Here is a 144179-nt window from a genome sequence, read left to right on the forward strand (position 1 = left end):
AAATTCTGTCCAAAACCATACAACATAGCATACAGATATAATTTGAATTTGGCTCCTTCTTCTGTGACTCAAAATGGCGACTGCGCGTACCTGGTATTTATAGTTCCCTAGGTGTTTGTGGTGTTTAACTTACATTGTTGTTATTTAATGCATTGTTGTTAGCTTGGTTGTAACGTCAAGGTGGGCGGATTTGGCAGTTAGATGTTGGCTTCAGAGGCTAGGCTTCCCAGCGTGTCTATTCTATAAATGTTCTAAGGGCGGTTCGGCCACAGAATGGGTACAGAATGGAAACTTGTAATCAAACGCCTATCCAACCAATTCTTTTTACGTGACGCAAATACTTTGAATATATAGACACATCACGTGACCTTAGGAAGTTCCAATCCTGGTCTTCTGATGGGGCCGCGGAATTGGAAATATCTGGAAATCAAAATATCAATGTTAAATAATGTCCTATGCTTGGAAACTGTTGCTGGGTGGAACTCCGAATATTTGTCAGACAGTGGAAATATCTGGAACTCGAAATATGTTGCTAGGCGGAATTGGGAGTATCTGGAACTCAAATATTATTTGTTTGTCAGATGGCGGAATTGGAAATATCTGGAACTCAAAATATTGGTGCCAAAGTGGGAGTACTGGTAATGTGTTTGTGATTGAGGAATGGTTCAAGTCTGACTTATTTTCTGGAATGATATGTACTAATTAGCCCACTTAGGGTAATTCATAGCTCATTATATATTAAAATTATATTGGTTTATAAAATAATAGTCATGTATATATTATGCAAGTTTTCAAAACTCTGTTATCTGTTTCAAACAAGACTGACGACTGTTGATGTGTTGATGAATTTATTTTAGGTTAACTATAGAACCCTTCATTTGTTTTGCAATGAATTTGTTTCATCCCACATTTACACAGACTCGCTAATAAGGATTGATATTGTGAGTTCAATATATTTCAAATTCCACATACTTCCAATTCCACCAGCTGACAAGATATTTTGAGTTCCGCCGGCCTGCACGATATTTGGAGTTCCGCCTGTCAACATATTCGGAGTTCCATATATTTCCAATTCCGGCTAGCTGCAAGATATTTTGAGTTCCAGATATTCCCAATTTATGTGATATAAGTGAAAAATTTAAGTTCCCAGAATTCACAGTTACCGAAGTCTACAATACCTTGATGAAGTTGAAAAATAGCGAATCATATGATGTATATGGTTTAAAATCATTAATAGTAAAGATTGCAGCCCCTTACATAGCGGAAATTGTCACTTACCTGTTCAATGAATGTATAAATAACTGCATCTACCCAGATTTCCTAAAATATAGTAAAGTATTACCAATACATAAGAGAGGCTCTGAAAGTGACGTCAGAAACTTTCGACCCATAACCATCATTCCAATTTTTGGTAAGGCTTTTGAATACCTAGTTAGTGAACCTCTTGTACAGTATTTTGAAGAGAATAAACTTTTTAGTTCAAGTCAATTTGGGTTTAGAGGTAATTTGAGCACAACATCTGCCATATCTGAGTTTGTGGAGTTTGTAATGAATGGAATTGAGGACAAGAAGAGCAATGTTGCCAGAATGTACGATTATTCATGTGCTTTTGATACGGTCTCACATGAAATACTATTAACAAAACTTTCTGCCTACAATATTGATCATAAAGTATTGAAGTTTTTCAAAACATATCTAGAGGGGAGGTTCCAGTCAGTTTACCATTGTGGTCTGAGTTCTGATTTCTTATCAGTAGAACGAGGGGTACCTCAGGGATCTATACTGGGACCAATACTGTTCTTAATTCATATTAATGACTTACCTACTCACTTGGAAGGCAATGGAAGAAGAATATTTTTATATGCAGATGACCTGGCAGTTATTATTAGCGATGGAAATCAGACAGATGCGAAGTCCAATTTAGAACAATGTAATCTTTTGATTGACAGTTGGAGTAAAGAAAATAAGTTAGCTATTAATGATAAAAAACCACTACTATAAGTTCCAGTCTAGCCAACAGCCCAAACATTGAATCTACCCAGTTCCTCGAAGTTTTTTTGCAATCTAATCTTAAATGGAATACCCATATAGGAAATATATATAACAGAGTACTAAGAGGGCTTTTTATGTTGAGAAGGTTGGCTGGAAGTGTGACAATAGAGGTCTTGAAAACAGTTTTACTTTGCGATTATACACAGTCACCTAGCCTATGGTATAATTTTGTGGGGAAATAGTCCTTTGGCTTGTAAACTCAATTCAATTCAGTTTATTTCCAAAAAACACAATACACGAATAAGAAATACAATATACAACATATTTTGGAATCCCCCTACTAGACTATCCATCTGTGTGTAGGGGGGGGAGTTCCACTTTATACATAATAAGCTTAATCTGCTCATAGAAATAAATAATAGAGAATACACTTATATTATGGATGTATTATTAATATTCTGATTATAAAATAGATAATATATTGTGCTGATGTATATTTAAGAATGAGTATGTAGGAATATGTATGTAGGAATAAGTATACTTAATATCTTGATTGATTAAAAGAATAAATAAAGAAGAAAAAACAATATTTTTTTGAAGACCGCCGTGGCAGGGATTCCAGAAATTCTCAGAAGAGAGAATGAAAAAAAAGCATAAACCAGAAAGGCAAAACAGTCAAATCGGTTATATCAATGATAAAATAAATACCAATCAATTGTCTGGAAACCTTGAAGTTGTGTTGGTCACCAAGCATAACGAGATTGGAGTAGTTCTTCTGAAGCTTCCCAACCAATCTGGTACAGCCACCTGTCCACCCTCTTCCTAAACACTACCAAACTAAATGCCTCTGCTTTCCTAATCACCCCTGGCACATTTCTGTACAAGATATGGGCCAGGTATGAAGGATTTGTCAATTCAGAGCCGTGAGTCAGCTGAGGTATCTCAAAGCTGTAATTGGATCTGTGGCGAGTTGAGTAGCTATGGTTAACTGTTTCTCCCAGAAGTTCAATTTTGTATTTTTTGATGTGGATCAACAAGGATTTAATAAAAAGTTGTCTAACATTCAGTACGGGAAATTCGATAAACAACTGCATTGTAGGGTATCTAAAGCCTCTCTTTGAAATTGTTTTTATAATTGATCTTTGGGTGACTGCGAGAGGCTCAATGACTGAGGAGGAAGCCCCTCCCCAAGCTAGAATTCCATATAGTATTATAGATTGGACATAGTCAAAGTAAACTACTTTGCACTGATCCACACTCAGAACATTACTAAGCTCTGAAAATGCGTGAAGCAGCTTTCTGAGCCTATTCTTAGCACACTGGACATGTTGTACCCAACTCATCTTGGAATCCTAGACAATGCCCAGGTATTTGTAATGATCAACGCGCTCAATCATACTACAATTACATCCAGCAGACCTGGGATTATTACAAGAATGCATCGTTAGTATTAGAGAGCCTGGATCAGCTTGATTTCTTGTAACTATTGGCATAAACTTCGTTTTTTCCACATTTACTGTAAGGCTATTGTGATCAAACCAGTTCTTTATTTTTGATAAATCAATTGAAGCACTCATGTAGGCCTCCTCCCAAGTGCTCCCAGTAGACACTAGTGCTGTGTCATCAGCAAACAGATACAACTCACCTTTAACTACTAATTTTGACAGATTGTTGATATAGATTAGGAACTTTTCCTGCTACAGAAGAGAGCCATTAGAATATTAAACAATGAAGAGCCACGTAGTCATTGTGAACCATTGTTTATTGAGAATAAAATTCTGACTCTTCCTTCTATGTATGTCCTGGAATGTCTGTGTTATGTCAAAAAGAACCTGGATAAATTTAGCCTCAACTCTGATAGGCATACATACAATACAAGAGGGGCAAGTAATATAGGTGTCGAATGGTGCTCTTCCAGCACATCATTGAGAAGTTTCAGGGCCCAATCTCTCAGATTTTATAATGCCCTTCCGTCATTGGTAAGAGACCTAGATGCCACCCAATATAAAGATGGAGTTAGGAAAGGCCTAATAAGAGGTGGACTTTACAAGGTACCTGAATTTTATAAAATTTCACAGTCTATGTAAATCTGTTACTATTGTGTATGATCTAGGCTGTGTAAACTTAGTTTGTAATCTTGTTTAAGAAGTAAATCTTAGATGTAATTATTGTGTTTTAGCTGTGTAGACTTTTGTATTGTTGATTATTTTGTATACTTGTGACAATGACCAATGTTTATTGTAAACCAAATGGTAATAAATATATTATTATTATTATTATTATTATTCATTTATGTATTATTATTTATGAAAATGGTAATCTCCTGCGCAGCATATAATTGCACTGAAATTTTTAGGAAAAAAAGTGGAATATCTTTTCATGTGTAAGTTGAAATTTATACACATAAATATTGTAAGTTTTAACTGTAATATTATCCTTGGTTATGATGTAAGTGAACTCATTGCAGCATGACAATAAATTAGTTTTGTAGGCTACCATACCTTATTATTTTCAAAACACATTCTAACTTTGAAGCTGATATCACCTAACACATTATAACTTGACCGATATCGTTTTTGCCCGTAGCTAGAAATAACCCAAAAACACCATGAATCTGAAATAGACACAATCTGAAAGTTTTCCATATGATGCATGACGTGACGTCACTGTTGTGACGTCAAGATTGGTGGATTTGGCAGTACATGTTGGCTTCAGAGCCTAGACTTCCCAGCGTGTCTATTCTATAACTGGTCTAGGGGCTGGATCAAGGAGGATTGTCCATGGGCACGCGGGACTCGCTGTAGAAATGCTCCTCTAGCATAAGCTGCATACACATATACACGCTTCCAACCCGCACCAAGCACGCACCGCCCTCGTTCCTCCATCATACCGCAGTAGCTCCGCCTCCGCTCTGCAGTCACACCCATCATGAACGTTACGGAAGATGTTAAGATCTTCTCGCATTCCCCGGTCGAACCACTGTTAGTTGCTCCCCGGTCGATCATCAATCGCTCTGCTGGAGAGACTTTCGGTTGTGGAGCAGAGTGAAAGTCTGTACGCACCTTTAGAGAAGTATGCGCTGATAACGTATTTGTTGAAGCAGTTCCGTTCACTGTGATAATTGCTACTGAGCTGTGACTAGCATTCAGTGGAACTGCAACTGATTCGCCCATGCACGAAAACACAAAATAGCCTATCTATGTCAAAATCAAAACTTGTAACATAACCTCCAGTCCAATCAAATGGTTGTTTTTGAGGAAACAGCCCCAAAATAATTTTTCTCAACGTATTTTGGGTCACTGAATTCGAATCTGAAATTAGCTGACACGCCAGAGGGCATCACCCCAAAACCTCCCAAAATTTCGGATTTTTTCAATTTTTCCATTAATTTCGAGAACATTGAGTTTTTCGAGGAAAGCATTCTCTACAAAATGAAAGTTTTACTCAAACAGATACTACGCTTGCGCAGTAGAAAGGAGCAGTTCTACAGCGAGCCTCGGCTCCATGGGCTGGATCACAGAGAAGAAAGATTCCTTCTACTTTGTGGCTGGATATAGCCGGTGAACCGAAATATTCTTAGTAAGCTACATACTAAGAATACAGTGTACGCTATGCTCGCTGTAGAACTGCTCCTTTCTACTGACAAAGCGTAGTATGTGTTTGAGTAACACATTCCTTAGAGCAGTTTGTTACCTGCTATTACGAAAAATAGCTCTCAAATAGCTAAAAGCTAGAAGGATCAAAATATATATGAATTTTGTATTTAATGAGATGTGTATTGGAATTGAAATAAAATAAATAACTCTCATAAAACTGTTGAAACATATTAATCACTTGATATGTATTAATACCTTTGGTTTTATTAAGGAAATCGATTTGGAGCTTTCATTTGCATAAATCAATAAATACTTCATAGGTAGCAAATAGCAAGATGGACCCTGTTGTCATTATACAGAATGATCAAAAAGTCCCTCCACAGTGAAATATATACGAAAACAAGTATTTATAACAACAACAGTGTTTTAATTTATTAAACTTATGTGTAAGTAGATGTTAATATGAGAGTTCTATTCCACTCACTAGAGACACAGTTTTAAGCAGAGAAATAAGTACATTTTCAACCAATAGTCTCCAAAAAAAAAATCAATTTAATTTAATTAATTTAATTTGATTTAGAATTTATTAAATAAATCATATAGGTAAGATTTGCACAGCACTTTACTTTCAGCTACCTAGTTTCAGCTACTTTTATTTTTTATAAAATTTATATATATTTACAAACTATTATGTTAATTTTGAAAATTTCTCAAATAGTAGAAATCTATATTTTTAGTTATTTAGAATCATATAGGTAAGATTTGCACAGCACTTTACTTTCAGCTACCTAGTTTCAGCTACTTTTATTTCTTATAAAATTTATATATTATTTACAAATTATTATGTTGATTTTGAAAATTTCTCAAATAATAGAAATCTATATTTTTAGTTATTTAGAATCAAACACAAATTATTTTTACTTTTTATAAATTATTATTTTAGCTACATTTATAAAACCTCTAATTTTTTTATAATAAATGGAAGCTGAAAATAAAAATAATGCTACTTCTAAATATTCTATTACAAAATTACTTGGTAATAAAATTAAACCAACAAATGAAAGATTTGGATTATGGTTACTTTTAGAAAATTGAATAATAATAATTTAGTTACAAATATTGGAGATATTAATTATGTAGAAGAAGAACCAAAATTAGAAAAATTTATACCAATTACTAAACAATTTTGTGACAATATTATGTTAGTAAAAATAATAGATTTTATAGATTGTACAGGAGATTTGAAAAATGGAAAATTTTTAGTAAAAAAAGAAGCTTGTGGATCTTTTAATAGTTTATTAAGATCTAGATTTTCTCATTTTAAATTATCTGCACATGGAGTTAAAGCTAAAATTCCATATTTATTAAACACTAATTCTAAAAATAATTTTTAATTAAAGGAGTTAAACAAATTATAAAACAAGATATAGAAATTATTAATAAAAAATATAAAAAACCAGTTGTTATTCCTTATAAGATAGAATTAGCAGATGTAGAATTAGAAACATTATTAATTAATTTACCAAAAATGTTAGAAGAATTGAAAAAAGAACATTATTATTTATTGGATTTTGATATAGCACAAGATTTTGCAGGAATTTTTAATAAACAAGAAATGATTAATTATTTTAATAAATAATTTTAATTTTTGTATGCAAGATAAATTTAAAAAGAGTGTAATAATATAATTGTGGATAATAATAAAACTGTTGGAAGAGATTGTTTAACTTGGATTAATAATAATTCTAGAGTTAAAATTTATAATAAATTATATGCCAAATAACAAGTCCAGGAGTAAATAAACAACTTGGTAACCATATTATAGATTTTTAAATTGTCCAGATGAAAGATTAAAAGAAACATTTACATCTAATTTAGCTAAAGAAAATGGAATAACAAGATTAGAAGCAACTATTTATAATTATTTTAATAAAGAATTCCAAGAAACTAAAGAATTTGATCCATTAAAAGATTGTATAGAATTATTAGATAATAATAGAAATTATTTTGAAAATGCACCATTTTATTGTGTTCCAATACATAGAATGTGGACAAAATTAACAATAATCTATTAATAGTTGTTGTATTGTTTCTAAAAACTTATTACAGTATGCATATTGGGGAAATAAAAATACAAGAAAATTAACAGGAATACAAATAAAATTACCATTAATACAAGAAGAAAGAAATAAAATTATTAATTATGTATTATCTGCATTTAGTTTTAATTTATTACCAATTAACTATTTAGAATTTATAGAAGATTTAGAAAATCCAAATAATGTATCTGTAATACAAAAATGTTACATTAAAAAAGGAGAAACATATTTTTACTAAATCTAATACAATTTATTCTTGTTTAGATAAAAATATAGAAGAATTAGGATTAATAAAAACTAAAATGTTATACCTCTAGTTTTAAAAAAAAAGAACAAATATTACAAATAAACTATATCCATTTACAATAAAAGAAATAAATTTAATTAATAATGCATATTTAGTTTCTACAAGAAAAAGATTGCTAGAATTAGAAGAAATAGAAATTAAGAGAGAAAATTAAATAGCCTATTTAGATAAAATTAAAATTATAAAAGAAGAATATAAACATTTATTAGAATTTATTAGAATTTCATTTTAAAACTAGAGGTATAACATTTTTAGTTTTTATTAATCCTAATTCTTCTATATTTTTATCTAAACAAGAATAAATTGTATTAGATTTAGTGAAATATGTTTCTCCTTTTTTAATGTAACATTTTTGTATTACAGATACATTATTTGGATTTTGCGTTTATTGTTTCATTGAAAAATATGGGACCAACAATCTGACATCTAGAAATTCCAATCCAAACTCCAATTTTTGAAGAATGAAGTGGTTTCTCATGAATACAGAATGGATTTCCAGTATTCCATGAACAAGTATTTTGTGAGTTCATGTACCCAGATAAATGAAACCATGCTTCATCGATGAAAAATGTTTCATCAAGAACATCGATTCCATTTTGTTGAATGAAATTATTGAACCATTCACAATACTCCAATCTCTTGCCAGGATCAGTAGGTTTTAATTCTTGAACAGCTGTTATTTTATACGGAAAAAGTTTTAATTTCTTCTTAACAGCAGTGTGGGCTCTTCTGTAACTAACCTCACTTTTCAGCGCTAGTTTTCTCAATGACTTGTTCAGACTCATAGCCATCTTATCAGAAATGTCAAGTATTTTATCGTCATACAAAACACTAAGGCTAGCTACACACACATCGATTTTGGTCATACGATAAAAAATCGAACGACCAAATTCCAATGGTAGCGCAATGAAATAGATGGGTGATTACAAACACATCGATCAACGATTTTTATCGTACAGATGTCGTGTAGTGGTCGTCTTTTGTCTCGACCAAACATGACATCGTGTAGTGGTCGTTCAGTGGTCATGAATACAGTGGCGCATGTGATCAAAGTGGCAACTTCATACACATCGAATTTGTTCATACGATCTTTTATCGAACGTTTGAGTAAAGTGATCATATGGCAATTTGAAATAAATAGTTTTAATGATACAAGGCCATCTGATCCCAAGACAGCACCGTAATGAGCATGCGCACGTAACGTTCCATTCAGTTTTTTAGTTCTAATAAACTAGTAGTTCTGTGAACAGTAGACCTCGCGCAGTTATTAACCACAGCCTCCTCTTATACTGTCAATCAGAGTAAATTATGTCCTGTCCTGTCGGCGAGATATTGGTGTGTGAAAAACTAATGGCTGTTTGGGTTGTTGTACCGACAATGTCAATAATTTGTTGTAAACAACTATGCTACTATCATAAAAAGCTTACCGAGTTGAAAGCAGGGAAAAGTCAGGATAAAATACTATGCTATTTCGAGTTATCAATCGCATGCCTCAAAGAATGCAATTAATAGTCCACACGACAGCTGATTTTTTACCAAGTTACATTCAGATATTAATTGCATGCATCATTGCAATTATGCAATAGATATAATTATGAAATTTTATAAGGTAATGGCCGCTCCAGTCCTCCTCTATGGTGTGAATCATGGGTCACTACGAAGCCACTTTGAAAGTAAAGTGCAGGCAGCCGAGATGAGATTTCTCCGAAGAACCAAGGAATGTGACAGAAGAGATCATTTCAGGAATGAAGATATTAGGAAAGAATTGAAAATCTGCAGCATGAATGAAAGAGTTATGGAGAATCGGCATCAATGGAGGGAGCATGTTCAAAGAATGTCAGCTGAAAGAATACCATTTAAAGTCTATAATTATCAGCCAGTGGGCAAAAGAGATGTTGGCAGACCACGCAAGCGGTGGCAATAATAGGATTTTTTATGTTTATTTGAATAATTTGGCTAGATGTGAGTCGGAACAGGTTAAAGCCTAATCCTTGTTTGTAAGAAGAAGAAGAAGAAGAAGACCATTGCATGCAATTTATAATCCACTTGACAGCTCGTTTATGATAAATAATCCTATAGTCTGATTTTTACTCTAATATTGAATTGAATTGAATCGCTGCCTCTATTAAAAACCTAGGAGGGCGAAGTCCTTCCTATTGGTGTATGGAAGAGGCTACTTTTCCTTATATATTATCCTTGAAATGAAAAACTTCCATAAACCTCATATATACGTCGACACGCAATTTGAAAAGGAACATACCTGTCAAATTTCATGAAAATCTATTCACGCGTTTCGCCGTTAATGTGGAGCATATAAACATGTAAACATATACATAAAGATAAATTAATGCAGATCCGTCGACTCAACTCATAGACCTCACTTCCCTCGGTCGATAAATTAATAATTCAGAGCTACTATATAGATTGCAAGACCAATTTTTAATGATAGTGACTGCACTATGTGATGTTTATCAAAATTTCGTTTTATTTTGTATTATATATTTTGGTCTTTCATTTTCACTTCATCATTACGATCGACTTTAACTCTTTCCAATGCCTTAGAACACAAATTACCTATTACAACTGTTCTTACTGAATCAAATAAGAAAAAACCAAGGATAAATGATTTAGAATACAACAGTTTTTGATACCAAGTATGAATAACAAATAATAAAATTTTCACTTAATTTAAGATGGTATACAACAACATTATCTAACTGACATCCATTGGATTTAAGTGAAAAGAGTCATTTTCAATTTAACCCTAGATTTCCAGGCATTTAGGCATTCATGGTTATGCTCAGTCATCAAAAGTTGTAATTTCGCAAAACTACGTCAAGTATTCCAGATATATTTACAATAGCTCCCAGCCTCTCAGTATAGGCTCCAGAGGCCAGTGCTACTTAATTTGACATCCGTGTTATTCATATATGGAAGTATATAAACTTGTCACGTCGTCACCATCACGAATGATTATAAAGTATGTAACGTCAGTGTTAAGAAATATAGAAAAATATGTTAATAATATAGAAATACGCTGAAAATGTAAAACATTTTCTAGTATCTCCGGCGAAATATTAGAGTACTCTCAAAATAAAATTTCTATATCCTAGCTGAGAAAATGCTTCTAGTATCTCAATCCATTTCATTCAAACCAGTGTATTTTAACTGATTTGAAATTATTAATAAAATAAAATAAAGTTATGACTGTGAAGTAAAACCTGCAAGGGCCATTGAGCTGGCTATTATTAATATTGTATGCTTACACTGTAATCATGTATACATAATATATATATATTTTTGGTCATATTCAACTCTGATTCCTAAGCTATCTTTAAGTAGTTATCACAATTGCTTTTATTCAAACCACTATATTTCACTATCTGATTTATTTCGACTCCTCTCTGCACACACACGAATCATCCACGCAGGGGTTATATCTATTAAATTATTGTAACACTATTAATTTGTAAATATACTTTTTGAAGAATAAAAAGACATGAATTATTGAAAAAGGAGAGGAAAAAACAGAAAGATGATTGAAAACGCTGGAGGAACACGAATTTTTGATGTAACTCTGACGAAATATTGGAGTTCTCATCAAAAAAATCTATGACTCTAGCTGAACCACTGTACATAACTTGAAAGTTTTCTCTCAGCCTGCTCTCGAAAAAGGCAAGAAACGCTGGAAAACGTAGATTTGGGGCTTATATTTGACGTTACTTCAAATTCCTTCGGAAGTTTAAATTTTTACACCTGTTCCTAAATTTGACCATTTCCTGATCATTTGTTCTCGGTTAAGTAAATGCAGATGAATTTAGGAGACTCGCAGAAAAACCCTAAAATACCTCCGATTTTTTCGTATCTTTGGCGTTATCTTGAAGTCTTTCTAATATAACAGTTTCATACCAAATCTGAAATTTATTACTAAATATCAACATTATATATTCTTTTTTTCCCAAAAAAATAATAAAACACTGGAATATCGCCTATTCTGGTTGTAATTTTGGGATTTTTTTTGAAATTTGTCCTTAGTACTCCCCTAGAGGGCCAACTGAACATACCTATCAACTTTGAACTTCATGGTTTTGAATCTTAGTTTTGTTGTTGAGTGAGTGAGCTCTATTTCGCTTTCTTATATACAGATGAAGATAGTAGAAAACAAATTTTGCTTAGTCAAAATGTCAAATTCTAAAGCTGCATTTACACCAAAGTTATTAACAAAATGTTCATTTCTCCATCCGTATAGATTGTATAAGATTGAACATAACTTATCGTACACATGATGAACATATGTGTTTGTCAAGTTCTATTCAATCTAATAGGATCTATAAGGACGGAAAATGAGCATTTTGTTAATAACTTTGGTGTAAACGCAGCTTTGGAAACCACGAGACTACAAAATATGCTCAGCAGTCTATGGTTAACTACTACTAGCACTTGTTATGAGGCAATTCAGCACTATATAGCTCTTAAAAATGAAAATTTAAAGTTTTTCCTTCAAAACAACACTGTAAACAGTTCTTTATATTTTTTGAATAATTTGTTATGAATTATCAAAGTTGTAGTGATTTCTGAAACACCCTGTGTAACCTCGAAAATTCCTTTTCTGAAGATGGTGATAACGCAAAATGAGGGAGCTGGACGTTTGAATAAAATTTGATGCGAATTAAGTTGCCGCTTTGATCACATGCGCCTCTGTATTCACGACCACTACACGGCTGTCGTATATAGTCGAGGCTAGAATGGCTGCTACACGACGTCCGTACAATAAAAATCGTTGATCGACGTGTTTGTAATCACCCATTCATTCCATTGCGCCACTATAGAAAACAGAATGTTCGATTTTTTATCGAACGACCAAAATCGATGTGTTTGAAAAGCTGATTTTGTTTGAACATTCAGCTTTCCATCGGCTTCACTACCACATAGCAAAAAGATGGCAAACAGCTGATGCGAATCATTAAAAATGCACGATCACGATCAAAATCGTTATAAAATCGATGTGTCTGTAATCTACTTCAAGTTTTGGTCATACAATAAAAATTCGAACGACCTTTTATTGAACAACCAAAATCGATGTGTGTGTAGCTAGCCTAAGACGACTGCATCGTGGTGCATCTGCCACTGAACCCGTACTTCGAAATCTCACAATCAAGTCTTGCACAGTATCATGATGTGGGATATTTGTCTCAGGTAAAACTGTAGTGAATAACTGACAAACTGATTCTGTGTATTTATCACCAGCTTTAAACACTTGTTCGATTAAAAAAACATGTTCTTCAATTGTTAGCATTTCAACACTGACAATAAAGTCACGGTAATAATGTACCGTGTGGCTCTAACCACTAACAGTGGCTCTAACCAGAAAACAATGGGCCCGTTCTGTGTACATAGAATGTGGTAAATTGTCCAATTCACAATTTACAAAGTGAAAAGTTCCACGTTCCATGGGAGGAATTTTGACAGGTTCTGTTCCAGAATCCTGTTCCAGCTCCAACTTTCTGCCCCACAGTCGAAGTGTGGTAAATTGTCCGACCTGGTACAGTTCCAACAGGTTCCAACTTTCTGAGATCTGATTGGTCGATTATAATTGTAGTCTGCTTGCTTCTCTGCGCATGCGCTGATAGTTTGTTTACCATAGAATACATAACCAACAATATGATGTTTGATAACCATTCATAAAATGATTTTTTTTTGATAAAAAATTTGAGAGTAATGAAATGAAAGAAATTTACACTTTTCTAGATGGTAGGTTTGTAAAACAGCCTTTCTTCATTCACGCAGCTAGTAAACGACACAGTTTATTGTAAATCAACTTTATATGAGCGCGCCAAAAGCTTGAACCAACGATTTTGAAATGGTGTTCCATGGGAACATTTTGCACTAGTCACGTGATGGAACAATTTACGATTGGAACTGGAACAATTTACTGTACACAGAACATACACAATATGCCACCACGCAGCTATACGCACTGACACTGTCTGAGATAAAAAACATCAACACAAACCCTTATGAAACATTATTAAATATAACATGAAAAACCTAACCCCTAACCCATTTACAAGGGGGAGTCACTACTTGTCAAATGGGTTTCTAAACAGAACGCAATATGCCACCATGCAGCTATTGCTACTGCTGAGAGACTTTTTGATCACTCGGTATTTTCAAATGACTGCAAGGGACCATTCCATTCCAAAACCTAACCCCTAACCCATTTACAAGGGGGAGTCACTTGTCAAATGGGTTTTTAAACAGAATGCAATATGCCACCACGCTGCTACTGCGGGGAGACTTTTTGATCACTCGGTATTTTCAAATGACTGCAAGGGACCATTCCATTATGCACTATCATTCTGGGTACAAGAGCTACATGCACTGACGCTGTCTGAGATAAAAAACATCAACACAAACCCTTATGAAACATTATTAAATATAACATGAAAAAACCCAACCCCTAACCCATTTACAAGGGGGAGTCACTTGTCAAATGGGTTTCTAAACAGAACGCAATATGCCACCATGCAGCTACTGCGGAGAGACTTTTTGATCACTCGGTATTTTCAAATGACTGCAAGGGACCATCACTGTCCTACAAAATTGACAGTCTTCTTCAACGAAATTAGCCATAAATTGAATCAAATACTGAATTGCTGCCCATTTTAAACTAACTCTGCTCATACACATGATATGGATAATAACCTAGCTATCTAAACATATTATATTATAATATCATATTGAAGATTACAATTTTAATTACCAACTCTGATTGATAACATAAAACAAACACAAGATGATTTGATAGCCACAGTGAGATAATAATATGTGAGCTAAACTTTTTTTGTAGGAACTCTGTAGAGAAGCTATTTTCACTTAAATTATGCAGTTCTAAATTTGTTAATCATGATACAAATTATATACTCCATGCTTGTTCCTATTTTAATATTTGACAATCCACATATCCTACAAAATTACAAAAATCCCACAATTTACAATTAGTTATTGGATCACAATTTGATTTGTCATTCATTAACCTAATTCATTGGAATTAGGTTATGACGCCTTCAATGTTTACGTTTTGCCTCACCCGTATGGCAAAATCGCGTCCACACGTTCAATGCTCACCCGAGGCGCCTTTGAGCACGCCAAAATACCGACAGGGTTCCGGTTCACCCACATGCCTCAGCGAACAGTGTCCAGACGTGCAAATGCCAGTGAACTCTAAAACTAACTGGAAAGAACTAGCAACACAAAAAAAGTGAGGCAGCTGGTAAAGATAGGCAACCCGCATTGCTGTGGGATTCGTTCATTTTGTTACGCATTGGCTCTTATGGGAGAATGCATTGCACAGTCTCAATTTCTATTTATTTCTATATTGTATGTCTTATTCCACGGAAGCGTTATTTTTCCTTTATAAAGCAGTTCATTGTTAACTTTTGAGAGCAAAAAATGAAAGGTTGGATTAATTAAGAAGAAATTTTTATTTGTGACGCAGTAGTTTTAGTATTGTCAACTTTTCAAAGCATGGAATAACTTTGAGCCAGATTTAAGAAGCGTATTATTTATTTATTTTATTTATTCAACAAGGACAATATAAACTGTCAGAAATGATTGGGAATAAAAAACAGGCTCATAGTCCAATCTCATATTTTTCACAATAAAGGTAGGTAAATAAAATAAATTATGATGATTCAATAACACAGGATTATTAAATTATGTAATGATAGCAATATACTAGGTATTCTGATAACATTTCAAATCAGTGTGGAAGTTTCAGAAATGATGCAAAGAAATCTATGAAGAAACATTATATCAATTTGTAGCCTATTTAATTATGACCATATGATAAGCAAACAGTAAAATAGCTAAATGATAATTATTTTATAATTATAAATTATATAAACAATAATACAACATATAATTATACACATAAAATTATTTTATAATTGTAAATTGAACGATTATTAAATTTATTTGCAATATCATATTTTTCAAAATAAAAGTAGGTACCTAAAATAAATTATGTCATCTCATGATGATAACACAGAATTATTAATCATTATTGTAAAGCTGTGTTTACACAAAATTCATTGGATGTTTTTTTTTTTCTACTTATAGATTCTATTAGATTATAGTATATACTATCAGATTCTATTAGTATTATATGCTGCTACTTACACTAAATTTATATTATACATTATACATAAAATGTATGATATGCCTACTGTACCTACATATATAGCGTATACAAATATTATGATAAATATACTATATTTTATATGCTGATGCTTAACACCAAATTTATATCCATAAATTACATCATACATAGAATGTGTGATAAAATGAATGATAGTCTTTGTAGGGAAACATTCACAATTTCTGCATCAGATATTATTTATTCTTTTTTGAATAAGGATTAATTTGTTCTTCAACTATGTTTTTTATTTTAGATGCTATAAAGTAGGCCGAAATTTTCAATAAACATAGAAACTATCACAGTACGGTTATACTACTAGGAATATAACCAAATTTGTTGTTTTATTTTTGGTCAAATAAACTGATCAATATAGAAAGAAGTATTGGAAATGTATGTGAAACAAAAGGATTTCTTCAAATTAATTAACAGAATAAAAATGTTTGACTTACCTGTGAAATGGTATTTCATTTCCTTTAACATGCCCATTCTTGCATCCAAATGCAACACAATACATCGCCATTTTTCGGTCGTATTTTTATTCAATTCTACGCATTTCACTACAAATACATCACAATATTTAAGAGAAAAGGTTGTGATCTAATACTGATAGCCCTAATACTCATTCAAATCCGTTTTTAAACTTTAAAAATGAAAAATCGTACTCAAGAGCTGCAACAGCCTGCTTGAATGTATGAGTTCGAGAGAGAAGGGAATCCCACACGGTGTGTCTGTCTCACTCACTCCGCCTTACACACTTTTGGTTGTAGCTAAGCATTGGACAGCCCGTTCCAGTTAGTTTAGAGTTCACTGGCAAATACAAGCCCATACACGTAAGCTCACCCGAGGCAAACGTACGTGAGTACACCGTTTAAGAATATTTCGGTACACCGGAAAATCCACAAACCACTCTCGGTCTCAGTCAGCACCGTATCGCGCAAGCGTTGGTAACGGTTTTTTCCCGTTCCATTCAGCCAGTTCTTTGAATGTAACGTTCTTTGTGATGATGGTTACCGAGCACTGTAACTGGAGCCAATCTCATTCCATTTTGATGAAGATATTATTGACGTGACAACGTCTTATAAATTGGTTTGCCGGGTGACACTTCAAGAAACTGCGTTACGTTCCCACGTTATGCGCTCACAATGAGAGCGAGTGAGAGCGTTTGTTTCGGTACAATGTCGTCTGGAAAGAGCACGAATAGGAGCAGTGGCAAGCAACGCCGCAGCAACCGGAAGCCATTCACCTGGAGAGAGAGTGAAACGGAGCAGTCAACCTGCGCAGGCGCCGCAAGCAATCACCTGCGACTACACCTGCTTAGGTGAATAAGTGAATAGGTTATGTTGTAGTAATCACAATAATGCATTATCACATAATCATGCATAAGTGAATAGGTTATGTTGTTAGTTGTAGTAATCACAATGTTGTGGTTCAGTGCGAGATTCTTTGTATAAATTAATGTTTTCAATATAATTCTTTGTATAAATAAATGTTTTAAATTGTTACTATTATTTCATCCTTCTTCCTACTATACGAATGAATATTCACATTAAAATTATTTCACCACTCAAAGTTGTTGTCACGTAAAACTTTCGCCCATATACCGACTTTACAGGCAACCATGCATTTTTTATCCAATGAGGATTTATCATTAAATTCAATATAATAATCAATATATTATTATTTTATTCAATAAAAGAAAGAGTACTTTTGAATAATAAAATATAACGGTTGTTATTTAACTGATGTTGAAAAACACTATAAATAAGCCAGCATATTGCCATCTCAAAGCAAAAACTCAACCCCTTAATCTCCCCTTTTACATTTAAAACATAGCTCCTAGTGGAAACCTCCAATCTCTACCAGCACATTGCAATTTCAAAGCAAAATCCTAACCCCTAATCTATCTTTTCACCTTTAAAATATCAAAAAGCATAATTCTACCTGGACCATAGCCCTTTCTAGTATATTGCAATTTCTAAGAAAAAACCAAAACATCAACACAAACCCTTATGAAACATTATTAGATAAAACATAAAAAAACCAACCCCTAACCCATTTACATTTAATACTTTAGATTTCAAAGCAAAATCCTAAACCCCTAAACTATCCTTTCATCATTGAAAAATCAAAAAACATTACTTCACCTGGGCCCTAGCCCCTTCTAGCATATTGAAACTTCAAAGCAAAAACCTAACCTATCCTTATGAAACATTATTAAATATAACCAATATAAAACCTAACCCCTCACCCTTTCACATTTAATACTTTGGATTTATTCGTCATCTTCAGAACAAAACATAAATATGTGGTTCATTCTCTAGAACTAAACATATCCATTTTATGATGGGCAAGTTGAATCTTGTTGGCATGCAATCATCTGGTATAGTAAGGCCCACGTTATAATGGTAATTTAGGAAGATAGGAGAAAAGGGTTGCCAGATCTCAGCCTTGCCACCCAAACAGCTGAAACTGGTATATCTGATGAATTATTCAACTGTTCATTATTGTTGAAAATAGTTAATCATATCATATTTGCCAAGGAAATATATTTTTCAAAGATGTAATAATAAATTTTCATGATTGAGATAAAATATTTTGTCAATTCGTTGAATTTTTAATTTGCTGATAAACGATGTGGCAACATCGCAATGCGTGAAAGAGATAGCTCCATCTGCTTTGTTGAACGATAGACAAGGATAGCAACACCATTACAAATCACACCCTGCCATTATAACGTTGACTTCACTATAGATACTCAAAGAATATTTTTGAATAACCATGTGATAACTGTGACCGTTGCTGGCCGTTACTCTGTATCTGTGACAAAGAGAAGCTGCTGAAAAACCAGGGCCGCGGAATCGGAAATATCTGGAACTCACCATTGAACAGTTGATGTTCCCCCTTTTCTATCATACAAAAAAAAAACAGATAGCACTATCTCTCTCTCGCTTTGCAATGCTGTCCACTTGCCAGAATATTTTATATTTACTTTGACTCCATCCATGCTTCAGTTGGCCTACCCGTATAGGTTAGACCAGAGAAAACTCCTATAATTAATTATGTTATTATTCTGTGGTTAGACCTACTCGTACCGGTATGAATAGTATTGAAAAGTTATTTCAGAATTAATCCATTGAAATGACTTATTTTTGAATCGGATTTTCATTTTTCTATTATTTTTAAAGGAAATTGGAATAGAATACCTACCAAATAACTCAATTTCTGTTGTTTTGGAATTCAGATTGTTGTAACACAGCTTTTTAAATAAGCCGCCATTTCAGGTTTGTATAAAAATAAAAATCTGATCTCAGTCATGAAGGCACATTTTTGAATCAAATTATGAAAAATATATTTTCTTGATCAATTTGACATTAAATTGATTATTTTATCAAGGAAATGATAATTATTATTACGGTATATCAAATTCAATGGGATGAATTGAGTTACAGCTGTGTACAGTCAGTGGCAAAATGGAGAGACTTGGCAACGTTTTCTCCTATCTTACTTCACTGCCATTATAACTTGGACCTCACTATAGGCGGAATTGGGAGTTCCGCATGTCAACATATTCGGAGCTCCATATATTTCCAATTCCGGCTAGCTGCAGGATATTTTGAGTTCAAGATACTCCCAATTCATGCGACTCGAAAAGTCCATTCTCTTCGGATAGAATACTTGATCGTCCGGAGACGGGCGTGCCCGGCATATGAACCTGTTGCACTGAATGGAATGGGAAAAAACCGTTACTAGCGCATGCGCAATACGGTGCTGTCTGAGACCGAGAGTGATTTTGTCTCATGTCCTCATGTGTTGACTGTTGATTGTGGAATAAAAGCAGCTTCTCTTTGTCTCAGAAACAGAGTAACGGCCAGCAACAGTCACAGTTATAAACATAGTTATTCAAAAGTATTCTTTGAGTATCTATTTTGAGGTCCACGTTATAATGGTAGTGTATGATTTGCAATGGTGTTGCTATCCTTGTCTATCGTTCAACAAATGTGAAAAGGGGTTAGTTTTTATTCAGGTTATATTTAATAATGTTTTATTAGGATAGGTTAGGTTTTTGCTTTAAAATTGCAATATGCTAGAAGGGGCTAGGGTCTAGGTAGAGTTATGTTTTTTGATGTTCAAAGGTAAAAGGATAGGTTAGGGGGTTAGGATTTTGCTTTGAACCACATGTTTCTGAATATGTTCATGAAATGAACCACATGTTTGTGAATATGTTCATGTAATGAACCACATGTTTATGTTTTGTTCTGAAGATGATGAATAAATCTAAAGTATTGAATGTGAAAGGGTTGGAGGTTAGGTTTATTTAGGTTATATTTAATAATGTGTTATTAGGATAGGTTAGGTTTTTGCTTTAAAATTGCAATATGCTAGAAGGGCTATGGTGCAGTTAGAGTTATGTTTTTTGATGTTTCAAGTGTGAAAGGATAGGTTAGGGGTTAGGATTTTGCTTTGAAATCTAAATATTAAATGAGAAGTGGTTAGAGGTTAGTGGTTAGGTTTTTTTGGATTATATTTAATAATGTTTCATAAGGTTAGGTTAGGTTTTTGCTTTAAAATTGCAATATGCTAGAAAGGGCTAGGGTCCTGGTAAAGTTATGATTTTGCTTTGAAATCTAAATTATTAAATGTGAAGGGGTTAGGGGGTTAGTGGTTAGGTTTTTTGGATTATATTTAATAATTTTCCATAAGGTTAGGTTAGGTTTTTTCTTTAAAATTGCAATATGCTAGAAAGGGCTAGGGTCCAGGTAGAATTATGCTTTTTGATATTTCAAAGGTGGAAAGATAGGTTAGGATTTTGATTTGAAATTGCAATATGCTGGAAGGGATTAGAGGTTTTCCAAATACCTATGTTTATTGATGTTTTAAATGTAAAATGGGAGGTTGAGGGTTCGGTTTTTGTTTTGAAATGACAATATGCTGACTTAGTTATAGTGTTTTTAACATCAGTTAAATAACAACTGTTATATTTTATTAATCATATTTTTTCAAAAGTACTCTTCTTTTTATAAAATAAAATGATAATATATTGATTATTATATTGAATTTAATGATAAATCATCATTGGATAATAATATCTTCATCAAATAGAATGACGATTGGCTCCAGTTACAGTGCTCGGTAACCATCATCACAAAGAACGTTACATTCAAAGATCTGACTGAATGGAACGGGAAAAACCCGTTGCTCACGAATGCGCGATACGGTGCTGTCTGTGACAGAGAGTGGTTTGTGGAATAAATGAAAGTTTGTTGTTATTTGTTAAAATTAAAAGTTGTCAATAGTTTATTGATAAAAATGGATGGTGGAAAAGTGAATTTGGTAAATTTAAAAAAGTGGAGTGATGACGGGAAATTGTTAATTGATGAGGTGTATGGAATGTGGGATTTTGAAGCTTCTTATAGTTTGTTCCGCTTATGGTCGAGATGAATGTAAGTTAAATGACATTATGGATGTGTAATTCTGAAATAGACGGCTATAAATAATTAATGGTATTGCAATAAATTACCGTACAGGCGTACATATCTGAGAACAAGAAAAAAAGGAAAATATGTGGTTATTTTGTAAATCTTAGACAAAGAACCTTTTTTTGAAGATTCAAAACTTCCGTTATGGAAAATTATAGCCTACTTATAGGTTTCATAATAAATTTGTGGACAAAAAAGTAGTGATCATTAATGAGTTTGGCATTTCAAACCGGACAGTTGTTGACTGGAGTTCATTCTGTCGGGAGGTGACTTTTGATATTGCATTATAGAGAAAGCAAAAAATTGGTGGACCTGGAAGAAAGGTTCAAATTGATGAGAGTAGCCTAAATTTGGAAAGAAAAAATATAATCGAAGGCGGGCTGTTGAGTGTCAGTGGGTTTTTAAGCATCGATGAGCTATCTGAAGAGGTTTTTATGGTGGCTGTTGAGAACCGTTAAAAAATACCCGGATAGGCTACCTATTATCAAAGAGTAGCCTATAGCTTATCAATCCGGGCTCAACAATCATGTCAGACTAAATTATTGGAAAGCTTATGATTGTTCAAAAGAAGAAGGCTTTGAGCACTTGAAAGTGAATCACAAAATACATTTTGTTGACCCACTTTCAGGTGCTTAAACCAACAAGATTGAAGTTTCTTGGGGCACAAAAAGGCAACTTTGCCAAGCTTCTACAGGAAAAAAGATTTCTTTCCTGGCTATTTATCAAAGTATATATTCATAAAATCATGCAAATTGAGGAAAGTTGACTGTTTACTGAGTTTTGTAAGGAGCAAGAAATTTATATAACCCTGCAAAGCCAAAACATGAGGAAACCTATGATACGGTACTGATGAAACTGACTATTTGAATTGGATGATAATAAAGTTTATATTATAAACTGATTAGTATGAGGTAAGCACTATTATATTATATGATTTATATATATATTATATATATATATATATATATATATATATATTATATATATATATATATATATTTGGTTAGGGTTTGTTAGTTTAGAACTTGTTAGGTTAGGATTTGCTAGGTGATTTGTTAGAATAGGATTTATAAGGTTAGAAGTTTTTTCATGTTTGGGTTAATTGTGTTAGAATTTGTTAGGTTAGAATTCTGTTAGAATAGGATTCTTTAGGTTAGAATTAATTAGGTATCTAAGGATTTTTTAGGTTGGGGTTCGAAATTCAGTAGGTTAGGATTTGTTTCATTAGGATTCGTTAGGTTAGAATAAATTAGGTTGGTGTTTGTTAGTGTAGGGTTCGTTCGGTTTGAATTCAATAGGTTAGGATTTCGTTAGGTTAGGATCCGTTATGTTAGATTGGATAAGGTTAGGATTCGTTTGGTTAGGATTTGTTAAAGGTTAGGGTTCGTTAGGCTAGCGTTCATTAGGTTAGGGTTAGTTAGGTTAGGATTCAGAAAATATATTTACATTTTATTTTTTTTCTAATTTTCTTAAATCCTACTTTGCATATAATTATCTCCAAGTGGAAGCCTCTTACTTCAAACAATCATAATCTTTCTATAAGACCAACACTAGCTCCACCTTCAACACAAATTTGAACCATACTTGCTAAATTTGAAGCCACATGATGCTCCTCCCTCCCATCCTTTAAACCCTCTCTCACGATATTAGGCTATAAGTTGGTGTTTTATATTTCAAAATTTTCAGCTCATATATATTTTGGACAAAAATAGAACATAAACTTTCAACAGTAATTACATAACCAATTTTTCATTATAATTATTATCAAAGTTATTATTAAAATTATTCATTATTAAAACCTGCAAATATAATAGTTTTGAGCCAAGCCTTTTTTCTTTCCCAATCATATTCATATAATTTGTAATTTTATTCCTATAAACAATATTATGCTATCCCTCCCCCTATTAGCATTTATATTTTCTGTATTAAGATTAAATTTAAATTTACTCTCGTTGATTTGAACCAATTGCATTTTAAGTAGGTATTACATAATAATCAATTCATTACTCGCTTGAACCATTGTTTTCTTGATATTTAAAACAATTTCACTAGTAGTTCTGTGAACAGTAGACCTCGCGCAGTTATAACGACGTCTCAAACCATAAGCACATCCACACTGATACACTAACTATTTATTTGATCAGATCATGCTAACACAAGATTTAATATCATATAACGCTTTCCGGAATTTAGCGCAAGAAAACCAGAAGACATCTAGGCGCCAGGACGAGCTGTTATAAGTTCTTTGCATCCTATTTAATAGTGCATAAAAATTGCATTCATTGAGGCATGCAATTTATAGTCTACACAGCTGCTAATTTTTTACCAAGTTACATTGAGATATTGAATTGCATGCGTCATGGCATGCAATTTATAGTCAACTCGACAGCTGATTTATGATGAATAATTCTATAGTCTAAAACACTTATTGAAATGGGCTGCTTTTCATTGGTAGTGAAAGTAATAAATTGAATGTAAAAGAAGAATTTTATATCTATAAAACTGCAAAATTGAATAGGAATAATTAATAAAATAATCCAATTTGACTTAAATAATCCTATTTTTGATAAAATTAAAAATGAATAAATAAAATTAAATTTTAAAATATAAATTTAAATTTAATAACTTTTACCATAAATAATTAGTCATATGAATTTAAACATATGTCAGTTTTATATCAGAGTAAACAGTTATTGAATTTTATTTATTTATGTTAGAACCTGAAGATGGTTTTAGAACCGAAACTAGTTGTTCAACTATTTAAGTTTTTTAATAAATAAAGGGTGCTACAAGTTTTATTTTGTTTTATTTCTATAGTCTAATATTCACTCTAATATTCACTCTAATATTGACGTATGAAGAAGGCTCCTTTTTCCTTTTATATTATCCTTGAAATGCAAAATTTCCAAAACCTTGTATATACGTCGACGCGCAATTTAAAAGGAACATACCTGTCAAATTTCATGAAAATCTATTACGTAAATGCGCAACATATAAACATTTAAACATTAAGAGAAATGACAAACCGTCAACTTGAATCTTAAACCTCACTTCGCTCGGTCAATAAATTAGAGAAGTCTAGAACCAATTTTGCATGCAAAATTTCCAATATCTTCCGATTGTCACAATTTGAATTATGCATTTGAATTGTGGCAATCATGAGATATTTCAGATTTAAAACTAAAATTCATTAAAATTGAAATTTTAATCGTTTTTGAAACTCAGTACAGAGTATAGAGAGCTCCATATTAGATATAGAGAGCTCCAGATAATTTAATTTTATCCAGAATTTAATAATCTGTAAAAAGGCGAGAGCAATTTTTACTGTCTTACAACTGGATTTGGCGGAAATAGCTGTAAACTAGAAAATGGATAGAAAGTACGAGGTATTTGGGCCATTCTGTACCTAGCACAAGGAAATTTTGCATGCAAAAACTGGTTCTAGACTTCTCTTATGTATCCAAACAATATATTGAAAAATCAGAAGTACAATATTTATATTGCAAGCACACCCCCTTTTATTGCCGGAACACACATAACCGCACCTAGTCCGCGCCGCAGTACGGCCGAGTGTCGGCCGTACTACGGCGAGTGAGAAAACAAATGCTTTCAAACGTGTAGGGACACATACTACCTCACCACGTCAGCACCGTCACCGTGTTTATTGCCCGAGCCGTGCCCGCGCCGTCACCGACTTATTCATACCCACACAGTTTAAATAACTCAATTTCTTCTTCATTGGTGTGTTTTCTATGTTATGTTTTTCTGAAAATATGAAGCCTTTGTTTTCAATTATCACCAATGTAACATCATTATATTTTATAATGCATACATTATATAGTTACATAATGATGTATCATGATGCTTGGAAAGTGAAGGAGTGTCTCAGTTGAGTTTTATTGTCAAATTCATTGTCTCAATAGATTAAATTTGTTAGCTTCTTTAGTTCAGCTTGTTTGTGCATCCATCTTCCCCTTGATCTGCCTATGGATCTTCTACCCTTAAGGCTATGCAATCCAGGTCTCAATCCAATACTCTAATTCGATAGTAATATTTAATAGTTAAGTCCTCAGGCCACGGTACAAACGGGCAAGTTTGATGATGGGGCACTGCACAAGGTTATCTTCCTCAATTCTATCTGCCTCTAGATGTTTTTAAAATGTTTAATATTAGAGAACATTGTAGACAATCTACTTCAAAATCCAGCTCATTATTCCTTTATTTTCATATAGATTGTAATATTTGTCATATTATTCATCAGATTTTTATTCTCTCTTATTTGCTTAGTAAGTTGTCATTCATGTGTTCTATGAATGTAATATTTTCTTATAATATATTCGAATACTATGTATTGAAATAAACTCACAATCATTTCATTAGGAATGTTGTAAGAATTGTGTGTTACTGAACAACTTTGTACGAACTGGGTAATGAGTAATTGAGTAAGAGTGTTTTTTTATTTTGTTGTCAACCTAGTTAAAGGAAGCATAATTATTTGGCCTATTCAAGTGAAGGACCAAGGGCTGGTTGATTGATAAACGTCCATATAATTGGTAGGCTTCAATAAGATGAAACTGAGTTTTTTCTTTTTAAATATTATACCATCTATGTTCAAAGACTTTCTTCCACTAATATATTGCTAATATAGTAATATAACTAAAAAACATAATTATAATTCATAATTTTGATGTCCTGATAATCAAACTATATATTCATAGTTATAATAATTATACAAAAAATCACTTCCAAAATGTTTCTGAAATTATCTTGCACTTAGGACTTGTCATTAAAACTTTTCAAAAGATCTGTAAAATCCAGTTTATTTTAATTTGAAAAATATCACATTAAATTTATACCTATTTAAATTATTGCAATGCTACTTGAGTTGCAATGTTACAGAAACTGAAGCCATATTAAATATTATATGATTTGTATTTGAAGAGACTTGAGATGTTGAAAAGTTCCACAACATCAATATTCACTCTACTCTACAAACTCATAATATGATTAAATTTGAGTCGCTCCAGTATGAGAATACCGTTAGCCATAGGGTACAACGCAATTGGCAATAAAAATTGTAGAGAATTTAATTCTGAAAAGAATCATGTAAGTTGTGTAAACTAAATTTAAATAAAAGTTGAATAAAATGTATTCTTATGTAGTACATTACACCACAAAAATTTGCTGTTTTATGAGGAGAGAACTAATAACTCATAAGTTGTAGCTGATTGCAAATAAAATATTCGGTTTTTTATGAAAACTCTTATTTTTATATGAAAGTAACATATTATCTAAATGACATTGAACTTATAACAAAAGACTAAAGATAATGTTCAAAGTGACCTCCGTTGTTCTGAATGCATATGTTCAGACGTCTTCTCATCGATTGTCGGACCCGTTCAAATATTCCAGGAGTCTGCTTTATCATTTCTATTCCATTCAAAATCCTTAATCGGAGTTCTTCAATGGTATCAATCGGAGTATTGTATACTAAGATTTTCAAGTGTCCCCAAAGATAAAAATCCAAAGGATTTAAGTGTGGTGACCTAGCTGGCCATGGTACTGGCCCACCTCGGCCTAGCCATCGATTTGGAAAGCTGTGATTCAGGTGTTCACGAACAGCAACACTGAAGTGTGCTGGAGCTCCATCATGCATAAACCAAATGTTCTGGCGCAACTGAAGAGGTACATCTTCAAGTAAGATAAATACCGTAGCTCCTCTCTCAAAAAGTTCAAGTAGATTATGCCATTAAGCCTGGGAGGAAGCTCGAACAGAAATAGATGATCTCCTATGATTCCTGCCCAAATGTTTACTGAAAACTGATGTTGTGGACGATTAGGATTGATGGCATGAGGATTCTCACCTGCCCAAATATGTAGGTTGTGGACGTTAACGATAGCTGTTCTTGTAAAGTGTGCCTCGTCGGTAAATAAAACGGTTGTTTAAAAGTTTGGGTTAACAAGTTTTTCTAAAAACCATTGGCAAATACCAGCACGGGGAATACAGTCTTGTGGCAATAGAGTATGAACTTTCTGGAGGTGGTATGGATGTAATCATGCTCTTTTAATATCCTCCAAATAATAGATTGATTGACATCAAACTGCACTGACAATTCTCTCATGCTCTTCTCTGGATGTTCATAAATTTCATTAAGAACTTGTTCCTTTAACTCAACAATCCCAGTGGATCGGGGTCTGCCAGCATAAATGTGCTCTTTGGACATCAAAGAGCCTGTTTCAGACAGACATTGATAAATAGTGGCAAAAAACCTTGAACTTGGACATACTCGGTTAGGAAAGTTCATTTGATACAAACGTCTTGCTTCAGTACTATTACAGTGTCCCATCCCATACATTGAATGCATGTCAGCTAATTCGGAGTATGAATAATGTCTAAAATTACCTGCCATTTTTTAAAAAGTTAACACTTAACACAAAACAGCAAATTGAGATGGTTACAAATAACTGGTTAATAGATTAAACAAAAAACACAGCGCGGTTACAGTAGGCCTAACTTACAGTTTGTTGTTTTGTTCAACAGTGAGCTAAAATATTTCTGAAAATAATTTTCAGCTGATAATTTCTTTTAAATATTTTCTTATTTAAAACAAAATGAATCAACTGTTTTGGAACAGCTATTATTTAAATCCATGTTTTATTTGCAATCAGCTACAACCTATGAGTTATTAGTTCTCTCCTCATAAAACAGCAAATTTTTGTGGTGTAATGTACTACATAAGAATACATTTCATTCAACTTTTATTCAAATTTAGTTTACATAGCTTACATAATTCTTTTCAGAATTAAATTATCTACAATTTTTATTGCGAAAAATCATTTGTTTACTGGTCATTAAAGAAAGTTATTGGGCATCAAAGGTAGAAGTCTGTGTTTTTCTACTTAGATTTTTTGCATATTTTAACTTTTTTCTCAAAAACTACTCACACTACAGCTTCCAGACTAGTTTTATTCAATTTTTCAGATATTTTTCCATATGAATCCACCATACATTTTTTAAAAACTAGTCCCCAAACAATTCAGCATCGGTGTATTTCACAAGAGGAACTGAATTCCGGTCGAAATCATTCACCCTGTATAGCTCGCTAATGAAGCGTTTATGGATATATGCTTATAAGAACTTTTTTCTTATTTTTACCTCTACTATCACGTATTAAATTATTCTACCGTAATTAAGAGCCCCCCTATATATACGAATGTAGGCAAGGAAGGCTACTTTTTTATCACTCATAAATACCCCAAAAACATCTAATCAAGGAACACATCATATTAATTCTATTGGAAATTTCTTTCTATCTTAAACTATATATTTTTAGGGCCGGTTTCTGAACTCGGAACTTAGCCAAGTTCTAGACTTTAAAACAGCTGGAGTCAGAAAATTGGCTTCCCAAAACCAGAGGCGTAGTCGCAGTAAAATAATCTCTATTTTACTCATTTCTATAATTGGAAAAGTTTTTCCTTGAAGAAATGAAACAATCCTAAATAATTCAAAATAGCTGAAACTTTAGGCTTACCTATTTTCTCTTCATTTTATTTTGTGTGCAAATTTTTTAGTTTTTCGAAATTTAATTTTAACGTGGACTACGACTACGCCCCATTTCGGAAAGCCAATTTTCTGACTGCAGCTGTTTGAAGTCTAGAGCTTGGCTGAATCCCGAGCTCGGAAACCGGTCCTTAGAATTGGATTTTGACTGAAAGTTTTCTAGTTTTTGACTTTTTCGAAAATATTGATTTATCTCGTAAACTAAGGTTGATATAAGAAAATTGTACTGAACAGTTTTGTTGCAAATTTCATGTAGAATCTATGGTCTTCGGCTGTTACACTACTTTTCGTGGGACACTCTGAATTCTCTTCAATTTTTCCGTAATTGCTGATTACAGTATTATATTATTTATGATGTCGTGGATATGTAGTTTGAAACAGACACAATGATCATCAAGTTCAATAAATTTATCACTTCCAACAAACTATGGATTTTTATCAATGTTTGATATGAACAGAAATGTAGGTAAAAAATCAAATTTAGCACTTAGGAGTTTAAGGTGTTCCATTTTATTTGTCTTATCTGATTTCATGAAGCTATGTAATTCATGGCTTTTAATTATTTGTTTTATCTGATTCCATCGAGCCATAATTGGGTTTTACAAATTCAATGACACATCAGTAGGCTACTGCATCATCTATTGTTATTTTCTATTCTAGCATGAGTTTGTATTATCAATCACGCTTGTACTACTGTAGAATTATTGATTATAATAGAGCTACTGAGAACTAATTCTAGTGAAGCCAGAGAATTATTGAGTACAAGGAAGGAAGGCGTGTTATTACTTGGATTGATATAAACTTCTCTATACACACCAAGCGCCTTAATTACAAATAGATTTGAGTGTATGATAAGTCAATTGTGTACAGAGGACTTTTTACGAGTTTCTTTTTGATCAATTTTTTGAGCTGGCAATTCAAGGTCTAGATCGGTCCCCCCTGGTACCTTACCTCCTCCATCCCACTCTCAAGGCAATGTGAGTACGTGCATTCTTTCTTCTTCTTCTTCAGCTAAAGGTTGAGATTAGAAGGAACTGACTTTCACCGGCAGTAGTGCGGCGGTCAAGTCCCAGTTGGTTTTCTGGTGCGGTACCGCGTGTACGCACCTCATAGCTCTCTCTCTACTGCTTGAAGCTCTTGTGTATTTGTTTATTTATTGTACCATATTAATTTATTCAGCATCGCTATCATGTCGCGAAGGTTCATCCAGATGGCTTTTGTCTTTTTGTCACAATTTGTTTGGTAAGATAATACAGTTAAGTTGAACCGAGGACTACTTACCTACTTCAAACTTGTACTGAATCTGCCAAACGCTTTACTGACCAAGTATATTATATATTTGATTCTGGATTTGGATCTTCGATATATAGAAATACATTTTTCTGCATAATGATTTCTTCTTGTATCAGTTACAAATCTCTATTATGAATATTAGCAAATAACAGAATACAGTATAAAACAGTAGTGATATACGATTTTGATAATTTATATTTATTCAAACAAAAACAAGCAGTACGATTTTTCTTCTCTATTATTGTGTAGGCCTACATATACTGCTTTCATGATATGTTTGTGATTGATAGTAAACGCTTACCGGTACGCTATATAATGACCAAGATTATTGGAGAGAATCTATACTTACAGTGCTCATGCTATGGAAATATCTAATTATACTGTTACTATAGAGTTCCACGATTAAAGAATATTATATTTATATTATAGCAATAATAACCATCATTCATAATAAACCATAAATACTGATGATGGGTTGATAATCTTATATCGATTAAACTCAGCCATTATCATGTATAACTTTCAATCCCCATCAATCAAATATAAGTTATAGACACTAAAGTAGTGATTTAAAGAAGTAGAATAAATCGAATCTCAATTGAGTACTTATAGTGCAGGATTTTCTTACACAAACATCATTCCCATTATTTTAGTTTCTATATGTATTCATAGAAGCATTTTCTCTTAATGATTGGATTTACACTGTACTAGCTACCTAAGTAAAAATAATTGAATGAGAAAGTAAGTTAAGATATCAAAAAAGAATTAGAAAGTAACTCAAATGAGAAATGCTTCTCAAGCTTCTTTTTTTCATACTTTTTACATGAACATTTTGCAAATGTTTTATAAATGAAGCCTGCTCATGTGATTAAAATACTATCCTTTCACTCTTTTAATATTTACCTTGGGTCATGATCATTTTTCGAGAGTTCAATGATGCTACCAATGCAATTCATGGTTGAACCAGTCAGGAGATATGCTAATTATGAGAATATATTAATCATCTTGTTCACCTTCACTGATAATTTGGTTTCAAGATCAAGCATTGAAATTTTTTGCAATGTTTATGTGTGGTGCACCATATCAAAAAATTGGTGACAGTGCATGGGTGCTTAAAAAGTATCTATTAAATTGTTTTAATCAATCAATATTAATGTATTTCACAAACGAACATTTAACAAATATATGAGATTCAATGAAATAGTTACTTCACGGTACTTAGGTACCCGTTAGTGTGATCAATATATTATTCGACTGTCTCGTCTCACAAAAATTTGGTGTGATTTGGTTTATTTTTTGGGCACAGTCGTACAGTAGGCCTACTTATTCAAATGAGCTTCACAGAGTGTGATTCTTTCAAAGAATAGTTTGATTTTGGAAAACCACTTTAAACCCTGATTGATCAATAGCCTATTAGAGCTTATTAATTCAAGTATAATTCATTAGTCGCCAATAAAGGGAATTTTCAGATTATCTCCCTGACATTTTTTTCAGGTGATTGATGTTAGCAATGTCACTTATTACATCAGTTTTTCTGATTTTAAGACGTCAGAAAAAACGGGTTTCAACATTCCAAATGTTCTATTCTTTCATAACTTTTCCCGTCAACCCAAAAATAGATGCTTGAAAATAAATTTTCAATAACGGTACGGTACTCAATAAGTGAAGATAGCCTACATAATTTGAATGACTTTTTCAATAAAATTATCTATCACTAGAAACGTAGGCTATATAGACATACGCCTACCATTTATATTTATTACCAAACATGAGTTAGATACCGGTGTACCTATATAAATGTTGATAAATAATCAATTGCAATCTAATCCAGACGTTTTTTCTTCTTCGGTGTTTAGTGGGTCATTCATTTTCGCACGTAGACCAGAATCCAGATGAACCAGCACTCATTATCCCATTCTGCCTGAAAAAAAACAGCTTGCGATTCTTTTAAACTGGTCCCGTTGAAGTTTTTTCCTGTTCTACTCTCTTCATGATTCAATTTTCTCATTTTGCATGAAGTGAATAAGAGTTCACTAGTTTTATCTCACACATACACTTGAGAGAATCGTTCTCAAATCAGGATAAATTCACTATAATATATTGTATTCAAGTTGATTATTTGAAAATACTGATTTACTATTCTGGTAGCCTACTCTTTTATCAGAATATGTAATATTGTTAGCCCAATTATACAGAGTGTTTATAAACTCCCTACCTTTACTCTAGGGCATTCTTCCTGGGTAGGGAACATATCTAAATGTCATATTTAAATTGTCCGGAAGTCTTCAGTTACTCACACAGCGGCCATTTCGCTTTTTCACTTATTTTTTTTTCTAAAGAATGGTTAAACATACGAAATTTGAACTTTGCACAATCATTCATGATAACTAGACAAAGCTACAAAAAAATTATGATAATTTTTCAAATTCATAAAATAAAATGGCGGCCATTTAAAATTTTGTTTCTTAAATAACTCAGAAACCGTTGGTTTTACAAGAAACATACAAGAATAACCTTTTTTAGTAAATTTAATTACCTATAGATTGGTACCTAATTTTATTAAGATTGGACCAATATTAACTGAGATATGGCAGCTTTAGTGATAGATGACCACTAAAAGTTTGTTGCAGTGCAAACCAAGGCATGCTAGCTGATAGAGTCGCCTCAATGATGCAACAATCTCTATTTGCATTGCATGTCAATAGTAAGCGATTTTAGGTCATTTCAAATAATAAAATAACGTTACATAACGCTCTAAAGGTTGATCACCAACCACCAAAGCTGCCATATCTCAGTCAATATTAGTTCAATCTTAAAAAATCAGGTATCAATCGATAGGTGATTAAATTTACTGAAAAAAATATTCTTGTAGATTTTTTAGTCAAACCAACGGTTTCTAAGTTATAAACTTTAAATGACTGCCATTTTGTTTTATGAATTTGAAAAATTATCATAATTTTTTTGTAGCTTTGTCTAGTTAAAAAATTAGTGTCTAGTTACATTTTATAAATTATTGTGCAAAGTTTCAATTTTGTATGTTCAACCATTATTTAGAAAAAAATAAGTGGAAAAATCAAAATGGCAGCTGTTCGAGTAACTGAAGACTTCCAGACAATTTAAATATGATATTTAGATATGTTTTTTACCCAGAACAATGCCTTAGAGCATTGGTAGGGAGTTCGTAAACACTCTGTATAGTCTGTATATCACTTTTGGTCTAAGTTAGCTGTTTGTTCATTCTTTCTTTATAGTAGGCTACTTATTAGAAACAGTTTAAAGCATAGATCCTACAATAACTATACAGAAAACGATGGCATTTTTCTTAGGATGTACTGAGCAAGCATTGCTTCAAAACGGGCAAACTTCCAGGAATAGCAAGCAGACTTGAGGAAATTGCTTAACTGTGCAGTAGCCTATACAAGGAAAGTTCAGTTAGGTCAAAATACAAATCGTGACTTATATTATCTTTCCAGTGATCAAACCACTCAAGCTGCCTTATCTTGGATTCATCATTTCTATATTTAGGCTATAGGCTAGATATATTTATTCATTCAAATATTTATTTTTTACTGAAAAATTTTATATCCCTGATTTTGATTTATCTTGAATAGTCCAGGAATTTTCTCACATATTTTTAATCAGATACCGGTATTTTTTTAAATTGATTATTTCTTTTTATATTCTTCAATGTTTGATTCCATTACGAACTAGTGTCCGAAAGCGCTACACTAATGTAAGTAGAAGCTAATAGCTTTTATTTATAAATACCTGACTGCTATGTCGTAATTAATTGTTCAAAGTGATCTTTTTATATATCTTTTTTGTTTGGAGAATTTTTGAAAAAGAAAATTGAAACGTTATTCGATGGAGGTTTATAATTTTTTTCTAAAACACCCCTTATGAAAACCAAAATGGACCATATGATAAGTAATATACCAATTATACTTTGTAATTATATAGAGAGTAAAAGTCAAAATTACACACACAGAGTGTTCATATTTTGAGAACACTGATGATGTCAGGTTTTTGTGGAACTTTTACTGTATGAAAAGTGACCGCAGAATCAATCATATGGGTGGTTGTCTATTGTCCTGGATGATAAATGACACTGATAATGAGAGTGATATCGCGGTGGCAAACAACAAAGAACTTGTAGAACCCAAAAACTAGCCATTTTCATTTTTTACTTAATAACATTTTAAAATTTTAGAACTATTGTTATAAATGAGCTATTCAACTGTTTCTGGAGTGCATATTCTATTTTTGAATTGCTAATGGTCCTAAATAGGTATTATTCCAGCAGGTTTATCATTCCAGAAAAAATGAATGGCTGTGTTATATAAGTGCAACCTTCACAGTGACCTTGCACCTAGCCTATATTATGCTGAGATTGTACTACATTCGCAGCTTATTATCCACGACTCCAATTATGATTATCACGTGACTCATAATTTGTCTCGCTTCTTCTTCTTATATAATGATCATTGTTGGGATTAAATTGCCTGATTTCGAATTGATGAGATGGATAGGCTATTTGCATGACAGCAATATCTTGGAAGGATATGGGACTATTAATGAACTCTCAGGTTGGTTAAATTGATACATCTATAAATCATAAACCCATATTTTTCAATTGCAGGATAAATCTGAATTTGAAAATGAATTTCCATCATTCAATAGAGTTGACACCTTTCTATTTATTTTATGTGAAACATTATTGATTTTCATCTCTTGAACAATGGATGAGCTTATTGAAAATTATAATACAGATTGAATGAAAGTGAATAATCATTATAATAGTACTTATTATAAGCCAAAACTTTTATATTCGATATTATTTCAATTGGATGCATTCTGTTGTTGAAGTGATTCGATCAACAATTGATTAAATCTTGTTCAGACTTTTTCAGGCTTCGTTGAAGAATAAAGTAATATAATATCGTGTATTTAATCAACCTTTACACATTTCCGCCATTTTACTGACGTAGGAACAATGTATTTCAACTACAAAGCTCAAAATACATTGTCTCACCAACTTATCAAATCAATACATGAATTCATCAAATTTTCATTAAATGTAAATTCTATCATTTATTCATTTCTAAATTATTGATACATCTATTACTTGATACTATATATATATATATATATATATATATAATATATATATATATATATATATATATATATATATAAAAGCGAAATGGCACTGACTGACTCACTCACACGCAGAACTAAAAATCTACCGGATCAAAAACGTTCAAATTTGGTAGGTTTGTTCAGTTGGCCCTTTAGAGGCGCACTAAGAACGGATTTGGAAAAATTTCAAAATATACGCCCAAACTCTGCGTTTTCCAGAGTTTTTTTTTAGCGTTGTCTCAGCTTTATCGAGAAAAAATTAACAGAAAATGTTCAAATTTAGTACAGAAGCTCAGCTAGGGTGTAATAATGTTGTGTTAGAAGGAATTTGAAATAACGCTAAAGATATGCCCAAAATCTGCGTTTTTCCAGCGTTTTTTTTTCTTTTTCTCAGATTTATCGAGAACAAATGAACACAAATTGTTCAAATTTAGTGCAGAAGCTAAGCTAGGCTGTAATAATTTTGTGCTAGAAGGAATTTGAAATAACGCCAAAGATACGCCAAAATTAGTTTTTTTGCGTTATCTCAGTTCTTTCAAGTAATAAACAGAAAATGTTCAAATTTGGTACAGAGGTTTAGCTAGGGTCTAAAAATTGTTTGATGAAGTGACTTTAATATTTCATCAAAGATACGCCCGAAATCAGGGGTTTTCCAACGTTTTTCTCAGCTTTTCTGTGTTTTCTCAGTACTTTGACTTTCTGATGGAATGAAGCATGCTCAAATGAAAAATGCAGGCGAGCGAAGCGAGCCCGCTGATCTCATTTTTGGACGATCCAGTCGGGGGTCCAGGGTGCGGACCCCCCTGGCTAGACGGCTATGGCGAGCGAAGCGAGCCTGACGGCTAGTTTATTATATTTATTCAATAATTTCAATATAATAATTATCCAAGTTATTGTTCACCAATTAATACATTCATTGTGATCCATTCATAAAGACAAATTAATAATACAAACATAAAAAGAGGAAAAGTTCAGCTTAAAGTTGTTTCCTTAACAAATATTGTTTCATATAAAAATGATGAATAAATACATACTCGTGTAGGCTGATTTTTCCAATGCAATTTTCAGAAAATAAGATATTAAAAAATTATTCTTCATAAATCTTAATTTTCTGTCTAAAAATATTGTAACACTATTTTCATATGAATTTTTCAATCGTTTTTGAAATTATCATAATTATGTGTTGAAAGATGTCTTTTATCATTGATGATAAGAAAGTGTAGGCTGATAATTGGACTAGCCAGGTCACTTGGAATTAAACTATCAAGTATCCCTGAAAAATACACCACAAAAATATACAGAGTTGATGGTAAAATTATGGAAGCAGCTTAATAATTCTTTTACAAGGATGATTTGACAGTGGGTTTCAATGGTAAACCTAATCGGATCAAAAAACTACTCTTCTGTCGCTTCAAGTAAATTTTGGTCAGCCATATATTGGACCCGCCATTTTGAATCCAACTTAATTTTTCTAGATGATGCATGATTTCAATACAGAATCACAAGGTGAAACAGAAAAAAAAAATTAGTCATCAGGAAATATTTCTCGAATCTGATACAGTATTCTGTTATTCTATCATAATATTGATTTGTTTCAAACACATGAAAAATAGGCTAGAAGAGATAGAATTCGGTATCAGAATTAAAAATCAAATGTGTGAGAGGGAAGCCATGACCCTCATGTTTCAGAAAAAAATCAATTTGTTTACTCATGAACATAATAAGGGGTTGAAAAATCAAGTTCTCAAAGCATACTGAAAAATGGTATTTTCTCTATTGATCGCATGGAATTTTGGAATTAACTGGAATCTCATAAATTATATTCAGAAATTGCTCCACAAATACTATTTTATGAATTGAATTTGATGATATTAATCAAATGATGAGTATTTTTTCGAAACATTATTTTTTCGATATATTTTTGTTTAAAATGAAAGATTTTCTGAGCTCTATGGTGGGGGGAGGGAATGGCCTCTAGCACCCCCCTCCCCAGTCCCCCCGAAGCCACCACTGATTGTGTTGTTTTGCAGGTTGAACGAGAGCCTAGTGCCATCAGTGCACGCGAGGCGACTGAAGCCGACTCTGTCGCTGGTGACTGAGCCGGTGTTGCATGGGGAGGGGCCACACTGGGACACCCACAAACAAGTGCTGCTCTTTGTCGACATCTCCGGGCAGGCCGTGCATCGCGTCAACCCAGCTACCAACAAGCACTCCTTTGTCGATCTCAGTGGGTCACTAATTCTTAATTTATAATCTACTGTAATTCTTCATTCTTAATCTATAAGGTCTCTTGAGGTTGGCTTAATGTAGCTGTGGTTAAGGTTTGCTTATCAATTGTAATCAACGTTCATCCTTTAATTCTATTATCTATTCCGATTATTATAGGCCTTGAGTGGGTTTTACTCGCCGTAATGCCAGCTTTTTTGCATGGGAATCATATTATTGAGTTTATTTAGGCCTATAAGGAATGCTGGCAGTTGGAAGTGAATCCTCTCTTCTCTTCTCTTCTTTGCCTGCCTATTACATGGGAAACCATAGTTGGCTAGGTATCTTCCTCTCTTTTTTTCTCTTCTCCAACACACCCAACCACAAAGCCCATGGTTTTTTATATTTGTAACATTTTATTGTGTTTTATTTGTTTCGTAATTCTTTGTAATTTTGTTTTGTCTTGTTTTGTGTGTTTTTAATAATAAATTGAATTGAATCTTAAGTGTAGTATTTCAGGGCTGAAGACCACTGGCTAGCGATAATTACCAGCAGGTCGGAGATTATTACCTAACCATAAAACAGACAGAAATCAATAGGATAATAATCCAATATCAGCCATATAATAGGGATTTATTCAAGACTAACAGTAACTGTAGCCTTCAACTATTACTTATAAAAAGTCAGGTACTGTATTCGAGACTTATACAGCAGGGGTGAAAAGTCTAAGAAAAGCTTAATATCTCATACACGAAGGTAATTTAAAGTTAGGTGTGATTGGGATGGGGATCCTACTAAAATTGAAAATACTACTTTACTATGACTTCAAAAATCTGGTCCACCATCTTGGATCCGCTATTTTGAATGTAACTTTATTTTTTCAAATAGGAAGGTTGTCCTATTTAAATTGTGAAAACCGCACATAGATATCTCTAATCGTTTTAAAAATATTCACATTATTAATCAATACCACTTATTTATTTTATTTCTGATTTGCAAGGTATTGATTTATAATGTGAATATCTTCCAAACGGTTAGAGATATGGATGTCCGGTTTTCGTCATTCATTCTGTCTTGAAATCATGTATCGCATGACCACCAGATTTCTAAAAGTCATAGTAAAGTAGAATTTTCAATCTGAGTAGGATCCCTAATCACACCCACCTTGAAATTACATTATTTTATGAAATACCAAGACGTTATCATACGTTTTTCTTTTCTTTCTGCTTTGAATACTATTGGCTAATAATGTGAATATCTTCGAAACGGATTGAGATATCAATAATATGCGGTTTTCGCCATTCATTTTTCTTGAAATTCCATATCGAAATCATGTATCACATGACCAACTTCCTATTTAAAAAAATAAAGTGGCATTCAAAATGGCGGATCCAAGATGACGGACCAGATTTTTGAAGTCATAGTAAAGTAGCCTATTATTTTCAATCTTAGAAAAATCCCCTATCACACCACCCATCGTCAAAATTACCATTGTGTATGAGATATTATAAGCCGTTCTCGAACTTTTCACCCACTCTGTAACCTATATAGTTATTAAAGTGGAGAATATTTCAGATACTATAATGCACTATAGAGATGACCTTCTTAGAAATATGACGATGTAATGAAATATATAGATAAAACCACCAGTGGGAAAATTCAGTTAATGACGAGTCTGATAGTTTTATTAATATTAATATATTATAATTATTCATCAATACAACATTAATCAGCTAACATAAAATTCTCCATATTTCTTCTTCATTATCAAGGTAAACTGAGCATCCAATAGAGAAGGGATATTTTTGGCAAACTGGATTGCATTCCTGAATTCAGCATGTAATAGCCTATACATGATATACAATTATTTTTGGGAATTCGGAAGTGCCAGCGACGCTAAGTGGTAGATGTGAATTTGTTGTGATTTATGAGATAACATTTATCTTCAATCATTGATCCGAAATTCAATGAGAATCCAAAACATTACCTAATCAGTTTAAGTATTCAGAAGACTTAGATACCGTGTATTTCTAATCTATTTCACTACCTACTACTGCTAGTATAGTTATAATAATAACCGTAACATCAAAAAGTTGAAAACTAAATAGGTACCATATTTCCTGAGGAATGACTATCGATTTAAAGTTTAAAGAGATGGAATTCATCATCCCAACAAGTTGAAAGTAATTTGCAAAACTGATTACAGTCTCTATAACAATATGAGGTGAACAGGTACACTAAGTCTTCATAAGTAGAATATAGCCTATAATATGAGGTTGATTTGTAGATAGTGATGAATCTAAACGATTTACATAAGAGATCCTGCCATATTTTGCACAATATTACATTAACGTACTACAGATAGGCCTATATCAGGATAAACACAAATGCTTTCATGTATATTTTCTGTGTAGCCTCTACTTCTGTTTGAATTAGTCTATATTATATCACTATGTACCTCCTTCCACAGATGAAGAAACCCAAAATTGGATTTTAATATAAATTGGAACTATATTTTTACTCCGTGTGCTTCTTCCCAAAATTGAGTTATATTGAAAACGCCTGGATATGACATGAATGTCTTTCAAATCCAGAAAAAGAGTAATCAGTTTTATATGCATTAAAAGCATGAATGGAGGTACGAGTTTACTAATTGATGTTGTTTTCCATGACGAAAATACAATATAATAACTTTGTTGTAGTTTAGACACTATGTGAATCTTTGTAAATATTAAAAAAAACACTTTCTTATGATAAAAAAGTGAAAAGTAAGTGTTAAAAATTAAACATTCAGAGAAGTGTTTTTTAATATTTACGAAGATTCACAGTGTCTATCTAACTACAACAAAGTTATTAATTATAGTGGTTAGACATTTTGACTCTTACCATTGATCCATATTCTATTGCACCAGTATTTCCAATATATTATTCTATTGTTTTTTCTAGATGACACAGTATCATTTGTGATTCCAATAAGAGGCAGAACCAATCAGTTTGTGATTGGACTGGGATTGAGCATCCAAATCCTGACATGGGACGGCGTGAGCAGTGACTACCAACTGCAAGCGATTGATGCGGTTGACCATGACAAGGAGGGCAACCGACTCAACGATGCCAAAGCAGATCCATCTGGAGTCTTGTGGGCTGGTGAATATAAGTAGTGCCTACCTATAATATTATGTGGAAACATTATGTACGTGTTCCGTTTTATGTCTGGAAAACATTAAGATCAATTTTCATAAGGAAAACTATATTCGATCCTATAATAGCCTGTGCGATCAACTGGCGGTACTGTTGTAATGCAGGATAATTTAATACTGTATTATCGTATTTTATATAACTTTAAAGTAAAAAAACACACATTCTTTGGTGTGGCGACGACCGTTTCTTGCTGGTAGTGTTGCACATTTTCAAGCCAAACAGAAACTCTGTGAATGTTTTTTTTACTTTTAAGTTATATAAAATACGATAGTAATAATAATAGTGAAAACAAGATGGATAACCAACAACGATAATTCACTGCTGATGTAGGTAGGCTATATGTAGGGTATAAATTTGCAACTGATGTAGGTATATAGGATATAAATATGCAATTATTTGTCAGGAATAATATCTCTGGATTAAATGAGTTCTGAATAATTCTTTTCACATCAAAATGAACGTAATAAGAGATCTATAATATTTGCAAATCAAGCGTTGATTCAATAAGCTGTTGATATATGTATTTTCCTTCCAACTTGCAGTAGCGTACAGATTACGTTGTGGAGCCATACCGGTAACGACTCTCTTTTGTGTCTAGTGGAAGAATCTCTGGAAGATGGAATAGAAAATCAGTGACTAAGTGAATCGGTATTATTTTTTGAAAGGAGGCCTACAATGAGATCTCTGGTTTTCATTCATTATTATTCTTACTGCCCTTTTCTGAAGCCTAAAAATCTCAATGGACCTACTGCAATTGCCCCATACAATGATTCCATAAGACAACAATGAGAATATCTGAGCATAATAGACATTTAACAAAACGTCAACATCAACAACTCCACGCAATCTTCTTAACATATGAAGGCCTCTAGATAATTGAATGAAGAGTTTATATATTTGAATGATACGAATTATCAATGATGATGAATGATGTTGAGGGCTGCTTCTTTATCCTAATCAGCTCGAGCTCAGGGGTGGGAGCAAGTCCCGCTGGCGTTTTCCCGCCTGTCGTTCAAGGCGAAGCAGTTATTCATGAATTTATTTAAACAATTCAAATAGCCCCATTAAAAAACTTCATTATAAAACTCTTCTATCTATATATATAGAAGCGAAATGGCACTCACTCACTGACTGACTGACTCACTCACTCACTCACTCACTCGCACAACTAAAAATCTACTGGACCAAAAACGTTCAAATTTGGTAGGTATGCTCAGTTGACCCTCTAGAGGCGCACTAAGAACGGATTTGAAAAAAATGTCCAAAGATACGCCCAAAATCTGCGTTTTTAGCGTTTTCTCAGCTTTATCGAGAACAAATGAACAAAAATAATATTCAAATTTAGTACAGAAGCTCAACTAGGGTGTAATAGTGTCGTATTAGAAGGAATTTGCAATAACGTCAAAGATACGCCCATAATTAGCGTTTTTCCAGCGGTTTTTTGATTTTTATCAGATTTATCGAGAACAAATGAACAGAAATTGTTCAATTTTAGTAAAGAAGCTAAGCCGTATCGTGGCAGATACAAATTGTAAAGTGTTTGTCTGTGGCAATAAATTGATTTGAATTTGAATTTGAAAAGCTAGGGTGTAATAATGTTGTGTTAGAAGGAATTTGAAATAACGCTAAAGATACGCCCAAAATCTGCGTTTTTCCAGCGTTTGTTTGCGCTTTCTCAGCTTTATCGAGAACAAATGAACAGAAAATGTTCAAATTTACTACAGAAGTTCAGCTAGGGTGTAATAATGTTGTGTTAGAAGGAATTTGAAATAACGCCAAAGATACACCCAAAATTAGCGTTTTTTTGCGTTTTCTCAGTTATTTCATCAAGTAATAGACAGAAAATTCTCAAATTTGGTACAGAGGTTTAGCTAGGGTCTAAAAATTTTGTGATGAGGTGACTTTAATATTTCATCAAAGATACGCCCAAAATTAGCGTTTTTCCAACGTTTTTCTCAGCTTTTCTTCGATTTCTCAGTACTTTGACTTTCTGAAGGAATGAAGCATGCTGAAATGAAAAATGAAGGCGAGCGAAGCGAGCCCGCTGATCTCATTTTCGGACGATCCAGTCGGGGGTCCAGGGGGGACTCCCCTTGCCGGACGGATATGGCGAGCGATGCGAGTTATTATATAGTTATTATATAGAATGTGAACTATTATTATTGATTCATTGATCAATAAATTATGTTTTCTATTATGATAGATATCAAGGCAATGATTTAGATATCTCTAATTCCATGTGGATAGTTGGCCTAACTTTGTTCAATAGATAATGATAAGATCTAGAGGCTCAACTCACACCTACGCGACTCAGGTCGAGAAGAGACTCGACTCTAGTCGAGAGCATGTGTTTCCAAATGGTGACACTTAGACCAGTCGATTCTAGTCTCCGCGACTGTCACCATTTGAAAACACATGCTCTCGAATAGAGTCGAGTCTCTTCCCGACCCGAGTCGCGTAAGTGTGAGTTGAATCTAACTCTGTAATTTTACATTTATGTTGGAAATATTGTGTTGATATTGATGCTTCGTTGAATGCTTTATGGTGATCACCTATATTATGTTGGTATTTATTATGTTTAGAATAGGAAAAAATGACATTAAGGGTTTAATGATGATTGTATAATTTTGGTATTTCAATTATAATGTTCGAACTACAAAAAATAGATATCAGGCCTAAGTTGGATCACTGATTGTTTGCAGGCACAATGGGCGAAGAGAGCCCGGTGGGCATAGTGAAGCCGAAACAGGGCTCCCTGCACAGCTGGTCCAACCAGGAGTGTTCGCTGAGCAGCAGAGTGCAGGAGGTGAGTGTGTCCAACGGCCTCGCCTGGTCCAGCGACCGCAAACACCTCTACTACACCGACACCGCCACCAGGAAGGTCGACGTCTTCGACTACAATGGCTCCACCATCAGTGAGTCAACTTCATTCATCAATTCTTATTCTCATTTTCATTAATTGTTCATTTAATCGATTATACTATTGGTAGGCTATAATCTTTCAATTAACTCTTTAATTAGTGTTGGTTTGTTGCTGTGATAAATCCACTAATGATTTTTAAATTAGTGATGCAGTTATGCATGAAGTCAGCTGACAGCCGAACTAGAACTACTACGGTCTATTAAGGTAACTTACCTGGAATGAATTCTGGGTACATTGAGTTACTATATGAGTAAAATGTATGGTAACTGTTGACCTACTGGTGTTGCCTGGTAGTTAAGAAGAGCATCCAACTAGAGAGGTGACTGTGGATGTCTATTATCATGCATCATTTTCAGAATCGGTGCAAGTTATCAATGAGACAACTATTTTTACAATAAAATTGGAATTTCAGTTCATAGAATTCATTAAATTTGAACTGGTAGTATACAGTATAGAACAGTGTTCTAATAACATTCTTGCATTCATTTTCTGAAATTAAGTTACTTCAATTTATTAACATATCAATTGATTGGAATAATTAGATTAAATGCATTTAATTTTAACTAGTATAGAACAGTCCTAACAGAATTTGTTCTCAAAATTCATTCTCTGTGTTGATAATAGAGACGATTGTGAGCACTGTACTGTATAATTCCAATAAATTAATATTGAATGGTTTCAAAATTTTAATAAATGAAACAGCCTGAATATTACAAACTCCAAATCTGATTTCATTTACAACTCACTATATGAATGTTTCTATACAGCACAATGTTTCTGGATCAAAGTTGAATTGGGTGTACTTATTCAAAAAGGTATCAGAAATATAATTCCATTAAAATGATTAGAGCTGAAATGCAAAAACAATAAATTAATATGGATCAACTCAAAATCAGTTCCACTTGTTCAATGATTTTCTAATTCCAGTTCAATATTATACCATTATTATTTATTCATATGCTACTATTCTGTACTTGGAGATGGAAAATACTAATTTGCAAAAAAAACTCACCCTGAAGATTCAACTTCTATTTAGTAGGGTGGTAACCTTTACTAGTGATAATATTGTTGAACGTTTCCAAAAGTTTTATATTGAGAATAGTCTTGAAGTGATTAAATCCTTATAAAGGTGCAAAAGAAATGAAAGATAGATGTTGAGAAAAAAATGAGACTCAATTTCAAAAATATAACGATACGTGGGGCAATAAAATTGTACAGTAATTTCAATTTCGTTTTATAGGTGAATAATTGGAAAAAATGACTGCTGGATTGCCTGGCTTCGATGACTTATTCTAATGATATTTTTATTGCTTGCAGGTAATAGAAGAGTTGTTTTCGATTTCGAGAAGCATAATATTCCTGGATATCCGGATGGTATGACAATTGACAAACAGGATAACTTGTGGATCGCCTGCTGGGGAGGATCTAGGGTAAGATTATTCAATATTATTCTTTTGTAATTACCAATCTATAGACAACAATTATTAATCAGATTCAATTATGGCATTTTAATTGATTATTGCATTTTTGTTGCTGATGGATAATTCACTATGAGTATGAATATTAGAAAAACTATCCCAAATATCTTTATCAGAAACATTCCTATCAATTATATGGAATTTCTCTGTCGCAAAATATATTACACATATGAAAATCCACTTTCAAATCCCCCCACGCTGCCTGCTGCAAACCAGACAGATTTTCAAAAGCGGAATGTTGGCATAGTCAGCATAGTCAGAATGTTTTTTCAATTCAGTTTAATATTATTCAATGCTATTCGATACATCTCAGTTTATAATTGATTGAAATTTGAAGATTTATTCACTAAAGATTTGTTTGAAGATGCTATTATTGCTAGTGACTAAGTTGGGTCGTGGGGGAGGAACACTGGTAGAAGTAGTCTTTTTCGGAAGTCTTATAGGGAGGAGAGACAACACCTCTTCTTCCTAGTGACTCACAAGTCGATCGCGTTTTGTTAGTTCATTACAACAGTAGATGATGTAGCCTACGGTAATTGAAGGGAAATATTGGAATGAAGTGAAAACTTATCAAATAAGATAACATTATTCCTACCTTTTGGAAACTTTTGAATTACGAACACAGATAAAATTGTCCATTCATCAATAAAGCTGGAAATAATAAATGTAGAACTGTAGCCTATATTTGTTGTTCAGTGGACTTTGGCTTTAGATTTACCGAGACTATTATTCATAGTACCTAACCTTACCTTATTCCTTATATGCGGGTTTTTACAGCCTTCCCGGCCGTTTACCGCACTCAACACGCCATCTGCCACTATCTCTCCATACGTCTTGTTGGATGCCCCTGCTCACCATGGCCTCTTGTATGTTTTGCTGCCAAACCGTTTGTGGTCGTCCTCGTTTCCTCCTCTCAGTTGGAATCCACTCATATACCTTCTTTGGTATGCGACTGGGGCTCATTCTTCTGAGATGTCCGTACCACTGGAGTTGTTTCTCTCCACCTCATTCACCACTGACCTGTCCAATTTCATTTTCTCCCTTACAACCTCATTTCTCACCCTATCTTTCAAGGTCAGCTGGCAACATCTTCTCCAGTAATTCATCTCCATAGCCAATAATCTTTGTTTTAGTCTCTTGGTTAATGTCCATACTTCCGCCCCATAAGTAAATTCATAGTAAACAATGCTATTTGTGCAGGTGATTCAGGTGGATCCTCGCCAGAACAAGCTGAAGCGTACGATAACACTCCCAGCCGAGCGAATAACGTCAGTGACATTTGGTGGAGCAGCCTTGGACACACTCTATGTGACCAGCATGCGGCAGGGTCTGAACGCCAGTCAGCTGCTCAAGCAACCTCTGGCTGGAGCCACTTTTGCCATCCACAATTTACCAGTCACGGGCACCATCAACAATCCTGTTGACTTGCATTGTGTCAAATAGGATCAATGTAAATAGGGTTTTGAATGTAACTGTTCCCTTTTGAAGAGTATACAATAATTTTATTGTCAACCTTTGGGGAGACTGGTTTCAACAAACGCTCGCCTGTAGGAATACAAAACTGTATCAGCTATCCTGTGATGGATAGATGATAACCAAAGAGGTTCAATCTGTACGAGTATCGTTTGGGGAATATCCAGCAGAAATTATTTGGAGAGGCACGACTAGAGGAAATGGTTGTTGAATAAAAATACTTGAAATTGTCACAACCTCTTATTTATTACTATTATTTTTTTTAATTACGTGAATCTATAATTGGCTGTTATTTATTTTGGTTGTTAGAGATTAATTATGGTGTGAGCATTAAAACTAGTCTCATCTACCACAAAAATGATTGTGACAAGTCAAATAATTTTGTTCAATATATGAATTCCTTCCACAATATCACTCCACTCACTAATACAAAATGAATGTTAGAGAAAATAATCACTTAAGTGTTCAGAAAACGTTTTAATGGGAAAAATACTGCTGTGATAAGAAGCTCTGTAGGATACAGCATGATCAAACTCAACGACTGAATGTAAGCAATATGCCTATGATCACAGTTTCAAAAAACATTTAATATGCAGAATATATATTTTTAAAATATTATTCCATCATAATCTACTCGAGAATGAAGATATAAAATACATTATACAGAAACTCAGTTATTGTTTTTATAGATGATCGTGTTCTGAGAAGAGAAATGTATTTATTTTAGAGGAAGTCATCTGAAATAATAGAATTATGTAAGATGGCCATCCAACATAGAAAATAATAGAATGTGATATTTACTTTTACTGAAATTTGTGAACTATTATTATTGATTCATTGATCAATAAATTATGTTTTCTATTATGATAGATATCAAGGCAATGATTTAGATATCTCTAATTCCATGTGGATAGTTGGCCTAATTTTGATCAATAGATAATGATAAGATCTTAAGGCTCAACTCACACTTACGCGACTCAGGTCGAGAAGAGACTCGACTCTAGTCGAGAGCATGTGTTTCCAAATGGTGACACTTAGACCAGTCGATTCTAGTCTCCGCGACTGTCACCATTTGAAAACACATGCTCTCGAATAGAGTCGAGTCTCTTCCCGACCCGAGTCGCGTAAGTGTGAGTTGAACCTAACTCTGCAATTTTACATTTATGTTGGAATATTGTGTTGATATTGATGCTTCGTTGAATGCTTTATGGTGATCACCTATATTATGTTGGTATTTATTATGTTTAGAATAGGAAAAAATGACATTAAGGGTTTAATGATGATTGTATAATTTTGGTATTTCAATTATAATGTTCGAACTACAAAAAATAGATATCAGGCCTAAGTTGAATCACTGAATGTTTGCAGGCACAATGGGCGAAGAGAGCCCGGTGGGCATAGTGAAGCCGAAACAGGGCTCCCTGCACAGCTGGTCCAACCAGGAGTGTTCGCTGAGCAGCAGAGTGCAGGAGGTGAGTGTGTCCAACGGCCTCGCCTGGTCCAGCGACCGCAAACACCTCTACTACACCGACACCGCCACCAGGAAGGTCGACGTCTTCGACTACAATGGCTCCACCATCAGTGAGTCAACTTCATTCATCAATTCTTATTCTCATTTTCATTAATTGTTCATTCAATCGATTATACTATTGGTAGGCTATAATCTTTCAATTAACTCTTAAATTAGTGTTGGTTTGTTGCTGTGATAAATCCACTAATGATTTTTAAATTAGTGATGCAGTTATGCATGAAGTCAGCTGACAGCCGAACTAGAACTACTACGGTCTATTAAGGTAACTTACCTGGAATGAATTATGGGTACATTGAGTTACTATATGAGTAAAATGTATGGTAACTGTTGACCTACTGGTGTTGCCTGGTAGTTAAGAAGAGCATCCAACTAGAGAGGTGACTGTGGATGTCTATTATCATGCATCATTTTCAGAATCGGTGCAAGTTATCAATGAGACAACTATTTTTACAATAAAATTGGAATTTCAGTTCATAGAATTCATTGAATTTGAACTGGTAGTATACAGTATAGAACAGTGTTCTAATAACATTCTTGCATTCTTTTTCTGAAATTAAGTTACTTCAATTTATTAACCTATCAATTGATTGAAATTAGATTAAATGCATTTAATTTCAACTAGTATAGATCAGTCCTAACAGAATTTGTTCATTCATTCTCTGCGTTGATAATAGAGACGATTGTGAGCACTGTACTGTATAATTCCAATAAATTAATATTGAATGGTTTCAAAATTTTAATAAATGAAACAGCCTGAATATTACAAACTCCAAATCTGATTTCATTTACAACTCACTATATGAATGTTTCTATACAGCACAATGTTTCTGGATCAAAGTTGAATTGGGTGTACTTATTCAAAAAGGTATCAGAAATATAATTCCATTAAAATGATTAGAGCTGAAATGCAAAAACAATAAATTAATATGGATCAACTCAAAATCAGTTCCACTTGTTCAATGACTTTCTAATTACAGTTCAATATTATACCATTATTATTTATTCATATGCTACTATTCTGTACTTGGAGATGGAAAATACTAATTTGCAAAAAAAACTCACCCTGAAGATTCAACTTCTATTTAGTAGGGTGGTAACCTTTACTAGTGATAATATTGTTGAACGTTTCCAAAAGTTTTATATTGAGAATAGTCTTGAAGTGATTAAATCCTTATAAAGGTGCAAAAGAAATGAAAGATAGATGTTGAGAAAAAATGAGACTCAGCAATTTCAAAAATATAACGATACGGTGGGGCAATAAAATTGTAATTTCAATTTCGTTTTATAGGTGAATAATTGGAAAAAATGACTGCTGGATTGCCTGGCTTCGATGACTTACTCTAATGATATTTATTGCTTGCAGGTAATAGAAGAGTTGTTTTCGATTTCGAGAAGCATAATATTCCTGGATATCCGGATGGTATGACAATTGACAAACAGGATAACTTGTGGATCGCCTGCTGGGGAGGATCTAGGGTAAGATTATTCAATATTATTCTTTTGTAATTACCAATCTATAGACAACAATTATTAATCAGATTCAATTATGGCATTTTAATTGATTATTGCATTTTTGTTGCTGATGGATAATTCACTATGAGTATGAATATTAGTAAAACTATCCCAAATATCTTTATCAGAAACATTCCTATCAATTATATGGAATTTCTCTGTCGCAAAATATATTACACATATGAAAATCCGCTTTCAAATCCCCCCACGCTGCCTGCTGCAAACCAGACAGATTTTCAAAAGCGGAATGTTGGCATAGTCAGCTTATATAGTAATCATTTCAATAAGTGGGAATGTTTTTTTCAATTCAGTTTAATATTATTCAATGCTATTCGATACATCTCAGTTTATAATTGATTGAAATTTGAAGATTTATTTACTAAAGATTTGTTTGAAGATGCTATTATTGCTAGTGACTAAGTTGGGTCGTGGGGGAGGAACACTGGTGGAAGTAGTCTTTTTCGGAAGTCTTATAGGGAGGAGAGACAACACCTCTTCTTCCTAGTGACTCACAAGTCGATCGCGTTTTGTTAGTTCATTACAACAGTAGATGATGTAGCCTACGGTAATTGAAGGGAAATATTGGAATGAAGTGAAAACTTATCAAATAAGATAACATTATTCCTACCTTTTAGAAACTTTTGAATTACGAACACAGATAAAATTGTCCGTTCATCAATAAAGCTGGAAATAATAAATGTAGAACTGTAGCCTATATTTGTTGTTCAGTGGACTTTGGCTTTAGATTTACCGAGACTATTATTCATAGTACCTAACCTTACCTTATTCCTTATATGCGGGTTTTTACAGCCTTCCCGGCCGTTTACCGCACTCAACACGCCATCTGCCACTATCTCTCCATACGTCTTGTTGGATGCCCCTGCTCACCATGGCCTCTTCTATGTTTTGCTGCCAAACCGTTTGTGGTCGTCCTCGTTTCCTCCTCTCAGTTGGAATCCACTCATATACCTTCTTTGGTATGCGACTGGGGCTCATTCTTCTGAGATGTCCGTACCACTGGAGTTGTTTCTCTCCACCTCATTCACCACTGACCTGTCCAATTTCATTTTCTCCCTTACAACCTCATTTCTCACCCTATCTCTCAAGGTCAGCTGGCAACATCTTCTCCAGTAATTCATCTCCATAGCCAATAATCTTTGTTTTAGTCTCTTGGTTAATGTCCATACTTCCGCCCCATAAGTAAATTCATAGTAAACAATGCTATTTGTGCAGGTGATTCAGGTGGATCCTCGCCAGAACAAGCTGAAGCGTACGATAACACTCCCAGCCGAGCGAATAACGTCAGTGACATTTGGTGGAGCAGCCTTGGACACACTCTATGTGACCAGCATGCGGCAGGGTCTGAACGCCAGTCAGCTGCTCAAGCAACCTCTGGCTGGAGCCACTTTTGCCATCCACAATTTACCAGTCACGGGCACCATCAACAATCCTGTTGACTTGCATTGTGTCAAATAGGATCAATAGTGACTCTTGAATGTAACTGTTCCCTTTTGAAGAGTATACAATAATTTTATTGTTAACCTTTGGGGAGACTGGTTTCAACAAACGCTTGCCTGTAGGAATACAAAACTGTATCAGCTATCCTGTGATGGATAGATGATAACCAAAGAGGTTCAATCTGTACGAGTATCGTTTGGGGAATATCCAGCAGAAATTATTTGGAGAGGCACGACTAGAGGAAATGGTTGTTGAATAAAAATACTTGAAATTGTCACAACCTCTTATTTATTACTATTATTTTTTTTAATTACGTGAATCTATCATTGGCTGTTATTTATTTTGGTTGTTAGAGATTAATTATGGTGTGAGCATTAAAACTAGTCTCATCTACCACAAAAATGATTGTGACAAGTCAAATAATTTTGTTCAATATATGAATTCCTTCCACAATATCACTCCACTCACTAATACAAAATGAATGTTAGAGAAAATAATCACTTAAGTGTTCAGAAAACGTTTTAATGGAAAAAATACTGCTGTGATAAGAAGCTCTGTAGAATACAGCATGATCAAAATCAACGACTGAATGTAAGCAATATGCCTATGATCACAGTTTCAAAAAACATTTAATATGCAGAATATATATTTTTAAAATATTATTCCATCATGATCTACTCGAGAATGAAGATATAAAATACACTATACAGAAACTCAGTTATTGTTTTTATAGATGATCGTGTTCTGAGAAGAGAAATGTATTTATTTTAGAGGAAGTCATCTGAAATAATAGAATTATGTAAGATGGCCATCCAACATAGAAAATAATAGAATGTGATATTTACTTTTACTGAAATTTGTCAACTATGATAGTTTGACTCAAAACAAAGATGTGAGATTTTCTGTGATTAAAGTTTGATAATAATTTATGAATACAATGTTTCTAATTTTTCATCCTGGTGATTAACATTTTTTGAATCACCATTCATCATATTATTGTACGTTATCTTGAAGAAGATGGGAATTCATTGATTTAGAACTTATTGATTAGTTTTCACTCTTAACCACTTTGAAAATGCTTCAACGGTGCATAATAATTATGTAATATCATGTGATAATTATTATAATATATTTTCAATCTCCAAATCAATTTAAATTTTGGTAGAATGATGTATTGTTGGTATGAGGCTGCGAGTAATGCTTTTACTCTCCAAGCAATGCAATTTATGAATTTCCATGGAAATACCTACTATATTATAATGACTAGTTCACTGTAGTCCTTGTGTAGCTAATTTCTTAGAGTGAAAGATGTTCCCGACGGAGAATGTGGTTTTCATCAACTGAAAAAAAATATCAGGGAATTACGTTTCAGAACAATGTTTTCTGAAATCAATGTTGGCTTTTTACAGTACCTTCTTAGTTTTTTATAGGACCTCCTATGATAGGCCTATATCAGAAATCCTGGTTTTTCAAGAAGCCTACAGGTGTTTTTTTTCTTTAATAAATACGTGATATTGGTTCAGAATGAAGAAGAAGGAGAATATATCAACACTACTGGAGAGATCTACTGGAAAAGAATAATAGAAACTCAAAGAATTATGAAAATGAGCGAAAAGAGATATATAAGAGTGCAGAATTATAAAAAATGGAGAAATGAAGAAAGAAGACCGATAGAAGATGTTCTTCTACTCGCCGATGAAGAAGAGAAGTAGAGAAGAAATGTTTGATTAGTTTGATAAATAATAAAAACTCTAAGTTATATATTATATATAGTGAAATTATAGTATCAAAATGTAATTGTAATTCCGGAGAGAATAATATATATAGGCCTACGGTAGGCTAAATGTGTTTTTCCAATATCTGGCACATCGCAAAGCTAATATTTATAGCCTACTAGAAATAATTTCAGTAGGCCTACAGTAGCCTACGCACAATATAGGATATTTGAGTTACTTTTACACTTACATCTTTGAATGACAAATAGTTCAATACGTAGATACCAAATGGCCTGATCTCTAGGTCGATGTGAGCCCTTGTCATCATAATGTGCAGAGTCTTCTTGAACCAGTGTGGCTTGTCAGTCCATGAAACATCAGCAAGGGCTTGTCGCAATATGTCGTTCTGAAAACAATGCAATTCAATATAATAACTGGTTGGATTTTCAGTTTTGGCTCGAACACATTACACTAATATGTGACAGGAGTTGAAAATCAAGTCATTATCGTGGTGATGATGATATATGCGAATTATAATGATGGATTATAACCGGTTGAATATAAGGCCTTATAAAATCTCAATAATGATAAAATGTGATAAAATATTCATGCGAGAACCAATCACAGACGGCTGTTATGGAAAGATAGCTTTTTTCTCTCTAATTGTTTCTTGTGGCGTTAATCACTGTTAAAATTTATATAACAAGCTTTTGTGCAAACGGGAATTATAGTATTATAATTTAATTATTGTATAGATAGATATCAACATGGAATGCTCCAAGTCTACAGTAACCTAAGGTTTCATGAATCCAGCCTTATAGGCTTATCGTCTCTCACGATGAAACTCAAAAATCATTTATAAATTACACCCAAGCCAATTTATTATAGCAAAGACAAAACACATAGGCCCATAGGATAACATAATACATAAATCCTGATTCATAAGAGCCATAATAGATGAATATCATCATAGATATTTCATTTGAATATTACCGTACTTTGTCACTTTGAAATTTTGAAGTTTATTAGTACGTGGCTCGATATGTGAAGAATTTATTTATTGCGTTACAACATAACAATATAACTTTTAAGTTATTCAAGTTTTTACCCAAATTCTGAAAATGACATCAAAAGAGGTTTGATGAAAAATTTGATACTTTCATTAATGGAACTACATTTAGAATAATTGAAGTAGGTATGTGAAAATGGCAGAATTTTTACCTGGTTAAAAATTCGCTGTCCATTAAAGAACACAGCAAATACACAAATGTTCATAATCACAAACATAATGGCAAAATTCACTCTTTTTAGAATGTCATTGGACTGTAAGAAGAAAATTCAATATGAGAGTCACAATCAGATTCAAAAAGTCTGAAAAGCACACAGGCTATAATATTATTTAGTCTAGGTAGGCTACTGTAAATCACTCATCCTCATGAAAGGAAATTGGTAATTGGCAGTTTCATTATTGATTAAATGAACAGACCACAACTACAGAAACGTTGACTAGTGTGATATGTAAAGGAAGAAATTTTTAATGAAACAGGATTTTGTAAAATAGACAAAATGAACAGCCCAATAGGATACTAATACATTTTTTGTATTCACCATACAGAATTATTGGAGTGAGTAATCAATCAAAATAATAATATTAATTATTCAATCTAATAATTTAAATTAATAATGGTAATCTAAATGATTATTTTTTTAGAACGAAGGATCGAAGCCACTTGAAAGTTATGCATTAGAAGTTTAATAATTATACTTAAGCTATATGTCAATTAATGAACATTGTTCTTGGAAATATAAATCAGTCTGCATTTTATAATTTCAGACCTTTTTTCATCACAAAATATATCTGTACCTCTATACCCATAGAATGAATGTATACTTTCATTATTAATCGGGAAAATTATAATAATAATTTCATCAGAAGAAATAGATTTATTCTTCCAATTTTTCAGACAATTTTAGAATTCGGTAATTTCAAATTTTATTGGCGTTTTGTGTAACTGTAGACTAGTCTTACTCTGAAATCACTCACAAAAATTTCAAAACAGCTTAGAATTATAATAAGAACTTCAAATCATTTATTTATTTATTAATTCATTTTAACAGAGACAAAACACATAATTCTTGAATTATTGGGATTGTAAAAGCATGCTTATAGCCCTTACTATGATGATTAATTGAAATATGAATGAGCTACACTTACCGTTAGCATGAAGTAGGCTACTGTGCAACTGTAGAGCATAATTGTTACTACAATTACTGAGTGTTGAAATTCTGAATTGTCAACAAAAATTTTGAAATTTCTGTAACAAATGACACAAAAAATGTCAAACGTTATTATTTCACCCTTCAAGGTTCTTATTTAGAAATTTATTTTATGCCCTTCCAACAGACTAGAGTTTGTTTAGGATATATAGAATAGGAGAAAATAATTCAGTAATGAATAGGTCAAAATGCGATAATGAATATAGCCTATCTAATAGGCTATAGGATACAAGACATAAGTATAGGTACTGTATATTTCAAATCATAAGCATGTTGAAAATATTCATAATTTTAAAAAAATGTACCTTAGGTGGGGCAAGTATGGACTTGTAAATTATTACCTAGATTAGCCTAATAATTATTTTGATATTTTTTTAACTGCATTATAGGCCTAATATTATATTATTACTTTTAGTCATATATGACTTTAGTCATATATACGACATACGGTATTTATTCAAAATCCGAATTCATGTTGAAAATATTCGTAATTTTTAAAAAGATTAATATTAATTATTAGATTAATATGCTAATTATTATTTTTGAAATGATTTTGAACTACATTTCACAAGTTTGACCATGGTAAAGGATGAATTCGACTTGATCACACCTCTATTATTAAGAATATAGAGAATATTGATGAATAACAATAACAATAGTACTTATGATGGTTTTTTAAATTCTATAACAATTTCTATTCGTTGATAGAAATTTTATCCTAGTTATATATGAAACTTTAATAATTATTAATTTGAAAATATGTTACATAGGCCTACTGGTACTATAATGTGAGATAATTAATTATTTTTTTGATACGGTAGTATCACTAGCTGATATTTCTTAGAAACATTATTATTTTTATCCACTTTGTGTTTTGAACTATTTTATAAGTGGGTTTATAACGTTCTTTTCAAACCAAAATTTCAACATGATTTTATATTTCGTTCTTCAATTAAATCTTAATTCAATGAAATTCTCTACCCAAAAATTTCAAAACAAGATTAATCCTTTTTTCAATTCTATTAACTATTATGAATATGTTTCTAAATTAATTATAATTTTATTAATTATATTGATTATATAATATTGAAAAATATAATAAAAATAATATAATATGAAATATAAGAAAAATATTAGAAGAAAAATAAATAATATAGGTTTACCGTAGGTCTACCGTAGTTTTATGAAAATCTTGAATAGATATAAATATAGGCCTAATAATATAATTACAACTCTTTGTGAAACACACCTGATAAGGTTCTGGTGGCAATGTACAATACGAGCCACATCTTTCTTAAGAAAAGCCTCCTGTCTAGAGAAACTGAGATAACGCTTTGTCGACTTATTCCAGTTATTGCTGCTAGCATTATTGATTTGATCATTGTCACAGAAATCGCTAGACAGATCAAACAAAAATGTGTAGAGCGTTTCAAAATCAGACAGTATTTTCTCGGTGGAGAGACACACCAAGGTGATTATCGTAAATGCATCAAGAACAAAAAACGTCATTAGAATGCCATATAAGGAGTATAAGTACAAGAAAAATATGAACGAATTGAACTGTGGTGGATGATACGAGAGTTGTGCCGTGGGCCAGCTGGTTGGTTCATATTCAACTTTGGTAAGAAAATAAATGGTCATGTTTTTGTTCACTAAAAGGACGCAGATTATCATAAAAAACGTTGATAACGTCTTGGTCACTTCCTCCATATGTATTCTGTTCTTCTCATGGTATTTCTCTAGTTTTAACAGCTTGTCCTCTCTGCCGTCGAAATCACGCTGATCCACGGCGAACTCATCTTCAATAAGATCAATCAAATTTCTACTTTCATTTGTCACATTCCTTCGAATTGCATTGGACAACATTATTAACAACAGCATCACATCCACCACTGTAATAAGTGTTCTTTCCGCATCTCCATGATCAATATAAATTGCTGCTAAGACGTTGATGAATACGATGATGTAAAGAGCGATGAATGATAGGAATGGAAGCGAATTGTGAAATCTGTCAAAGCGCATCAAATTAATGTATCGTTTACAGAAACTTGTGCTCTCCATATGAAGCACAGTGGATTCAGTGGATAGACAGTTCACTTCAGTCACACTCAAATATCGATCAGTACTATACTGTATTCAATGTAAATTAATTAGGAAGATCAACATTTGCAAAAGCTTCTTCTAAACAAATCCAGAATATAGGTAGCCTACAAACTGAAATCTAAACACACTGAATTTTCTTGGGGGTCTCCGGTTCTAGTTTGGAACCTGATTCTGATTGGAAAAAAATCTTATACTTAATTCATATACTATGAAAAGCAGCCTGCTATACTATCAATATATATTGAAAGCTCTAGTGAATTCGTCTTCGATTTTACACTTTTATTTTTATGATTTTACATAAAAATTTGATAATCTACCCTCTAATATACATAAAAATGATGAAAGTTTGATCAATTCTTGTAAAGCACTCAAATGAGAAATAGAGATTATGATCTAGAATTCTGGCTCACAACTGATTCTACTTCTTGGAGTGATGACAGCTGTTGTAACATTTTCTTTCCATTCTTGGTTATTTTAGTTCAATTATTAAGATAATTGCACAATACCGAAAATGAATATAATCATTGACTTTTCAGAGAATTGCACAATAATAACAGTTATTTTCTATATTTATTAAGATGTAAATAATTTGTGATCTAGTCATGAAAACGTCTCAAAAACGATATAATAATAGCTATTCGATAATTCTAACAAAAATTGTCTCGAATGAAAACCTTTTCCAGCTCTTGCAGAAAAGTTATTCTCTTACAATAATTATAACCTCAGTTTTCAGCATAATAATTATTGGTTTCGAATTGTTATTATTTTTTTTGCGACCGATTATTAAATGAGGTAACAACATTCTCTACTATATCCTTTTATTAGACTCACAAATAACATCTAGACCTTCCTAGTTGGTAGGTGGAGCGTCTTCACCTCTTACCTTTTGAAAAGTTCAAAGACAAAAATATTCAGCTCTAACATATTTTCAAATGTCAGAACTGATGAACATTCTAGTAAACTTGTATTCCGTGTTATTTAGTAATGTTATGTTAGTTTAATACGGTACTTTGTGAGATACAGTAGTAAAAATTGTCTCTGCAACAAGCCATCGCTTATTATCTTTTTTGTTAGGGCTACTCTTCAATAGAAATAAAAATCTAAGCATCCTTTTTTCAATTTGAGTACTAAAAGAGTAATCAATTTTAACTGATTTTAAAAAAAGGTACTTAGATTTTCATCTTTCAATTCTATCGCTCATTATTTGTTTTTCAATATCCAGAAATCACAGTAATCGATTGATATAGCCTACAAGACAGTAAAATCACGAAAAAATGTAAAAACTGAAATCGCCATTCTTAAAATCTTCTGCAACTTTCGAATTGTATTGGAATCGAAAGTATTATTATTTATTGGAGTGGGTAGAGGGGGACAATTTTCACATCCTCACAAGATTTGGAAAATTTTATCAGAAGTATTTCACAAGACATGCAGCTTTGAATATAGAAATTTTTCATTTTTTGTGTATTGGAATATGAGCTTAAGTACACTCAACAATAAATTTCCCATTTCAAGTACGGTACACTCAACAATAAATTTTCCATTTTTCAACCGAATTTGACTTATGATGCATGATTTTGGACCGCCTTGACGAGTCGAGAAGAATGAAGTGTAATATGATGAAATCTGTGCATTTTGTCAAAAGTTATAAGTGTTTGAAATTTTGATCCTTGAGGTGTCCTTGAGCGCTAATCTCCACTAGGAAATACTGAAATGAAGTGCATCTGTTAACGGCTGATTCTCATTGATAATAATCTCATGAACTTATGTCATTGTGCGAAAAATCAATGTGAGGACAATGTAGTTGGTGGTGATGGTTGAATCTGAAAATTGGGTGGTTTTACAATACAAGGAGCATTGTTATCAGATGTACCTGGAAATCTATATGAGATATAGCACTCTACCTGATCTCAGATTGTAGAGCACAAAAATACGCCCAGAACGATTTTGAATTATACATCTAAATTATGAAAATCGGAAGATATTGTTGATCAAAAACTAAAATTCATCAAAATTGTTTTTTTCTTCAAATTTCACTCATATTTGAAAAATCATAACTCAGTACTCATTGAAGATAGAGAGTTCCGAATGATCTCATTTTATTCAGAATCTCATAGTCTAAAAAGAAGGTGGAAGAAAAATTTCCTGTCCGATCACGAGATTTGGCAGAAATAGCTGAAAACTGGAAAATGAGCCGAAAATACGAGGTTTTTGGGCCACTCTGTATCTAGCACAAGGAAATTTTGCATGAAGAAATTGGTTCTGGACTTCTCTTATGTACCCAAATAATATATTGAAAAATCAGAACTACAATATAAATTGCAAGCACACCCCCTTTTTTATGTCTATATTGACTGGACTAGTATTAATAGGCCCAAGTAATAGCCCACATGCACTTGAGTGTTTCACTCAAAACTCTCTCCACTAATGAATATTTTTTGTCAGGGTCTGTTAATACATATGCATGAATGTAAGATATGTAACGTAATAAATGTAACATATGCATAATCACTGTAAGAAACAGATGTAAGAAATTCCAGTCAGTCTTATTTATTCAATTGTTCACAGAATCTTAACTTATAGTTTATTAACATTAGTAAAGCACAACAGGTTTATTTCTAGAACTGTTCCTTTCTGATTTTAAAGTGCCTATTTTAAATAATTAATGGAAGAAATAAGCTAATTTGAAGTGAGGAGTTAATTTTGAATTTGTTTACAAAATAGATATGACTTTCTTCTGATTTCTAAATTAATATGCTGTTTTAGAATTTTTCCTTCTCATCAGAAGGTGCTTGTATGATATGGTGACAACGATAGTCTTCGTTGGGGAAGTGCAGAACCTTATAAATTTATTTCGCTTTCGACGAGGTTTTGTCAATATAATTATTAGTCCTATGTCAAAATATATAAATAGGCTACCATAAGTGTCTATATTCATTCAATGACTAGAAATAATATATAAATAACTGGGAAAACTATAATATTATTTGGAAATGATGGATATATGAATTATAACAATTGATAAAATGAAAAAATCATATTTATTGATAATAAACGGAAATCTTGAACACAATAATATAGAGTTTTCAAAACATGTAAAAGCTCAAAAGCATACGGTAGTTCATAGTACTATAGTGATATATAAGTTTCATTATTCATAGGTTAGTTGTTCTGAACTTTTGAACATCAAGTTGTTTCTGTTGGAGATCCTGGTTGAGATCCAATATTTTATAATCATCCTTCATTGGGGGAGTTCAACTTTATCCAATCCACATATTGATCAACTCTCACATACACGCTTGGAATACCTTCCACCCCGCATTTCTCTGATCCAAATGATACAATACCAATCTGAAAAAGGAAAAAATTATGACCATGGAGAAACTCTATGAAGCATCAAAAACGCATTGGCATGGAGAGGTGGGATAAATTGTTTCAAGTTTTTCCAGGGTTGGATGGGCTGCATTAATTTTATGTTTTTATTACATAGGCTATATCTCACGTTCTACGTGATTGTACGTTTTTGAATCTTTTAGGGCCCTGAAATAGTTTTTTGAAACACTGGATTGTTGAAAATTTATATAAGTTTACGATATTCTGAAAGAAATGATAAAAAATTCATATTTATATAAAATATAGAAGAAAAATAGGATATTACATTTCGCAATAATATTGAAGAATTATTCATATTTACAGAAAATATTGAAGGAAAGTGGTATATTGATGTTGATATAGTATATTGTTATTGAAAAGTAAATTCTTTTTTTTATTGGTGGGGAGTTCCTTGCGGAAATGTATGGCCTGAACCGGAATAATATATCATTTAAGCCGTCGATGGGCCTTACGATTGTCAAATTACTGGAGAGATTGAATATTTTCAAAAACATCAAATATGTGTTCACTCTGAAACATTGACAGGATTATATCCGAACAGAAAAAATTAATATATTTCGTATTACCATATCATGATAAAAATCTATATGTACAGGTGAATTTTTCGCTATTGTTCTACTACTTAACATGCAATAACTCAATTGAAAATGTTGAGAATTTAAATACTAGAACAATTAAAAAATTTAGCATATTTTCTCCAATGACACTTATTAAAATTCAATTCAATTCTATACTCAACTTCTTTAGGAGAAGTATCTCATCACCAAACACCAAAACCAAAGTAATAATATTATAGGAGTAAAATATTCACCATATAGTATTGTTTTTCAACGTGGAGTTGAATCTCAATCACACTGACGACTCATAATTTGTAGAGCTATTATGCACTTTTTGAGACTATAGACGATTTGAATATTATCACTCTCTGAATTGAAATATAGGTATACCTGAGTGAAGTGGCCCTTGGAAATTTTATCCATGAGAACAAGTGGAGCTCCACCAAATCCTGAGCAGGCGTCTTTGCCTTCCTCTCCACCAACACAGATTTCATTCATGGATAGAGGCACTGATCCTCCATACACTCGCACGCATCTGTCCAGACCAATCACTGGTAAGTCAATTTGCTGTTGTCTCTTTCTCACATCTGAAAATTTCAATTTTTCCCAAATTAGCAATCAGGTATACTAGATGCTAAACATTTTTTTTTAGAATTGACCTTTTCAGGTGATGTATACGTTATTGACAATAAGCTAGATCAGTAATGAAAATTATTAAAAGCTGTCAATTAGCCTACTAATAGTTGACGAGGACATGCTCTAGTATTCCGTTTGATTGTGTTCTTGATAAATGATGGATAATATCACAATAAGGGAGTGAGTATATAGGCTCACTTTTCAAGCCTATTGTTGAATAACCAATATTCTCATCAAATATCTATTTATAAAAACCCCTAATTTGAACACTACTTACTTCAAAACTACCTACATTGTTCATTAACACTACCTATATTATTTGTAAATATTTATAAGTGTTATATGTAAATTAACCCTACCTAAATTGTTCATTTTATAATAAAATTGAAAAATTCAGAAACATAATATATAAGCCTGCCATTTATTTTTGTTTCAAGACGCAGTCTCATGCTTCTGCATTATAATTTGGAAGAGTTTTGCAGTACGGTACATTATATCAGAATATTTTTTATACTGGTAGTTAATCCTGCAAGATTTTAAAAGTTCATGAAAATTTGTTCAAAGTGTTTACCTACAAAGCTAGGCTTATAATACTAATCTCTCTACGAACCCGTTAGAGTTAAAACGATAGCAAATTTTCAATATTTATAATATAGCTTGGAATGATATACAAAAACAATCTCCAATTATTCAAATAATGAACAATGTTGAAGACATCAATGACTACAAGAACAAATATAAATTATGAAATGACAAGCCCTACATCTGTTTAGCTATAAAAAATTCCTGAGCACAAGTGTTAAAAATGATTCTGCTTGTTAATTCTACATTTTTTTAGAAACTGTACCAATATAATATACATAATATTCTAGTACAATTATAATATATAAAAGTTGTAATATACATAATGAGTTATTACTGTATATGAGTTAATTATGCTACTGGTGTGAATTTAATCTATTTGTAATATTTTGAAACCTGTGTCTCCTGGTACCCTTCCCCAGCCAACCAGTATTGCTCGGCTCCCCTCCAGCGGCGAATGAGACTGATGCAGGCAGATTGGTTGCACTGTAACTGATGGACAAGCATTCATCTCAGATGGTTATTTTCAAAATGAATCACAAGAAAAGTCAGTAAAATTGTATTGATAATAATGTTTGGTAACATCGGTATTATTTTAGTGTTATTGATACGAGTATTATTGGTCAATGCCAATATTAGGCCTGTAGGTGGGTCGTAGAAGATGATTAACAGTATAGATTAATTCTTTTCTATTTAAACTTGTTTTAAAATATTTTTCTATCAATGTAAAAGAAGTATTTATATAGGCCTACATCTCATTTATCCTGTCAATAATATGATATTCATCTATTAATATAAATTATGTATAATAGAATAATAGCAATAACCTCATTACTCATTGGTTGTATCAAACTTGTAGTTATTGAAAAAAATCTACTTTTCCAATTCTTTCACTGTAAATCAACTAGCTTCAACTTCATTTGAAAATTCTACTTTTCCAATTTTTTTACTGTAATTCAACTAGCAACTCCTTCACTTGCAGCTATTGAATTTTTCAGCCGTTTTTCAATTGATATACAAAAATATGCCCTATTCAAACTCGTGTATATTTGTCGTATTAAACTAGTTATTCTCAAAAACATTTCACTTTTTTCAATAATTATTCTAAGACAATATAAATAAAAATATAAATCTGTGTACCCTTTTTGAATTATTTTGTCACGAGATGCTTCGGTACTAATATGCCATTTTAACTTGGAAATTATAGTAGCAGAAACATGTCGTGGCGAAATAATTTAAAAAGGGTACTCAGATTTATTTATTTATTCATATTCAAAAGTAGCCCTGAAGAAAAAAAATACCTAGCCTATTCTAAGACACTTTTCAAATAATTTATCGACTGTGAAATGTTTTTTGAGAATAACTGGTTTAATACAACAAATACATGCAAGTTTAAATAGGGCATATTTTTGTACATCAATTGAAAAATTAAGTAGCTGCAAGTGAAAGACGCCAGTAGTTGAATTACACAGTGAAACAAATTGGAACAGTACAATTAAAAAAAAAAACTTCAAGTTTAATACAACCAATGAGTAATGAAGTTGATTGATTGTAATTTTATTGAGTCTGATTGTCCTTTTATGCTTTGTTGGGTGCTATTGGAACAATTAATCAAATCAATAATTATTATTTTCAAATCTTCTTGTGATATACTCTTACAATAGATTTGAAAAAATCCGAATTTTGTGGATTTTCAACTAATTTTAACATGAAACGCCGAACTTCGCTCACTATGATGACGTGTTCTCTGCAACCAGTGAAAAAAATAATAAATGATCACGAATAAATAAATAATTTTTTTCTGTCCACAAATAAATAAATAAATGATCAATAATTCTGTCTGTGTCTCCAAAAATACATTAATTCTTACTCTTCTGAACATTTTTCCAATATTGGAGTTCCTATTGTGGATTTAAACAATTATTTTCAATAGTTGATAGGTACATCAAAATATTATTCCAACCAGTAAACTTATGAATAATAGCTCACGTTAGATATTCCATAATAAAATGACTATTCAATATTATAATGTACTCAGAGCTAATTCAAATCAGCAGCAGTGGGCTGATAATTTAGACCTAGTAAGGTTTCCAACTTCAAGTACCTTTTAATAAATATATAAAGTAGGAACATTATATAATATTCTTCAAATTTCAAAATTCCAAATATGAAAATGAACGTTTCATATTATCACAACGACTAGAAAAGTTCACAAAATTAAAAAAATATGGTAATTCAATTTAAATACTTGTTAATTTTATCATATTGCAGTGGATCTATGTAAGTCTTAGATTTCTCTGTGGATAAATGTAGAATAGATGATTCAATAAATATTTGTCGGACAATAAGGTAATCTGTGATCAGCAGCCTACTCAATTTACAGAAGTGAAAGGAATTGAATTTGGCTAACCTGAATAATTGAGCCTCTGCTTGAGAACCAGAAGAGCTATATTATGACGATAGGTTTTTGAAGAGTAACCTGGATGTATGACAACATGACTGAGCGGTACATCTCTCACTGGCAAAGCGCAAAATGTTGGCGTGCAGTCTGGATTCTGTGAAATATCATATTCACCCACTCGCACTGAAACTCTTCATACAGGAGAAAGTTAAATAAAATTTATCAAAAAGAAAAAAACAAATACATAGATTTTCTATGTAATATATGTTGAACATTATAGGCCTACGTTGCCATTATAATTTTCATTATGGACATTGAATAATTATGTTTGAGAATAAATAAATTGTATTAACAGTAGCTAGAGAGTGATATTTAGGGGTCACATGACTTTCTGGTAAGAAAAAGTCATACCAGAATTTTTATAATCATTTACTACTGTATTATCATTTAATTATAATATTACAGTAACTATATTACCCACTATGGGTAATATAGTTAATGTATATAATATGAGTGTTAGACGTACAAATGAATAAATAAGTAGGCCTACCTAGTGCGGTGCTGATCCAACTATATAGTATGTGACTCTAGAATAAGTTTGGTTGATGAGACGTGATAAAAATTATTATTTTTCTTAATGAGATTAACACGATTTCAATGTGAGAACTTAGCCTACTATAAATTACTTTTTATCAATTTATAGCCCTATTGTTGATTGAATTCAAGCGAATTGAATTGAATTGAGCGCGCATTACTTTTTCCAATATATTCTGTGAAGATGATAATGCTCAGAGATAAAATAAGAGCAAAAATTAACTTGTTGTTTGTTTGATAAGCTTGCTGTTTTGTAGTATGCAATATTATCCATAAATTATACACGATTTAAATCATTCTGGAATTTTTCATGTAATCTCCATACAAATAATTGTGGATGTAATACTATACAGGTACTTACATGCTCAAATTATCTGGATTTTTGAGTGCACAGTGAGCAGTTGTTAGGACTACTCTTGGAGCTATGATTGAGCCACAGCAAGGATGCTCCAGTAATTTTGTTACTTTATCTAAAAAAAAATTATTGATAAACTTGTATGAAGAATATGAAGGAATGACAATTATTTTTTTGAAAATATTATAGCAATGTTGGTACATATTGCTAAGATATTTTGACAAAATATTGGAAAATATTGTCACAATATTGAGACAACATTTTTTAAAAAATATTGTCTCAATATTGTGACAAAAATTATCACAACATTGTTCAATGTGTTGTAAATGTTGGTCAATGTTGTCAGAATACTCTGACAATATCTTTATGAAACCTTTAATATTTTTTGAAAATATTATAGCAATGTTGGTACATATTGCTAAGATATTTTGACAAAATATTGGAAAATATTGTCACAATATTGAGACAACATTTTTTAAAAAATATTGTCTCAATATTGTGACAAAAATTATCACAACATTGTTCAATGTGTTGTAAATGTTGGTCAATGTTGTCAGAATACTCTGACAATATCTTTATGAAACCTTCAATATTTTTCCTACGATATTTGAAAATATTGGTTGATGTTGGGAAGATATTTTCCTGAAATATTGAAATATATTAACACAATATTGATATTGAACCGAATATTTTACAAAAAATTGTGGAAAAATTATCTCATAATATTGTGAGAAAATTATTCCACAGTATTGTGAGAACATTATTCCACAATTTTGTACAAAAATTTTTGACACTATTTTACAATATTGTGAGAACATAAGGGTACAGTTATACTATGTGCAAGCTTGCTCAAATAAGCACTTTCAAGCTGGTACCTAGTGCCAACTTACAGGTGAAAAACATTTTTTTTCAAATGGGTGAAACACGTTATGATGTGCTCGGAGAGAATGGAACTAGCTCTGCATTATTCATGGATCAGTTCTATTCTCTCTGTGCATGTCATGAGGTGTTTCTATGCATGTTACTAGATTCTGTTTTTAACTGTAAGTTTTCACTACCAGCTTGAAAGCGCTTATATGAGCAAACTTGCTCATAGTGTAACTGTACCCTCATTACACAATTTAAAAAAAAATTATAAATACATTTCTGCAATTTTGTAAATTTCAATTAATATTTTCAACAATATTGAGGTTTCAGGGATTGATTATTCAATTAAAAACCGTAATTATAATCAATTACTAATTTATTGTTTATGATATCAGTAAATTGAACATGTAGACACGTTTTATGATCTTTTCTGTCACTACTATTATATTATTATCTATTCGAGAGGTTCATCTTCACAATCGATGTCGATTATTGTTATTGTAGCTGGTGTTGATGGCTGATTCCTGGAAAAAATGAAAATAATAAAAAAATCTGAAAGAAACTAATTCAAAGCAGAAAATAGTTGATCAATTTGTTTTATTAATACTTAATAGTTATAATTGGATATGAAATCATAAACTTGTATTTTTTATTGATAGAAGTTGTAGAGAATCAGATTCTGAAGAAAACGTTGAATGGCGGTGATTGTGTTAAAGTGACTCAAATTTCAGAAATCCCGATCGGAAGAAGACAAAATAGTCAAACCATAGCACATCTGAATCAGTGTTTAGTCTCTCTATTTTGATCATTTGATCACAATTTCTGAGTCTTGGGTAAGTTTTACACAATCATGCCAATCAACATTCCCTCCAGAATGAAGTTATAGCTAGAGTACCCAATAAAAAAATTGTTGGTTGATGAAAGACAAGGTTATTAAAAACAAGGTTATTCCGATTTGAGGAAACTAAAAGTGATGGGGAACCCGAAAAATAGTACAGATCAGAGATCCCGACTACATTTGAGATCACGACTGGCGCATTGAAAATATTAATCATATTGAGCTTTCATGGCTCATAACATCCACAAGGTTGCTTTAATAAAAAAATTATTGATCAATTGAGTTTTACATTTTTACCAATGTTTTACTAATAATATCATGTTTCTGTAATGTTGAAATCAGATCTATTTATTAGATTTAGTCCAAGTAGAAACCAAGTGAAGTGTTCTATTTTGAGAAGTGTAACAAGATTACAACATAAATGATATTATTGTCTTGCTGAAAAAACAAGTGCATGCGCACGGTACTAGAATTTCTGATCTGTAGCACTTCAAAAGGCCGGGACACATATAAACGCACCGAGCCCGTGCCGAGGTACGGCCGAGCTACGCCCGCGACACGGTGATGGTGATAGGAGAACACACATATCCGTGCTACAGCCGAGCGGCAGCAGTGTCTCAGTTCTGTAGTGCTACTGTGCTCTGATTTCTGAATGTGTTAAACTATTGTTAATAATATAACACTATTAAAGCTTGTTACATCCGATTTAAATTTATATTTTTCAATTTTAAACTAATTACCTGTAGACACAGAAGATGAGAATCATAGTGCTGGTAAATATTTCGGTGCATAACAATACCACAATCAGTCATGTGTTGGAAATATAAATATAAGCAATAAAATTGTTATCTTCTGCCGTATGTAAATCTAAACGTAATTGGTTTTGAATTTAAAATTTAAGACACAGTCATGGGTTCATCTTTTATACTTTTTGCTGTTTATTTTATTATTTTTAATATTATGTCTATTATACCTTTGGCTTAAGTTATTTGGTTCTACTTCTACTTTAACTTATTTTTCCGTTCAACCATATTTCTCATCACTTCGATCGTACCAAACTGGAAAATTACGTATCTCTTCAATAAGTTTTTCACTCTCTATGTTAAACGAGCCCGCACCGTCACCGTTAAAAAGTAAACTGAACTAGTCGGTGACAGCGCGGGCACGGCTCGGGCAACAAACACGGTGACGGTACTGACGCAGTGCGGTAGTATGTGTCCCTACACGTTTGAAAGCTTTTGTTTTCTCTCGCCGTAGTACGTCCGACACTCGGCCGTGCCGCGGCGCGAGCTTGGTGTAGTTATGTGTGTCCCGGCCAAAAGTTTACTCTACCTACCCGATTTTCATTTCGTCCCAATATCAGGCAGTTATGGAACAACCTTCTTTTTAATAACATTGGGTGAAAGATGCTTATTCAGGAAACATCTCAATACAGAGTGAGTAAAAAGTTTGAAAACGGCTTGATACTTTTCATAGAGGTGATTTGATGGTCGGACGTAGGGGATCGTGCTAATATAAAAGTTCCTATACTCAATCATGACATTAAAAATTTGGTCTGCTATCTTGGCTCAGTGATATTGAATCCAAGCTCTTTTTTTCGAATGGGAAGATGGTCGTGTTATACATGATTCCAATGCTGTTTTTCAAGAAAAATTGAATTGTAAGATTAATGCTTACATTTTGTCCAACTTGGATTGGGCTTGTGCAAGCCACGAAGCCGCTTTCAACTAGACCTGCTTCAATTCTGCCTTCGGCCAGCACCGGTTTGTAGCAGCTTCTGTAACAATAAAATTTATGAGAACACTAATCATATCACACATTACTCATTACAATGCGAAAGAAAAGTATAAAGGACAAACAATGTATGAACAAAACTACTTTTTCTAGGTGGGATCGGCTGGAAAGATAAGATGAGGAGGAAGAATATTTTATAAATCATGGTTTATCATGTAATAGGCAGATTGTAGTAAAACATGAACAGGAAAGTGTTTAGAAAAACCGATAAGAAGTCTGGGTGAAATAATTTGAGAGGAAAAAGTGAATCTTCTGAGCATGTTATAAGAAAATTGTAATATTAATGAATTTCCAAAAAATATCCATTATTCAGTAATGGAATCATGCTTTTTATTATGTAGAATTAACGGTGCCCTACAATTAGTAGGCCTATCACCTTGATATTCTAGAAACTCGAAATAGAATGAAATATATTTGGATAAAAGTCATTTATCTCTAGTTTTCCATATAGTATTTCTTTATTGGAAATTGAAAGCTGGTCTTGTTATGCATGATAGGCCTATCACTTAACTTGCTACCGCAAAGCAAGTAGGCCCCGCCCTCGGAGGTTGAAATGAAGGTAACGATTCTATTCTATTCCAATACGGAATTTCAATATGAAGTGAATGGTGAGAACCTTGAATCAATAGGACAAACTGTTTCAAAGCTATGTGGAGTGTTAATCACAGACTTGTAGCTTACTACAAATCAATTGCTATTTCCAATACTAATTAATGATCAGTATTATAATGACCACCTCCCAAATTGAAAAAAATCAACTTAGAGATCCAATATTGCAGATCCAGGATGGAATGACTTCTTTTTTTATTAAATAGAATAGAATCACTTCTTCATTTTAATGACATGGCGAAGTTTGGACAGTAATGTCCACTCAACCACGGTGTTTGTGGATGTCATGTTTAATGGCGAAATAAAGTTTTTGAGTCATACAGTGAAGTAGAATTTTCTATTCAAGTGGGATTTTGTCTGACTGATATTGATATTGCAAAATTAGAGTTGTTTAAAAAATATAAAGCAAGCTACACAGTGAACTTCAAAAGAGAAATTAGCTGAAATCTTACCAATCATAACTTCAGTTATCAGAAGGTCCTTGAAAGGTTTTTCTCTCTCTTATGGTCGTCCTTGCTTTGGATGGTAAGGAAGGGTCACCAGCTTCCCCATGATACTTGTGATTGTGCGCCCTTCCGAAGCTTTATCGGCGCATGACGCGACATACGTCTCCTTTGAACAATGAAAAAAATACTTTAGTTGAAGAATAAAATTAAAGTATTCTCAAAGGGATCAAGTATGTCTAATGAATTCATAATGTAACCTTTGATTTTTTGCAATTTCCAAAAAAAACTCTATTAAATAACAGATTATGTACGGTATGTGAATCATTTTTGTTCTAAGTGCTAAGTTCGGTTCCATTTAGTGGATAAATTCCACAGGTACGGCAAAAAAAAATTATTGAACTAGGTGTTTGGATTCAGGATTGAATTCGGAAAAAATAATTTTAAAGTTAGTGATTTGAAAAGATTTTGAAACGCTGAACATTTGAAAAAAAATTATAGGCTCTGATACTCTTATACCGATGGAAATAAGAGACTAAATAATTTAGTGTCTAATTATTTATTTTTAGCTTGAACCTCCTTATTATCCCCCAGTCATACAATAGCCCACAAATTTGGGTTGGGTTATAAATTATAATTTAGCCCACAAATTTGGGTTGGGTTATAAATAATTTATAATTATAATAACCCAACCCAAATTTGTGGGCTATTGTATGACTGGGGGAAAATAAGGAGGTTCAAGCTGTAGCTCATATATTACAGCCTACTATAACTATAATGTGTATTCAGGATAGGTAGAATTCAACTGGTCAACCAAAATAAATCAACTAAACCCACCCTTATAGAGAAAAGATAAAACACAAGCTACATCTATAATATAATAATGTATATTATTTTCTCCAAGCTACCCTATAGTAGGCCTAATTATACTTTTATCAGTCTAACTGATTCAAACTTCCATAAATTTAGTAATATTATTGTGTACTTACATTGATGATAGAAGATCAAGTCCAATAACTATATAGCGAAAAGGCAAACAAAACTCAAAAAGGCGCGAAAATACTTCGACAAGGAAGGAGTGAGTTTCGAGAGAGAGAGCACGGCCGTGGACAATGGTGAAAGTTAGGCCTACATACTATTACAAAAGTAGGAGCTTGTAGGAGGGGGAGAGACTCAAACAATATACCGTACGGTACTAAAAAGTATAGCAATAGAAGACAACCAAGAAGATGGCGGAACTGCCGAAAGATCTCGTTGTCCAGTGAGTGATTTATTCATTTATTGTAAAAATATCTGACTGCTAGTCGTTTTTTCTAAAAGCAAAAAGAGATTTAATAATAAGCAGTTCGTGATGGAAAACAACATTGAAGAATTCAATAAAGACATTTGCAGTTGAAAAGAGAACATACAGCGTAGGGATTACGGATTAGATTAGATTAGATTAGAGTTCTTTATTCATGCAGGCCTATGTTATGTTACAATATAATACACTGCTGGCTTATACACTAATTTAGATTGAATGGCAATATTTCTTATTATTGAACGAATTTTACAAGATATGAAGAATTAATTAATGAGAATAAAGATTGAATGCAATTTTTGAATAACGATAATTGGCCGAACGCAGTGAGTTCTATGATAACTCGGATTTTCTTTCGTCTGTCTGTATGTAATGCATTTACGGCCAAACAAACGCGTTGATAGAATTCTGAGATTTGGCAAGAATGTCCTTTCTTACTGCGCGTGCAGTACACCAACTTACACCTTTGTCTCGATATGGTGTAACTAAAAACTATTTGCACTCAACTTCAAGCCACAAAATAAAATTATAATTAAGAAAGAAATGTTATTGTTGTGATCATGCTCTGATCTGATCGAATAATAAACACCGATTCTGGTAGAAGTAAGTATTCCTGAGAAATAAGCGATTCTACTACTGAAAAACTTTCTGTACCGGAATTCTAATATCAAACCTCCATACCTACAATCTGATAATTTCATATTATAATAAGAAAACTATTTTCTTGAGCTTCGTGAAGCCAGTGATAGTTAAGCCAGTTACACACATCGATTTTTGGACGATCGATTTTTTGCCGTCCTTATGAAATTACCAGATTAAACGAGACTTGAAACTCTTGAATACATTATCTGTTTGCCAAGTTATGCAACTGTCGGAAAAGTAATAAAATAATATCCTCCCCATTAATACGCGACCGGAATAAGATTGATACGATATCAGAGAAAGTGCAAAATGCTAAAACTAAAGAAGACTTGTAAAATGCTGTGAGACCTCAAAATTAATCTATATGGTTCAAATTAGAAAAGAGATAAAAAAACTAAATTGCCATTCATCCCCATTTAAAAGGATTCTCAACTCCGGCTACGAAATGATCTTGGCAATATAATTTCGCTTGTATTTATGCAAAAAACTAAGCACCTGAATGAAGTGAGTGAGGCGTGAGCTATTTTCTCTTTCTCCTTCATGTTGTGTATGAAAAATCATGTTGTATTGTCTCTTGTGTGATAATTATATTTTACAAGCTCATTCCAAGCCTTGAAGAACCACAGATTAATCTAGAATCACTATGATTCTCAAAAATGTAGTAATTCCAATGATTGAATTGACTCCTGTACAGGGGAGTATCGTTGGCATAACATTTGCTGTTCTCACAACTTTCCTTGAATTGGTTCCTGAGTTTCTTTTATAGAATTCAATTTGATATCTCTAATCTATTCCAATACTCAACCATGAAAACCAATTTTCGAATCATAGTCTCAATCAGAACCTTTGGATATCGATCTTCTAGTAGTTAACAGAACCAAAATGCAAAGAGTATAAAAAAACCCACCAGTCACTGGTGGTAGGGCTGTGGTTGGGTGCAAAGTAAATTCTGTTATTATTGTAAATGGAAATAAATACGAAATATCTCCACTTTCGAGGTGAATTTCATTTCAAAGACTGGAGAGATATCGTCTATTTTTCTTTCAAATAGTCTCCAATTTATCATAAGAGACAATACAGTAAGTTAATATTCTTTGACATTCAATATTTCGATTTCCGTTAATTGAATCAAGCGACTACAATGTAATTGAAGGTATTTAAGTGCTCTCTGATTAATATATAGATCTACTGGGTAGATTAATTGACTCAGTATGTAATTAATAACTTGATTGTTGAATTCTGGAAATTACTACTTATCACAATTTCCGAAAAACTACTTTATGGGTTGTGATGAAACTTCTTATTTCTTATACATAGAAACATTAAAAATAAAAAACAACAGCTTTCTAAGATCCTAGATGTTTACCAATAATGCAGCTATCTTGTGGATATAATAACTTTAACTTCAAGAAACTTTCAGGACTGTTTTCAGAGACAAATATTGTTGAAGCGTTTGAGTTATATAAACTGTGATGAGCTTCTAGCAAATAATGTGATACAAATAAGATACTTTTTTCTCCTCTCAATACTCTCAATATTATTATGATAGTTTTTGTGATATGTTGATACACAAAATTAACGATGCATTTACTCCGCATGTGCTGGAAGTTTAGGTGTGATTGATTAATACAGTACCGTATCAATAATGAAATCAAATATTGGGCTTATCGAGAAGTAATGACAATCGTTCAAGTATTTAGTCTGAATCGTATCTGAAAATGACTCTTCAACATCAGTAGCAAGTTCTATTTGCACAAAAGAGGAAAATCTATACAGGTTTATTTCAACATGAAATTCAATATTGTGTCATCCAATAAAGTATGTAATGAAAACATTTGGGGTATGTTGGGTATGCTCTGTAGATGTGAGATTCTCTAAAATTATAATTAGTAGATAACCCGTGTTCCGCAATGGCGGTCTAATTAAAAACTTGACCCACTGAAATATTCAAGAATTCAAAATAGGCCTAAAACCATCCTCGGTCAATTAAGAATCAATATGCAAAATATTTCAAGTCAATCAGCTCAGTAGTTCTGGTGTGATGATACGTCATTCGTGAATTTCCTGTCACCTACGTCTGTCTATTAGCCAATATTATTTCCTTAATTAGGCTATATTATAGATAACTCTAAAACATCAACACAGACAAATTATTATCGTGATTCACATGATACGGAAGATAATTGAATGAAGATCTAGAACTTACATGTAGGCCTACATTATTTTGCTGTAAACTTACTATATTCTTGATACATACTATACATTAGGATAGGAAGATAGTTATGAGAGTTTCAGCAGCAAATCTTCCAAAAACTAGTGTGACAACCTCTTTCATCTACAAAAAGTGTTACAAAACTGTAGTGTGTTCTGTAAAATGTTATTGCCTTTATATTATATTTGCGACACGTTTCCTACAATCAAACTTCTATATTATGCATTTATAATATTTCAAACGTTAATTCATTCTTCAGAAGTTCATATTTCTTAACATTTATTATGTTTCTATAAGAGAAACTATGGAATATTATAGAAACTTATAGAAGATTAGAAAAATCTATGCAATACAGGTATGACTCATCCAATTCAGGTATTAACGGTTGATATAAGTGAACAGTTCACTCACAACTCAGATTACGTAGTGACAGTGGACTCTATACTAAATAGGCTATGTATCGTTCATGTACTAGGCTATAGCCTACTTCAAATTATGGAACAGTACTGCGATGTACTAGAAACTCGAAACGGAGAAGCAGTATTAGGCTACAGTTTAGAATTTAGTTTTTCAGTAGGCTACCTGCCAGCAAAGACAAGAAGATTCTCAGCCAAAAATCCAGTTAGTGGTGTGTCACACTCTTTTGAATTCTGATCTATTGATGCGAATTGGAATCATTGTCTACTTTTCAACTTTTTCCCATCCAGAAAGGTTTAGAAGGTCCCTGCTTTGTAAATACTGCAGCTATAGTTGAATAGCTTTAGTTATACATACTAGGGATAGTGGGCAGTTGGATGAGTACTTATATATACAGGACAAAACATCTTCTCTCGCTTTCTCTATCACTTCTCTCTCTCTCCTCCCCTCTTGCTTATTCACCCCCTCTCTCTCCCGCTTACTCACTCACTCAATCTCTCACTCACTCACTCTCTCTCTCACACACTCTCACTCTCTCTCTTTCTGTCTCTTTTAATTAATTTTTTATACTTTGTAAAATTTGTTCAATAATTAGCATTACCGTAAATTTATGTATAAGCCAGTAAATATTGTAACATACATAAATAAATAACTCTAATCTAATCCAATCTCTCTCATTCACTCTCTCTCTCTCTTTCTCTCTCTGACAACTCTTTGCTGAAACACGGCCGATTTATGTAGTTACATCACAATATTATATTATCGTTATTTAAATTGCATTAAATCTTCATTCTCATTCATTTATTTTTCATACCTTGTCAAATTTGTTGAATAATTGGCAATACTGTCATTTTGATGTAAATAAGTGTATAAGCCAGTGTATATTGTAACATACCTAAGTAAAGAACTAGATTTATTCTAATATAATCAATCTCTCTTTGTCAGTTTGTCAGCCTTGATCAACAAGGAGAATTCAAACCAAAGTCTAGACTTGTTTGACCCTTGCAATAAAAGCTAAATACCCAACAAGCCATATTCGAGCTCGACTCCAACAAGTATGTCATCCTTGAACAAGAAGGGTTTGCTGATTTCGATTCAAGTAGAAAAATTCAATGGGATTTTGATTAGACTTGAGCGATATTTACATTATCATTCAATATTGTGACAAAGTTATATTGATATTATGTAAATATCGCTAAACAATATTTACTTGGTAAATTATCCAATATTGTATTGATATTATCTGAAAATGTTGAACAATATCTACATGGTATATCATTCAATACTGTGACAATGTTGTCTAGATATTATTAAATATTGCTTAGCAATATTTAGGTAATTTTAAATTTAATATTGTAAAATAATGTTGTATTGATATTATCTCAATATTGCCAAACATTATTTACATGATATATTATTCAATATTGCGACAATGTTGTATAGATATTATTTAATATTGCTGAACAATGTTTACATAATATATGATTGGAAATGGAAAGGAGAAAAAAATCTTCATATTAGGCGCAGTTAGGACTTGTGAGTACTGTTGAGTCCTCTCTACCACTCAACCTCACATACTAACAACATATTAAATATAGGCTACTTCATCAAAATCCAATTTCTTATTGGCTTGAAAATTTATATCATAAACAAAAGTTTATTTTAAATAACTCACTTGTTAATGTTTAGACACGATTTCTCAACCAATTGAAGAAGAGGATGGCAGCTTGATAATGGGATGCACCTCGCATTGCCCGAGCAAAGGAACTCAACAAGATCTTCACTTACAGCCATATGCGGCAGAATCCTTTCTTCGCCATCGAACTCATCATCTTCAGCCATGTACACCACTGTAAATAGAAATATTTTCAATATAAAATATCTAGTTTGAATGAATATTTTACTCAAGTTGTAAGCCAACGTCTAAAATGTGCTTTTCTATGGAAATCTGTGATAATTATTATCCATTAAAAGGCAAACGCATTCATTCGAAGGATTATGATACATATACATGGTGATCGAATCATCCGCCCTAAACATTCCTGAAGTATTTTGAAATACAGTGGGCTGAAAAACATTATTGAGATACATATAAACATTATTAATTTGGATGCAAACGTTTCTTATATAGCCTGCATATTTTATTACATACATTTTGGATATCGTAGTAAGTAATATCATTCATCCTCTCTGCTATAAATACTTTTTGTCACTGAGAAATGTTGATGGAGGTTCATATTCTATAGCTAGCTTTCCCTCAGATACTCATGCTATAAAGGCTATATAATGAGATGAAAGCTCTAATAATTGAGTTTGAATTAGTTTTAGGCAATACATTGATCCAGGGTGATCACATGCTATGCATCTATTCTAATTACGTTGCATACACCGTTATAGTCCTATGCTAAGCTGTAAAATTGTTTTCATTGCATTTATTTGCAATATAATATATGCAATCGAATGAGCAATATATTACTGGAATAAAATTTGCGTGATTTTTTTGATTAACGATTTCCCACCCACTCTCCTTCACCCAAAAATGTAATCACTTACTTACGATTGTAGTAATATAAAATATAAACACTGATTCACAGTTCATTAGTAATCAGTAGTAATAATAATAATAATAATGATAATAATAATAATAATAATAGTTGGCCTCCACATCACCCCTTATAGCCAACCCGTTCCATCACATGGCGCCAAGTGACTAGTAAGTATACTTAGGCATTTTCGTGAAATAGAACGGCACATGGCCTTGGTATATTGCAGCTGTTAAAAAAAATAAAAAACATTTAGAACTCGTATCACTCGAGTATGTTTTACATTGATCGGATTTTCTCTTAAAAATGTTGGGTGCTTCAAGGAAGTCAATTTGATTAGACAATTTATTGCCAACTTCAATACATCTCTCCAGAGGGGAGGTACAGCTTCTTAGGAAAGCGTGAAATTGATGATAGTGTCTCAAATTTCGTGAAGGAACAACAACTCCAACTCCTCGATCACCAATATTCACTTGCCCATGAACACATTTATATAAGAACATCGCATCAAATTTGGTTTTTCTCCATTCCAGAGATTCACAATTTCACGGTCTCGCATAATTGTCTGTAGGAGAGTTCCTCCATGTCTGGCATGAGTCGTTTTAATACAAGATGCACAAATCTTCTCTGAACAGATTCAATTTTATTAGATGTACATAGTCTGTCTCTGTTCCAAGTAATAGAAGCATACTCCAGAAGACATTGGACAAGTGAACAATAGAGGGTCTTCATTTTGCAGGGATCCCTGAAATCTCTCCCAATCCATCTCATAGCTCCAAGTTGTCTTCTTGCCCTTGCCACAATATTATCAACATGCACAGTGAATAGAAGTTTACTATCAAAGGTAACACCAAGATCCTTCATACTTTTGACGCGCTGAATATATTTGTGTTTGCAATTTTGTAACAAAACCCAAGAGTGTTAGTCTTCCTGGAGAAGGTCATGATGAATGTCTTTCCCACATTGATAGGCATGAAATTCCTCCTAGACCAATCCAAAGCCCGGTCAATGTTGTCTTGCAAGGATAAGGAGTCCTCTCTTGACTTGATTTTCTTGAACCTCAAAGTCCAGAACTCCTACAATGTCATTCATAAAAATACTGAAGAACAGTGTACCAAGATTGGAGCCCTGAGGAACCCCAGACGATGTTGTGAAGCTTCTGGAAGTGGCTCCTCTGAATCGTACACAAAATGTTCTATATTCAAGATATGACGTGATCCAGCAAATAAGATCCTGATTGAACCCGATATCAGAAAGCTTTCTGATCTGTACAGAATGGGGCATCTTGTCGAAGGCCTTCTCCAGATCCAAGTATACCACATCTGCTTGCTCTTGATTCTCCACACATGGTCCAACATGTGATAAGAAATTTGTCAAATTAGTGGTGGTGGATTTGTAATGCCCTTCTTCTTATTAAACGAATATTTTCCTGTTTAATGCAATGTTCACTTCCTGTTCAACTTTAATCATTTCAATATTCACATCATTATGATAATAATAATTGAACTTTTTTATAGATAATTTCACTGTGATTAACATTTTTGTGTAGATGAAAATTGTTATTGTACATGAAAATCAGGCAGATTTCATTGGTAGTCATACATTGCTCACTCGATTGCCAAACAAATTATCCAAATAGTTTTTAACTCTTCATTAATCAATTATTATCGGTACCGTAATATTTTGTCTCAAAGTAGCTTCAAAAATAGCAATGCAGCAGGTACTGGTAACTAGAATAGTGTGGCATTTAATAGTTGTAAAATAATACCATAAGTATAAAACTAATTAAGTAGCCCTGAAGAAATACGTTTTGTAATATTTAAATAATTTTATGTCAGAAATTTAAATTTTATGTCAGAATGGAACAAAGAGATATTTGTTATTAAACTTTCAGTATAGCTTCAATGCGTTTTGTTAGGTGGTAGTGAATTCTCAACATAAATAATACAGCTTGAGTTCCAATATTGTTGAACAGTAAGACTTTATAAACATTAAAATTCGAATGAGTGGTGCCATAGTGAATACCGTATGTTTTGTGGAAATGCTAATTCTACTATATAGTATTGCATGAACATGGAATAGTTGATACAATACTTTTTCAGAATTAAATTTAGTTCATTTATTTTTTGTAATGTACGGTACCGGTACCGTGAGTGATATGTAAAAGCGTCTGTGCGCAGTAATAAAAACTCAATCATGATTTTTTTCAAAATGACTTGAGCTTCACATATTCCATATTATTTTTATCTCACATTGAATTTAGCATATCATATTCATATGACAGTAATGAAATATAAGCGTGTACAATCCGATTAGTGAGAAAATTTATTGGAATGATGATTGTTCTGGACTGAAATTATGTTTCCTTCATTTATTTAACTGTATTACTCAACCATGATATTTATAACAAAAACGCCTTCACAAGCCATCATATTCAATGTTTATTGAAATAATTCAACGATTAGGCTATTTATCCCAATCATAATATAATTTATGTAACGATCCACCAGTGCATTACAATAACGACTTTTCATCAAAATAAATTGTATATTCAGAGGCTTGGATCTGGACCATTGAAGCTATTGCATAGCTTCAAATCTAAAGGTTGTCAATAATGATTGGAAAAAGTGTAAATTTCATGCAACTGTTGTTAAATGTCAAAGCGAACTGATTTCCATGCAATTTGCTTCTGCTCATAAATACTTTAAGCTTCCTGATGATGAAAAGGGGTGAATTCCTATGCTCTGCAAACTCTGAATTAATGTAGCCTACGGTATCTAATTATAATTCTATATAACTCGTTGCATATATCGGTTATGTATGCTCTGAAAGTGTAATTTATAATGAAGAATAATAATTTATTCACGCACCTGGCTTGAAAAATGATAAGTTGAGCAGTAATATGATTAGACTGATGATGAATGCACATCTATGTCCACTCATAACTTTGGAGAGGTACTTCTTTGCAAAACATACAAACGCTACATATGACACTCATTCAGGACTATCTAACTCAAATTTGTCACCAAAGCTGTTGAAATGTACATGTCTGCATGGGTTTAATTGACCATATGTGATGTATTGCCCCGTATCCTCATACACCTCCCATTTCCATGTACCTGCTCACCCCTCATCGTAGCGCTCTGCTGTTTTATTGCAATGTAGGTTGATCACTATCAAATTCAGCGCTGTGATTAGGCCGTAATTACTATTCCAGAACATTTTCTGATACTTATCAATCGTTGTTATTACTGTTTGATTTATATAAATGTACCCGTGTAAAAACAGGAATTGATCAAATTTTTCTGATCCTTAATGACTTCATTCTCAATTTTAGTTGGCATTCCAATTCATTCTATAACAAATGCTCAAAACCACGGGAGAAATAATTATAGTCTTGGATGTTCAAACATATTATAAAAATATGATTCGATTATGTTGATTTCTGATACAACCTAGTAAATAAAATTATCATGCAGGAATAATACTAACACAAATCACACAGTTATGTTGTAAAATGTAACTTATATTATACTGTATATTAAGTGTATTATTATAGAGAAAGACCATTCATGAAATCATAGGTTTAATTGAGTTGAATCAGAGATGACAGAAATCATTATAAATGTAATAATAAAAAATGTTGGTTTCTTCATTCTATGGTTGAATCAAACCAGAAGGATGAATTTGAAAAAAGTTGATAAGGACTATATATTACTATAAGGACAAAAATGCTCTAATTATAAATAGGCCTATTATTTTTGTACCGTATTGAAGTAACCGAATCCAAAAGTTAATTGAGTTTATGTTGAGACATTTCTATCAAGGAAACTAGTTAATTTTGAATTGAAAGTTGGTTAATTCATCCTTTCATAGAATGTTCGTAATCGCTACATAATCCTAAGCAAGATCATAAAAAGTGATCGGGACTTGAAGAGAATCCATGATAAAGTCTATCGAGTTCGGAATTAAATTTCCTTGAATACCTTTACATAGAGATTCCAAGAGAGTCTAGAAGTATACTGAATTGTTTTTGATACCATTCAAGAAAATGATTTTGTGTTCATAAACCTTGTCACGTTATTCTTTATATTTAAATAACGATTAGCCTCCTGCTTGGCATCAGTCGGTAGAGCATGAAATATTGATATATAATTATAAAATTAGGTCGTGGTTTTTCAATAGAATACAGTCTCAAAAATCTTTATAGGCCTAGATATGGGCTTCCCTATAACTCTTGTAATTCATTAAAAAAATAAATATATATAAATCTGATACTCATACTATAGTGTTGAGGGATTAAAATAAATTGCACACCATAAACAATTTGATACATATATTAACAAATATTGCAAAAAAAGATCAAGGCAAAAAATATAAAGAGCGATAAAAACATATAATATAAAAATAGAACAATAATTGAAATCAGTAAAATATCACAGGCTAAACATTATACTCTAGATTTATAGCACGAAACATTACCATGTGCCTTTATTTTAAATCATATGCATCCTTTTGCATGTAGCTGCGATATAATCTTGCTAATACTTGTCGACTTGGACAATTCAATTAAAAATAGGTTCCTTAAGATCAACTTGATAAATTGGCAACTAATAATCCAAATATATATATATAAAATTCTCTAGTATCTAGTAGATTTCTTTGTATTGAATATATATTTTATCTCAGGGTGCAAGATTCGGCACCTGATGGAATAAGTATTTTTTATTAAATTCTTAATTCATAAGAAAACCCTTTCGACGAGCTAGCTTTGATTATTAGATAAATTCGAAGCACTAAGGGCGCCCATCACTAATTCAATATTTCTCACTCACGTGTCGAAATCTTCTTATAAGCCGCCGATGTCGATCCAACTCCTGGTGGTCCTGGGATATGGTAGCCGGAATCGTCTCTTCCAAGGGGTTACAAAATTATTTGAAATTGAAAATGACTTCTGCTTTATAAGAGCATCACAAAGTCCTTTAAGAAATTTAATAATTCAATCTAACATTAGCTTTTACAAGTTATAGCAAGGTATTACGCTCTAAAATATTTAGGGTCCTCTCATGGTGGCATTTGGCTGGCGAGTCTCGGTTCTCCTTCCTCAATTTTTACAATTCTTATTTCCGACTTTCAAATTAACATAAAATTTGAATATCCTAGTCCTCCGCCATTTAAGGTTCAAATAGATTGTACAAAAATATCAAATTATTACTTAGGTGTGTGTTTAATAATTTCTTTGCCTTCGGGCCATCTCTATAACATAGACTATACAATAATTTAACATAAATCCCAAACATTTATAGAAATATATATAAATATTTTTGAATTGGCATACTATTGCCGCCTATTAACTGCCATTGTGCTATTGGTGCATGCAAATTTGATTCAGTATTCATGCGCCTGGTACCTCCTATTTCCTGAATACACTTAATTATTTTTATTAGGTTTTTTAATTATGCTCTCTACATGCTAGTTAATATTCTATATACTAATATTTATTTCATGCTACCTAATAGTTAGCCACGTGACCATTGGTTCTTTCAAATCGCATACCGTTTTGCTGCAATAGATCTCTGCCAAGGGGTTTGGTCAGATTCTACGTTGCTCAATTCGGTCGATCGTTAGGTCGCCGATCACTGAATGTATATACCTAACCTCAACCTTCAAAATATTTTATATAATAATATATTTATTAGCAAAAAATTCTTTCAATTCCTTTTTAGGTTATTGTACCGTTTAGCCAGAACAAGCTGATGCTATCTAATCTTTATTTTTATCTCATCGGCGATATTAGCCAGTTATTTTACTCAGACCTATTCGTACTTCAACTAGGGATTTTTATCTACCCAAATTTCAAATACTTTACACGCGCCCCTGGATTTGAATTCAAAATATTTGAGAATCACAATGTTTTTAATGAAAATCCACCCTTCAATACATCAATATTTTCCATACTTTATTTATAAATTATACTCTCAGACTTTTATCACAGTTCGCAGATCTATCTGCTGCACCTCCTTTAGATCTCTATCACATACAATAACAAATTCTCCTCCTCAGCACACAAAAAATATCATAAATATAATCCCCTAGACACATTCCTCCTTGCAACGCTTAGAACATAGTATTTTTAAATTCGCCGCTCGCAGGGCCGCCAACCTAACTACACACATTTCTTGATTCTCATAATTGATTCTTTTCAGACAATATTTCGATGTACAAAACTTCTGGGCTTATATTTTATAGTAATTCCTAGGTCTTAATATAAATAATTTTCTATACATTAGGTACAATACTTTTCTTTTTCTTTTGCTAATGGCTCTTTGGTTTTGGGTAACTAGCATTCACCTTAGGTTTTTTCGGTAACAAACATGGCATAACTAACGGTAATAAATATAAAACATATAAATAATATACTAACACTGATAAATATAATAAATAACAGTAATAAATAACATTTTTGGGTTACAGTACTTCTTTTTATAATCATATGTTGAGCGCTACATTCGATTCAGGTGGCTTTGGCCAGCTGACTGCTTGTTCTACATTTATACTGCTTACGTCATAACTGGTTGTCGAAACTCGCAATTAACCTAACTGCTCAATTTTTTCTCTTTAAAGGTAATTTACAAATTTTAAATATTCTATCCCTGCTTGTGTCCTTTTTTATTTGATGTAATTAATTTAATTACATAATTAAAAATTATTCTTTTGCTTGTTGCAGGCTTTGGACAGTTGGAAGGAATCGAAAATCTGATTTGTTGACACAAGGTTGCTTCATCGATATTAAATTTATTAAGAAAGGTCAGTAATTGGCTTGATTGTGGTGTTTTCCTTCGACTGCTTATCATATTTACTTCAAATTCGACGATATTGCATGTAGAAATGTTGTGATTTACTTGCATTCTGTTTGTAGATGTTGTTGTAGGCCGTTCGGTTATCTGCTGTCCGGATGTTGATTGTTGCGGCTGTCCTAGTTGATAATTTTTTCATCATAAATTTAAAGCCCTTGTATCTTGTATACTTTTTTAAACAATTTCTTGATTCATTAATGGTAGTTCCTTTCAATCCATTCTTTTTCCAATCATCCTGTAATTTTAATTCATCTTTCCTCTTATTTTCATTTAATATTCTTGATCTCGGTTCATTATAAATTAGTAGGCTCACAACAATAACTATTTTTATAATATTAACTTTCCACTCATCAATAATAGATTCTTTTAATAATAACAATACAATATTTTCCATCATATCTACAACACAGTCTTTTATCCATATCACAGCCATAACCAACATTACACACAATATCAAAACATTTATTATCTTTTTAATAGCATACTCTCTCATCATATAATAACTATTTACTTCCTTTTTATTGACATTATTCCTTATTTCTCTCACTCTTCTTAGACACTTTCCATTCTTAATTAGTTCCCACAAATAATCCAATTTATTGTCCGCGCATGAATCGATAGTAGTCCTTCTAATAGCTTCGGTTCTATCCCATTTATTTGATCCGTTTTTCCGGTCACATTGCTGATTGGCTCTCTTGAAGCGTATGTGCCGCGGATGCATGCCGTCAGTGGTCTGTTCTCCATCCTGGTTTTGGTCCGGTATCCTCCTCGGGCGTTTGAAACGTGCATGCGGCCGGTATGCGCGCGCGCGGTTCCTCCGTTTCTTTCGCTTCTTTCTCCGCCTCCGGGCCTTGCGATGCATGTTCTTTTTTCAGTCCTGTAGTCCTTCTCGATACTGATGGTGGTCGGGTGTCCTCGGGCGCTTCCATCTCCGGGCCTTGTGGTGGGCGCTCCTCCGGTCCTGCATGTTGTCCTCTCGGTCCGGGTCCTTTGTCTGCTGTGGGGTCGAATGATGCGCGGGTGTGGTGTGCAGGTACATGGTGGCGGTCTCCTCCTGGTGATTGTTTGGGTTCTCCAGCGGTGATTGGTCTTCGGTGGGAAACAGGATACTTAATATGGGTTGATGTTTGCGGGTTGTTTTAATTTCATGGTGGGCGGCGGTTTTTGGTGTTGGTTTCTGTGTTTTTTGTTGGTTTAATCCTGTTGCATGCGCTATGGTGTAGTTTGTATTTATTTGAAGAGGTGGCAGTTTGTAATTTCTGTTGTAATTATTCTGAGTGTAATCATTATTTGTGTTAAATCGATCATGGCCATAATAATAATTTCTTTCATAGGTTTGCTGTGAATAATGGTTTGTTTGACGATTTTGAAAACTTCTATTATTCCAGCTGTTATTTTGATTATGATTATAGCAGCGTTTAAATTGAGGGGTAGATCGTGAGCGATCATATGATACCGGTTCATAATTTTGGCTGTTATACTGATTACTTTTTGAGTTGTGTTGATTCCGTGTGTATCTTTGGTCTGAACGGTGGTTTGACATTGCCATCACAGACTGTATGCCATATAAATGATTTATCAGCTGTTTGCAATCAGTAATGGGTTGTGTGGCGAGTGCCATTCTAACTTGATACGGTAGTTTCTTCAGAATAATACTTGCTAATGCCGATTCGTTAATGGGCTCGCTCAATTGAGAATTTTTGAACTGTAGGGCAATGACGAAAGTGGTACATGCACCGTCTAAGTTAGGGTTGAAATCACATGATATGATGTCCGCTAGCACGTCCAACTGTTTACTTCTGCTCCAATACTGTTCCAGGAAGACAGCTACAAACTCATCCAATGATGTAAATTCATGGGCTCTACTCCGAAAGAACATCAGGGGTTCGCCAATCAATAAACTAGTCAAACGAAGACGCCACATGCTCCAAGAGGTAGGTGCAAGAGTTTGTACTAATTTTATCTCATCAATGAATGGTTGAGGTTGCAAATGGCGATCAGTATTATCAAATTTACCCAGTCCTTGCAATATACTATGTGAGTTGATGTTATCTGCTTGAATTCCTTGAGGTCGTTGTTGGATATGATTTTCTAATGCTGTTATTTTTTCCTGTGCCATCTGCCATTGACTATTATGTGTAATTTTATTAGCATTTACTTCTTGATCTAATTGAGTCAGAGTGGATTTTTGAATTAGTAGAGTTCCGTTTAAAGCTTCACATGTTTCTGTGTTTTGATTGATGCTACCTTGCAGTTGGTTCATTTTTGTGGACATATTAATCTGTTTATTTTGTATTTCTTTAATACTGTTAATATTTTTATCAACTGTAGTTGTTAAATTTTGATTGGCAACGGTAATTTGTTTGTTGATTTCTTGATGGCAATCGGCCTTAATGTCAGTTGTTAAATCCTGAATGGGTGTAGTGATTTGTGTGGTTAGGTTATCTATCCTTTCGTTGAGTTCACAGGTAACCATATCCAACCTTTCCGATAATCCTGCCGTAACTTTATCCTGACTTTCTTTCTGTAGATTTATCATTGCTTTTAATTCTTCCCTATGATTCTCTACTTTAGTCTCAATAGTATCCAACCATTGTTCTACTGATTTTATAGCGCCTGCTGTCTCTTTCATGCCTTGTTCCACTGTTTGCTTATTTGCCTCTTTTATTGCCGCATTCTCTTTTTTAATCTCCTGCATCATATTATCCATTGTGTTTTGTAACATAATGTTGAACATACTGCTAGTTTGTTCCATTATTACCTTTTTAAATGGATCTAGCTCTGTGACTGAAAATAGACTTTGTTTGCTCAGATGTGACTCAGCCTCTGGAGATGCGGGTTCTGCAGGCTGCTCCTCGCCCCCTTCAAAGTTGATCTCTGCTATCCGTTGATTCAATGGTGTGTCAGCGGCGTCGATTCGAGTGGATGATAGAGGTTGCAGACCTTTTGGATCGAAGACTATCGACCCGACACTTCCTGGTTCCCTTTCTCGTGGCGTATTGGCATCTACCATGGTGGGGTTTGATGTGCTGGGAGTCGACAAAGTGGGATCTGTGCAACCGCCGTACATATATGAAACTTCAGAGTTTGCGGGAGTGTGATTCATTGTCAAATATGATAAATGCTAATTAAAAAGTGATAAATAATAAGCGAAAATGATTAAAAAAGAGACACAAACCGGGACTTACAGTGAAACAGTTATGTGCAAAGTGTTTGGATATCCAAAAAATAAGGTATTTATACTTAAGTTTTTTATAATGCTCTAGCGCCCCCAATATTTAATATTAATTCCTGACTAGTTTACAGACTGTGACTTATTTTCCAACCGGCTTAAATACATAATATATTCTTGACTAGAAAGTAATAGCAGTTTAGGCTTATAAAATATAATCTCTCTCTATAAAACATATATTTTTTACAATAACAATAATATAAAATTTTCTTTAAAACATATAATTTCTCTTTATTTAAAGCTATCGATTCCCCAAAAAGTAATACAAAGTTTACTTCGCCTGTTTTCCTCAATACTCATATAAGTTATCTATAATTTCATTATCCATCCACGACAAATTTTAATATAACTAGACTTGTCTTTCATTATTATCTTCAATATGGGTATTGACTTAATTTCAAATAATTATTTAATGAGCTCAGCTCTCATCATCAGTCCCACGTTGGTACGGCATGTTTTATGTCATGTTATTCTTTATATTTAAATAACGATTAGCCTCCTGCTTGGCATCAGTCGGTAGAGCATGAAATATTGATATATAATTATAAAAATTAGGTCGTGGTTTTTCAATAGAATACAGTCTCAAAAAATCTTTATAGGCCTAGATATGGGCTTCCCCTATAACTCTTGTAATTCATTAAAAAAATAAATATATATAAATCTGATACTCATACTATAGTGTTGAGGGATTAAAATAAATTGCACACCATAAACAATTTGATACATATATTAACAAATATTGCAAAAAAAGATCAAGGCAAAAAATATAAAGAGCGATAAAAACATATAATATAAAAATAGAACAATAATTGAAATCAGTAAAATATCACAGGCTAAACATTATACTCTAGATTTATAGCACGAAACATTACCATGTGCCTTTATTTTAAATCATATGCATCCTTTTGCATGTAGCTGCGATATAATCTTGCTAATACTTGTCGACTTGGACAATTCAATTAAAAATAGGTTCCTTAAGATCAACTTGATAAATTGGCAACTAATAATCCAAATATATATATATAAAATTCTCTAGTATCTAGTAGATTTCTTTGTATTGAATATATATTTTATCTCAGGGTGCAAGATTCGGCACCTGATGGAATAAGTATTTTTTATTAAATTCTTAATTCATAAGAAAAACCCTTTCGACGAGCTAGCTTTGATTATTAGATAAATTCGAAGCACTAAGGGCGCCCATCACTAATTCAATATTTCTCACTCACGTGTCGAAATCTTCTTATAAGCCGCCGATGTCGATCCAACTCCTGGTGGTCCTGGGATATGGTAGCCGGAATCGTCTCTTCCAAGGGGTTACAAAATTATTTGAAATTGAAAATGACTTCTGCTTTATAAGAGCATCACAAAGTCCTTTAAGAAATTTAATAATTCAATCTAACATTAGCTTTTACAAGTTATAGCAAGGTATTACGCTCTAAAATATTTAGGGTCCTCTCATGGTGGCATTTGGCTGGCGAGTCTCGGTTCTCCTTCCTCAATTTTACAATTCTTATTTCCGACTTTCAAATTAACATAAAATTTGAATATCCTAGTCCTCCGCCATTTAAGGTTCAAATAGATTGTACAAAAATATCAAATTATTACTTAGGTTGTGTGTTTAATAATTTCTTTACCTTCGGGCCATCTCTATAACATAGATTATACAATTATTTAACATAAATCCCAAACATTTATAGAAATATATATAAATATTTTTGAATTGGCATACTATTGCCGCCTATTAACTGCCATTGTGCTATTGGTGCATGCAAATTTGATTCAGTATTCATGCGCCTGGTACCTCCTATTTCCTGAATACACTTAATTATTTTTATTAGGTTTTTTATTATGCTCTCTACATGCTAGTTAATATTCTATATACTAATATTTATTTCATGCTACCTAATAGTTAGCCACGTGACCATTGGTTCTTTCAAATCGCATACCGTTTTGCTGCAATAGATCTCTGCCAAGGGGTTTGGTCAGATTCTACGTTGCTCAATTCGGTCGATCGTTAGGTCGCCGATCACTGAATGTATATACCTAACCTCAACCTTCAAAATATTTTATATAATAATATATTTATTAGCAAAAAATTCTTTCAATTCCTTTTTAGGTTATTGTACCGTTTAGCCAGAACAAGCTGATGCTATCTAATCTTTATTTTTATCTCATCGGCGATATTAGCCAGTTATTTTACTCAGACCTATTCGTACTTCAACTAGGGATTTTTATCTACCCAAATTTCAAATACTTTACACGCGCCCCTGGATTTGAATTCAAAATATTTGAGAATCACAATGTTTTTAATGAAAATCCACCCTTCAATACATCAATATTTTCCATACTTTATTTATAAATTATACTCTCAGACTTTTATCACAGTTCGCAGATCTATCTGCTGCACCTCCTTTAGATCTCTATCACATACAATAACAAATTCTCCTCCTCAGCACACAAAAAATATCATAAATATAATCCCCTAGACACATTCCTCCTTGCAACGCTTAGAACATAGTATTTTTAAATTTGCCGCTCGCAGGGCCGCCAACCTAACTACACACATTTCTTGATTCTCATAATTGATTCTTTTCAGACAATAATTTCGATGTACAAAACTTCTGGGCTTATATTTTATAGTAATTCCTAGGTCTTAATATAAATAATTTTCTATACATTAGGTACAATACTTTCTTTTTCTTTTGCTAATGGCTCTTTGGTTTTGGGTAACTAGCATTCACCTTAGGTTTTTTCGGTAACAAACATGGCATAACTAACGGTAATAAATATAAAACATATAAATAATATACTAACACTGATAAATATAATAAATAACAGTAATAAATAACATTTTTGGGTTACAGTACTTCTTTTTATAATCATATGTTGAGCGCTACATTCGATTCAGGTGGCTTTGGCCAGCTGACTGCTTGTTCTACATTTATACTGCTTACGTCATAACTGGTTGTCGAAACTCGCAATTAACCTAACTGCTCAATTTTTTCTCTTTAAAGGTAATTTACAAATTTTAAATATTCTATCCCTGCTTGTGTCCTTTTTTATTTGATGTAATTAATTTAATTACATAATTAAAAATTATTCTTTTGCTTGTTGCAGGCTTTGGACAGTTGGAAGGAATCGAAAATCTGATTTGTTGACACAAGGTTGCTTCATCGATATTAAATTTATTAAGAAAGGTCAGTAATTGGCTTGATGTGGTGTTTTCCTTCGACTGCTTATCATATTTACTTCAAATTCGACGATATTGCATGTAGAAATGTTTGATTTACTTGCATTCTGTTGTAGATGTTGTTGTAGGCCGTTCGGTTATCTGCTGTCCGGATGTTGATTGTTGCGGCTGTCCTAGTTGATAATTTTTCATCATAAATTTAAAGCCCTTGTATCTTGTATACTTTTTAAACAATTTCTTGATTCATTAATGGTAGTTCCTTTCAATCCATTCTTTTTCCAATCATCCTGTAATTTTAATTCATCTTTCCTCTTATTTCATTTAATATTCTTGATCTCGGTTCATTATAAATTAGTAGGCTCACAACAATAACTATTTTTATAATATTAACTTTCCACTCATCAATAATAGATTCTTTTAATAATAACAATACAATATTTTCCATCATATCTACAACACAGTCTTTTATCCATATCACAGCCATAACCAACATTACACACAATATCAAAACATTTATTATCTTTTTAATAGCATACTCTCTCATCATATAATAACTATTTACTTCCTTTTTATTGACATTATTCCTTATTTCTCTCACTCTTCTTAGACACTTTCCATTCTTAATTAGTTCCCACAAATAATCCAATTTATTGTCCGCGCATGAATCGATAGTAGTCCTTCTAATAGCTTCGGTTCTATCCCATTTATTTGATCCGTTTTTCCGGTCACATTGCTGATTGGCTCTCTTGAAGCGTATGTGCCGCGGATGCATGCCGTCAGTGGTCTGTTCTCCATCCTGGTTTTGGTCCGGTATCCTCCTCGGGCGTTTGAAACGTGCATGCGGCCGGTATGCGCGCGCGCGGTTCCTCCGTTTCTTTCGCTTCTTTCTCCGCCTCCGGGCCTTGCGATGCATGTTCTTTTTTCAGTCCTGTAGTCCTTCTCGATACTGATGGTGGTCGGGTGTCCTCGGGCGCTTCCATCTCCGGGCCTTGTGGTGGGCGCTCCTCCGGTCCTGCATGTTGTCCTCTCGGTCCGGGTCCTTTGTCTGCTGTGGGGTCGAATGATGCGCGGGTGTGGTGTGCAGGTACATGGTGGCGGTCTCCTCCTGGCGATTGTTTGGGTTCTCCAGCGGTGATTGGTCTTCGGTGGGAACAGGATACTTAATATGGGTTGATGTTTGCGGGTTGTTTTAATTTCATGGTGGGCGGCGGTTTTTGGTGTTGGTTTCTGTGTTTTTTGTTGGTTTAATCCTGTTGCATGCGCTATGGTGTAGTTTGTATTTATTGAAGAGGTGGCAGTTTGTAATTTCTGTTGTAATTATTCTGAGTGTAATCATTATTTGTGTTAAATCGATCATGGCCATAATAATAATTCTTTCATAGGTTTGCTGTGAATAATGGTTTGTTTGACGATTTTGAAAACTTCTATTATTCCAGCTGTTATTTTGATTATGATTATAGCAGCGTTTAAATTGAGGGGTAGATCGTGAGCGATCATATGATACCGGTTCATAATTTTGGCTGTTATACTGATTACTTTTTGAGTTGTGTTGATTCCGTGTGTATCTTTGGTCTGAACGGTGGTTTGACATTGCCATCACAGACTGTATGCCATATAAATGATTTATCAGCTGTTTGCAATCAGTAATGGGTTGTGTGGCGAGTGCCATTCTAACTTGATACGGTAGTTTCTTCAGAATAATACTTGCTAATGCCGATTCGTTAATGGGCTCGCTCAATTGAGAATTTTTGAACTGTAGGGCAATGACGAAAGTGGTACATGCACCGTCTAAGTTAGGGTTGAAATCACATGATATGATGTCCGCTAGCACGTCCAACTGTTTACTTCTGCTCCAATACTGTTCCAGGAAGACAGCTACAAACTCATCCAATGATGTAAATTCATGGGCTCTACTCCGAAAGAACATCAGGGGTTCGCCAATCAATAAACTAGTCAAACGAAGACGCCACATGCTCCAAGAGGTAGGTGCAAGAGTTTGTACTAATTTTATCTGATCAATGAATGGTTGAGGTTGCAAATGGCGATCAGTATTATCAAATTTACCCAGTCCTTGCAATATACTATGTGAGTTGATGTTATCTGCTTGAATTCCTTGAGGTCGTTGTTGGATATGATTTTCTAATGCTGTTATTTTTCCTGTGCCATCTGCCATTGACTATTATGTGTAATTTTATTAGCATTTACTTCTTGATCTAATTGAGTCAGAGTGGATTTTTGAATTAGTAGAGTTCCGTTTAAAGCTTCACATGTTTCTGTGTTTTGATTGATGCTACCTTGCAGTTGGTTCATTTTTGTGGACATATTAATCTGTTTATTTTGTATTTCTTTAATACTGTTAATATTTTTATCAACTGTAGTTGTTAAATTTTGATTGGCAACGGTAATTTGTTTGTTGATTTCTTGATGGCAATCGGCCTTAATGTCAGTTGTTAAATCCTGAATGGGTGTAGTGATTTGTGTGGTTAGGTTATCTATCCTTTCGTTGAGTTCACAGGTAACCATATCCAACCTTTCCGATAATCCTGCCGTAACTTTATCCTGACTTTCTTTCTGTAGATTTATCATTGCTTTTAATTCTTCCCTATGATTCTCTACTTTAGTCTCAATAGTATCCAACCATTGTTCTACTGATTTTATAGCGCCTGCTGTCTCTTTCATGCCTTGTTCCACTGTTTGCTTATTTGCCTCTTTTATTGCCGCATTCTCTTTTTTAATCTCCTGCATCATATTATCCATTGTGTTTTGTAACATAATGTTGAACATACTGCTAGTTTGTTCCATTATTACCTTTTTAAATGGATCTAGCTCTGTGACTGAAAATAGACTTTGTTTGCTCAGATGTGACTCAGCCTCTGGAGATGCGGGTTCTGCAGGCTGCTCCTCGCCCCCTTCAAAGTTGATCTCTGCTATCCGTTGATTCAATGGTGTGTCAGCGGCGTCGATTCGAGTGGATGATAGAGGTTGCAGACCTTTTGGATCGAAGACTATCGACCCGACACTTCCTGGTTCCCTTTCTCGTGGCATATTGGCATCTACCATGGTGGGGTTTGATGTGCTGGGAGTCGACAAAGTGGGATCTGTGCAACCGCCGTACATATATGAAACTTCAGAGTTTGCGGGAGTGTGATTCATTGTCAAATATGATAAATGCTAATTAAAAAAGTGATAAATAATAAGCGAAAATGATTAAAAAAGAGACACAAACCGGGACTTACAGTGAAACAGTTATGTGCAAAGTGTTTGGATATCCAAAAAATAAGGTATTTATACTTAAGTTTTTTATAATGCTCTAGCGCCCCCAATATTTAATATTAATTCCTGACTAGTTTACAGACTGTGACTTATTTTCCAACCGGCTTAAATACATAATATATTCTTGACTAGAAAGTAATAGCAGTTTAGGCTTATAAAATATAATCTCTCTCTATAAAACATATATTTTTTACAATAACAATAATATAAAATTTTCTTTAAAACATATAATTTCTCTTTATTTAAAGCTATCGATTCCCCAAAAAGTAATACAAAGTTTACTTCGCCTGTTTTCCTCAATACTCATATAAGTTATCTATAATTTCATTATCCATCCACGACAAATTTTAATATAACTAGACTTGTCTTTCATTATTATCTTCAATATGGGTATTGACTTAATTTCAAATAATTATTTAATGAGCTCAGCTCTCATCATCAGTCCCACGTTGGTACGGCATTTTATGTCACGTTATTCTTTATATTTAAATAACGATTAGCCTCCTGCTTGGCATCAGTCGGTAGAGCATGAAATATTGATATATAATTATAAAAATTAGGTCGTGGTTTTTCAATAGAATACAGTCTCAAAAATCTTTATAGGCCTAGATATGGGCTTCCCCTATAACTCTTGTAATTCATTAAAAAAATAAATATATATAAATCTGATACTCATACTATAGTGTTGAGGGATTAAAATAAATTGCACACCAGAAACAATTTGATACATATATTAACAAATATTGCAAAAAAAGATCAAGGCAAAAATATAAAGAGCGATAAAAATATATAATATAAAAATAGAACAATAATTGAAATCAGTAAAATATCACAGGCTAAACATTATACTCTAGATTTATAGCACGAAACATTACCATGTGCCTTTATTTTAAATCATATGCATCCTTTTGCATGTAGCTGCGATATAATCTTGCTAATACTTGTCGACTTGGACAATTCAATTAAAAATAGGTTCCTTAAGATCAACTTGATAAATTGGCAACTAATAATCCAATATATATATATAAAATTCTCTAGTATCTAGTAGATTTATTTGTATTGAATATATATTTTATCTCAGGGTGCAAGATTCGGCACCTGATGGAATAAGTAGAGCAATTCATCCAGTGAACTAGAGCTACAACAAATTATCGCAAATTATTGCAAAAATTAATGATCATATGCATATGTTTAAAAGCCTAGACTTTATGCTTCTTTGATTCAATAGAATTTTCAGAAATGTACTGATTCATTTACTCCTTTAATAAAATACCTTTAATACTATATTTACTTGCGCAAGTATTTTTTATTAAATTCTTAATTCATAAGAAAACCCTTTCGACGAGCTAGCTTTGATTATTAGATAAATTCGAAGCACTAAGGGCGCCCATCACTAATTCAATATTTCTCACTCACGTGTCGAAATCTTCTTATAAGCCGCCGATGTCGATCCAACTCCTGGTGGTCCTGGGATATGGTAGCCGGAATCGTCTCTTCCAAGGGGTTACAAAATTATTTGAAATTGAAAATGACTTCTGCTTTATAAGAGCATCACAAAGTCCTTTAAGAAATTAATATTCAATCTAACTTTAGCTTTTACAAGTTATAGCAAGGTATTACGCTCTAAAATATTTAGGGTCCTCTCATGGTGGCATTTGGCTGGCGAGTCTCGGTTCTCCTTCCTCAATTTTACAATTCTTATTTCCGACTTTCAAATTAACATAAAATTTGAATATCCTAGTCCTCCGCCATTTAAGGTTCAAATAGATCGTACAAAAATATCAAATTATTACTAGGTTGTGTGTTTAATAATTTCTTTGCCTTCGGGCCATCTCTATAACATAGACTATACAATAATTTAACATAAATCCCAAACATTTATAGAAATATATATAAATATTTTTGAATTGGCATACTATTGCCGCCTATTAACTGCCATTGTGCTATTGGTGCATGCAAATTTGATTCAGTATTCATGCGCCTGGTACCTCCTATTTCCTGAATACACTTAATTATTTTTATTAGGTTTTTTAATTATGCTCTCTACATGCTAGTTAATATTCTATATACTAATATTTATTTCATGCTACCTAATAGTTAGCCACGTGACCATGGTTCTTTCAAATCGCATACCGTTTTGCTGCAATAGATCTCTGCCAAGGGGTTTGGTCAGATTCTACGTTGCTCGATTCGGTCGATCGTTAGGTCGCCGATCACTGAATGTATATACCTAACCTCAACCTTCAAAATATTTTATATAAAATATAGAATAATATATAATATATAATAAACAAGCAAAAAATTCTTTCAATTCCTTTTTAGGTTATTGTACCGTTTAGCCAGAACAAGCTGATGCTATTTAATCTTGCCATTGGTATATCACTTGAATAGGCATTATTGAGCTCTGCATATTTTTCAGCATCAAGTAAAACCTTTCTGGCAACGGTTAATCAAATGCATTGACTTTTCCAGTTCCAGCAATTGTTGCTGTATTCTGTGGTGTTAGGTGAATGTGTCTTGAGAATGGAGGAGCCTTTGGGTAGGAGTTTTAATGAGGATTTGAATCGTATCTGGTAGGCTACTATTGGTTAGCTCATAGTTTAAAATGTTTCAGAGTTGTAGTTGTGGCTGGTAGTTTATATACTACCGTACTACTTCCACTATTATTGCTTGATGAAAGGAGCATACACATACAGAGCAGCGACTCTTGAAAGGGATTTCACAATTGTTTGTTCTCGGCCGAGCGCTGAGCAAAGCAAAGTGTCGCTTGCCCCGTTTCCCGACTGAGCTGTATAAATTTTCAACGCAAGCGAATTGTTTGCAGTTGCTCAAAGCTTAGAAGCATAGACACAATCACATGTGCAGCTCACAGACAAGAGGCTTGAGCACTGAGCAGTAGTAGGCTACAGACTACAGAGTGCAGACTCACTCTCACTACTCACTGGAGTAGAGCCCGCTCCCGCACAAAAGCCGCTTCACCAAACTGACCAACAAGTCTTGTTTTTGATAGCTGCCTAGATCACAAGGCAGGCTATCATGTTTTATTGTGGAGAATTTGTGATTCTAACACACGGGCTGTTCGAGTTTACAGCTTGGAGTTCTATGAATTCAAGAACCACATTGAGTTTGTCTATCTCCGACTAAGAATGGGAAAAGTGTTATAAATCCTTATCTAATTTATTTTACCAATATTGTGAAATACAAATGAACTAGCGGAATCTGAATGTTTTCAATCTTCCCTCACAACAATATCATACTGGCCGACTTTCACCAAGACATCCATTCCTATTATTGTCTTATTCCTGACGGTGTCTAAAAATGTTTTTTTTTTCAGTTAATTTTTAAACTCTTCACTCCTGTTGTTCCAAATAAATAATGTAAACTGTAGATTTCCACAATAGTCAACGCTCACTGAATAGAAATCTTAATTTTCACTATTAGTCCCGCTAATTTATTTGCTATTCAGATGATAAATTCTTGCACATGCTCTGCTACAGGTGTACAGGGGCGAATCAGCTCAGTTGACCGACGTAAAGGGAAGCAGTTTCCTGTGAGAGGGTGGGGTCAGATCAGATCAGGAGGAGCAGAAAAATGGGGATGAGATGAGTAGAACGGTGAGTTGAAAAGAAAAGCGCAATTTTCTCTTCTCACGGGAGCAGAGCAGATTTGTCACCATCCAGGGGTCCAGGCGTCCGAAGCGTGTCTCTGACAGCAACAGTGCAGGCACACCTTCATTACTACGATTGTAACCGTTTCCCTTTCGTGGTAGTTTTTTCACCTTTTCTCCCCTTCCATTGCCTTTCACACGTTCTCTATATATTGCTCCATTCTCTTCTTTATTCCATTCCTCATCCTTGTTATTTTCTTCCCATAAACACACTATCTTATTCTTCTCACACTAATACTGCCAAATTGAAATTTCACATTTACAATACATCTTCGTCTTATCACCAATCTTCGTCTTAAATTGAGATAAAAAAAACTTATTTTGGTTTTTGTGGGCACATTTCAAATTGAATTTTCTAATCATATTATTAGTGATCCAAACCAATAAATTTGTTTTATCGGAGAAGAACTTGAACAACAAATCATATACAAGATAATAATTAACAATACTGACAATACTGTAACAGAAAAGAAACTCATTTCATTTCAAATCAATAATGCGAACATTCTCACAGACTCCACAACATAACAGGAAACAGGGTTGTCAAAAGGTTGTGGGTGGGGGTGTGTTGAACGCAGACTGCGTCCTTGAAATTCTTGTGTTGTTCAAAATCAAATCTTGAGGGGTCCCATGAAAAGTTAGCAGTGTTTAATGATGAAATTTTTGAATAAAGCAAAATTTTTCTCAAATTCAGGGAAGGGGTGCGACTATGAGCTGTCGGAGGGGTGGGGGGCACCCCAGCTACAGAAACTATACCAATGAACAAGCATATATATGTTGGGATGAGGAATTAGGAAAAGTAATGGCTTTTTGGCTGACTAATATCTGTAATCTCGCATTATGATTCTCACAAAATTGTATTTGAGAAATAATAAATTGAAAATGGAGTGAACAAAGAGTTTTAAACTTTCTTTTGTGAGTTGAACATTGATTTCACTACTTTTCTCTCACCTTACATACATACTAACATTCCTTACATAAAATCGATTCAATTCATTGTATTGTAATGAGCATAGGCAGCCTGAATTTTGGAAAAATGAACCTGGGAAGATCAGCATAGATCTTACGTTACATCAATATCACCTTTTGAATAAATCTTTTATTCATCAAGAACATAATTTCTGTTTACAGTCTTTATACGTGTTGAGACTCATGTTTTCAGTTCGAACTCATTTCAAACTACGTTTTCTGAAGTTCCTTCTGAAGGCTGGTATCACGAATATGAAGTGAACTGCTAAAAATTTAAACTGATGTACGAGCGAAACGATATAAATAACACAAGAGTTGGTACAAAGGATTGCTCATTTTGCTGTGTGAAGCATGGCACGGAGAAAAGTAGTGGCTGCTGAATTTATTGGCCTAACAAACGTAATGTAGGCGTCAGTCATGATACACGCTGCTCCTGCTCTGATGTTCTCGCTAGATGAAACATTATGAGTCATTAACGTCACACGCGTGTGGGGTCCATTGTATGAGATCGCTTTTTGTTGTCAGTTTTTTTAGTCGAATGGTACTCGCATATTTTCATTATTTTCGAATTCAAAAGCGTGGCGCGAAAGCGTACCTTGCGTTTTTTGCGGCCTTTACACCGCGAAATAACGAGCCACTCGTTATTGACGCGTGTGCTAGCGAGGTAGACTGTTCTGCCGAGTCGACTTAATGACGTGGTCGGTAAACGTTGATTCCACATCATTAACGTTGGTTGAATACGTCGTTGATAAGATACGGACTTATTCCGGTCGACTAACGCGCATTTACCGCTCTGCGCATCTTCTGCTCGCGTATAATTGGCGGTATGTTCACCACGCAGCGCATTTCACGCTTACCTACAATTGACGACTCGTTTTTCGATTAGGCCTAACGCTTACTCCACTTTCAAACGACGAATTCCGTGACCAAGCAAATATCTCAGTGTTCCTACCATACCAGCCATACTAGTCATAGTATCCAAACAGTTTAGCTGTTCAGTTAGTATAATAGTTCTACTTATTGGATAATTTTTTTCCAATAAGTGATTCGAGATTTTTTGTTCAGATTGGATGAACCGATATAATCAGTTTTTTATGAACATTTGAAAATTTTCAATGATTTCCGAATATATCGAAAATGACTAAGTTTGCAATTGAGCATAAGTCTACGAGCAATTAAACCACGATTCAATTATCAAATTTTACATGTTTGTGATTTCAGACTGGTTAATTATTCCTGGATATTAAATTCCTCCCGATTTTACAGCAACTGTTAAAAAAGTTCTTGTGCTACGAAACGTGTAACAGGTCAACCTGGACATTGATCCACCTGTGAAATATACATTTTTAGTGTTTGAAATGAAGTAACTATCATTCCATCAATGAGGGAAAGCAATTACAAGAAACTTTTTCCAGTTTGAAGCTTTAAAAATAATGTCAAGGTTATGATCTTAGGCAGTAGATTTGAATATCTATATTCAATAAAAATCCAATCATACTGGTAATTCATCCGAACGTTTTTCTACAATTTAATCTTATTTTCTATAATTTCAAATCTTAAACTTTCCTCTTGGTGTCTATGAGCGTGAAAACTTGGCTGCTGGCGAATACAGTTAAATCGAAATCGGCCACGCCGAACCGAGCTCAGTCATCCGAATTGCGCTTCGGAATTGCAGTCAGGGACGCGTGAAGTGAAAAATCAAGCCTTTGAGACAAAAGGTACATTTGGAGATACCCTGGCGACTGCAAATTATATTCCGTTCAACTTATAATATGATGGCTTCTGAATTTGGAATGAGAACGAGAGCAACGAACATTATTTTACGAGCGCTACCTATCTATTAAACTCGCAATCTCATTTGAACTTTTTCGTCTTCATTGCAAGTATTGTTTGTTCCTTATCTTGAGAAAATTGAGAACTAAATGGTGATGAGAGGTTGGGGAGGAAAGGCAGAGAAAAAAGACCCGGTTACTTTATCGTGCCAAATCATCACAGGGTGGAACGGTTACTTAGTGGAGCGTGATGACTCGATGATGAGTCATTTTCTTCTTATTCTGAGATGACAGGGAAGAAGATGAACGTTACGTGGAAGTGAGCGGACGAGTGGAAAAAGAAGTATCAGAAAACGATGATTTCAATAGAGAACAAGAATATCAATGATAGAAGATGAATTGGAGCTTGGGTAGAAGAGAAGTATTAGAATATGATGTAACTTATGAAAAAGAAGAAAGTGATCGAAAGAATCGAGGAAACAGCTGTAGAAGTTAGAGGTGAAGAATTCGCTAAGAAAATGAGAGTAGGAACAAAAGGAAAAATTGAAGGGGAAAATTATTATAGGAACAGAATGAGGGAACGAAAACAAGAAATATATGATATTTGAAGGGAAAAGTAGAATAGAATGAAAGGAGAAGAATAAAAAAGGGAACAATGAAGGTAGAAAATTGGGAAAAGGAAGAAAAAAAATCATAGTTGGAGGAAATCAGCTTCGGCTAAGTGAGGGGATACAGGCAGGAAACAGTACGGATATCAGTGGGGGAGGAGTACGGTAGGAGAAAACTGAGGATAGAGGAATGGAGAATTATCAACGATGAAAGAGAAAACAGGAGAGAAACAAGTGATGTTTATGGGAGAAAGAGCATATTGAAGAACTAGTAAGTACGAGTGGAGATTTTAGAATTGAGGAAAGAAAAAGTAGAACGATGGTGGGTGGCAGTTGATAAGTTCCAGGGCATTTTTTATCTACCTGTGCACGAGTCCGAGAAAGAACCTCTATTTATTGAAACTCCAGATGCAGATTTCTGCTGCCTTTACATCCTATCACTCAGACGAGGACTAATGAAAGCCTTTGATCTTGGATTTTTATAATCAAATTGAAGTATCATCCTTTTTATTCAGGCAACAGAGTTCAGAAACTTGGTTCGAATTTCTTTACCTTACGTATATCATCTGGAAGATCACTTTCATTAAGCGGAATGTTTTTAGGTCAGATTGAGGATAGTGTAATTAATTGAGATGATTTCGATTGAAGGGAAGCTCATCATATGGAATAGTTTATCTGCATTTTGAATGACAATCAATGGTATGTGGTTAAGCTCGTGTAGATTAATGTAAGTGTAGTGATTAGTTAAGTGTAGGTAAATGTATGGACAATGATATGACTGTAGATGTAAATAATGTATCAAATCTATCCCAAAAAGGGATACTGAGATTTTTATTTCTATTTATATTACAAGTAGCCCTAAACAGAACAGAGACAAATCTATCTCTTCTTGGCCACATAATAGATGTATATCTACTTGAGAATAGATTTCTCTTATAGATTAAATTATTAAAGTTATCAATGAAATGAATCATTCTCTTTATTCTTCATCATCAATAAATAATAAAGTTTCCAATCTATATATCTATAATATCATGAAAGACAAGTTCTTGCGTTCAATAAAGATTTTTTTACAAATGCAAAACTGATCGAAATATTTTGTTCCGGAGTATTCATTTTGTAGGAGCCACTTCCCAGGAATATTATTTATAAAGGTATTATTGAATAATAATAGAAGCAAATGTTTCTTCTATAATGAGAATGTTTTCTGGAGAGATGTTGTAGTGAATGAAACGTGAACCACTTAAATGGTCTTGGGGCTGAAAGCACTAAATTTGAGGTATTGGGGTAGAAAACTCATAACAAGTGTGGAGATGGAGGAACCATTTGAGAATGTGAAATGCAGGTTTATAATCGTTTGTATATAGCTCTGAGCTGAAATGCAGTTTTCTTCTTTTCAAGGTGGAACGTGCAATATTTCGACAAAAATATGAAAGCTTATCGAGGGGAGTTTTCCCCATGTCTGGCGAGGAGGTGGTTGTTAATGGTTTGAGTATGGAAGATGAATGCTGTTTCAAAGTATATCTTCTATTTTGGGAGTGTGCATGACAACAGGATTTGAAAGCTGGAGGAAAACGTAAATAGCATCATTTTTGTGGCGATGTTGCAAAGTACTTATTTCATATTCCATGTGCAGAAACTTATTTTCATACTTGTTTGGTCTATACACTATTGATTTATGGCATGATGTTTTACAAAAAAAAAAACGTTTAATAATATTCTGAGATTTTTCTGCTCATAAACTTGTGCGTGGAGATAAATTATGAAGATATTGAGACGGTTATAGGTAGTTTGTGTCTCATCCTTAATTTCATCCTTTGATTCGTGTAAATCCGTACGGTAGTTTATTGTCTCGTCCGTAGATTTATAGTTCACAGCTGAGAGACTGTTATTCAAAACTCAGTTGATGTAGGCTAAATCACTGAAGATGGAGTTCAAAATCACATAGGTAACTATTATTATTGTAAGTACCTAAGAGTACAGTTACAGGTACAGCTCATCCGTAACTTATCAGAACAATAGATTAATTTCCTATTTTTGTATTGAGATACAACGGAAATGTTTGATTTTTGCAAATGATTCCTGGTCATGATTCCCTGTCGTAACGGTCTTCTACTGCACTGCAATGATTTATTCAACATTGTCAGATATCATAATTAGTTAAAGGTAGTAAGATAAAGTTATAATAATTACTATAATTTATTACAGACCAATGAGTATCCAAAATAACAAAAATGAAAATCACTTTGATAATACGCTTATGAACGACAAAGAAAGTAGATGTCAATTTGATTTTGATGGTGCACAGTGATCAATCCCTTTTTCTGTTTCCACGGATTGCAATTTCTGTACAGAGGCGTTAATGTTATTAGCCAAGGCCCAATCATCGAGTAAGAGTGGTTATGACAATTAATTTCACAGAGACTCAATCGTGATCGTTTGCGATTATAACAGCTTATGATGTAATGAAAACCGATCATAAAGAGCATGGGATCACGATTGCAATCATGATACTGTATTATTGGAAGGGTGGATGTGACTGTGGGTGGTTCTGTTTCTGATCTGAACTGCCGACATCAAACTTCTTGTTTATTGCCACTGATGGAACTATCCACGATAAAGCCGAGCATTACTGATGACAGTTGGGAGATTGTTTGACAAAAACAAGAACAGTAGTAATACGTGTACACAACACGAATTGTTATCGTTTTGCATTATGGTGAACGTTTTGTAGCGCTGTCATTACCAGACTAATTACTAATAACGAAAGGTCTCCTATTGCTTCAGATTGAAGGGTTGTTCGGTTATTACATCATGAACCGCAACAAAGCGCATAACATGTTCAATCATTCAGTTAACGGTCGTCATCAAACTGCTCTTAATTATTACAAATAACGCTCTAATTTAATATTCGTTTGATTGTGTAGACTGTGTACCCGCGCCTGGAAATTGACAGTCCTTGCCAAATTCCAGGAATGTCTCTAATATTATCGTTGGTCAGTATGTTGTAATCGCATGTGCATTGTCCCAAAGTGGAAGAGAATATGAGGGAGTAGAGGATATTACGTATTATGTATTAAGTATTAAGTATTACGTATTAAGTATTAGGTATTATGTTAATAAATTTTGTTTTGTGCATTATATAACGTAGGAGAAAATATGAGGTAGTGAGTGATCTAATATTAAGTAATATTGAGTATATTCATGGTCTATGCACATCAACAAAAAGCAGTATACTATGATATGTACGATGTGAGAAGAAAGTATCTTGCAAGTTAGACTACAATAATTATTAGTGTTGAGAAAATAATATCATCTTATTCTGTAATGAGCCTGTTCTTGATGAATAAACGATAGCAGAACGAGTGACATAGTTCATTATGATAACTTTTGATATGATTCTGGAATATTCTTTTAGTTCTACAAAAAAAGTAACGGAATTAGGCTGGCTGATCATTTGAGCAAACACAGCATGACACGATAGAAAGTTTTAAAAATACGTATTGTAAGTTGACTATATCCATCACTTCTGTATCGAGCTATGATGCCAGCCTACAGTAGCTTCCCCTATCTCCATGGTGATACAATTCAATCTGGTATAGGCCTATATCGAAAGTTGAGAAAGCTCGTTCTCATCAACCAACCTCCTGAATATTAATGATTCATCAAAATCCTATGAGGTGAGGACTCTATAATCTGGATTATACTGCTTCTGCCATTTATTCTCTCACTTTTGTACGCTACCAATACTGAAAGGAATTTTCAGTATTTCAGGTGGAAGATGGAAGTGTGTAGCTATCAATGATCGTTCAAAGTCAATTACACTATCGAATCCCGACAAAGTTCCTCTCAGTCCTATTCAATCAGAGACATTCCAGTACTGTATTGCGTGAAGTAACTGTTACTGTGTAGCCTACTTCACTTTCCCACAATTCATCTGAATCCTTACCAATTGAACAATGAATATCAATTTTCATTCACTGCACCCTCTCAACATACCTTTAGATCGTAGATCGTAGAACTCAATTATGTGATGGATAGCACTTGCCTTCTAATATCCGACCATAAACCCACCCACAAATTATCATCCCGTCAACTACAACAGTTTCAAATTTCAGGGGTTTAACTTTCACTTGAGGTGTGAACGATGACCAACTGACTAGGAAAGTTGAGAACGGACTACTCAGGTTGGTGCTTCTCGTTGCTATTGGCCATCTGTTCAGGTTGATAACGTATTCAGCTGGCGGCCTAGCAATGAGTTAGTGGTGGCTGGAAGGAAGGATGTGACGTACGTTCACCATGATACAAATTGCATTGTCAGGTAGTTAGTGCTGCCGGCACCCCCCGGGCCGTGGGTGGAAGGGGTAAGGGACACTGGCCGTTCAATTAACGTCTTGGTCGGAGTGGTCAGGCTGACCGAACCCCCCCCACACCCTTCATCATCGAAGCACATCTTCGTAGTTAGCGCGTCTAGTCTGTAGATGATCCTCCTCTTTGGCGCCAATTTTCTAACCTCTCCCCGTCCTTGTAACCCTTTCTCGCCATTTTCTTCACTTTATCAACACTTCCGTGCAGCTTAGAAACATTGCTCTCATTTCCCCTTTATTTTTGTTATCTATTAATTTGTATTATTTATCTCATATCGAATAGGATCGGAGGAAGAGGATTTTTTCGCTCATATCCTCTTCTACTCTACTCCTTCTGCTCCATCCACCACTCATCTCGCTGATCTACGTCTCTTTCCCCACTATTCTTCTTCCTCTACTTCTAATATAACATATCGTATTCCACTGTATTCATTCCCATTTCAACCTAAATAGCCTGTCATGATTACTCAACTGCAATAATTTTTCCTTCATCACTTTTCTTCATAATTTTAGTGTGCATAACATATGTTATATTTTCCTTCTTCTTTTTCTTGTTCTTCTTCCTCTTCTATATTTCTTCTATATTTCTTCTTTTTCCGATTCTTATTCTTTGATATTATTTGTCCACATCAGCGGCTGCAACACTAGAATTTATAAAAATATATAATCGGCGAATAATGTTAATATTGATACAGATGCCTAAACATGCAATTTTATAATAGTTTTTAATATATCTCACCACTTTGTGTATTTTCGCTTTATTGGCTTTTGTGCTCCTTTCTCATTTTCTCTTCCCACTTCCTTCAGAAATGGTCGTGATTTATTATGATCAAGATTTTATTCATGTGGAAATAATTCTCAGCCTAAAAATACTCCGAAATACAGTATAATTATTTCATATACCTTGATACAAAATAATGTCATTTGAATTGATAGTAAGAATTTCCAAATGCATATTCATTGAAAATATTCAAAGCTCCTTTCATTACTATGCTTATCAATGGTATTGCAATATGAATGAAATAATGACCTTTCGAACAATAATAGAGCGTTGCGCTCTGTGCCACACACACATACAACTCATAATACATATTATTGAACTATGAATCATTCAACTAGATCGAATATTTATCACTAATCCATTCAATCTCTTCAATAAATGATTCTCATCAGCAACAACAGCATGTTTCGCTGTGGTATATCTCAGAGAATTATTGAAAACATATAGGTAAAACATTCTCCCTAACAGCGAGCGTTTCTAAATTATCAGCAAAGTACATTAGAGCAGTGGAGGTGCGGCGCATTTAGAGGGTGCACAATACATGGATGTGGTAAGTGACGACTGATTTATGGCTGGAGGAATGAATCCATCGATTGAGTGTAGGGGGTGAGAGGGGGTGAATTCGGTAACGACAGCAGTATAGGGTGGCCTAGGGAGACAGACCATGGCAACCTGAAAGTTTCATCTTCTTCTATTATAAGTCTTTTTCCGCTATTCCTTTTCTCCTCACCGATATCTTTCTTCTCATCTCATATTCTTCTACTTCTTTTCTTAATATTTCTCCATTCATTCCTTTTCTCGTTCTCTTCATATTCTTCATTGCTACATTTCCTTAGAGAATCTTTCGATTTCCCATTTATCATCTACTGATTACATTTTCTACTCCTCTTTCTCATATTCGTTTTCTTTTTCATCTATTTGTTTTCGCCTTCCTTCACCTTTCTTATCTTCTTTTTCATAGTCGTCAGGATATTCCTCTTACTTCCTCTCCCTCTTTTCATTTTTTCTTTCAACTACTTCCATAACTCTTCACTCCTCCTTCTTCTCTCTCATTTTTTCATATTTCTAGCTCTTCCTCTTCTTTTTCTCTCACATTTTCCCCTCTTGTTTCCTCTTCTTTTTCCCCTTATTTTTTCTTCTTCTTTACTCTTCTTTTTCTTCTTCTTCCTACTCTTTCCCTTCCGATCTTGCATTTGGGTAGCTTCTACTCCTTTCCTCTTGTCCTCTTGTTACCCTTTTTGCTTTCTCCTCCATTCAGTTCATCCTCTTTATTACCATCATCCTCTCCCCACTTCACTTACGAATACCTACCCTCCCTATTTTTTCCCTCCACCTCTTTTTCTTCGTCTCGTTGACGCGCTTTTATTGCTTGTTTTATTGGCGTTGAAGCAGCACTTCTTGACTTCACGGATCGGCAGAAGTCGGCATTAAATTGGTGACAGCACTGGCTGCTCCTCCCCTGCACCCTCGACCACTCCCTTCTCCAAACGACCGCATCCTCGTTGAACTGCTCCGGCGAGCGACTCGACTGATGTGAATGCCAATGAGACTCGCAAACAGTGCTGTGCTGTTTGTAATCTACACCAGAAAAAAGTTTCCACGTTTCTCATTTCGTCGATTTGCTGTTGACTGCAGAACAACTAAAATTCTGTCTCCTTGGAGATGAGCTGTCTAGTTTCTAAATTCAGATATGAAGACTACACACAATCAATAGATGCTGATTGAAGAAGAGATCATCATAAATGAATATTGAAGATTTTGTTTTATAGATAGAATTTAATGTACCGTAGTATATTATGATTGTTCTGATGAATAAGTTCTTGGTTTCATAGAATACTAGATAAAATCTACGAATAAATATTGATATGACGTTCTCTGGAATCAATGATCCATTAAGCTGGAAATTAACGCTAGAACTGTCATGAAAAACATGCATGTACATGCATGTTTATCATGCACACACACAACATGTTCATCATTCATGTGTTGTCATCAGCAAGAACCTTCTTACATGGAACAAGAACCAATAACAATCAATGAACCAATTAAAAAAATGCAAATTGATATAATAGAAAAATAATTCAACCTTGAATTAATAGAGCAGCGAAGAAAAAATATGCCACAAAAAATCGGAGATACGAAAACCTACGATACGAGAAATTTTGCTCGAAGCCTTTCGCTTTGATGACACAACAATGTGTGACGACATATGTATCATGCATGTCCCACTGTTATTGACCAGCCTAATTGTATTATAACGGATTTTTTAGTAACACTCTAAAAGTTCAATTTCAAATATCACAGGAGATAAGTACGACTTATCGGATAAAATCAATGTGAAGCTTGTGAAAGACGGATCGAGACTCGAGTAATTCTGAAATGTGTAAAATGTCACTACTATTCTATTCCATTCAAGCAAGTTCTCTTTCAACACAGACTCTACCAGCTCTTATGCCGTAGCCGTAACCCCATCAATCCATTCTATGTGGACTGAAATTTTCAGGAGATCCTCAGTACCCCATAAATACGTGACATTGCTTTTGTTCACATGACCAATTGCGATCCCGATCTCCCACGGAGTCCGCAGCCCAAATAGTTGGAGCTCAACTCAACTCTCTGTTTTGTACATCTAAAATACCTGGTTAAAACACAGGCACCAAAATTTATTAGCGGTCAGGTGTCCAGGCCCCGATCTGAACTTGCACAGAAATTATTAGTTCAACTATTCACAAAGTCAGATCGCCCCCTCCAATCACAACAACCGGGTTCACGATCCTCTTTCCTCCCAAACAATTTATCGCCCTATGAATTATGAGAATCAGAACGTTGACCGCTTGCTTGGGAAGTAGGATGAGTCTTAGTTCTGTTCCCTATTAATTTGTTGGCAAATAAAGCATTATCATCATCATAGGAAGATTGGGATTGTGGAGTACTACTAAAACTAGAGAGACCTAAACGATAGGATCCTCGCTGGGCTTTTGTTCAATCAAATAGGGGGGTGAGAAATTCTGCAGCTCCCTCATCCCCTTCAAACCGCACTCTTACAACAAGCCCTCTTTGGTCGCCATAAATTATTTATCAGGCCTTGGTGACACTGCCGCCGCCATACCTCTGCTCGGCCATACACTACTCTACAACTTATTATCGGATCACACTTTGTGCCAAATACACTAATTCTCCACACCTGAAACTTGTGCATGTTCGAGAGTTTGAGCCAGTATTGTAGCATGTTAGTAAGGAAATCCTTTTGATTTTATTAGTGATGGAAGATACTTATAAATTTTTTCTAAAGAAGTATAGAAAGTTTTCAGTTACGTTACATTTGAGTTATTGTTTCTGGAGATATATTATCGTAGAGTATTGCTGAAAGTCAGGAGGATAGCCTTTAAATTGGAATGTAATTTTTAAGATTATGTTCATATTGAGTTTATGACATTTTATAATTTATATTTTTCAGACTCTGTTTTCTTATGTCATTAAGGCTTTCGAATGATTTAGTAATTTTTTTATGATAGAAATCTTAATAGACGAAGAAGAAAGTTTTTCTTTTCCAGGAAATTAATATTAATGAATGTTCAAATTTTAATACAATTTGAATTATTTTCTATGTGTCTACTAATTTTATTTAATTAAAGGTAAAAACTATCTACAAGATGAATCTTATAAGGCAAACATTATTTTTACTTTAAAGTGAAATTTTCAATATTTTTTTTCTTTTATTGTGTTATAAAGTGTCTTGTTTTATTTGGTGATAAATTCATAATTCTAGTTGATACTCGTTTTTGGACTTGTATTTGTAGGTAAATCAAATCATAAACTCTGGAATGTTCATTTTTAATTAAGGTTCTGAGCAGTTTTGGGCGAATGCCCGTTGTTTACACTTGGATTGCGTCCTATAGTTCATAAATAATAAATAAAATAAATGTTGGCTAGCGCACAAGTTTCCAACAATACTAGCCGAGCTACTATATGAAAAATTATATTTGATTTCGCAAACCAAACGAAAAATATCATATAAGTTAGCATCATTTCAATCTGAATTATTCCTTTTCTAAGAGTATTATATCAATTTATATAAAAGTTATATAAATGTTTTTATATAAAAGTTAACATCATATTAATGAAGTACTCATTTTCTAAAAGCATTATATTAATTTATTACGGGTGTTTTCATAAATGTTGCATTGTATATTAATGACACTCTGGCAAGTAAATTTGTTTTAAATCTGTTAAATTTTGAGAATGAAATCAGAACGTCAAGATAAAATCTAAATTAAATAACAGAATAAACTCCTGTTTTAGCTTTTGATGAATTGTAGGAAGAGTTAGACATTAATGCTGTAATACATTTATTTACAGCGGTTCATGTGTGTCCCCAAACCAACTTCATGTACCACCCCTTTGGTTCCGCAACTTTATGTAACACCGCTTCAAGACACCCGTTCAGACGACAGGTCTAGGGACGTAAGAGGACGTCGCCGTCAAGCCAAATTCAACCGGTAAAAGTTCACCGCCAAAAACAAGGTACTGTAACCCCGACGATAAAGCAACGTACAGACCAACGAAAGTGCAGTGTAGTGAAACAAAGGTTCATTCGAGAATGTCAATCAAAAGTGGGGATTCAAAATTATTATGAAATGGGTTATATGGGTTACTATCGACGAAACTTGGGTTCAACGGGCTTTTCTTTCTTGAGTAGTTTCATGTTGAAATCAATTGGTTATTTTATGACTGATATTGTTTGGTTTTGTGACGTATTGCTATCTAAACGGGGATAGTAATGCCCCCCCGAATCAGATGAAGAATGTCAACAAAGTAACATGAAATTGTTGTTTCTGTTGTTCGATTTTAGTTGCCAATGTTTATTGAAGTTGTTTGTATTTTTTTTAATTATTTCAAAGTGTAGTGTTAGTTTATAGTAGAAACCTAGTAAATCAGGCATGGCAAGATTAATTGAAGTTTTCTTGACTCTAGCCCGTTCACCTGCATGAATTAGGTATAGACTCAGGTATTTTCTAGATGTGTCGGCCTATTTCTAAATTCTAAATTTTATTCAAAAATATCTTCTTTATCATCTTTTAAAAAGGTCAGGCACAATTGATATAATGGAAAAATAATTCAACCTTGAATTAATAGAGCAGCGAAGAAAAAATATGCCACAAAAAATCCGAGATACGAAAACCTACGATACGAGAAATTTTGCTCGACGCCTTTCGCTTTGATGACACAACAATGTGTGACGACATATGTATCATGCATGTCCCACTGTTATTGACCAGCCTAATTGTATTATAACGGATTTTTTGGTAACACTCTAAAAGTTCAATTTTAAATATCACAGGAGATTAGTACGACTTATCGGATAAAATCAATGTGAAGCTTGTGAAAGACGGATCGAGAATCGAGTAATACTGAAATGTGTAAAATTTCACTACTATTCTATTCCATTCAAGCAAGTTCTCTTTCAACACAAACTCTACCAGCTCTCATGCCGTAGCCGTAACCCCATCAATCCATTCTATGTGGACTGAAATTTTCAGGAGATCCTCAGTACCCCATAAATACGTGACATTGCTTTTGTTCACATGACCAATTGCGATCCCGATCTCCCACGGAGTCCGCAGCCCAAATAGTTGGAGCTCAACTCAACTCTCTGTTTTGTACATCTAAAATACCTGGTTAAAACACAGGCACCAAAATTTATTAGCGGTCAGGTGTCCAGGCCCCGATCTGAACTTGCACAGAAATTATTAGTTCAACTATTCACAAAGTCAGATCGCCCCCTCCAATCACAACAACCGGGTTCACGATCCTCTTTCCTCCCAAACAATTTATCGCCCTATGAATTATGAGAATCAGAACGTTGACCGCTTGCTTGGGAAGTAGGATGAGTCTTAGTTCTGTTCCCTATTAATTTGTTGGCAAATAAAGCATTATCATCATCATAGGAAGATTGGGATTGTGGAGTACTACTAAAACTAGAGAGACCTAAACGATAGGATCCTCGCTGGGCTTTTGTTCAATCAAATAGGGGGGTGAGAAATTCTGCAGCTCCCTCATCCCCTTCAAACCGCACTCTTACAACAAGCCCTCTTTGGTCACCATAAATTATTTATCAGGCCTTGGTGACACTGCCGCCGCCATACCTCTGCTCGGCCATACACTACTCTACAACTTATTATCGGATCACACTTTGTGCCAAATACACTAATTCTCCACACCTGAAACTTGTGCATGTTCGAGAGTTTGAGCCAGTATTGTAGCATGTTAGTAAGGAAATCCTATGGACTATGTGCTTGGGGCCAGTAGAATCAATAATGTTACACTGTTCAAATCTTGCAACCTAAGTCAGATTAAGTTGCACTGTTCATAAAATGTTAAGTGATGAATCATTATGGATAAAACAAATGAATCATTGAGTAGGTTTGATGAAAAAATCTTTGAGTTTCTACTTATACATATTCTAGGCATATAGAAAGTTTCATAGTAATCATAGTTGAATAAATAGTCATTTCTATATTTTGATATGCGTTCTTTTCTCTTTTTATATGCTTTCTTCTTAGTATACAATATTAAACAACATTAGGATGTGGTGTGCCGTGCTATGAATTTAGAAAGTTAATTTGGAATTTAGAATTTAGAAGCACACACAATATAACTTAATAAAAGGGATGCTTGATAAACATACCTAGTGCTGTAGAACGGGGAATCCAGAAATGACAAGAGAGACAACGAAATAGAGAGAAGATATCAACTATAGTGTCATCTCTTACAGTTAAATTCAACAGTTAATAAAACAAAATGAAGTTACATCATGAAAACCGAAAATAAAATTACTAAATTTAGAGAGTTATCCCCAATATAGCTAATTCGATAGTATCCTACTCTGTCTGTTTTACATTGAAAACGTTTTAGATTGAATCATGAGAAGCTTTAAGGGCTCTAATTTCAGAAAGAAGAATTGGAATATATCATAGATATTTCTCAGAAGTTAATCATAAATAACAATACATCTTTTAAAAGAAATATCAACATAAAATTCATAAAATTCTTAAAACATTTAGAACACACTTGGAAACTTTTAAAACACTATCAAAACATTATCAAATATCAATAATCCCCAATAATAACTATTCTGTATCTTTATATTATGAAAGCTGCAAAGACAAATATTCCTCAAGTATCACATCACGGAATTTTATATAGGAAGACTATTCAAAAATATGTGTTATCAAAAAAAATTTAGAAAAGCTAGGGTCCTTGAAACTTCTATTCGATCCTTTACAACTTTAAGACCAAAATTATTTTAAAACATTAATTTATCAATAAGGGACCTTTAAACATTTCATATACTAATTCAACTTTTAGTAGTTTAGTAGATAATAAAATATAAATTCAAAGAAAACTGAAATTCCTAGCTGGATCCTTACAGAGAAAATATGGCCTCACATTTCAATGTAAAGATACAACCGAAAATCTATTACTCAAACCAAATTGATAAAATTTGTAAACTATCCATCCCCAATAATATCTCAAAATTACGATTCAACAAAAGTCTAATTCCGCACGTTTTACACCCCTCCCTTTTTGAAAGTCTATAATTACTAAAAACAATTCTGTCATAACCGGAGTTCCTGGGACGTTCGTTTAATTTGGAAAAAAGTTGTTACCTCAAAACTGTTTCTTCAATTTGAATCTAGGCTCGGTGATCGAGCTCTACACATCCAGATGGACAGGAGACAGCATACCCCAAGCTTCTAGGACTGCCATCGATTCAGAGGCGTCTCAGCGGCTTAAAGACACACGTTTATGAACCCGTAAATTGATGGACTCGTACATTGATGGACCCATACTTTGATGGACCCGTACCTTGACCGCTGTTAGAGTAAAAAAAAAATAAACTAGGATAATACAAATTAACTCAACTTCAGTTATATCATAAAGTCAAAGTACTTTAGGTTATATAAAAATCAAATCAATACTCATTACTTTAAAACACAAATAGACATTACCTACTTCAATATCTTGATTTAATAGAAAATAATTCATTTGTAATCAGGGTCATGCCCTTTATACAAAGAGATGAGTACGTAGTATTCCATAATTTGATTGAATTACTTCATAATAAGGTCTTTCGAGTATTGTTGTTTGTTCAGTCAGTTCTCTTACATAAATTACATATATAGTGTAATTAAAAAAAAAAAATTACATGATAGGTGTTTCCTTGAGAATCAAGAAAGCTTTTCATTAGAATCAACAAACAAATGGAATCTATAACACAAAATACTGATAGAACTCATAATAATATTTTCAATTCAATTCAATTTATTCATTCTTTGCAAATTTTACATAGTTTAAATATACAAAAATACAAAAATAAATAAAGAGTACAAAAGAATGTGTAGCTCGCAAGACTTTCGTCTGTTCGCGAGCATGAGTAAGAGAATATAAAGATTGAGAAACGTGGAAAAGAAAAAATATTTATAAAATAGAATATAATAAATGACTAAGAATAGCCTAATGGTAAAACAGATTTGAAATACAGAGTGAAATGAAGAACAGTTTTTTACAATATAAGAGGGAAAACCTGAGAAAGAGAAGAAGCACAGTGAATGCACAAGCCAACTGGTGATGAGAAGAGGTGAGTGGAGAAACATAAATTTAGAATTTGTTATAAGCTACTGCCTTTGATTAATGAAAACGTCAGGTGATGTTTTGATCCATGATAAGATTTCTTTTCTCTTATAGCAATTTTGATTGTCTGATATGAAGTCTTGTGGTATAATATTTACTAGTTTGTCACATCTATACGGAAATTGCATTCTACATACTGTTAGATTAGTTTCAGGTAAGTCAGATCTCCTGTAAGTTTGGCGCGTGTTATATGGAGTAATTCGGGTATTGAAAAGATTTTTGTTTTTTAATAAATATAAAATTAAATTTTTCAAGTAGAGCTGTTTGATTGTAAGTATGTTAGATTCCTGGAAGAGAATTCTAGTAGGATACAGTCTTGGTTTGCTTAGTGCCACTTTTATTATATGTTTTTGAACATTGAAGATCTTGTTTATATGACATTCAGCAGCACCCCCCCATACCCTAATTCCATATTGCAACACAGATTGTGCGTAAGCAAAGTAGGCCATTCTAGTAATTTGTTGCATTTTCAACTGGCTCATTTTGTAAAATTTATTTGTTAGATACTTGACCTTGTGACATAGAGCTTGGATCTGGGGATCCCATCTCAGATGACGGTCAACAATTATTCCCAGGTATTTAACGGTTTTAGAGTCCTCTAGTTTAGGACAGTCACAATCATTCAAACCTATTTTATTACATTTGATATTATGAATTTTCAAGTTTATTCGGTTTACAGGTTGAGTAGCAGCATTTGGTGTGAAGGTCATGAATGAAGATTTTTTATGATTCAGAGTCAGGGTATGATAGTCAAGCCAGTTCTTGACCCTGGAAATACCCTTCTCAGCTGATATTTTAGTACTCTCCCAGTTATCACCCGAAAAAACTAAAGTGGTGTCGTCGGCAAATGAGATTGTTTGACCATTTTGCAAGTCGAGATTCAGGAGGTCATTAATGTATAGTATGAATAAAATTGGTGAGAGTACAGTCCCCTGCGGTAAGCCGTAATCTAAAAGATTTTCAGTACTGGATTTATTTTCAATTGATAATATTTGAGAGCGACCTTCAAGGTAGCTTGTAAAAAGTTTCAGGGGCAAACCTCGAATTCCAATTCTATTGAGCTTTTCCAACAGTTTGGTGTGTGGGACAGTATCGAATGCTTTTTTCAAGTCAATAAAAATTGCAATAGATTTTTTATTATTACTAAAATTTTCAGTTAAAATTTTTACTAATAACGAAATAGCGTCTTCTGTGTTTTTTCCTTCTTGAAATCCAAACTGGTTAGGGTGAAACACCTTACTCACAATCATGTATTGTACTAGCCGCTTTTTAATAAGCTTTTCCATGATCTTTGAAAATCCACTTAGCAAGCTTATTGGGCGGTAGTTATTGGGATCGTCAACATCTCCCGATTTATGTAAAGGTATGACTTTAGCCACCTTGAACTCCTCCGGAAAGAAACCTTCTTCAAAGCATTTATTAATTATAATTTTAAAGGTTTAGCAATATAGTGGGCAATGATTTTTAGACAGCTATTATTTATGTTATTAATTCCTGGTGCTGAGCTGGATTTGAGGTCTTTAATTGTTTTGATAATTTCTTCCTCATTTGTCGGGAAAAGGAAAAGGAATTTGGGAAACCTATTCGTGAAAAACGGGAATTTTGACCAGTTGGAGGAGGGATGTTTTTTTTTCTTTATTCAGTTCTTCTGCGAGTACTCTCCCGATAGACGAAAAATGTTTATTTAAAATTTCAGGATCAATATCAGTCTTTGAATTTTTCTTTTCTACATCAAGTATTTCATTTATGGTATTCCATGTCTTCCTGGAGTTACCTCTACTTTGCTCCAATTTATTTCTGTAATACCTAATCTTGGTTTCTTTCAGTAATTTGTTTAGGACGTTTCTATAGCGAGTGTAGCATTGTTTCATTTCGTTATTATGTGGTTGCTTCTGTAGTTTTTTGTGCATTTTATTTCTGGTTTGAATAGCTCTTATTAGTCCGGTGGTGATCCAGTTCTTTAGTGGTTTATTTCTGTGTGATGTCTTTATTTTGATAGTTGCATTTTCAATATGGGTTGAAAGTTTTTGTTCAAAAGAGTGTACTAGTGTATGGATGTTATTATTATTCATTACCTCCTCCCAATCTTCATTTTCAAGATTTGAAATTAATTTATTGAAAACAATTTTTTCAGTAATAGTGTTTGCTAAATTAGGCCTATCAGAACCACCGTCTGCGGTTTTAATATGGATACTGGTGCTGTAATGGTCAGTTATATCGGTCTTGAAAATAGCACCTATCAAATCTTCAGCTTTGAAGGAACTATTTTTGAAAAAGATATGATCAATGCACGATTCTGATTGATTTTGGACTCGAGTAGGTTTATTTATATAGGAGACGAAACCGTTTGAAGACAATATGTTGAAATAATCAATAGAAATAGCGGTAGTCTGTTTTAGATTGATATTGATATCACCAATTAGAATTATATTTTTATGTGCGAGCAGTCTTTCTAAAGTACTTTCCAAAGCATTCAAAAAAAGATTTGCTGATAGAGAGGGTGATCTGTATATTGCAATTAAATTGATCTCATTTTTAGTGATAGGATTTTTAATATTAAGTATCAATGAGTCTGATTCCATAATTTCAATGTTTAATTTGTTAAAAGACAGTTCATTACTGATGAAAACACAGATACCATTCTTTCTATTTCTCTTACCTGGCTGATTTATTGACGAGTAACCATTCAAAACATAGTTGAAAGGCTCGTCTTCGCTCATCCACGTCTCAGACAATACTATAATATTAAATTTTAAGGAACAGTTTTCAATTGTGTAGGCGAATTCATCGAAATTCTTGTTTAGGCTTCGTATGTTCATGTGAAGAACACTCATTGAACTCCTCTCCACATCATTAACAAAATTAATTGTTTATATACTATAAACATCAGTCAATTTGGATTTAAACAACAGTAATTGAAATTTAGGTTAATAGCTTCCTCTTCAAAAATAATTTAAAATCAAAAAATTTCAATTTCTTCTAATAGGTACTCTACATTTCTACATATTACACTCAAATTTATCTATCACAACAAATTTAACACTCTGATGGAAGCTTTCATCGATAATCATTTCCTTAACTATATTATAATCTATGATGTACCTTTTAGTAGCGGTTATAGGAGGAAAATCTCCATTGTGAGGTGACAATTTGATACCCTCTCTTCTCAATTAAAGCAATTACTGAGGCGGAAAAACTTAAAACGCTACTGGAACAAAAGGTTCCAGAGCCAAATACTAAAAAGTCTAAAGCTGGCATGAAAGCCATGATTAACACAAAATACTGATCAGACTACATTTTGTACTGCTTATGACAGAGGACAGACGCTGAGTGAAGCCCACGGTACGCTTGCCTGGTCTAGGAGCTGTGTGATCGTCCATACTAGATAGACCTAAGCAACGTTAACTGTGATTGGCAGCTAATATTTTCTAGAAAAATCTCCGCCAATAGAAGGTAACGGTACAACTATAATTTTAGACACATTCTCCCACCAAGTGACAGCTATATTTTTCCTTGACAGCTATAAATTCCTTGCCTTATAAGGTCATGAACTCGACTGATGCTCCAAGAAAATCGTTGATTTTCTTAGTACTATAACTTCTACGCACACACTAACAGAGTTGACACAACACAACGCAGAAAACCAAAACAGCGAAATAAACTGTTATACAGACTGACTTCTCATGATAATTCGCAAAACCATTCACAATTGGAACAATGAAAATTGTTACAGTGGTACCAAATATAATTATTGAAGAATTGCAATATAGTTTCATATCCTATTGGAATAAGTTCTCTAGGAAACCATATTATCTTGATATGACTCTTACTCAAGACTGAACAAAAATTGAGTTTCTTCATATCATGAATATGTATGAGGAATCAAATAGAGTGTGATAAGAAAGCCTACTATTTTCAAATGCAAATATTATCGCTTTCTCAATGCATAAAACTAAACTAGGATAATTATGTTCATCGATTTGAGGGATAGTTCATGAGAGGAATAGTTTATCGATATCAGATAGTTTATGAGAGATCAGAGTAAAGAAAAGCTGTCAATAGAACGAATAAGCTGTTGCTTCTCATATAGGAAATTGGAAATTTGTCGAAAGCTAGTAGAAACAGACGTAAGTCACCATAAAGTACTCGACCGATTTCGGACCTAACAAATGGCGATCTCAATTTGGTCCGCAAAACTGTGAGAGAGGGGGTTGTGAAGGGGTCATGAAGAGTGGGTCGCCCAACTGCTAGTAGCAGCAGCTAGAAGCTAGATATTTCTTCTTGCCGTTGCCGTGAAGATCGTTTGTTCGTCGGAGTCTTGTTAATGGTGACAAGCAAAGACGGTGATTGATCACGACAAAAAAGTCTCCACTTTCGTGAAATCGTGACGCCTGATAACGTTCACAGAGTCGAGCAACTTTACCAAGTAGAAAAAGTAAGCACGTCTCAGCTACAGCTCGATCACTATCTTGTTTTCTGGAAAGCATATAGGGAAACTCACCCCTTTGCTAGATTAGTGTGTTGATTCACATGTGTGTGACATGCCTAATTCCATTTGGCTATTTTCAAAAGAGCATTATATTATGAGAGACAACTAAAGAGTGGGATTAACTCATGCTCCGAATAAATTAGTTAACTGGAGTTGAAATCGTGTAGAATTGGTTAGGCAACTACAAAACGTTCATAAAATGACTTGAGAATGCCTACTTCATCAAGGTGGAATAGAAAATTCACTTTGATATGTGAATAAGATGAGATTTATATGCTTATAATTATGATCTTGGAAAAAAGGCATGGGTGTTCACTGCGGAGGGGGGTGTTACTGAATACATCATTGCATTTCATGGGGGAGGAGGAGAAGGATCCTGGCAAATTTTGAGGTTTCCGATGTATCAATCCACTCCTTGTCTTTACTGTTAGGGAGACTCTAGTCATAAGCTACTGTCCTTTCCAGCCACTATACAGCTACAATAATGTCTTCATTTGATCTGACTTCCCTATTATAGGCTAACTTCTCGTAGCGTTGAATTACGTAGATTCTTAACCTGAATCCCCTTCAAGTGAGCGAACCCAACATTATACCTCCAATGATGACTGATGAGTATATGGTCGAGATGGTAATTGACTTGAATCATTCACAGACATCGCATAATGTACATAGTGTTACTTATCAGTAGGTGTATGCCCGATTCATGCACACATTCCCTGATAATACTCCTCCTTTATCTTCCCGCTCCCTTCATTGCTTTATGTCATCATCATGCGTATTTCAACATCCTGATAAATCAATTTTGAGAATGCTTCCTGCCCAACTTTCATGTCAACGCTCTTAATCATTTTATCTCGTTCACATGCTCAGCACAAGAAACGGAAGAGAGCCATTCGTGAACACGTGATATTCTAATTAGAAAGGGGTCTGTAAGTATGGAGGGGTCGCGAGGGCGGTTGGGGTACAGGATGACATGACAGAAGGGTCTGTCAGACGCCATTAGTCAACTTGTTGGTGTCAGTTAGGACCCTCCCTTATGAGATTCCACATCAGACCTATCTCATTTTACATGGACGCCCACTAGTGTAACGAATTTATTCGAGATTTTTTGTGTTTGAATTATTATGCCTTGACCACAAACATGGAGCGCTCTTTTTGTCAGGAGTTTGGTTATGTCACTAGCCTCGATAGATCACATTTCCAAGTCATTCCAGATTGATGCAAAATTTTGATGAACAGAGTAACAAAGTTCCAAGTCTATCATGTGCTATTTCAAAAAAAGTTTGGAGTGAGAATCAAATGTGAGTGAGATGTATTAAGCTATTACCACAGGCTTCCATTACATGTAAAATAGAATTGAATCATTGAATTAATTATCAAAATTACATCCAAATAAGTGAATAATTGAACTAATCTCTATATCTATAAAAGGCTAAGCCCCGACAGACTGAAATCACACCACAGCCCAAACTACTGAGCCTATAAACTTGAAATTTTGCACAATTGTTTATGGTAGCCTCAAAACATCCACTAAGAAAGGATTTTTAGAAATTTGCCCCACTGAGGGAGCTGGGGCCCCCAAAAAATTTTGTACTTATTAACCGTTCATAAGGAACTTTTTTGTTCAGCTACGAAAAAAATTAGATCTATGCAGAAAAATTCTGATCAGGAGCACAGGGGGGTTCAGAAGAGGGAATTTTTCGAGAATTTTGATGTAAAATCACACTACAGCTCAAACTAATTGGCCTACAGACTTAAAGCTCTGCACAAATATTCTTCAAACATGCTAGACGCGCACTAAGAACAGATTTTGAGATATTTTGCCTCTAAGGGTTTCAAAGGATGAAAAAGGATCCTATTAAGTAAGGTTATGAACATGGTAAAGTGAACGCCATATGGAACTGAGATAATTGACACATGATATTCTAACATATGTTGTAATCATTGGAAAGCTTAAAATAATTTTGTCAATCAGCTGATCAAATTAATTTTGCGCGAGCTTGCCACGTGTGTATTCCATATTGTTGTATGCTTGGCCACGCAGTTCGGTTTGTGCCTTCTATCAGTTGTATGGAGTCTCATACATTCTGATTGAAAAAGAGCACGATTTTCTTTGGTTAGGAGTATGTTTGTTGATAATTATTTTTCAAATTCAAATTTTATTGCTATCAAAAATTACATTGAAAACTTTCTTAATAGACAAGATTACAAAAATATACCTACATTTATTTGTAGCACGGCCAGAAAAAGACAAATTTGAGTACTAGCCGTGAGTTCATTCAATATAGCTTATATATATATTTTTCGTTAATATTTTGTGAATGAAAAGTACGAGTTGATGAGAGATGTGAGTGAATCCTTATATTTGATCCAAATGGTTATTCATTATTGTAGTAGTCAGGGTCACTGCAATCAAAAGTTTTTTATTCTGTGGCTAATAAAGATATATGAGTGAGCATATAATTATAATAAATCAAATATTAAAAAATTTCCCTCTGTGCATGTTTTAACAGTTAATCTCATGAACGTTTCTTAAAAATATTCCCTTTTAGTTTTAATACAATTAATTTATAAATTTTAACTTTAGATACTAAAAAGTGCAAATATTAAAAACGGATCTTGTACTCTATAAATTGGTAGCTGTTCCCGGTGACCTCTAGCAAGCAAGTGGGCTAAGATCTACCCCTATTCTTTTCACGACCATACTTCCGTATTTTTGAATTTGCATATAATTTGAATATCCACTCTGATTGGTGCTATCCTAGCCTCACTACTACGCAATAATGTGATTCAATATGATCCGTGTTAGTCTGCTAGGTTACTGCATAAAGAGCAAATATTATTGTTTTAATTATTCAGTTTGTATCTGTTAGATGAATTTGGGTCTGTATAGTTTACAAATTTTATTGTTTATGTAATAAATACATGTATAGGCTTATTTTGAATCAACTCGCTTTTACCGCCGGTCAGTTACTGTATTTTGATTGGCGTATTCTAAAATTACAAATGTATTCATGCGCTGAGTAAAGGTACATCCCGTTTCCTTAATATTTTTATTTATTTTATACATTTTGTCCATGCTCGTATGACATAATAAATATTTTTGTATTTTCTAAAACGCTTTTTCTCTTACATTGACATGCCATGCTTGTTACTAACCCTCTGATCACAGTTTAAGCGAATGCTATTTGTATGCAACTAAATTTGCCACAGGTGTCTGGCTAATTCTCAATTTATACGGCTCGACCAATTATTTAGGTTGCCGACTAGTAAGTACCAAAGAACCTAACCTCAAAAATTATTATTTTATATTATTAAATAAATTAATAGCAATAATATTTTCCTGTTCATTTGGCTGTTCAAAACTGTAGCCTGGATAACCGTTATTATCTAATCTTGTGTTTGTTGAGCTGGTATCTAGCGATAGAAATACAGCTGTTTGCTTGAGACCTATAAATTCTTCCCATTCAATGATTTTGATAACTATTCAAAATATCTTCTTACATGATCAAAAACTTGAAAGTATTAATGGTTATGTCAGTTTAAAATCTGTAGCCCACAATCATCTGCACATTGGTAATGGTGAAAAGAGGAAGGAAGAGGGTGATGATGGAATAGTGGAGAGGAAAATGGAATTGAATCAGATTATGAAATTAAGGAAAAACTTGGAGAACGGAATGAGAATGTAAATAAAATGAGGAGAGATGAGAAATGTGTGGAAATGGAAGAAAGTCAAGGTATGAATTTGGATGAAATGAGAAAGAAATATTGGCTAGTATTGGAAAAAGTGAAATTGATAAGAATAATAATAGAATAAAGAATATGTATGAGTTGATGCATACCGTACTCAACAAAGAGAAGAAAATTGATGAAAAAGCAATTCAAAGTTTCCCAACAGCCAGAGAAAGCAGTATTGCGTGTAATGTAGTGCTATGTTTTGTTCACGTTCGTTTCATCTTGTGTGTTTTGTTTATTTTTGTTTTATTCTCTCTCCATGTTTTGTTTATGTTTGTAATCTTTTTCATATTTATTTATTTAATGGCAAGCCAATTTGTCAGATTGGCCGAGTGTAGGATATGAGATTGTAGCGATGGTAATTCTATTTTGACGCATGATGTTATCATATGAAAGTAATTTTCGTTAATTTTATGAAAGTAATTTAAGTTATCATATGAAATTATTTTGACGCATCATATGAAAGTAATCAAGTGATTAATTCCATAAGCAACACGTTAATAAAATGAATAAACAAGTTAGTTTTCACGAGAAAAGCTCAATGTATAGATCACGAAAAAGTAAAATGTGAATGTGTGAAATTAATAAAAGTTATTGATTTGTAACTGGATATTGATTTGTAGAATAATATCCTACATCTATGATGTAGTGAGAATTTGACATCCAAGTATCAAAAAGTTATTTACGACTTTGAAAATTTCGTTTTTTATGAAGAAGCAACTAAGATTTTATATTTAACCTCCTCAGATCCAGTGTGCAATATAGTATACATTTGGATTGCACTGTATCCAGACCTGATCTCTCTCTCAGAATACAACTTTTCAAGGACTCCACAGCTGAACTGTGGCCACTGCTACCTGTATAGTTGTTGTTTTCGATTTATTCCGACTCTCTAATCTCAGTTGTCATATTAAAATAACTTAGTGTTATAAATTATTATTATTATTTGGTATTCACAACATCCAAAATCAAAGGAATGGTTTGTATAAATATTTTTGAACAAAAAATTTTGTGGAAATCTAGAAGACATAACCTGATTTGGACTTTCAATGTTACCTAAATTTGGGAGAGAGATAGTGCAAGGTACTCTTAGTTTTTCTCTCCCAATCTGTTCTTCATTGTGAAAAAGAATAATAAAATAAAGCTGACAATGTACACTATAGTGTACAAGCACTACCTCCGTAAACAAAGCCATAGTGCATTCTGGTGACGTCAGCACAGGTAGGACTCCTATACCAATAAAAATTAGTTGATTTCAGCTGATCTATACCAGCTAGTGGTTTCATTGGTGTAGGAGCCCTACCTGTGCTGACGTTACCATCAACCACCTGTCAAGCACTATTGCTTTGTTTACGGAGGTAGTAGTACAAGTCGTCTCAACCGAAAAAGTGGGAATCCACTTAACCATAATTACTATAAGCTCAGAAAGCAAAAATGTACAGTATAGTGTACAAATCAACCCAAGTATATATGAATAAATGGAAGAAGCCAGTTCTGGCGAGGTATTGAAGTTTTCTACCAGTATTATTCACTTTGACGATTTTTCCTACTAGCCTATTCAAAAGTTCAATTAGAGAAGTTGTGTAGTATACCAATGCATTCAAAATGAGAGAACAAAGGAATAATTTCGCATCCATTGCTTCCTCTAAGCTGTCTTGATGGTATAATACAAATGATTACTTGCTTGAAATTTACTTAACCCAGTTTACAGTCAACAACTGCGTCTCAAAATGCATTACAAACTCTACAGAAATTGCATTTTGTGCCAGAGAACAACATTGTTGTAACTTGAAAGACCTCAAAGTTAAGTTTGCAAGCAAATTCATATTAGTTCTACTTACTGGGAAATAGTGAACACGGTCAAAGGATTATTTCAACCTCTGAACATTATTCATACGCTAAGATTACCTCGCAAGACTGAGAGGAGTAGTCTAAGGGATTGTAGACAATACTGTATTGTAAACAATTCTCAAAGCATTCTTGCTCGAGTAATGTAACTTTGTATAGTTGCAAAACTAAACTATAACTTCTGTTGCACAAAGACCGTGATATTTCATTAAAAGGGAAGCTAGTCTAGGCAATATTGCACTATCCGCGGTCGCTAGGAATGCCTTTGACCTGCTCAAATACGAGATATAATGTTTACGGAAATAGAAACACTTAATCTGGGCAAGGGTGAGCAAACATTGATTTTCACAAGATTAGATGGACGACAATTAATAGAAATCTATTCGAGTCCATTCTATTTCTTACACCTCAGATGTTTGTGGATTTTGATACAATATTTCTCTCCACATCACACTCTGCAGTTTTAAATGTTTCAAATTTGAGGGTTGAACAAAATATCTGTGTTGCCGAATTGTGTGATATTGCATTATTTTCATACATAGTACATGATAATAATTTATGGAAGTATGATTCAATGATAGATGTACTTATAACATTATGAGACAACTTTTCGCAGATTGTATTATCAAATTGAATGTATTCATATTATATGATCGCAAATTTGCACAGTTTGCCAACACAGATACTTTTTCCAAGTCTCAACTTGTTTCATTCAGAGTATACTCGCATTAAGAGCTGGTCATGAATGCAGAACCGTGCTTAATCTTGCTTTGATTAATAGGCTAATAGTCTGATAGCTTTAATAGATAGGCTACAATCAGTTTCACAGTTGAACCGATAGCATGTAGGTTTACATGGTATAGCAAGCGAGCAAATTTATAACTACCACATTACCATTACTTGGGCACACAGTCTAGTTGGTTGTTTTCTCTGTCAGGTTGCAGCCGAAATTTGGTGACTGACGATGTTGGTGGGAGGGAGGGGGTTGGAATGATTGTCTGACTGGTCAGGGTGGAGGGTGGTGTTGGAGTGGAGAGACCGCATGCAGCCATTAAATTACAAGGCATCCCTCCCCCCCGGCCAGACACACCGCTGCGGATAAAGGAGTTATGACTTGATGGGGCTGCTAGTGCTGCTTCTATCGCGCTGTTGCAAGTGTCATAAAAACGCCAAAGCGTCGCCATTCATACACAAGCATCGTTGTGCAACTGAAGAAGCGGCGCTCGTTTCAGACGGTAATGGAACAATGTATTATCGGAAAACCAACTAGCACGACTGTGAAAACATAGCAGTAACGCGTTTCTGTCTGCGATTTTGCGACACGTACTCGGGCATTACTGTACACAACCATCAACACATTCTCTCAAGTTTGTTGTTGTCACTACACTGCTGTCACAACTTCTCACCTACTCTCCTCCATTATCCGCTCTCATTTGTCCATAACCATCATTTCTCGATCCATATTCATTTTTCTATATTTTCCCTTTATCTTTCGCTGTTATATGTTCATAGTTTAGAGGATTTTTGAACATTCTATATTCTAGATGAGAAGGATATTTAGATAGGTATAGGTGATCTGATGGATATGAACATCATCTAATGTCACTTTCAGTGCTTGGACACTCCTTCTCGCGCTATTTATGCCTGCTATTCCTAAATTAAATCCTTCATTACCGTGTTTGTATAATTTTTGTATACTTTATCTTTTTCTTGTATACCTTTCAACCGCTAATAGAAAGCATTCCATTTCCACCGTCTTTTAGCTCACGTCCAACACCATTCATATTCGATTTTCGATTCAGATTTCACCTCACGAAAGAAGAAAATTATTTTCCGATATTGAAACACGTTTCCAGCTCTTCGAGTGTAGGCCTATACTTTCCTGCACTCACATGACAAAGAAAGTTGGCCTACTTGCGTCTCAGTAATGTTACAAGTATTAGAAATAAGCTCAGCTCTTACTGGCAAGTGAAGATTCTTTTCTTCAGCGCTGAGTGAATACTCACTCAGTTTCATACTAACGGAAGTTGTAAGTGGACGCAGCGGGTGTAGTTTTGTTGATTCTTTTGTATTACTGTGAACTGAAAAGTGTATTTTGACGATATAGTGCATAATATACTCACAACTCACTGTAACCTTCACCGGCTATACAGATAGCATGGAAGTTAAGTGTTTTTCTCTTTGATCATTGCAGAGTGCTCTTGTATGAAAACCCTTGAAATTTGATTTGGGACATTCCGGAAAATATTTTGCAGTGATGAAACAAAATTCACTTACAACTTTCATTGTAAAATATGTGGGATATCCATTTTATTCTATTTAGAGATGAACGATTCATGATAGTCTTGTGAAAAATAGAGTCTATGTGTAATTGAGAAAAGTGGAATGTGGATCAAGTACAAATATTTGATCTTATAATTTGAAAATCCTTCAATGACCATAGTTTGAAGTTCATCTTGATATTCTACTAGGGAATACTAAAATACTTCCAAGAAAATTTATGTATAAGTTGATAATGACTTTGTTCAATTTTCCAATCTACGGTCAAGCTTTAATCATCCGTAATTGTTTTAACACAGAATGAATGTATGATACAAGAGATATTCAACTTCTTCTTATACGACACAAAAGTACAAACTCAGTAAGTACGAGTTCAAACTGGATAGCAATAAGAAACTGAGTAGTTTTTATTTCCATTCATTACTGCTGTACAAAAAGTATGAATCAACTGAGGAGGAACAATGATAAATTCTAATCAAATTATTAGAAAATTGATTAAAAATAATTTGAAACATACTTTGGAATTTATAAAAATGATTCAACAACAGGCTTAAAGTTTTCAAGGAAATCTCTCCTTGAGATACCTACGGTTTCCGTTAGAGTGGCACAGAAATACGTATACAGCACTCGAGTTGATAAAACAGTGGAGCTTATCTGGTGTCATCATGACAGAATAACATTCATCATGTATGCCGGTCGGTGCGCTACTCAACTAGCAGGAAATTATCCTTTTATTATAGTTGTTGCAAGATTATGGGTTGGCATGCTGTTAGCGTGCAGCGCGCCTATTAGTTGGCCAAATGTAAATAGGATCTTAAATCAATGTCTAGATGGGCAGCGGCTGCTACCGATAGCGGATAGGGCGACTTCTGATAATGAGCAAAGGGTAAATAGATGCTGGTCCAAAACAAACTTTTCATCCCTCTGTAGAAGAAGAATGGCTGGTTTTCTAGAATTCATGGTTAACTAACTCTGTACAATCTCATTCTAGTCATAGATTTGATTTTGCTCAAATATAACATATCCAAGTGTTTTAGAAAAACTGATCAGTAGTTTGAAGAATCTTCCTGAGAATGGTATTGTATATTAATTATGTAAAAAATTCATATGTATGACTGATATACATTATATTATAAGAGTACAATAGATTTGCTCAGGAATATTAGGTCCTGGTTTAACAATAATATCGACATTCAATGATTTGATGGATACTCAAAATTGATTTCATTTGATTGATGTTATGTAACAATATATTGTAGAATAGATGAATAAACTTGAAACAGACTTTTATACTACTTGACATTGAATTTTGAAATGCTCACTTTCATTCTCTGGTGTCACCACAATATACGAGTATTTTCCTCATTTTGAAGGTGGAATTTCCTCATTATATGCTCGAAACTATCCTCCAAGTACTGCTGTGATTTTCTTTGTTTTTTGAAGTGTCATCATAATTTTATTTTCTTAATGAATTTTAGAAATTACGAAATCTCTGAGTGGAGTGAGAGTAAGGCTAGGTAGAATTCTCCTGAATATTTCGTAGTTCCAATCAGTCTTGATCAGTAGACCCAGTCAACAGTGCCATGAACGGTATCACAAATACTATGTGTGTTTTGACCAATGACCGTTTGCACACAATCATACCTCTGTTACAAGAAAATCCATAGATTTGATTTTGCTCAAATATAACATATCCAAGTGTTTTAGAAAAACTGATCAGTAGTTTGAAGAATCTTCCTGAGAATGGTATTGTATATTAATTATGTAAAAAATTCATATGTATGACTGATATACATTATATTATAAGAGTACAATAGATTTGCTCAGGAATATTAGGTCCTGGTTTAACAATAATATCGACATTCAATGATTTGATGGATACTCAAAATTGATTTCATTTGATTGATGTTATGTAACAATATATTGTAGAATCTATATATATATAAAAGCGAAATGGCACTCACTCACTCACTCACTCACTCGCATAACTAAAAATCTGCCGGACCAAAAAACGTTCAAATTTGGTAGGTATGTTTAGTTGGCCCTTTAGAGGCGCACTAAGAAATCTTTTGGCAATATTTTAACTCAAAGGGTTATTTTTAAGGGTTTAAAGACCGCCTTTTAGCATGTATATTCTTCTTCTCCCAATCTCTTAATTATAATTGAAATTTCCATATCATATGTTACTATAGAACTATAATCTAGATAGAGTACCTCTTCGAAACAGTTGTTAACTGGCAACTAAATTTTAATCATTTTGTCAGGTTGGCATTAAGTTGAGTTGACTTTGTTAGGTTGGCACCAAGTTGAAGATTTAAATGTATTTATCGCGGAAAAATTGATTGGGCACTGCTACTTCAATCCTGGGAATATTATATTACTAGCCGTCAGGCTCGCTTCGCTCGCCATATCCGTTTAGCCAGACGTTTAGTCTGAACCCCTGTCTGGATCGTCCTAACATGATAAAAATGCAGGCGAGCGAAGCGAGCCTGCTAATCTCATTCTTGGACGATCCAGTCGGGGGTCCAGGGGGCGGAGCCCCCTGGCTAGACGGATATGGCGAGCGAAGCGAGCCTGACGGCTAGTAGATGAATAAACTTGAAACAGACTTTTATACTACTTGACATTGAATTTTGAAATGCTCACTTTCATTCTCTGGTGTCACCACAATATACGAGTATTTTCCTCATTTTGAAGGTGGAATTTCCTCATTATATGCTCGAAACTATCCTCCAAGTACTGCTGTGATTTTCTTTGTTTTTTGAAGTGTCATCATAATTTTATTTTCTTAATGAATTTTAGAAATTACGAAATCTCTGAGTGGAGTGAGAGTAAGGCTAGGTAGAATTCTCCTGAATATTTCGTAGTTCCAATCAGTCTTGATCAGTAGACCCAGTCAACAGTGCCATGAACGGTATCACAAATACTATGTGTGTTTTGACCAATGACCGTTTGCACACAATCATACCTCTGTTACAAGAAAATCCAAACATTTGATTGCAATATCGAGCATAATACTCGTATGGCAATATTCGGACCAAAACACACTACACTTGAACTATTCCTGATCAGTTTCCCTCTGTAATGAAAGTGAACTTTGGTGTTCATTGCAAGTTGACAAAACTGAATTGATTGAGCCTATCAATCACTGCTAAGGATTTTCACTAAAAAAGGAATGCTACTTCTCAAATTATTTCACGTTTGGTCCTAATTCTTTTTTCAATTGAAGAATTTGAAAGTAGAATAATCATTTATGTGGTTGAAAAATTCAAATAAAATATTATTTTTATTCTCAGCTGTTTATCTAACTATTCATTGAAAATCATCCTTGGATGACCTTCTTGATTATATAAAGCGAGTTTAATTTACAGCTCAAGCCATCTCTCGCATCCCACATGCCATCTCACTTTATCCATCCAATCTCCGTCTGCCAACTTCCTCTCGCGCATGTTGCTCTCCACTTGCTTCATCCAAGTTTCAGGTGGTCTTCCCCTCCTCCTTTTTCCTGGTGGATTCCAATTCAATATCCTTTTGGGCCACCGTTCATCATCCATTCTTTGCATTCGTCCCATCCATACAAGGCGCCTTCTTTTGATCTCATCAACTGCTAAAATCTGCTCCTCTACTCTTTCTCTGATCTCCAAATTCCTGACGCGATCTATCCAAGAAACACGGCAACTTATTCAAAGAAAATCAATTTCTACTGCGTTCAGTTTCTGGCAGTCCTTTTTTGTCATTTCCCATGTTTCTGAGCCATATATCAGAATGCTCTGCCAGTACAATGGAGTTGCAAACACTAACTTTGGTAGTGCTCTTAATGCTTCTGGACCAGAGCATAGAGTTCAGTCTCTGTGAGGCATGCCTAACCTGCCCAATTCTATTGGTAATTCTTCTTGAATTACCTTCAGAGGTTATGTTAAGGGTGTTAAAAGGCTAAAAATAAACTTTCTACTCGTGATATTTTTCAAAGTTTTTCGATTTGTATATCATTAAGCTATCAAAATGAAAAAGTTTTCTCAGGAAAACATTTTTCTCCGATCATTACTTTTTGAGATATGTGCGCTCAAAGTTTGAACTTTTGGGACAGAACATTTCAAATTCGGTTAGAGATAAATCCGTGAGATTTAAAGGATAGATTCTTCATGGTATTGTTGATCTAGTAAAACAAAATTTTCTGAAAATATCCATTTTTAAAATAGTTATTCAATTTACTAAAAATAACTTTCTGTTGAGTTATTTTTGGTAAATTGAACAATTTTTCAAAAAAATGATATTTTCAGAATTTTTTTTTTCACTAAAACAAAAAATACCATGAAGAGTCCATCTTCTAAATCTCATGGATTTATATCTTACCGAATTTGAAATGTTCTGTCCCAAAAACTCAAACTACAGACGCTCATATCTCAAAAAGTAATGATCGGAAAAAAATGTTTTCTCGAGAAAACTTTTTCATTCTGATAGCTTAATGATATACGAATCGAAAAACTTTGGAAAATATCACGAGTAGAAAGTTTATTTTTAGCCTTTGCACAGACTTAAACTCAAAAATCCTTCGGGATTTTGATTATTCGTAATATTTAATATCTAATAATTCGTAATTATTCGCATATCCTTAAAAATTAATAAAAGTCGAAAAGTAGAAATACATCAAATTTCTGTTCATACTGTTGTAAATGTGTTTTTTAATTCACACTTTATTCATTAAAAGTTCACATTTAACAAGATAAAATAAAATACAACATCATCTTATAAAACTCCTCATAAAACTAACTTTAATTAAAACTAACTTCAACTAGTTATTTATTTGTAAACGTTCGTTGCTAAAACAGTCACCTAGACAACCGTGCTCACATGATATCCACGTAGGGCTAGCCCAAAGTTAGTAGACAGAAGGTTAGTCACTCATCTATAGTATTTTCGTTGAAATGCAATTGGAGTGGGAGAACTGCAGCCGTGACGTAGACTGTAGTACAGAGTAGGCAGAATATCGCATTCTTGAAAATCATATGGTGTCGTATAGTCAAATTATATAACACAAACATTTTCTGACATGCAAGCTTTCTGTTTCTGCTTTACAATAATTATTGAAACATTTGAATAATACAATCATTTCGCCATATAAAAGCAAAAACCCCACCTCCTAACCTTCCCTTTCAAACCCTTGAGGTTTCTTCATCTTCTAGGTCGTGTTTATATTTTGTAGTTTGGCTATACATCAGCTTGTGAATTTCGGGGATGAGATATTTTGATTCTCGTAGAACATGTGCTCGATACCAGCATGTGTTCAGTGCATTTACAATGAATGAAATTCATCGGATTTATCGGGATCGGTTTATCGGTTTATTGCGATGCATTGGTTTATCAAGATTTTTTAAGGGTTAATCTGAAATTATAATAGTATAACATTGTCTACTAACGCTTTTCCAGCTTATTAACTTTTTCATGTCACGTTTTAGATTCATGAAAAACTTTCAACTTCATTTTATTCATAAAAGTTGAATGAACTTGAAATATTTAACAACATCATTAGAATCGGTGATTCATTCGCTATAAGTATGGAGAATTTTAAAGTTCTAGGTTAATCTTGAGGAGATTATACGACGATATATTTGAAGATACAGTGAATAAACTGTATGCTCAGTGTGGTTACTCTAGAACATTTTTACTACACGTGACGTCACGCTGGCGTTCCCCCCACCACTTTGAATCATACACCTGTGAGTGATCAACCTTTTGTCTACTAACGTTGGGGCTAGCCTACATCACTATCCCCCTCTTAGGGATATTGGTTTCCAATATCCAGATTTCCTTGATAAGGTGGTAGACGATTGTGTGTACAACCTTTCATTTGGTTCTTCATTCAGTTTTCTTAATCCTGTACACAATTATTATTATCTTCACAATGTACTACGGGACTTCCCTTGCTCTATCTAATTTTGAGCAAACATTTTTTTCAAATTGCCAAATTCAATTCTTGCAAATATCAAAAAATTTGGATTCTCCTGACTTCCAATGAAACTTGAACAATTAGGTATAGCAGCATGTGATCCTCAACCTTGTGGGCTCTATCGCATCCCCACCAATGATGTCTCAAACCTCTAATTCGAACAATACTCTTCTCAGCCAAACCTCAGGACAGACACACTTCCTCCCTGCCAGACAGCCATGCTTCTGCAGTTCCGGACAGCTGTGCTTCCACTCAGCTACATGCTGAGGACTGAGGAGTTCCATTCGAGCCAGTGACACCCTCACTTGCTCCTTATTTTCTCACATATGCATACTCTGATGCATGTCGTAACCTGCACACCCTAGGCAGTTACCTGTGCCCACACTCTATGTGTGACTTTCTTGAAGCACCAAGCAATGTTGCTTTCGACGGTCAGTTGCTTCCAACTATTCATTTCTGATACTCCAGGTCGAGAGATAGAAATACCCTTCTTATCTTTAAAACCATTTCACAATCAGTCAGATCATTCTCGAATTATCTATTTCATTAAAATCATTCCTCATAAGAAAAAAAATTCAAATTCTTAAAATCTTGTTTCAAAATTCCTAAAACTTTTAAATCAGTCGGACCAGGATTACAAGAACATTGACTTCAATCGCCTTCATCTCTTTCAAGCCTCATCACATGATCAGATTCCTCAAGTGAATCACAATAACTCTTGGTACACTAAAAATGTTATACATAAAACTCAGAGCCAACCTAAAATTCTCATCAAAGTTTAGAGAAAACCAACGGCAATGATTTTTCTAAAAGTCATCTAGCATCTTTCCTTTTTCGCCATCAACACTAAAATAAATAATCTCAAACGGTTTTTAAACTTTCCTCGATTTTCTGTTGCAAATTTTGTTCCATATTAGATACAAATTCTTGCATACCTTCTATTATCGAATTTACCATCTCGTTGAATGCTTCCATCTCCCTTTTTGATCTTGCTCTTGTTTTCATGTAAAACTATTTTGTGTAACAAACTTTTAGCACAATTATTTTTTCAATGAGTAAATCTCACTTCTGACACCAATGTTGTAAAATGTGCTTTTTTAATTGTCACTTTATTCATTAAAAGTTTACATTGAACAAGATTAAAAATAAAATAACATGATCTTTGAACATCTCTCATCAAAATACAAACTCTTTATAAAACTCTAACTTCAACTAGCTATTTACTTGTAAACGTTCGTTGCTAAAACAATCACCTTGGCAACCGTGCTCACACATCAAGAGTAGGGTTTTAGTTGAAGTTTTATGATGAATGTTCAAAGATTTTATTTTTATCTTGTTTGTAAATGTAAACTTTCTAATGAATAAAGTATCAGTTGGGAAAAAACATTCACAACATTGGTGTCGGGAGTGAGATAGAATCATTAAAAATAATTGTGCTAAAAGTTTGTTACACAAAAAAGTTTTGCAAGAAAGCAAGAGCAAGATTAAAAATGAAGATGGAATTACTCAACGAGTGAGTAAATTCGATCGAAAAAGGTATGCTAGAATTTCAATCTAATTTGAGGAAAAATTTCAACAGGATCAAGGGAAATTTTCAAATTTGCTGGAATTGTTTATGTTAGTGTTGATGAAAAAAAGAAAATATGCGACTTTCAGAAGAAACATGGCGATTGGTTTGCTCTAGACTTTGACTAGCCTATTAGGTTGACTCTGAGATTTATGTATATAACATTGTTAGTGTGCCAAATGTTATAGTAATTTACTCACAGGGGAATCTGATCATGTGGAGAGGCTCACAAGAGATACAGACAATTGAAGTCAATGTTCTAGTAACCTGGTCTGACTGATTTGAAAATTTTATTAATTTTAAAACAAGATTTTATAAAATTACTTTCTGATGAAGAATTATTTTAATCAAATAGATGAATTGAGGATGATCTGACTGATTGTGAAATGGTTTCAAATATTAAAAGTTATTCAATGACAATTCCAAGATAAAAAAGGTATTTCTATCTCACGACCTACAATATCAGAGATATTGTTAGAAGAAACATACCGTTGGAAGCAACATTGTTTGGTGCCTCAAGGAAGTCACACATAGGATGTGGGCACAGGTAACTGCCTAGGGTGTGCAGGTTACGACATGCATCAGAGTATGCATAAGCGAGAAAAGCAGGAGCAAGTGAGGATGTCACTAGCTCGAATGGAACTCCTCAGTCCTCAGCACATCTGTCCGCAACTGCCGAAGCATGGCTGTCTGGCAGGGAGGAAGTGTGTTTGTCCTGAGGTTTGGCTGAGCAGAGTATTGTTCGATTTAGAGGGTTGAGACATCGTTGGTGGGGACTCAATGACTGCTATACATAATTGTTCAAGTTTGTTATTCGCACGAATTAGATTTGGAAGTTGAAAAAAATGTTTGCTCAAAATTAGTAAGAGCAAGAGAAGGCCCGTACTACATTGTAAAGAGGATATTGTGTACAGGATCAAGAAAACTGAATGAAGAGCCAAATGAAAGGTTGTACACACAATCGGTGGTAGACTTACAAATAAATAGCTAGTTGAAGTTAGAGTTTCATGAGGAGTTTTATAAGTTGATTATGTTGTATTTTATCTAATCTTGTTCAATGTAAACTTTTAATGAATAAAGTGTCAATCAAAAAAGCACATTTATAACAGTATGAACAGAAATTTGATGTATTTCTACTTTTCGACTTATATTAATTTTTAAGGATATGCATTACAACAATACTATTACGAATACTCAAAATCCAGAAGGATTTTGAGTTTAAGGCTGTGCAAAGGCTAAAAATGAACTTTCTACTCGTGATATTTTCCAAAGTTTTTCGATTCGTATATCATTAAGCTATCAGAATGAGAAAGTTTTCTCGCGAGAACATTTTTTTCCGATCATTACTTTTCGAGATTTTAGTTGGATTTTGATGAGAGATGTTCAAAGATTATGTTATTTTATTTTTAATCTTGTTCAATGTAAACTTTTAATGAATAAAGTGACAATTAAAAAAGCACATTTACAACAATACTTTTCATAGTATCCTGAGACCTTCAAAAAAGACTCAAGAGTCCTTTCAACATTTCGAAATACCAGATTTATTCTTTACTTGAGAAAAAATAATACACCAGTTTCTGATGTTATACAGCTTTGAAACGAAAGTTTAGTTTGAAGGAGAAGATAGTGTCGGTGAGAATCTTCACATGCATGATTGATGATGCTTCAATCACCGTCACATTGACCCAGATTTCAGCGTGATAGTGATGAAGTTTGAGTTTTGATCCGATGAAGAATTGAATTTGCCTGACAACAGCAATCGATCAGATACGGTTACGCTGTTGTGCTGGATCGTCGCAATATTTCAGAGGTAGAATGAGAAGAGAGGAGGCGGAAAATGCAATTAATGGAAAAATAGTGGCCAACATTAGTGAAGGCGGATCTCCGCTCTGGTAATGCATCAACGTCATTCGTGGAGGCCTGGTGCTGGAGCCTCCAGGCTCCCCAGCAATTAATGTCTGGAGTCTGGAATACAAAGATCTCGTACCTGATGGGTCAGGTCGGGCCTTTTCCGGCTCATTTTCCAGCATGGCCAGTCGATCACCGAACGTTTCCAGAGTTAATGAAATTCCGGCGCTGAAAAATAATCGCGTCGTTATCATGCATGAATTCTGCTTGGCCCCTTTATTTCATCTGTGGAGAAGAGAGTGGCAGTTATTTGTACAATTTGTGTTTAATTCAGAACAATGTTTTGATTGTGCTTCTGTTGATTCATTCAAATCATAGTCATTCTAGTGAACCCTTATCACTATGGTTCATTAAAGAACTCATGATTCATTTATTCATTTCACAAGTTTACGAAGACTACAGGCAAAGCCCAGAACAGTCTTCATTGAACATTAAATTCAACTTATAGCAATGAATAATTATGTAGTTAATCAACTTGAAAATACAAAAAATCATGTGAATCGGTAAATGGGAAGTTAAGTATGAATTAGTATTGACTAAGTTATTGTTTCAAATGAATATGAATAAGTATTGTGTAAGTAGTTGTATCAGTATTGGTTGATAGATACACAAATAAACAAATGAATTCAAGATTCAAGATTCTCTATTTCCACTTGCGGAATGGAAGAGAAATTAATAATTATAATATACAAATAAGCATATGAAAATAGAAATCATATAATTTATATGAAAATATTTAAAACATGCTACTACAATAACATTTAGTCTTAGTCTAGGGCAATGGCGTATGCCCCCCCCCCCACAATCCAAGTGTAATGCCCCCCCCCAAAGTACCCCAATTCCCAATCCTTTAGTTTTCAACATTAGTCAGTGTATGACAATAAAATTCACATCTTACATTCTAATCTTCCAAAGGACATTATTTACCTTTGTTCTTGTGAGGAATTCTTTCTGTTTTTACAATATTGTAAAAATATAAACCATCGTTTCTTATCTCTTCTAAAATAGAAATAAAGTATCTTTTTGATATTATTTTTGAGACTAGCAGTGCACCCGTTCTTGTTCGGGGCATCCTATGAAGGGGCATCAGAAATAAGGATAGATACATCTCATACCACAGCTCATTCTTCTAAGCTTTTCAAGGTGGTCTAAAAGTATGTTGAAAAATATATGACCAACTTTTTCTGGGTTATTCAACCTCATTTTCCTCCAACTAATAAGATTGTCTCTGTCTGACTTAAATATATACTGTATTTTCTATCTCGGAGTCTCTCGATCCTGAGAAATTATTCTCTGTCTCAAATTTTGAAGCTCTTTTGTGTTGGAAGTTTTTATTGTGTTGTTTTTCTCTCCCCTGTTGAAGTATGTGTGTGAAACTTTCATATGTTCCTTTCAAAAAGTGGAAAAATTGGAATAGAATGACTACTGTATTTTATTTGATTGGCGAACAGTGGACAGTAATGTCAACTCTTTTCCACTTGACTACAAAATTGACGGTATTCTCCACCTTTTATTTTCCATAATACTCAACATAATCAACCGCTTCTGAATAGAGATTGATACAAGATAAAAAGATGTCTTTGAATTTAAACTTTGTACAATTTAATCTTATAGAAGCTTGGTTGTTGTATCTGATACATCTTCGTTTTTCCAATTGAAAATTCAGCAGTTTTTCGACAGATTAGATTAGTCATATTAGTGAAATATCTGTTACGTCAAATTTATTCGTTCAGCACTCATTGAACATAGAGCAATAACTATTCAAATAGTTCAGATTTTCAAAAATCAACCTTATATATTAATAATGAGCTTGAATTCAGTTTGTCTCAAGTTGAGATAGATGAATTTACATGATATAGCCTAAGAAAATAATTATTGAACTGTATATGATATGAAAAAGCAATTGTAATATAATAACTATAGATAATAATTATATTGTTATGCATCTACATAAATTAGCGGAGCTTTGGACATATCAATGTCCATTCTTCGGAAAGAATATTAAAAATCCCCCCACTAACTCTCTACCAAAACGTTAATTTCATTATTTAAACTAAGGATTTATTATTAATGGAAATATTGTGAAAGTTTTAATCAATATGAATATTTAAGAGAAAAAAAAACAGAAAATTGATAAAGTAAAATAATTATATAGGTAGATAAGATCAAATAATGATTAATAAAATGAAATAGGCTGAAAGTAGATCAGGGTAATCAACTTTCAGTAATATACAGCACTATGCAGTGGATAATTGAAATACATGAGTTTATATAATATATATATATATATATATATATATATATATATATATATATATATATATATATATATATATGTACAATTCGTTCTATAACAGGTTAAAGGTTTGTATTTGTGGGATGGGTGGGGGATGGTTGTCATGTGATCGTTCTAGGGCCGGACAGTTTCAGTAATTTGTTCCAAAAGATGTTTTTTTAAAGTCAGGATGAAGCTCGCTCGGCTCTCGATGGACCTGATAGAAACAGGAAGTGCATTCCATGCACGACAGGCACTGACTAAGAAGGATTTTGTGAAAATAGTAGTTCGATGAGAATAGCCGCCGGCAAAAAGGTTGTATTCCACAAAATGTAAATTTTTCAGGAACAGCAAAAACGTTACAACCTTATGCATGATCAAGTGTGGAGGTTAAATTTAAAACCGAAATCAGCTGTTGATAATCAGGTTAACCAATATAAGATATTGTAGAAGTAAAACCGACTACTTTTACAACCTTTTTGCATGGAAACATCACTTGCCAAAAGTGTGGGTTACAACCTTTTTGCCGGCAACTATTCGATTGGGTATCCTTAAAGTACTTTCTCCGGTTCTAGTATGTGAAGCATCTACCCTCCTACCTTCAGAGACAAATTTGAAATCATCTTTAAAATAGTTCGGATTACCGTATTTCAAGATATCTCTAAGAAGCTTGACTATTCGAAAAAGCCTTTGATTGGGAAGCTTTAATGTTGAACTAGCAATGTGGGCTGGGGTGATATGATCATGGCGTTGGAGAGAGTAGACGAAACGTAGACAATAATTTTGGCAACGCTGTAGTTTATCATTCAGAGTGACTTGTAAATCGTTAAGAACAGAATTACAATACATTAAATGTGGGAAGATGAGAGATTGAATTTTCTTCAATGCATGCATGGCTGAGAATACCTTTTTACAAGTTTTGTTCACTTGTTCTGACCAGTCAAGAGTATTATTCAAAATAATGCCTAAATTTTCAACTGAGCTACAGTAAGGAATGTCATTACCATCTACACTAATTTTGTGAATCGATTCAAGGTCAATATTGTTTATAAGACGAGAATATCCAATTATAATGGGCTGTGTTTTGATGGGATTAAGCTTCAGGCCATTTTTCTTTGTCCATTCCACTATCGAATTGATATCCTGATTCATTATTCCAACTGTTTCGTTAATTTTTGTTATGGGACAGCTTAAATAGATTTGAAGGTCGTCTGCATAAGTATGGAAACTGGAGAATTTGATAATAGAAGAAAGGTCATTAGCATACAAAGTGAAGAGGGGAGGGCCTAAAATTGAACCTTGTGGTACTCCATGCATAACGTTTCTCCAAGTAGACTTTTTGTCACCGACAGATACACATTGTTTCCTACCTAATAGATAGGATTTAAACCAAACTAACGAGTTGTGACTGAAACCAAGAATAGCAAACTTTTTCAGAAGGACTTTATGATCAACAGTATCAAATGCTTTAGAAAAATCAAATAGGGTGAGGATGGTGCATTTCCTTTGGTCCATAGCTAACCTTATATCATCAGTGACACGAAGCAGAGCTGTTTCAGTTGAATGGAATTTTCTAAAGCCTGATTGAAAGTTATGAAGCTTACTATTGTTGTCTAGAAATTTTACAACTTGAGCATGAATGAGTCTTTCTAGCACTTTGGACAATGCAAGTAAAATACTGATTGGTCTAAAATCCTCAACTTTATTGGGTGTTGGAACTTTATTTAGAGGGCGAACCAGAGCAAACTTCCAGTTTTCAGGGAAAATGCCTTCTTCAAGTGAATTGTTGAAAATGTATGTAATGGTTGGTAAAACAGCAAATAACATTTTCTTGATAAATTTAATAGGAATTTTGTCAACACCCATAGCATTACTATGAATACGTTGAATTGCTCTAAAAATGTCTTCTTCTGAGATTGGATGAGATTGGATGGAAATGAAATTGATCAGTAATTGGTAAATCTAAGTTTGTAACCTGCTCTTCAAGATCATCAATATGATAAGCAATGACAACTTCGTCGCGTTGGTTAGAGTGTGAAACGAAATGGTCATTTATATTGTTCAATGGTAAGTCAATTTGTGGATTCGATTTCTGTTTGCCAAGCCCGAATTCTTTTATTCCCTGCCAAAGTGATTTAGAGTCTTGTCTATTGTTTGTCATAAACGAATTCAAGTAACTAATCTTTGAGTTCCGTAATTCCTGTTTAACCCCATTTCTAAGTCTCCTATACTCTATCAAACTGTCCAAGTCAAATGTCTTTTTGAATTTTCTATGTGCTTTGTCTCTACGTCCCATCATCTTAAGTATGTCTTCAGTCATCCACGGTACTTGTCGTTTTCTATTAATCCTCCTTGTCACATAAGGTGCATGTTTGTCATACAAAGTCAAAGTCCAATTCTCGAAAGTCTTGACCATGTCATCAACTGAGGGTAATGCTTCAATTTGATGCCATGGAGTCTGAGCCACATCAGTCAGGAAGGCGGCTTCATCAAAGTTTTTGAAGTTTCTATGTGATAATTTTCTGTTCTGGCTTGGGTATCTTATGGGAAAGTACACAGTAGATCAAATCATGTCTAGAAATAGCTGGGACTGAGATTTGGCCTGCTTGAACAACCTCATTGGGATCACTAACAATGAGTGTGTCTAATGAGTGTGTCTGATTCATTAGTATGATGAGTTGGATCGAGAGGTAAAATAGTCATGTTTAGGCATTGGAAAATTGTAGTCAGTTGAAAGTAGTAGTAGTAGTAGTAGTAGTAGTAGTAGTAGTAGTTTGAAAGATTGAAATTGGCTTCATTTGTTATTTTTCGCAAATTTTTGACAAGAAAAGTTTTTTCTTCTGTCAAATTCACTGGAGTTTGCAATGTTGTTGATAATTGCATTCCCATTTCAGAGACATTAATATCATCATGAAACGCCTTCGAAATAATTATTAGATTAAAATGTACATTACAATTTAACTTATCATTGTGCTTTTAAGAAAATTAGGTTGCAACAGCAAGGAAACTCAAACACAGGACTATTAAAAATTAAAATTAAGCAAAGGAAATCAAAATAATAGTGGATGATGAAGTTATAATTTATTTTTGTCAAAGATTTACCTTCAAACTCATAGGCTTAAAATTACTATAATACCTGCATACAACATAATATTATCAATTGTATTTTTTATGCTTTATATTGAGTTACAATTTGCAAAATATAACATTGTAAAGGTGGGAAAAATTATTAAAATTAACTACATTATTCGGATATCTCCATTTAATACCTTGATTTTATAGCCATGATTCAAAATGTTGACATAAAATATAAAAAAAATCATGCCCCCCAAAAATGTTGATGACGCAATTTGCGCCATGCCCCCCCCCTTGTGGGCACCCCTGGTTAGAAACGAACTACAATTCATATTTATAATTAATAAGTTATTCAGTGTTATCAAAACATTAATAGGTACATGTTGCATCATGAGCATATTCATTATATTGAACACTGAAGATACAATTGAACACTGAACAATTTTTTTTTAATTCATAGATCGGCAGCTCTGTAATATTTCTAAAGAAAGATTGTTATAAATTTTAGCTTGTAGAAAAACATGGCTATCTCTTGTCTTGGAGAGTCTTATTTGAGGCAGTGATAGATCATTGCCACATTGGTTAGAGTAAGAATGATTGGCTCCCAGACGCGGAAAATGAAACAGAAAACAGGATTATGTTAGTTTTGTATGGATATCATATCAATCAACATGATTCACTCGTCCTGCTAAATATTTTTCTTAACTGACACACAGTGTAACGACTCAATCCAATTCACGGAAAGCTTCCAATTTCATCCAATTCTACAAAATCAAATTGAAAAACAGACCGAGCTTTTCAGTTAGAAAGGGAATTCTTCCAATGAACATAAAATAGAAGTTTTCCTCTAGTAGTTGAACCAAATCAGTGAATTGTAAAAACAGGATGAAGGAGAACACCAACATACACTGAATGGTTGGTTGGAGGAATTACGAGCACATAGTACTATTCAAAGTTTATAGTGGCTCTTTAAACAAAAGGCAATCTCAAGAGTTTCATCATGCAGAGAGCGCACTTCCAGCTGAGCTCATCTCTTCACAGCCTCTCGCTCTCTCTCATTTCATCAATTTTTATTGATGATTGATTTTTATTGCTAGCGAATCAGCTATTTTAGATCTCATAATGATTATATCTGCATCACTGGATTTGTCTTTAAAAATTCAATAGGGTTCTTCCACTGTGTCTTATCACATTCATAATCATACTCGTGAGGATCTGATGAATCAATTCAATCTCAGCCCTAGCTTGTCATAACAGTTTTGGATCCGCAATATACGAATGAGAAGTATTCCATCCGTGGCATTCACAAAACTGAAGTATTTTAATAACCATAGGTGATTTGGGCCAACGGTTTCTGTGACTGCAAACAATTCTCCATTACCTATTCAATAAGTCCATTTTTCATCTAATTATAATCAAATATTTTTCAATGCAAGGTAATGAATCATAGAGAATCAATGATATCATTCGCATTCGTGATAACTATCTACTTGGAATTGTAATAGTGTGAAATTGAGTGGGTATATTGTAGTTGTTTTTTGTGTGTCTTATTTTTCAGGTTTTTGAACTGGAATGAACTTTGATTCGTACTTTCAGATTCTAGTGTGAGAATATTTGACCATGTTTTGAATTTGCAAACTTGTTGCTTAGTTGTCAAAATTAAAGCAATTTTCGTGCATTTTTTAAATACAGTTTCAATTTCATGTTGGAAAAGCCACTATATTTGAAAATTGTACGAGCATTGACCTTTTTGCAGCTTTGGCTTTTCCACTGGAAGTTAGGAAGTTTTTAAGATGAAAAGTGTTTGTTTTATAGAAAGAATTTTGAAATCGGAAAATTTATTGATTAAAATTATTTTGTAGTTGAAGATGAAAAATCAGTATTGTGTTGAGTTTTGAAATATATGCTTGAATATTGCGGAG

General features: G+C 33.6%; 3 protein-coding genes and 1 long non-coding RNA gene across 9 annotated transcripts; 1 reads left to right on the forward strand and 3 right to left on the reverse strand.

Annotated features, from left to right (window-relative positions):
- Positions 1 to 21434: 21434 nt before the first annotated feature.
- Positions 21435 to 52378, forward strand: LOC111049293 (regucalcin). Of its 5 annotated transcripts, none has more exons than XM_039441805.1 (6): positions 21435 to 21635; positions 37695 to 37891; positions 40816 to 41016; positions 48313 to 48525; positions 49839 to 49951; positions 51221 to 52378. In XM_039441805.1, coding segments are annotated over exons 1-6 (969 nt in total). In that variant the 5' UTR covers positions 21435 to 21633; the 3' UTR covers positions 51464 to 52378. The 5 variants fall into 5 exon arrangements, with proteins under 5 accessions (XP_039297739.1, XP_039297734.1, XP_022191024.2 ...); XM_039441800.1 differs by lacking the exons at positions 48313 to 48525; positions 49839 to 49951; positions 51221 to 52378 and adding exons at positions 43773 to 43985; positions 45311 to 45423; positions 46672 to 47755; XM_022335332.2 differs by lacking the exons at positions 21435 to 21635; positions 48313 to 48525; positions 49839 to 49951; positions 51221 to 52378 and adding exons at positions 22300 to 22582; positions 43773 to 43985; positions 45311 to 45423; positions 46672 to 47755.
- On the reverse strand, positions 52211 to 56706 carry LOC120354508. Its single transcript, XM_039441816.1, has 5 exons — positions 56687 to 56706; positions 55376 to 55475; positions 54382 to 54483; positions 53411 to 53566; positions 52211 to 52785 (listed from the first exon to the last, which is right to left on the reverse strand). Exons 2-5 carry the CDS (start codon positions 55412 to 55414, stop codon positions 52714 to 52716), a joined length of 369 nt encoding a protein of 122 aa, XP_039297750.1. The 5' UTR covers positions 55415 to 55475; positions 56687 to 56706; the 3' UTR covers positions 52211 to 52713.
- A 3865-nt stretch (positions 56707 to 60571) lies between these two features.
- Positions 60572 to 80725, reverse strand: LOC111049291 (CLIP domain-containing serine protease 14D). Its single transcript, XM_039438731.1, has 8 exons — positions 80594 to 80725; positions 76856 to 77030; positions 69497 to 69540; positions 66065 to 66173; positions 65119 to 65300; positions 63105 to 63200; positions 61881 to 62077; positions 60572 to 60891 (listed from the first exon to the last, which is right to left on the reverse strand). Exons 1-8 carry the CDS (start codon positions 80664 to 80666, stop codon positions 60775 to 60777), a joined length of 993 nt encoding a protein of 330 aa, XP_039294665.1. The 5' UTR covers positions 80667 to 80725; the 3' UTR covers positions 60572 to 60774.
- Positions 67284 to 71616, reverse strand: LOC111060852. Of its 2 annotated transcripts, XR_005573090.1 has the most exons (4): positions 71599 to 71616; positions 70619 to 70778; positions 69441 to 69540; positions 67284 to 67449 (listed from the first exon to the last, which is right to left on the reverse strand). It is a non-coding gene; the product is annotated as an uncharacterized LOC111060852 (long non-coding RNA). The 2 variants fall into 2 exon arrangements; XR_005573089.1 differs by lacking the exon at positions 71599 to 71616 and having other exon boundaries at positions 70619 to 71220.
- Positions 80726 to 144179: the final 63454 nt, after the last annotated feature.

This window comes from Nilaparvata lugens, chromosome 1, assembly GCF_014356525.2.
Source record: "Nilaparvata lugens isolate BPH chromosome 1, ASM1435652v1, whole genome shotgun sequence".
NCBI lineage: Eukaryota > Metazoa > Arthropoda > Insecta > Hemiptera > Delphacidae > Nilaparvata > Nilaparvata lugens.

Excerpts from the sequence above, each read along its gene's own strand:
- LOC111049293 (XM_039441785.1), top strand. The coding sequence starts at position 30,422 with ATGTCGCGAAGGTTCATCCAGATGGCTTTTGTCTTTTTGTCACAATTT. Across the intron at positions 37,892-40,815 it reads GCACTCCTTTGTCGATCTCA|ATGACACAGTATCATTTGTG; the intron begins GTGGGTCACTAA and ends TGTTTTTTCTAG. Across the intron at positions 48,526-49,838 it reads CTACAATGGCTCCACCATCA|GTAATAGAAGAGTTGTTTTC; the intron begins GTGAGTCAACTT and ends TATTGCTTGCAG.
- LOC120354508 (XM_039441816.1), bottom strand. The coding sequence starts at position 55,414 with ATGCTCTACAGTTGCACAGTAGCCTACTTCATGCTAACG. Across the intron at positions 54,484-55,375 it reads TAGCCTACTTCATGCTAACG|TCCAATGACATTCTAAAAAG; the intron begins GTAAGTGTAGCT and ends TTCTTCTTACAG. Across the intron at positions 52,786-53,410 it reads ACTATTTGTCATTCAAAGAT|TTGATGAAAACCACATTCTC; the intron begins GTAAGTGTAAAA and ends ATTTTTTTTCAG.
- LOC111049291 (XM_039438731.1), bottom strand. The coding sequence starts at position 80,666 with ATGAGTGGACATAGATGTGCATTCATCATCAGTCTAATCATATTACTG. Across the intron at positions 69,541-76,855 it reads TCGTGTCTAAACATTAACAA|AAGCTGCTACAAACCGGTGC; the intron begins GTGAGTTATTTA and ends TTATTGTTACAG. Across the intron at positions 62,078-63,104 it reads AAGGGTACCAGGAGACACAG|ATGTGAGAAAGAGACAACAG; the intron begins GTTTCAAAATAT and ends TGAAATTTTCAG.